General features: G+C 47.4%; 9 protein-coding genes across 13 annotated transcripts in view; 4 read left to right on the top strand and 5 right to left on the bottom strand.

The window, feature by feature from the left end:
* Window positions 1–145, bottom strand: part of C22H11orf52 (chromosome 22 C11orf52 homolog) — a 7582-nt gene extending 7437 nt beyond the window's left edge. The window contains exon 1 of the mRNA XM_051638510.1: window positions 97–145. The gene's annotated coding sequence lies outside the window, so the exon portion shown is untranslated. The remainder of the gene's footprint in view (window positions 1–96) is intronic.
* Window positions 146–2176: 2031 nt separating this feature from the next.
* HSPB2 (heat shock protein family B (small) member 2) lies at window positions 2177–3867 on the bottom strand. The gene is made up of 2 exons (XM_051638507.1): window positions 3707–3867; window positions 2177–2886 (listed from the first exon to the last, which is right to left on the bottom strand). The coding sequence occupies exons 1-2, from the start codon at window positions 3798–3800 to the stop codon at window positions 2435–2437; spliced, it is 546 nt and encodes a 181-aa protein (XP_051494467.1). The 5' UTR covers window positions 3801–3867; the 3' UTR covers window positions 2177–2434.
* A 1455-nt stretch (window positions 3868–5322) lies between these two features.
* CRYAB (crystallin alpha B) lies at window positions 5323–9077 on the top strand. The gene is made up of 3 exons (XM_051638508.1): window positions 5323–5792; window positions 7295–7417; window positions 8743–9077. Exons 1-3 carry the CDS (start codon window positions 5595–5597, stop codon window positions 8944–8946), a joined length of 525 nt encoding a protein of 174 aa, XP_051494468.1. The 5' UTR covers window positions 5323–5594; the 3' UTR covers window positions 8947–9077.
* Window positions 9078–12172: 3095 nt separating this feature from the next.
* FDXACB1 (ferredoxin-fold anticodon binding domain containing 1) lies at window positions 12173–16949 on the top strand. Its single transcript, XM_051638312.1, has 5 exons — window positions 12173–12341; window positions 13300–13456; window positions 13597–13800; window positions 14379–14537; window positions 15191–16949. Exons 1-5 carry the CDS (start codon window positions 12173–12175, stop codon window positions 16359–16361), a joined length of 1860 nt encoding a protein of 619 aa, XP_051494272.1. The 3' UTR covers window positions 16362–16949.
* Window positions 16950–17568: 619 nt separating this feature from the next.
* Window positions 17569–40295, top strand: ALG9 (ALG9 alpha-1,2-mannosyltransferase). Its single transcript, XM_051638497.1, has 15 exons — window positions 17569–17741; window positions 18661–18799; window positions 18997–19131; window positions 19747–19817; window positions 20600–20688; window positions 21151–21286; window positions 21655–21742; window positions 21862–21967; window positions 25964–26086; window positions 27939–28093; window positions 29651–29780; window positions 30565–30712; window positions 31013–31142; window positions 33885–34015; window positions 40049–40295. Exons 1-15 carry the CDS (start codon window positions 17650–17652, stop codon window positions 40170–40172), a joined length of 1797 nt encoding a protein of 598 aa, XP_051494457.1. The 5' UTR covers window positions 17569–17649; the 3' UTR covers window positions 40173–40295.
* A 17796-nt stretch (window positions 40296–58091) lies between these two features.
* SIK2 (salt inducible kinase 2) lies at window positions 58092–97151 on the bottom strand. 3 transcript variants are annotated; one of them, XM_051638375.1, is made up of 15 exons: window positions 96934–97151; window positions 89268–89384; window positions 87521–87584; window positions 81194–81355; window positions 73718–73842; window positions 71479–71602; window positions 70964–71184; window positions 70618–70770; window positions 68232–68396; window positions 65742–65970; window positions 65315–65599; window positions 64974–65137; window positions 64071–64175; window positions 63353–63444; window positions 58092–61792 (listed from the first exon to the last, which is right to left on the bottom strand). In XM_051638375.1, the coding sequence occupies exons 1-15, from the start codon at window positions 97081–97083 to the stop codon at window positions 61210–61212; spliced, it is 2739 nt and encodes a 912-aa protein (XP_051494335.1). In that variant the 5' UTR covers window positions 97084–97151; the 3' UTR covers window positions 58092–61209. The 3 variants fall into 3 exon arrangements, with proteins under 3 accessions (XP_051494335.1, XP_051494336.1, XP_051494337.1); XM_051638376.1 differs by having other exon boundaries at window positions 70964–71055; XM_051638377.1 differs by lacking the exon at window positions 81194–81355.
* Window positions 97152–101429: 4278 nt separating this feature from the next.
* Window positions 101430–109357, bottom strand: LAYN (layilin). 2 transcript variants are annotated; one of them, XM_051638380.1, is made up of 8 exons: window positions 109151–109357; window positions 105923–106220; window positions 105030–105187; window positions 104635–104673; window positions 103863–103946; window positions 103244–103325; window positions 103037–103139; window positions 101952–102180 (listed from the first exon to the last, which is right to left on the bottom strand). In XM_051638380.1, exons 1-8 carry the CDS (start codon window positions 109215–109217, stop codon window positions 102043–102045), a joined length of 969 nt encoding a protein of 322 aa, XP_051494340.1. In that variant the 5' UTR covers window positions 109218–109357; the 3' UTR covers window positions 101952–102042. The 2 variants fall into 2 exon arrangements, with proteins under 2 accessions (XP_051494339.1, XP_051494340.1); XM_051638379.1 differs by lacking the exon at window positions 103244–103325 and having other exon boundaries at window positions 101430–102180.
* A 720-nt stretch (window positions 109358–110077) lies between these two features.
* HOATZ (HOATZ cilia and flagella associated protein) lies at window positions 110078–116802 on the bottom strand. Of its 2 annotated transcripts, XM_051638385.1 has the most exons (6): window positions 116505–116802; window positions 115492–115530; window positions 115117–115196; window positions 113382–113441; window positions 111631–111683; window positions 110078–110174 (listed from the first exon to the last, which is right to left on the bottom strand). In XM_051638385.1, exons 1-6 carry the CDS (start codon window positions 116800–116802, stop codon window positions 110114–110116), a joined length of 591 nt encoding a protein of 196 aa, XP_051494345.1. In that variant the 3' UTR covers window positions 110078–110113. The 2 variants fall into 2 exon arrangements, with proteins under 2 accessions (XP_051494345.1, XP_051494344.1); XM_051638384.1 differs by lacking the exon at window positions 116505–116802 and having other exon boundaries at window positions 115492–116034.
* A 323-nt stretch (window positions 116803–117125) lies between these two features.
* BTG4 (BTG anti-proliferation factor 4) lies at window positions 117126–135953 on the top strand. Its single transcript, XM_051638381.1, has 9 exons — window positions 117126–117158; window positions 122489–122552; window positions 122871–123072; window positions 123671–123808; window positions 123981–124176; window positions 124335–124501; window positions 132196–132261; window positions 132936–133097; window positions 135917–135953. Exons 3-8 carry the CDS (start codon window positions 122900–122902, stop codon window positions 133045–133047), a joined length of 852 nt encoding a protein of 283 aa, XP_051494341.1. The 5' UTR covers window positions 117126–117158; window positions 122489–122552; window positions 122871–122899; the 3' UTR covers window positions 133048–133097; window positions 135917–135953.
* Window positions 135954–137198: the final 1245 nt, after the last annotated feature.

Raw genomic sequence — 137198 nt, 5'->3', positions numbered from 1 at the left:
AATTCACCCTTCTGGTGGGCTACCTCAGGAGCTGGCCCTAGTCCCCTACTCACACCATCATTTCTCATCTGTCCGAGTGCAGAGCAAAGCTTGTACCTGTCCAGAAGTGGCAGGAGGAGAAGGGTTCTGCTTTGGAAGGACCACAGGGCACAGCTGCTCTCTTAGCTGAATCCTGGATGAGCTGCACTGTGAACCTGCAGAGCCTGAGTCTTGCTCCAAAACTGCTCCTCAGCATGTGGCTGGAGAAATGGTACAGCTCAGCCTGCAGCACGGCACACCGGGGAGGATTTAGGACCAAATGTGAGCAGGCAGATGAGATTCAGTCCTGGTCCAAAGAGGACTATGTTCTCGAGGTCCTGCAAAGACCAGGTGGTGTCAGGAGTCTGTCCCTGCTCAGGAAGCTGCAGACTGTGTGTCTCTGGGTTTGCCACAGACACTGTTGATCCAGTGAGCTGGTGTCTGTTTTGATTTCTGGGATAACGTGGGCTTTGTTGCTTTGTGAAGAATAAGAAAAAAAAAAAAAAAAAAAGGCTGGGAGCCTGTTCCCATCAGCCCCTTTCACAAATATTGGAGCTGCTGGTTTGAGCTCCACCAGAGAAACAGAAAGGCATCAAAAACATTGGCAGAGCTGGAGAGCATTTGGCTGCCACTCTGCATTCCCTCCTCAGCCCGTGTCTGCAGGGATGAAAGGGAGCATGGCTTGCAGCCCTCCTGCTCAGCAAACCCACCAGGCTATTTTCTGCAAAGCCTGGCAGGCTGCAGGAGCAGCCCAGTGCCCTAAGCTGGGCAGTGCCAGCCCCGCAGCACTGCTGGGGCAGCTGGCTTCACGGGGACATCATCTGGGTAACAAGCTGTGCAACTGGCACAGGGTGAGCCTGCGAGTGCCCAGCAATAGAGGATGAACTCACTGCAGAGCCAGGACAGAGCTAATAAAAGCCAGAGGCAGAACAGGGCTGTGTCATGACCACCAAAGCTGTGCACTGCTAGTGCAATAGTGTCAAGGTCGCTCGGGCACCAAGGGCCTGGGACCACACTTACAGGAAATAGCTGCACAGTGTCTGGATCCTGCTTTGCCTGGCAGGGGTGGAAGAGCAGCCTCCCAGCAGGGGCTCAGCACCCGAGCTGGGGGCAGCAGGGGCAGACCCCTGAGCAGGGCATTCCTGGTCCATGGAGGCAGAGAGCAAGAGCCTGCCAGTCACATCCCAGCAGGGAGAAGGAGAAGCCCCTGGACCTTCCTGTCTCCTCTGGGGGTGGGCTGCACTGAGGGGTGCCAGGGACCCCCATATTTGGCCAGTGACACAGCATTTTGGCTGTTTTAATTTGCTCTGGCAGGACAAGGATTGCAACTGGCACCTGCTGAGCCCTCAGGCCACCCCAGGCAGCAGCTGCCACTGGCCCAGTGTCACAAGACTACAGAGACACTTCTCATGTAGCCAGAGGCATCACAGTGTCTGCAAAAGGGGCCAAATTCTTCCCCTCTGAGATTCTGCAGGGAGAGCTGGCACACCAGCAGGGCACTTGGGAGCTGAGCAGAGCCCTTCCCTTCAGCTTTTTGGGGTTCACTCCCCCCAGGAGGGCTGAAAAGGTCTGTGTGTGAACAAGCCTGAAGTGCCACGAACCAGAGGGCTGAAGAGGCAGACACTGTGGCTTGGCACCTGTGCACTTGGGCTGACTCCAGCCCATCTTTCCTCCTCAAGGCTGCTTCCAACTGGGGGGTCCCTACAACAGCAACTCCAGCTGCCCCTGAGCCAGCAGGGGCTGATGATGGAGGTCCCCCCTGGCTGCCTCATGGACAGAGTCCTTCCAAGTCCCCACTGGTGCCATTTCCACAGATGAGCTCAGTGTGAACCCTGCTCTGCTCCTCACACCTGGAGCAGCTGGGGCACTGTCCATCCTCCCTGCTGCAGAGGAGTAGCTTGGCCAGAAGCAACATGAATCCAAGGCAGACAAGAGAAGACCAGAGGCAGGTTTATTCCTCTTTCCTCCTGGGAGCTGCAAACACTTTTACAGACCAGCAAGCACCTTCCATCTCCACAAAGGGCAGCCATCAGCTCAGAAGCAAGACACTGGGATCATCTCTTCCCTCTTCCCAGTACCCTTCTGGGCTGGAACACAGCAGCTGCTTAACAGCCCAGTGGGACACAGCCTCACAGTTCAGTGTCAGAGCGACCTGTGCCATTTGGGGGGTGTGAAGAGCACCCTGCATGGTGCTCAAGGAGCAAGCACTTGACCTGGCAGAAAACTTGCATTACAGACTTTAGTCCCCCCTCTTTTTTCAGTTCCAACTCCCTTTTTCCAGCCATCAGCCTTAAGAAGCAGAAGTCGAGCATACATATGGCTGCTGAATACTGATGGTGAGAAAGAGGGGTCTGGCACCATGGGTTCCCCATCCTCATCCCCCCTCCCTCCCTGCTCAAGCCCAGATCTGGGGCCTTTAGGACTCTTCTTTCCGTTTTCCTTCCTCAGACTCTTCTTCTTTCCCCACTGGCTGCTCCTGTTGGGTTATCTTCACCTCGTTGACTCTGGCCTTCACCTCCTTCCCCGTCCGAGGAGCCACGATGCTTAAGATGCCATCGTGGGACAAGGTGGCTCTCACCAGCAAGGGGTCAACATCCAGAGGGAGGATGTACGTCCTGGTGAACTCTCTGGAGATGAAGCCGTGGCGATCAGCCTTCTGGGGGTGCTGCCCCATCACCTCCAGCAGGTTGTCCACGGTGCGGACGCTCAGCTCATCCGGCAGGAAGTGGCAGACATCCAGGAACACCTGGAACTTGTGCTCGTTGAGGCTGATCTCAGAGGTGCCCCGATCCAGCTGCTTGTTGATGCGAGGCCTGATGTAGTAGCCGTGGTACAGGGCAGGGGCTAGAATCTCACACGGGGACACACCTGGAAACGAGACCCAGTGAGGAGCGTGGGGTTTCCAGGGGATGGAGCTGGAGAAGGGTGGTTGGGGAGGTGGCTGGGACCTGGCAAACACCCTGGTTTTGCCACCACATCAGCACAATGTGGTTGGAGCCTCTTGCAGTTCCCACCTTTGTGTCTCCAAAGCACACACAGAAGCAGGTGCCTTGCCAGCCACTGCCTCCCAGCACGCAGCACACCCGGGCTGGCACCCAGCTTTCACATCTCCACTGGGAGGACAAGGAGGGACCGGTAGGTGCCCCGGGGCTCTGCAAAGCCCACAGCCAGGCTTGGGCACGGAAAATGCTGATGATGAAGAAACTGCCCTGAAGAAATAAAGGCCTTTTATCTGCCATTGTCCAGGGGGCTTTCCTTGGAGCTTTTTGCCTTTTCACGCTGTGGTGCTGGTGCTGAATGGATCTGCTGCTGCCCACATTCCTTCCCCTCTGCCAGCCCTGCCTGCCTTTGTGCTGAACACCCCAGCTCAGCTTTTCTCCACAGCCCCAGGCTGCAAAAAAACTCTCTCCTCCCACCCTGGAGCATTTTGCTCCATGTTTGCACAGCACATGCATGGATGCCAGACTGCTGGGGGCATGGAGGGAGGGGCAGGAGAGACAGCATGGATGGAGCAAGTGGACCTGAAGAGAGAGACCCTGGATATTCCCCCTTGATGTGACCAGGGTTCTTATGCTCAAAATTCTTGGGGTCCAAGTTCCCTAGCCTGCTCTGGAGCTCAGTCCCCAACCAACCCTCCTGCACCAGAGGGGAGAAAGGTGCCTGGGGGAACCCCCATCCCCTTTCTTACCTTCTCCAAAGTTCTGGTCATAAATCTTGCTTGGGTTGGCAAACTCATACTCTGAACTCATGGGGTAGGCGTGAGGGACCGTCCGGGCAGCCATGGTGTGTCTGGGGAAGGGGAGCTTCCAAGCACTCCCTGCCTCTGAGAGTGAAGGCTGCAGGCTGCAAGGTTTTAATTGGGCGAATTCCACCAGGGAGGAGTGTGTGATAAAAAGATGGACCAAAATAGCCACACGCACTGGCCCCAGGATGCCGGGCCAGGATGAGCAGGGAAGTTCCTCTCTGCATTCCAGCTGGGAGTGCAGGCACTGCCCGTAGGCAGGGAGGTCTCAGGAAAACCCTGCACCTCCTTCCAGGCCCTGGGATCCCCTCTCAGGGGGATGCAGGAGGCAAATGGGCTGCCAAGTAGAGCTGGGAGGCAGGGGGGTGGGCTGAGGGGGGCTGGGGAAGGAGAAGGCAGGACAGACCCTACGTTCTTGTTGCCTGTGGAGCTCCCAAAGGCAAGGGCCAGCAAGAAGGCTCACTGTAAGGAGGTGAAAGAGTCCCTGACACTGGTCCTGCTGGCCCAAGGCATCCCGAGGGGATGGGGCAGCAGTGGCTGGTGCTTGGTCACATAGTGCAAAGTCACACAAAGTCACTGTCACACCCGGTGCTTAGGGCCCAAATCAGCCCCTCCTGTGCCCTGCACAAACGAGCCTGATTTTCCCAGAAGCTGAGGGGATGGATCAAGGCTTCTGTCCCTGTGAGGGGCTGCAGGTAGCTGAGCAGGGCTAGGCAGGACCCAGATCCCACTGCTGGCCCCTCCACATCCCAAGTGTGCTGCTGCAAGCTGGCTGTCCAGTCTGTTCCCTGGCCAGTGCTTTGGCACAGAGTGATGAGACCTGGAGAAATGCCTGTGCCAGGGACCATGTGTGAGCCAAGGACCTGGAGCTGGCAGAGACCCCGTTTTACTGAACTGGGGGGCAGGCAGGGAGGGGTGACCAGTGCCCAGTTAAGCTCCTCATACCCTGAAACCAGAGACTTCCTTGAGTCCATGTCCCTGCAGTATGAGGGAGCAGGTGCACTGCTGCTGATGTAATGGGGAATTGAAGAAGATATTTATAGCCTGAGCTCCTGCATGGAGCAAATTCTACTCCATGTTCTTGACAGGCAAGATGAGAGAAAGAGGGCCAGACCCTTCTGCAAGGAACTGGTGGTGCAAGCAGTAAAAATGATGTGCCTCTGAGCCTGAAACTCTATTTCAGCTGCGACCTCTCAGAGGCAGCACCTAGCCCTTGCCCTTTAAGGACAGTGGTTAGACCATTCCCATGATTTAGGTCCACAGGCAAGGCAGGAATTACAATACATTTGTGAATTAAGACATATTAGGGGCATAGCTATGGGCAATCAGCTTACTGCCTACCTTCAGGAGAGGCAGAGCTCTTCCTAGCCTGGTGGGTGATGCGTGGAGCTGAAGTCTCAGTGCTGGCAGTGGGAACAACAGCCCCTTGTCATTTTCCCAGTGAGCCAAAGATAGGAGCTGCATTGATCCTGCTGGCATCCAAAGCAGCTGGGAACACCCGCCAAGCCTGCCTGGGACTCTGCAGATAAACAGCACGTGGGGGACGGGGCGGGTGGCTGGGCAGCTTGTCTTCTTGCTGCCCCATTAGGCTCCTCTTCTTCTTCTCCCCTTCCCCCTCCTCCTCAGCAGGGCGTTCACATCCCCCAGGCGGCTACTGGGCACGGCTGAAGGGACCAGCCCAGGAGTGGGACAATAAAATCCCTGACACCACTGTTCAAGGGGCCTCGGGAGGGGGGGGACGAAGGCCAGGCCCAGCTGCAGGGTATAAAGCTGTCCCCTGCTCCCCAGCACAGCCCAGCAGCCCCGGCTTGCCAGGCTCCTCCGGCGCACTCCAATGGATATCACCATCCACAACCCCCTGATCCGCAGACCCTTCCTGTCTTGGTTGGCACCCAGTCGCATCTTTGACCAGATTTTCGGGGAGCACCTGCAGGAGTCAGAGCTGCTCCCTGCTTCCCCCAGCTTCAGCCCCTTCCTGATGAGATCCCCCATTCTTCGGATGCCCAGCTGGCTGGAGACGGGACTCTCTGAGGTAAATCCCCTCTTCGTGCTCTTTGTGTGCTCATCTGGAGCTGGAGACCCAGGAGAGCCTGGAAATTGCTTGCAGGCAGTTATCAGGCTGGGGGAAAAGGTGCTTTGTGCTTCTGCCCCTCTGCATTAATCAAGAACCTCTGCATGCTCTGCTAACCATTTGTGAGTGCAAGGAAGCGTTGCCAGAGGGTTGGGAATAGATGCAAACTGAGCGGGGTGTGTGTGGCAAATAACTGTGAGCTGAGGGAAGGCAGGAGGAAGCTGGATTTCCCTGTCAAAACTCCCAGTCCCACTCCCTCCCTGAGGTGCAGCCATCACTGTGGGGAGTGGGCAGGGCTGGTGGGACCCTCACAGCAGCCCATCGGGGAGCTCATGGCTTCTGAGGAAAAACAGGCCTATTTTAAAGAGTCCCCACTGACAAAAGCAGCATTTTCAGTGAGATGTGGGACCCAAAGCATCATAAAGCAGCTGTCTGCTTGCTTCAGGGGCTGAGCCAAGGGGCAGCAGCTCAAGCAGCCTTCTCTGTTCTGAGTCAACTGTCTTATTTACAAGCAACTTGTCGAGCTATTCTAAGCCAGAGGAGGAAGACTCGAGTGGGTCTTTTTTAATCTTTGCATAATATTTCCCTTGATTTAGTGACCTGGGTCTGGCTGCCCACTGAAGAAGCCATAATAAGCCCCACAGATAACAACATCTGACTGTCTCAGTGGAGAAAACTCCACAAATAATCTAGAAGGAGGAAGAAGCACTTAGACTCCTGGGTCAAACTGTGGAAACCATTAAGCCTGGAGCTGGCACAGCCTCCACATCCCAGAGCAGAGCTCCAGGAGACTCACAGGCACCCTCGCCACAAACCCAGCAGGAAGTCAGAGTCAGCTCATATAGCAAAGTCCCACAACCACATCCCAGACCTGCAGCAAATGCAAATTCAGCCTCAGGAAGCAGCAAAAAGCAGTATTTGCCAGAGGTGATGAAGTGCAGAAGGGAAGGGAAGGAGGTGAGATCAGCAGCAGGTGACTCAGGCTTTCAGCAGCAGTCCTGCTGCTCAGATCACAGAGGTGAGCACCGAGGCAGTTCTGCTCACCAGTGACACCTTATTTTGTTCCCTAAAGAGGTGAGGATGCAGGGAAGAGCCCACAAGGCTGCAGATCTTTTGCTTGAAAGACTGCAAAATCCAGTCAAAGAAACTGGAAAACTCCAGACACTCTGCAAAAGGAACTGGCTGCAAAACCTGCACGCCAAATAAAGAGTCAGTTTTAACAACTTCACTCCCAAGAAAAAACATTCCTCGATGGGATGAAGAGAAAGCAGCCACATTTTAGATGCTGTAGTGATGGGCATCAGGCTAACAGGCCAGCAAGGGATAAATCCACCCATCAGAAACCCAGGGTGGAATGAAGGTCAGAGAGTGCACGTGTAGGTATCAGCTTGGGTCCTGAACTGAGCCTCTTCAAGCTGAAACCCTCACCTGCCCTTTTCTGAAGTCACCTCCTTGTTTTGCAGATGCGGCTGGAGAAGGACAAGTTTTCTGTAAACCTCGATGTGAAGCATTTCTCCCCTGAGGAGCTGAAGGTGAAGGTGCTTGGGGACATGATAGAAATCCACGGGAAGCACGAGGAGCGCCAGGTACTTCTGCTTTAGCTGTGCAGCTGGTAGAGTCAGTGTGAACTTCTTCACCTGTGGTTAAACAAGGGGACTGCAAAACAATCTTCTCTTCTTGTTTTATCAACCAACCCTAATGGAAGATGCTCTGTGCAACCCTCCCTCCCCCCCTTCCCAAAGCTGATCCCAGACTGGGCAGCAACAGGGTGGAGATTTATTGCTGATGTTACATGAACTGTGAACTGAACTGGAAAACCATCTTTGAAACAGGCATTTCTGGGCCTTCCTCTTTCTGGGAAGAGGCCAGGAAAGCAGGGAGGCAGTCAGTAAACTGACAATGAACTGTTATAATTAAACCACGTAATGAATCAGTGGGTTGCCCTGTTCCGTTACCGTGAGGCTGCCTCTTCTTGAAAAAAATCTATCCCTTTGTAATCCTTAAAGCTTGTGTCCTGCTGTCAGTCACCCCACTGCTTGCTGCCTCTGGAGACCTGGGTGGCAACTGGGCAGACAGGAGTCAAAAGCCATGCCCAAAGCTGTATGGTTAAGCCAAACCAAAACAGGGTTTGCTAGTCCCCGTCTCCCTCCCATCCCCACCTCCTTGCCAGAAGGAAATGAATCCACATGATGAAGTATCTATGTCTCTGGAATTGCCAGCTCTAAGAGCTTCTGGGAGCACAGGTCTGTCAGGCAGGAAACACAGCATTACTTGTAGCTTGTGGAAGCCTGAAATCTGAGCTTCTGCAAATTTTTCTGGCTAAGGAAATAAGCAAGCAGAGATGAGCTCAGCAGGAAGGTGTGTATTGCTAGAGCTCTGGAGACCCTCAGGAACAGGAGTGGTAGGTCTAGCTGCTGCATCTCAGGAATGAAAGCCCACCAGTGTGCACAGGAGCCAGTCTCCAGCTGGAACATGAGCTGGAACATGGGATCATAGTCATAGAATGGGTTGGGTTGGAAGGGTCCTTCAAGATCATCTAGATCCAACCCCCTGCATGGGCAGGGACACCTCCCACCAACCCAGGTTGCTCCCAGCCCCATCCAACCTGCCCTTCAACACTGCCAGGGATGGGGCAGCCACAGCTTCCCTGGGCAGCCTGGGCCAGGGTCTCCTCCTGTAAACAGTGTACCTGCAGGCACCTGCAGCCAAGGCAGGGCAGTGCCTCACCTTGGCCAGTCTTGGCTCTTTAAAAAGAGCAATTCATAATTAGAAACTACTTTAACATTCCACAGAATTTTCCTCTGACAGCTGGAGCTCCCTCACCTCAGACCTTACACGAAACGTCCACGGTTTAGGCGGAACCGAGCGGACATTTCTAATCAGGGCTGTTCCTTCTCTTCTCCTTTTGAAGGATGAGCATGGCTTTATTGCCAGGGAATTCAACAGGAAATACAGGATCCCAGATGATGTGGACCCTCTGACCATAACATCATCCCTCTCTCTGGATGGCGTCCTGACCGTGAGCGCACCCAGGAAACAAAGCGACGTCCCCGAGCGCACCATCCCCATCACCCGAGAGGAGAAACCTGCCATTGCAGGAGCCCAAAGGAAGTAGGCTGCTATTTAAAGCCACCCCGGGGGGGGGGCCATTCAAGAGCACTTTTCACCAGAAGCCAGCTATACCGAATGGCTACTCTTATTATTTATGCTGAGTAAGTTTACTAATGAATAAAACATGAATAAGCAGCTTGTATTTTTGTGTGTTTGTTTGTTTCCGAGCGCTGAGGACAAGGGAAGTGTTGGGTCAAGCAAGGTGTGCAAGGAAACAGCCCTGGCGTCATCCTTGCCTACAGCCTGAGTGGCAGGTGTGTCCAGGAGAGCTTGTCTTGCTGTTCAGAATCTCTTTGCTGATTTCAGTTTGTCTACTGGGATGTTTTGCAAACATCTACCAGCAGGAGCCTTTTCAGTGTTGCCAGAGGATTGCAGAGTGTTTCACAAGCAACAGGGAAGTTCCTCCAGTGGAGATCAGACTGGTGAAACACCCTCACGGCAGTCGAAACTCATCTGAAGTGTGGGTATTAGATAACCACTGAGTGGAAGACAACTATCTTAAATCTGTAGAATGACTGGTGGTGTGGAGAAGCACCCAAGTGCTGCAACCAACTCAGAGCAGCTGCAGATGAAAACTGCACAGCTGCAGGAAACACAGACACGTGCAGAGGGGAGGAAAAACACCACGGTGCCAATCACACCACTTTGAAACTCTGTCGTCAGTGCCCTTCAAACAATGAACAGAGTATTAATCTGATGTATCCTAACGTTGTTGAGTGGTACAAACCACCTCTAAGTCCTTTGCAGCACCTCTCTTCAAAGGGACATGAGCACAGAGGAAACTCTGTATTCCTGGAATTTAATTCCTAAAATTCATCTCTAAAAAGGACAGATTGCCACAGATCTGTCACACAGACCACCAGACTCAGTTATGACCTGACTTATTTTCTATGTTCTTTATGCCTGCGAAGACCAAAGTTACACTAGAAAGGACCAGTTTAAGTCTCAAATGAGCTGAGGGCAACCTTCCTCCATGGCTTTGAGTGAGAAAAACAAAACAAGCAGTGACGTGGGTTCACTGTCAAGCAGCCCAAATCCCACCTAATTCCAAGGCCTAGGGTCTCCTATTAGGTGGTTCCAAAAAAGCTGTTCCAGCTCAGGTGTTAGTTGGGCTTGGGCTGAGGAGGCACAGGGTGACTGGTGACTGGCAGTCCCCTCTGCACAAGAAACAAACAGGAACACACACAGGTTCCACCACAATGCAGCCTAGAAAGCAGGAAGAATGTTTGTCACATACGGAAGTAAGTGCAAAATAGTGGGAATCTATCCAGAAAGAGCAACTGAGGGAGAGCTTTTACTACAGAGGAGGGTTTAGTTGGGCTGAAACTCCAGGAATTTTGAGTGGAAGCTCCTTGGGGTTAAACACGGTGAGGTTAGCTAGACACAAACACTTGACATGCAAATACCACTCCCTGAATGACTTGAAATACCTGTTCTGTGGTGGCACAGGAGCACAACTCAACAAGAAAGGGAAAAAGCCAATTCTGTCATCTCCAAGCACAAGTGTCATTCAGAAGCTCCTCTTCAGCTACACCACAGGTCCAACAGACTGTGTTTCAGTTCTCTGCTCATATTTTTGATTCTCTGATGCTTTCCCTTTTTGTGATGGGGAGTATGTTATTTCAAAGCAGCCAGGATAGGGAAGGGAAAAGCTCACATTTAGCAATCTCAGTGTCTGTTTTCCTAAGTGGTGACACTGCAGTTCTCAGCTTCACAATGGCACTAAATAAGCCTCAGAGGTTATTAACCACCCTGTGAAACAGACAAAGTGATTTATGCAAGGCCACAGGGACGTAGAGCCTGAACCAGACCTCACCCACTGCAGGCACCAGGTCTCTGCAGGAGTTTGCCTTTCCCAATTTTAAGCCTTCTGCTGTCATGACACATGAAACACCACCCTGGAGAAGGCTGAGAGGGGAACTTATGAATGTTTACAAATACCCAAAGGGTGGGTGTCAAGAAGAAGGGGCCAGTCTCCTTTCAGCAGTGCCCTGTGACAGGACAAGGAGACAAACTGGAACATGGGAAGTTCTACCTCAACCTGAGGAAAAACTTCTGTAAGGGTGACAGAGCCCTGGGACAGGCTGCCTGGAGTCTTCTCGCACATAACAAGGAATAGCAAACAGCTTCAAGTTGTACCAGGGGAGGTTTAGGCTGGATATTAGGAAAAACGTCTTCACAGAAAGTGTTGTCAGGCCCTGAGAGAGGCTGCCCAGGGCAGCTGTGGAGTCTCCAGCCCTGGAGGTGTTTAAAAGTCCAGTTTTGGGCACCTCAATTCCAGAGAGATCTCGAGGTGCTGGAGCGAGGACAGAGGAGGGCAGGGAAGCTGCAGAAGGGCCTGGAGAATCAATCTGATGAAGAAGGCTTGTAGGAGCTGGGGATGTTTAGTCTGAGGAGGAGGAGGCTGAGGGGAGACCTCATCAGTCTCTACAACTACCTGAAAGGTCATTGCAGAGAGGTGGGTGCTGGTCTCTTCTCACGGGTGATCAGTGACAGAACAAGAGGGAAGGGCTTCAAGCTGCACCAGGGCAGGGTCAGACTGGACATTAGGAACAATTATTCACAGAATCACAGAATCTTAGGGGTTGGAAGGGACCTGGCAAGATCCCCCAGCCCAACCCCCCTGCCAGAGCAGGGTCACCCAGAGCACATCACACAGGAACGTGTCCAGGTGGGTTTGAAAGTCTCCAGAGAAGGAGCCTCCACAGCCTCTCTGGGCAGCCTGTCCCAGGGCTCTGTCACCCTCACAGGAAAGAAGTTCTTCCTGATGTTCACATGGAACCTCCCATGCTCCAGTTTGCACCCCTTGTCCTGTCACTGGACATCACTGAACAAAGCCTGGCTCTGCCCTCCTGACACTGCCCTGAACGTGTTTGTGACCATGGGTGGGCTCATTCCACAGCACGAGCGGTCAGACCCTGGCACGGGCTGCCCAGGGAGGCGGTGGAGCCACCATCCCTGGCTGTGCCGAAGGCTGGTTGGGCCGTCCTGTTGCTGGAGCTGGTTTAGGGGAGAACTTCGCAGAGCAGGGATGCTGGTTGGACTGGGCTGACTCCGAGGGGCTTTTCCAACCGGAACAGCTCTATGAAAAGCCGCGTCCTGAACCCCACGGGCTCCCCGGAATTCAGCAGCGCCGACCGGCGGGAGGGGATGGTGTTTTAAAGCCGTTTTCTCCGCCCAGGGCCGCGGGGAGGAGCAGCCCTGACGGCAGCAGCCGGCGCCGGGGCGCGATGGGGCTGGGGCGCCGCGTCCTGCTGCTGGGCGAGGGGAACTGCTCCTTCGCCGCCTCCCTCTGCCGGGACCGGGGCACCAGGGTCGTGGCCACTTGCTACGAGAGCGAGGAGGAGGTGACCGGGCGGCGGGGAGCGGCGGAGAACATCCGGAGGCTGCGGGAGAGGGGTGGGTGGGGAAGGGGGGAGGGCCGGGGCGGAGGGGGAATCGGGGTCGGTGGTGCCGGGAGCGGGGGGTGCGGGGGGGTCTGCGGGATCTGCGGGCTGGGGGCGGGGGGGGTCAGCCCCGCATCGCCCCGGGAGCCTGGGGATGATAGGATCATGGAACTGTTTGGGTGGGAAGGGACCTGAAAGATCATCCAGTCCCACCCCCCTGCACGGGCAGGGACACCTCCCACCAGCCCAGATTGCTCCCAGCCCCATCCAACCTGCCCTTCAACACTGCCAGGGATGGGGCAGCCACAGCTTCCCTGGGCAACCTGGGCCAGGGTCTCCCCACCCTCACACTCCAGAATTCCCTCCTCATGTCTCACCTCAATCTCCCTCTTCCAGTTTTCATCCATCCCCCTTGTCCTCTCCCTCCCTGCCCTTGTCCCAAGCCCCTCCCCAGCTTTCCTGGAGCCCCTTCAGGCACTGGAAGGTGCTCTCAGGTCTCCCTGGAGCCTTCTCTTCTCCAGGCTGAACCCCCCAGCTCTCCCAGCTTGGCTCCAGAGCAGAGCTGCTCCAGCCCCTGATTATCTCTGTGGCCTCCCTTGGAGTTTCTCCAGGAGCTCCATGTCCTTCTGATGTTGGGGGCTCCAGAAACTGGGCACAGTGCTCCAGGTGGGGTCTCACAAGAGTCGAGTAAAGGGGTAGAATCCTCTTTCTTGACCTCACTTTTGCTGTGAGGAACTGGAACTGTCCAAGAGGCTAAATCAAACACTCTAAAATCTAATCAAACTGAAACAGCACTGAACAAGGAGCCATTAGCAGAAGTCTTTGCAAGAGAAACAAAGGCAGCCTAGGCTGTCTGGTTTTCCCCATGCACAAGGGTGGGGAGATGCCTGGCAGCTGCTGCTCTGATCATGCTTAAAAATGGACTAGAGGCCTTTTAACTGCTGTATTTCTTCAAAATTCTATTTTGGAAGGAGCTGAAGTTTTGTTTTCTGTGGACTGCACCAACCTGAAGGACTATTTTTTAGCAGAAAAAGGAGAATTTGATTCTATTTATTTCAACTTCCCTCACTGTGGGAGAAAGGCAGGGGTTGTGAAGAACAGGGAGCTTCTTGCCCGCTTTTTCCACAGGTGAGTAAAGGAGAAGAACTTCCAGGCTGACTGACTGCCATGGTGCAGGTTTCTAGCTGTGTTGCAGGTGCTTTTCTGGCACTGTAACATTTCTGGGTGTGCTAGCAGGGTTTTTTCATGTTGCCTGGCTTTCCTTCTAGCTCTGCAGAGCTGCTGGCAGAGGAGGGAGAGGTCCATGTGGCTCTTTGCAATGGACAGGGTGGGACTCCTGCTGACCAACCAAGGAGGGAATGGCACAACAGCTGGCAAATCGTGGCAGTGGCAGCAGGAGCTGGATTCATCCTGAGTGAGGTTCATCCTTTTAAAGCAGAGACTATCCATGGGTACAAGTGTACAGGCTACAGGTAACCACCGTGTGGCAAACCTGAGAAGTTGGTATTCATGCTCTTATAATGCCTCACGCTATATGTTCTGTTAGTATCTTGTTTGTTGGAGAGAGGAACTCACTTTCATTTACCTTAAAACAGCAACCAGTTCGTGGCAGAACAGCCAAGATCAAAATGCAAGCTTCTTGCTGAAGTACTATCTAAACAGTAAGATTAGCTTAGGATTTTAAAGGTCCATTTCGGAACAAATGTCAGTCTCAGCCTAAAGACAGTGGGAGGGCTGCAGTTTGTCTGTCTGCTGAGCTGACAGTCATAGAATCACAACAGGGTTGATGTTGTCAGGGGCTTCCAGCAATCACCTGGTCCTGCCCTGCAGCTCAGAGCAGCTCACTCAGAGCCACACTCAATCTGCAGGGATGGGGACAGCACAACCTTGCTGTGCAACTTGTTCCACCTGCCCAGTAAAAATAGGGTGGTGTTGCATTTTTGTCACCTGAGATTCAACCAGAAGCGTTTCAGTGTTTGTACACAGAGTTACCTGTGTCAGAAAATATACAGGAAATGATCGGTGACTTTGCTTTTTTCTGTATTGTCAGGAGTCAAGATAAATCTTTCTGTGTAGAAGGTGCTTTAAACCACATTTTCACCCGGAGCACCCCCCTTCCCTGCTTCAAACCTGTGGCCTACCGGACAGAACTGGAAAACCAAACAGTTTATTTTCAAGTACCACAAGTACTTGTGGATAAAATTGATAGGTAAGTTTCATAACAAGTTTCTGTTTGGCACTAACACACTCTCCTGCTCTCAGTGGGCATGACCACCATAGGTGTCAGATAAAATGGAATTGTTGCACTTTTCCTCCTTCCCTGTTTACAGAATTTCCTTCAGTTTCTCCTTCTAGTCTGTTTCGTGTTGGCTTGTGCTTGTGGGCTACTGAAAATTATGTCTACAGAACAAAAAGAAACTTTATGTTTGAGACCAAGCTGCTGTGGACTTGAACACACAAATAACAATTAAAACTTCCATCTGCTTTACTGCACCATGGAAGAAATTCAGGAGCTGACTGAAGTGTCTGCTAATGCCACAGGGAAAATAAATAAACACTCAAGGTGATCTGCTCCATCCAGGGCTAGAATAATTTGATTCATTTCTGTAGTTGGGTGATACCAGCGTGGAGTGGAAAGGGTGATGGCTGTTTAAAATCCCATTCCTTTATTAACAGCAGAGGTGCAGTTAATTCCTGATGGCAACCTGGAAATAAACACCAGTGTCCTGAAAGCTGATTAAAGACTTGGCTTGTTCGGGTAGTTACCAGCCTGGTATCTGAGATTGGTTTTGGGTGAATTGCTGGCATTTCAACAAAATCTGTTCAGTGGTGTCTGTAATTTGGACATTTTATTTTTCACAGGGGTTTCCTAGAACTCAATTCAAATCATCCAGTAAGGACAGTAAAGGAGAAGCTCACTGCAGAGCTCGACCAAGCCTTCCAGCTGCAGAACACTGACTGCTGCCTTCCTCTGCTCCACCGAGGTCACCTCAGTGGGGTTTGTCACTCAAATCTCTTTGTGATCATTCTGAGCCCAGAGGAGACTCCAAGCACTGAGGAAGTGGCAAATGAAGCTTTATTTCCCCAGGTTGACTTTTGCAGGGACACAGATAAGAGTGGCTGGGCACAAGGGGAATGCCACCTTTCAGAAGAGTATTATCTCAGACCTTCCCTTCTACCTTATGCTCAGGCAATAATACAAAGAGGAACCTTTGTCCCGGGAATACTTACGGTTCTTTCTGGCCCAGTTTTCAGGAAGTGTCTTATCACTCCTTACTCCATGCCTGTTTTTCATGAGATCCTATTTGCCTGTGCAGTTAACAGGGGTACAGAGAGCAGCTGTATCCAGATGCTGGTGAATAACATGAAGACCAGCATACATTCTCTTCACCAGACTGTTTCCAGCTCTAAACTGAGTCTCAGTCTGCAGGAAGCAACGAGCTTTGAGACAACTGAGCTAAATGACTTTGCTGCTTTTGAATCTCAGCTTAGTCAGGTTCAGTACTTCATCTGCGTGGACACAGACACTTTGGGCTCCTGTGAGAGGGGCTTCTGTGTGGGAGTTGTAAGGATAGCCCGTGATGAGTTAACCAGCAGTGACTTGGTTGTTGTCTTGGCTTCGTTGAATCTCGACCTCCTGGCCATGCTGATCTGTGGAATACCTGACTGGCGGATGCTCTGGACACCAGACACACGGTTCCTCCAGCAGTTTCCTAGAGGGGAGTTAAGGCTTTTCAAGAGTTTTTCTCTGTATCCACCTTCCTACGTCCACGATGTCAGCTTTTGGCTTCCTGATGGGGAGCGATTTGATGAAGTTGCTTTTCACACCATTGCTAGGCAGGTGTCGGGTGAAACGGTGGTATCCATCCAGCTAATTGACAGCTTCCAGCGGGCAGAGACCGGACTGAAGAGCCTCTGCTACCGGCTGACCTTCCAGTCCTGCGACAGGGCCCTGAGCCGCCAGGAGGTGGCACAGATGGAGCAGAGATTTCGGAAGGAAATCGCCCAGCGCCTGGGAGTGACTCTTCGCTGAAGCTTTGCAGGTCGTTCCCAGGTGCTGGGCTCGCTCCCGGTGTGAGGATTCCAGAGCCAGGGGTGCTCCCCAGAGCCAGGGGTGCTCCCCAGAGCCAGGGGTGCTCCCCACAGCTCCCCAGCCCCTTTCCAGCCTGTTTTCCCAGGCGCTGGTCCCACAGGGGGGTTCCATTCCTGGCTCCAGAGCCTGCAGCCGCTCCTGGCTGGCAGCGCTGCCCCCGGGCGCGCAGCCCCAGCTCCCGCAGCTGGATCTGCTGCCGGGAGCCCCAGGAGCGGGCCGAGCTGCGGGGCTGTGCGGCTGCCCCTGGGCGAGGCGGCAGCAGCCCCGGGGGCACCGACGGGGCTTCTTTGCTCCGGGCTGGGAGCCCCGAGGTCCCCGCGGCTGCTCCCGGGCTGTGCAGACCCCCCGGGGGGGCTCCGTGGGACTCTCCTCTGCCAGGAACCGGTTCCACAGCTGGAAAATCCCCCCGTTCCCCTCCCGTCTTGTGACACCGGCGCGTTCTCCCGCCGGGTCTGCGATGCAATAAAACAAACCTCCCCGTAGGAAGTGCCCGAGTCCGGCGGAGCCGCGGGGGGGGCTCGGGCACGGACCGACCCCCCGTCCCTCTGCCCGCGGGACCCCCGGGGCTGCCCCCGGTGCAGGGGGGGGCAGCGGGACCCTCCTGAGGGGCAGGGGAGCGGGCCCGGGGGGCAGGGGCGGGCAGAGGGGGGAGCGGAGGGTCCAGCCCGGGGGGAGCGGCGGGAGCCCCGAGCAGCAGAGCCCCGGGCGCCCGGCCCCGCGGGGGGAAACGCCGGTTCGGGAAGGGGGGGGGTGTTATTTGGGGGTTGGCAGGGGGTGAAGGGGCAGGGGGTGAAGGGGCAGGGGGGTGCCGTGGAGAGGCCCCCCCGGAGGGGTCAGGTCCCTCTGCGGGGCCGGTGAAGCTGCCGGAGGCGGCACCGGCCGCGGTTCCCTCGAGCACCCCGGGGCCCTTTCGGGGCCGTGGGCTGTGTGTTCCCCCCCCCCCCCGGGGCCGCGCTTTCCGCAGCCAGCCGGGAGGCGTCAATAAAGCCCTTTTTGGTTTGGTTTGGTTTGGTTTTATCCCCCCCTCCCCGCAACGCTCCGTCCTTTCCCGCAGGGGCTTCCCGGCGGGAGCCGCGCGCGTGCCCGGCCGGCCCCCGCGCCCCGTGCCCGCGCCCCGTGCCTCGTGCCCGCGCCCCGTGCCCACACCCGGCATGGCGGCCGGTGCCTTCGGCAGAGCCGCCGCCGCCGCGGGCCGCCCGGAGCCGCTCCCCGCCCGCCCGCACCCGGCATGGCCGCCAAGGGGGCCCGGCAGCGCCCGCGGGCCGCGGGCGGCGGGGACTGGGCCCGGCCGCGCCCGGAGCCGGAGGAAGGCCGCGCGGAGTAGGTGGCGGGGGGGCTGCGGTGGGGGGGGGTCCCGGGGGGCTGCGGGGGAGGGTCCCGGGGGGCTGCGGGGGGGGGGTCCCGGGGGGCTGCGGGGGGGGGGTCCCGGGGGGCTGGGCAGCGTGTCCGCAGCCCGCTCGGCGCTGTGGGGACGGGCTGTGACATCGCCGCTGTGTCGCGACAGGGCCCGGCAGCGGGGCGGGCCGTGCCCCCTGCCCGGCCTTCTTCTTCTCCTATTTCCTCGCCGCTGGGTTTTTGTGGCGTTTGTTTTGGTGTTTTGTTGTTGTTTTGTTTTTTTTTGGGGGGGGGTTTGGCGGGATGGCGTGTGTTGGGCGTTCCCCGGGCGCCCCCTCAGTGGGGCTGCCCCCCCCCAATTCTCTTGGCCTGGTGTGGGGGGTGCTCCCTCCTCTCTCCCCCACCCCCCCAAAACTCAACCACCTTGCCCCCCAATTCTCTTGGCCTGGTGTGGGGGGTGCTCCCTCCTCTCTCCCACCCCCCCTCCCCAAAACTCAACCACCTTGCCCCCCCAATTGTCTTGGCCTGGTGTGGGGGTGCTCCCTCCTCTCTCCCCCCCCCATAAAACTCAACCACCTTGCCCCCCCAATTCTCTTGGCCTGGTGTGGGGGGTGCTCCCTCCTCTCCCCCACCCCTCACATCAAACTCAACCACCTTGCCCCCCCCCCAGTTGTTGTGGGGAGGCCCTGGAGGGTCGATGCCCCGCTGTGGTGAGAGGGGGTGATGGTGGGAGGGGACTGGCAGCCCCCCAAGAAAGAGGCTGAATTCAAGACTCCCCCTCTACTTCAGCCAGTCCCCGAGGGGCAGGGTTAAAAATCCGCTTGTGGTGTCACATTGTTAGTCCTGGTCTCCTTGCTGAGCCTTCTCGGTGCGTGTTTGTACATTTCTTTTTTCCTTGGACTAGATCATCTGGGAGCAAATCGGGACAAGTCTGGGCCCCTGAAGGATCAACAGCTTTCAAGTGTCTCATCTCGGCCAGGTTCTGTGCAGCTCTCTTAAGCAACATCTCTGATTGTGATGAGACGTTTAACTACTGGGAACCAGTAAGTGGCTTTCTCCCCTTGGGAGGTCCTTGGGAATTTGCAGTTGGCCTGTGCCAAGGGCAGGTTTATCCAGAGCCTTCTGCTGATCTCTGTGTTTCAGGAATAAATGTTCTCATTCAAGAGCTCAGAGGTGGGAAGTGCAGAACTGCCTGCTCCTTGTGATGCATGTATTTTTATTTATCTGATCTCCACTGCAGACACACTACCTTGTTTATGGAAAGGGGTTCCAGACATGGGAATACTCCCCAGCCTATGCCATCCGCTCCTATGCTTACCTCTGGCTTCATGCCTTACCAGCCTTGTTCCACGCTAGAGTTCTACAAACCAACAAGGTAAACCAGATGTGGAAAAGCTTCTTTTCTGATCAAGAAAGGTGCCTTTGTTTTGTGTTCAACAGCTGCTTTGTTTGTTATCAGAGGCAGAGGTAGTGTTTACAAAACAACTGCAGTGTTTACAAACACTGCAGGACAGTTACCCATTCACCCTGGTAAATTTCACTCTGGTGCTTTGGAGCCCATTTTGTTTTCTAAGCCAGTGACCATTTGGATTGATTCATTGATTGATGAGGTTTTTTTCAATAAACTATAAAAAGCATTACTATTTGGCAAGGGATGTTGCAAACTGAACTGGCAGAAGTGTGGAAGAAAAAGCACTGCATGTGCATTCTGACTGCCAGGCTTGGTGTGTTTCTGCACAACAGACAACAAAAGAGGGACAGTTCTGGCCAGTTCAGTCACTTGTGTTCACTTTCTTGTGTTAGAGGGCCAGTCCTGGGGCTGCTGGGATCTGCATCATCCCTTGGTGTGGGATCTGGCTCTACAAGAATAGCTCCTTCACCACTGCCAAACTTGCTCCATCCTGTTCAGATGTTCTTGGGACCCATTTGTTAGTAGTAGGTGCATAAGCTTCATTGCAGACCTTGTTCAGACTCTGAGTATGTCTCCTAGGTTCTTATCTTCTATTTCCTCCGATGCTTCCTGGCCTTCCTGAGCTGCATTTGTGAGCTCTACTTCTACAAGTGAGTATCAGAAGCTCTCTGTGGTGAATGTTTTGGAGCAATGGGAGTAACACATTCCATTATTGCCACAGGAAATACACTCTGAATCTCATGTGTAGAAGATGTGTCTGGTAAATGGGGCTGCTTCACAGTGAACCTTGGAAATGTGTGTTTTAATGATGACTTAATGAAGTACTGGTCAGAATTCTGCTGCTGGGACAAAGATGTGTTCCCAGATCTGCCACCCAGATCTCCACTGCAGCATTTTGTTGACCTGCACTCATTTTCTCACTGAGAGCAGCAGGCAGGGTGGGAGTGTTGTGAACTCAGCTCTGCTGGAGGAGAGCCTGGTGCTGTGCTTGCTTATCCTAGTGAATTTCAGTGGGACACCCTGATTGTTGCTGTCTGTCCTGTATCAGCCAGTGGTGTTTACATCCCCCAGGAGCGGTAGCCTGAACATACAATTACCTTGTCTAAGCTGGATTTTTATTTGTACCTGCTGCCTCTTCATTTGTGGCTTTCAAACTATGATCTTGCCTGACTGGTGGCAGCAGTCTGGCTTCAACAGTGTGACCTGTGGCTTTTTGCATGATGGGGTTTTGGGAGGGATGAAAAACTTAGGCTGATGTTGCTACAGCAGTGCAGACTCCCTGCATTCCTGAGATCTGGACAGGCACTTCTCACACTGGTAGAAGCCAAGTCTCGAGTTTTGCACTAGTGTAACTTCATGAGGATCTGAAATCCCAGTTCTTTTATGTCCTGAGGATATTTCTGTGGTCTCTGATTCTCTCTTGCTTCCTCAGGGCTGTGTGCAAGAAGTTTGGGCTGCATGTCAGCCGGCTGATGTTGGCCTTCTTAGTGCTCAGCACAGGGATGTTTTGCTCATCTGCAGGTAGGTTTGCTCAGCAATGACACTAACCATCACTTTGTCCATAGAAACCAAAGTCAGGTTCAGAGAGGAGAAAACCCACGGCCCTAAAATACCTCTCTAGCAATTGTTTGTTGTATTCTGTTGCAGGTGTCTCACATGACAGGTGTGATGACAGAATAAATGTTGGTTCAAGTGATGTTCCCTGCATCACTGTCATGTATCTTTCCAGGGCATGTTTGCTTCTGTTGCTGCCTCCAGTCTCTCTGCAATGGCCCATGCCTTTTAAACAGGGTCTTGGCCTACCTTCCTGGAACATCTTTTAATCCAGGGAAGGAGGGTCATGTTTTGGCATTGCCAATGAGGTCTCCTCATTCCCCACTCCTGTCTCTGGTGGAATGAAGGAAAGACAATTAGCCCATCTTTGCTTCGTGCAGTTCTGCTGTGGGAAAGCTGTGCTCACCCCTTCCTTTCCTTCTGTTGCAGCTTTCCTCCCAAGCAGCTTCTGCATGTACACCACAGTGGTTGCCATGACTGGCTGGTATATGGACAAAACCTCTGTAGCAGTGCTGGGGGTGGCTGCTGGAGCCCTTCTGGGCTGGCCCTTCAGTGCAGCTCTTGGGTAAGGAGAGGAGGGCTCAAGGGGGTTGCACTTTGTTGGATTTTTCTTGTCTGGCTGGGGGGAATGTAGGGGCTGGAGAGCTGGAGGAAGAAACTAGCAGGGACCAAGCTGCCAGCTTAGTCCAGGCTCATTGCTACAGGCTTCCATAGCCTGGATTCTTGGCTTTTGAAGAACTTTGGTTTGGGAGATTTCCTGACCCTAATATACTGAGAGTAAGACCTGAGTTAGATGACTGGGATATGGAGCTGAAGCAGAGCCAGGGCAGTGGTGCTTCCTTTCCAGCTACATCCTCCCTTGCTTTGAAGCAGCAGGAAAACCTGCAGTGGGGAAGGACAAAGTCCCTGGTTGATACCTGGTCTCTCTTCCAGGCTCCCTATTGCCTTTGACTTCTTGATACTGAAGCAGAGGTGGAAAAGCTTCCTGAACTGGTGTGTGGTGTCCCTGATCCTGTTCTTGGTAAGAGCCCCTAACAAGGCAAAGAGGGAATGGATCAGGCTTGCAATAGAAAGGATGAATTCTATGGGCAGTCCAGCCAACAGCTTCTGGCACTGTAAATAAGAGATGCTTTCTTCCAGGTGCCCTTGGTGGTTGTGGACAGCTATCATTATGGGAAGCTGGTAGTTGCACCTCTCAACATTGTTTTATACAACGTCTTCACCTCTCACGGACCTGATCTCTATGGTGAGTTTAAGATGACCAGACAGGAAGGGAGTCGGTGGTTTTCTTGCTACCCTGACCCACTAGGTCTTGATTGCCAGTCCCTTTCCTGACCAGCAGAAGCAGCCTGCAAGCTCCAAAGAGCTGCAGTTCCCGAGTTTTGCCACACGATGTTTCTCTCGAGCTGGGAATCCTCAGGCCGTTGTGGGATTTCTCCACGCTGTCAGTTAAGCTGCTTTGATCACTTACCAGTTCTATAAACTGTCCTGAGATGTCTCAGCGTCACAGGTCTTAGTAGCAAAAATGTCTGGATGCTACACCCGTGTGTTTGTCTGCTTTAATCGAGTTCTTGGCTGTTGTTCCTCACCCTTTGGGTGCAGAACCTTGGGAAAGGGGGTAACAGTGCAGAAACCATAGTTCTTTCTGTTCACATTGGGTCTCTGCAGACATCCTGAGTCCATGCTGTGCTTTGGGAATCTTCTTGCTTAGCAGCAGTGCATGTCCTGGGCTTTGCTGACAAGAGAATGCAAGGTTACCATAAAGGCATCTAATCTGCAGGCAAATTATCTACCTGTGATGGGTTTCCTGGTGCTGGCCATTCAGGATACAGTGTGTCCCAAATCTCAGCTCTGCACCTTGGTGGCAGTGCAGTCTTGTCTGGGAGCTGCCGTTGCACCAAGTTGGTCAAACCATGGACTTCTAGAGCTGCAGAGTAGGAAAGAATTAGGTTTCTAGCAGGGCCTCGGAGGGGCTGGTGGAGACTTCAGGGAGCTTAGGGTGCAGGGGCTCTGTGTCATCTGTGCCATCTGCTGGAGCCCTGTCACACTCCAGGAGGGGTTCAGCAGTGGTTGGCAGCAAAGCTCTCCCTGGCCCTGCAGGCCTTGTTGGTGGGTTCCTTTGAAGGGCTGTTTTGGGTGATGATGAGTGGTGATCTGTTACTTGTGCTGTGGCACAGCAGTGCCCTGGCTTGCTTGGCCATGGCCCTTCCTCTCTGCAGGAAGGCTCTGACATGTGTGGCTGTGAATTTTCTGTAAGGAAGCTTCAGGCTCTGTCTCTGATAGGTTTTGGCATGGACTTGTGCCTGACCTTTTCCACACTGGTGCATGAGTTGTTTCCAGAAGCCTCCAGGGACCAATCTATGCTGAAGTGCTTTATTCATAGTGACATTCATATAACATCCTCAGGCGAGTAAAAGAGCCTGCTTGGAATTGCTCTTTAATGCAGTGTGGCCAGGACAATGCTGTATGTTTAGAGAGCTCCAAAACACTTGGGAAAAATAACACTACCAGGGGAGATGAAAGGCTGGCCAACCCTTTTTGGCTTTGGAGCTGGGATTTCCCAACTTTCACATGATGGGAGCCGGAACTGCAAGAGGTTGCAGAGTCATGATCCCATCTCATCCTCAGTCTAAGTGCCACAGTGTTTTTCCTTTTGACTGGACTTCTGGAGAAGAGGTTCAGTTATTTTTGTGTGTCTGTTTTTAGCAATGCACTCCTTCTGGATACAGTCTGTGCAAGAAATATTTCCTGGGGTGATTAGGTTTTGACAGCCAAGGGAAAGCAGCTTCCAAGTGTATATCCCTAAGCCTGACTCTGTGGCTTTAGGATGTGTTTGTGTACCTCTGTTCCAAGAATGCACCATTTATGACAAATGTTTTGTCTCACTTCCTGTGATCAGAGCTTTGGCTGTGAGTTGCAGTGCAGGGGCACTTTGGGAGGCATTGTTCAGCTTGGGAGGAATGTTCTGGGGCTGTTTATGTGACACCTTGCTCTGCTGAGTCCTGATTCTTAAACAGAGTAAAAAGAAGTGAAATGCAGAAAGCAGACTGTTTATTGTATTGGCCCTGAATCAGGCTTGCTTAGAGTGAGGGCTGTGACTCAGGATCAAGTAATTGTGGCTGAGTTGCTGTTCAACAGCTGAGCTGCAGTTCCTGCCTGTGACAAACACGGGGTGGGGCACCTCAGCTTCAGCCTATTTTACAACTTCTCTGCTTTGTCCTGAGCTGCCTTCCTCCTTCTTCAGTTCTGTCAACTTGTGTGTGGGTTTGATTTCTGGTGGTGCTCCTGGAGCCTGTCACACAAGTTCCAAGCAGTTCCCAGCTCAGTGTCTAACAGTTAGTTATCCCCATGGAACCACGGGGCCATGGGGGCCACAGTGTTCTTCCCACTGCTGTCATCAGCCTCCTGCAGCCCCCATCTGCTTCAGCTCTGGCAGGTGGGATACCTGCAGGTAGTTAAATCTGTCTCCTGAAGGTGATGATGTGGAAGCATCTTCCCATCAGCACTGTGCCTGGAGAGTTCTTCACTGTCCCTCCCTGCTTGAAGGACCTTGTTCTGGGCCAGGACTTCTTATATGCAATGGGATTGTTCTTGTTTTTTTTATGTTGCAGTTCTTTCTCAGATCACCTTGGGTTGTTGTGGATAATGAGAATAAAAGCATTTTGCCCTGGGAGGCATTGAGACTGAATGCCTCTGAATGGGTGAGTCATCACAATGCCCAAGCCTCCTGCTTTTTGCCTGGTTTCTGAATTATTTAACTTGCCTGTGTAATGCACTGTTCCCCTCTCTTCTTTTTTATTTTTTTCCCCTTCACCCAGTGAAGAAAATCCCTTGCTGGAGAAGGAGGGGAGCTTCCAATCTGTAGTTCTTAAGGGCAATTCATTCACACTGCAGCCAAGTGTGAGGAAGTTAAAGCTGTGCCTCAAGGCTCCCCAGAATCCGTATCTGTAGCTGCTCTTTGCTTTCACTGCTACAGGTTTCCTAAATGAACTCAGTTGCTTAGACCTGGCCTTAGTCACTCCAGCAGGATGTTTCTGACATTACTGGTGCATCTTCTAATCCTCTTTAGCTGTAGGAGCTGCAGAGATTTCGGGCTTCCCTTGCTGCTTGTCACTTGTCTGATTAATTTCAACATGGACCCTATTTAAGTGGCTCTGATTGCAGGAAATTGCTGCGGCGTGTGACACATGTCACAACAGTGCAGTGATTAAAGCCCCCACGTGTCATTTACTGACTGATTGAGCTAATCACACTGAGAGAGTGGCAAATGTGTGGAGAGAAGCTGGCATTCCTCATTGTTCAGGATTTTAAGCATCCTGAATTAAGAGTCCAAGTAAATGACAGTTGGACTGGAGTTTCAGTTTGCATCCTTTGAAGCCTGCAGCCAGTACCCAAGTATGTCATATTAGGAGGCAGAGCTGTTTGAAGCTCCACTTGAAGGACAAATGTAACTAGGGACATTTTAAATGGTGTTGACTCTAAGGAGGTACCCACACTGTCACCTGGGTGAGTCTTTGTTGGGGTGAAGTGTGGACGTGAACTCTTTTTCTTGTTCCTTTTTAGGACATTTTCTAATTCTGCCAACATGGAGTATGCCTCATCACTCCAGAATGACACTGATCTCTTGTTAACATGGTGTGGTTTTGTGTTATTCCTCTGTTTCTTCCCTGCAATTAGAAAGAATGGATTTGGAGTAAAATGTCTTAGTTTTACAAGAAGTTAACCTCCTTGCTGGGTAGGCTTTCTTAATGCAAGGATGAGTTCTGTGTCACAGAGCTCTGTTGGGCAAGGCTGACTCTCAGAGTGGCCTGTGATTCATGAGCAGCAGATGGGACACTGACTGTGATCCTGTGAAACAGGAGGGAGGAAACTTCTGAAAAGGCAAACAGTGAAATTTCTTGTGTAGCCATGAGGGTGAGATACTCTGGTGCCTTTGTATGGCTGTTGACTGACTCTGATGCCACTGCTCTGGCAGATTTATGGGTGAGGGGCAGCAGCATGAGACTGCTTTGAGATGGCTCAGGCTCATCCCATGGGAGTGCATCCTCTGTCCAGTTGCAAGACCTTCTCTCCACACCCTTTCCATGCTGTGGTTCCAGTATGCTTGCAGTGGGGAGAACTGATGCCTGCTGCTGGTTATCTCAGTCTGTGCCAGGCAGAGAAGGAACAAAGCTGCTGTTAAATCTAGATCTCACACATGTTTGTATGTTAAACCTCATCTCATTCTTTTCTCATCATTCAGGTACAGAACCCTGGTCCTTCTATTTCATCAATGGCTTCCTGAATTTCAACGTGGCATTTATTTTGGCACTGCTTGTGCTGCCCCTGACCTGTCTCATGGAGTGTCTGCTTCAGAAATTCCATGGTGAGTGCAAGACAGCTGTGGGAGCTAAGCACAGACAGCCTGGGTGTCAGCCTTGATACTAAGGGAGAGCTTGCCTGCCAAAGAGCAGCTTTCCTTTATTGGAAGTTCAGGGAAAGTCTTTGCAGTAATAGGAAAGTCCCTAGAGCTCATGACTTAGTCCAGAATTGACTCCACAATGGAGTTGCTGTGTAGAAAGAACAGGCAGTGAGATGGGTCTGGTTACCTGATGCCAGGAGAAGGGCAGAGACGTGTTTTTCTCTCTAAGGATGATTCCTATGTTCCTCCCTCCACCTCAAGAAGAATAATGTGTTATCAAGGCTGAATTATCCATGCCCAGAGTGAGCTTATCAAGTTGTATGGTACATAACCTTCAGCCAGACATGCAGTGCATTAGAAATCTTAACAGGGAAAGAAACTGTACCTATTGTTGTTTCCATCTTATCTGCAGCTGGAAGTGGCAGCCTTCAGAGTTATTTGGGGAACCTTTTGCTGCCTCTTCCATTGCTACTTTTTTTCCTACCACTGCCAGAATGTTTTCTGCAGCAGCTTGAGAGAACAGAGTTATTGTTCCCTTCTTGATTGTTGGGACTGAGCCTACAAAGAGGCATCCCCTGGTCTCTGTTGCCCATGTTGAGACTGAACCTGGACACCTCTGTGCTCTGTGAAGGGCACTCTTCACCTTAAGGACAGTCCTGCTACCCCACACTCTGGGAAGTGTCCCCATAGATATCTGGGCATATGCTGAGAGTAGAGAGAGGAGGAACCAGAATATTCCCAACTTCATGTTGGGCTTTCTCTTAAATAAAATGGCATCAGTTTAAACACACAACATTTGGCAAGTGACCCTGGAGAGGGAAAAGGTATTGAGGAAGTGTTAGTTCTTCTCTGCTGTTTTCCTGAGGAGGATTCATTAAGCAGCAGCAACAGCAGCCTTCAGATCCATCAGTCCACTAAGTGCTTCTGGTTTTGTGCTGAATACCAGAAACAATAGCACCACAATCCTTGTTGAAAATGTATGTTATGGGGTATTTGCTTATAGCTGTTCCTTGGATAGAACTGACTTACTGTCAGAAACCAGTAAAAGCTCAGTCGGAGGTCCTGTAAATGAGAGGTTTCCTGCTGTTCACTTGGTGTTCTTGTACTTAACAGCAGGAGCAATTCTGCCGAGGGCTTTGTTCTTTTTGTCTGTGAAATGCCGTTAGCTTAATTGCTTCACTCTGCTGTTGGGAGTAGCAAGGGGGCAGAGAAGGGACTGAAAATCGTCAGGCAGTGTAGAACCCTCCTCAGTGTGACTCAAATTCAGGGTAATTGTTGTTATTTTTGAATCACTTATTTCCTCCGTTAAGCAGAATGAGCCTGAGAGACCTCTCATGCTGTTATTTTTGTAATGAAGCAATGAGGGTGGTGGAAACATCAGTCTCTAAACAACCATTTGGAAATGGAAGGGTAGGTCCAGAGGAGATCCTTTTGGATCTTTGTATGTATGGCATAATGCACAGCAGGAAATCCAGCACTTCTAACTGACATGTCAGCTCTTGATGGGGGGCTCCTGTTTGGATTCAGTAACACAGGCTCTTATTTTCTGCTCTTGGTCTTCTAAAGTCTGTTGAAATTGTTACTACTGTAGGAATCTCTAAAAAATTATCTGACCAAGATTCTATACTGACTGTTTGGACATGTTACCTGGATTTTAGCAACACAGCTGCTCCAAACATGGTGTGTTTGTGTCTGAAAGCAATGGTTTGGGTCTGAAGAGTGGGTTTGAAATGTGAGATATGATGGTGCAAGAGGGGGAGCAGCAGAAAACCCTCATTCTTACTTTACTACTTTGAGGAACGTTTGTTTCTTTCAGTTCAGAATCTGGGCCGTCCCTACTGGCTGACACTGGCTCCAATGTACATTTGGATCATGATTTTCTTCAGTCAGCCCCACAAAGAAGAGAGGTTCCTCTTTCCCATCTACCCCCTCATCTGTCTCTGTGGTGCTGTGGCTCTCTCTGCTCTCCAGGTGAGTTTTAGTGGAACATGTTTCTTCACTGAGTCTCATACCTTTAGGAAGCATGACTCCTAGCTGCCTTCTTTAGCACTGCTGCCCAAAGTTTGGGAATATCTGCAGAGTATCTGTGTCTGTGACACAATCTGCAGTGATTACAGAGTTCAGGACTGTCCTGTGCATAACTACTGATCATCATCTTCAGTCTGTTAGCTGGTACAGTTTTCTTTTTTGAACAGTCTTTCATGGAAAGGTGTTGAGACTCTGGAAGCAAAATGCACAGCTGTGCTAACAGGGAAGTGTGTGTGGATGCACTGCTGATCCTGCAAGTGAAACATTAATTGTCCTGGGTTGATGCATGGGTTGATTGAGAGTGTGTAGAGAACTGTTAGGCCCCTGTAAGATGTGACATAGAAACAAAAATATTTGGGATTCCCCTTCTGAGTGTCACACAGAATGAGCTCAGCTCATCGTCTTAGACTCCAGTGCTGACTGCTCACCAAAAAGATCCAATTTCCTGGCTTTAGAAGGTGATTAGGAGCTTGTCTGGGATTGTGTGAAGTGATAAAGGGTTGAGAATATTTCCTTGCCAATAATTATTTCATGCTGAGTTGTTCTCAAGTAGGAATTTCTGGTGAGAAGTTGTGATGCTCTAGTGCCAAGACAACATACCATCCAAGAGAAGTCTTGAGGATTAGTAACTGTGCCTCCTTTGCTTCAGGGGGCAGGAATGTCTGTGTGTAGGAAATGCATTTTGCTGTATCCTAGTAGGAATGCTGCATATTTTATCATAGTTTGATGGCACCTTGTCCAGTATTGGATACCCAGCTGAGAATTTAGAACTGATTGCCCACTAGTAGTACAAGCCTGTCAGAGTCTGCTCCTCCAAACCACATGGATCTGGCTGTTAGGAAAAACATGGAAACAAGACAAGAGGAAGAGAAATCAGATTAGGAGAGGAAACAAATAATCACTAATAAGTAAATAATAAAGGCAGAGCAGGAGGGAGGGACCAAGCCAAGTATTGGATGTAGTTCCTCCTGGGTATTCCCAGAAAGGCTTTGAAATTAGAAAAACCAAAAGGGCTTTTCTCAGCAATGTCAGAGTGGCTTGTGTTTAAGAGTGGATGCAGAATGTGCTGTGGGTTCTTTTAGCCACTTCAGAGCTGTCCTGTGTGCAGACAGGGTGAACACCCACGGGTCACGCAGTAACTCTGGGTCGTAGAGGAAGCCAGCCCAGCAGTGAACATGAGGGCTGTCTGCACGGGGAAGCTCTACAGAAGCTCACCTGGCAACAGCCAAGCTGCAGCCCTGGGGGAGAGCACTTTACAGCTTGATTAGAGGCCTTCAAATCTCTTTAAATACCCCAGATGATCTGTTCATATCTGTTCAGAAACGGGACTGAACCACGGGAGTTTCTGTGCATTTTTCAATGAAAAAATGAAGATCAAATGTCTGGTGGGAGATGCAGGCACTGCTGTAAGATCCTTAAGAGAAATGGAATTTTGCTCAACAGATGAGAGTTTGAGTAATTTCATATTGTCTTTTTTTTTTTTTTTCATTCTCTCCTCAGAAATGTTACCACTTCGTATTCCAGCGCTACCGCCTGGAGCACTACACAGTGTCCTCCAACTGGCTGGCTCTGGGGACTGTCTTTCTCTTTGGCCTTTTGTCATTGTCACGTTCTGTTGCCTTATTCAGAGGTTGGTATTTCAGACTTGTCCTGTGCTTTCCTGAGTATTGGCAAGTCTTAGGGCCTGCCCAAGTTGTGCTGCTTTGACTGTAGCAGCACAGGAGAAATAAGGAACCTGGAAAGTTTGGATGTCATTGTGGTAGGGACAGGAATGAGTTCTGATGGTCACCATTAATGAGTTGTTATATGTGTGTATGTAGGAGGTGTCCCTGCCCATGCAGGGGGGTTGGATCTAGATGATCTTGAAGGTCCTTTCCAACCCAAACAATTCCATGGTTGTATGATCCTATGATTCTATTAACGTGTATTCATGTATGTATCACTGGAATTAGATCACTGAAAAATCTGCTGCCCCTCAGCCAGCACAACTCTACTGATACAAACCCTGTATTCAGACTCATATTAAATCAAGATACTTCAACTTTCAATCATAGGATCCCACTGGAGAAAACATTTTCCTATGTAAAACTTATAATTTGGTGCATGTGTCCTTAATGGAGATGGATTAGACATAGTCCTTAAGTACTCTCATGAGTCAGAGCCATGCAGTGAACCCTTCCACCTCATCAGTATTTTTTTCCTTGATGGTCATTGACAGGGCAGGAGGATGTGGATAAAAGTGGTAGGGTGCTAGTGCTGCTAGAAGGAGGGGGAGCTTTGGAATCCAGCCACTCATAAGCACAGACCAATTCATTTAAGAAGTTACCAGTTAAAAAGATCAGTCTCTTGTAATCTTTCAAAGTAACCATGTAAATATCACCTATTACTTATTTACAACTTTCTGCCTTCCATAGGCTACCACGGGCCCCTGGACCTGTATCCAGAATTCCACAGGATTGCTACTGACCCAAGTATTCACACTGTGCCAGAGGGGAGACCAGTTAATGTCTGTGTGGGAAAGGAGTGGCACAGATTTCCAAGCAGCTTTCTCCTGCCAGATAAGTAAGTTGATTCATGTAAAAGGTACAATTTGCTGAGATCCATAAGGAGGGGCACTTCTTCTAAGTATTTGTGGGAGTAACCTTGAAGACCTTGTGTCCCTGTTGACACCAGGACATCCAAACCAGAAGATTCTGAAGTTTGTTGTCAGCAGATTGTGCTGGCCACATGCTGCTGAAAATCTGCAGTGTGACTGCTCCTCTAGCAGGGCTGTCTGTCCTCAGGGGTGAAGTGTCCTTAGCTGTGCCTTTGGTTTTCACCACACAAAATGTCACTGCACCTTCCTGACTCTCTTCTCTGCAGTTGGCAGCTCCAGTTCATCCTGTCAGAATTCAGGGGCCAGTTACCAAAACCATTTGCCAAGGGACCAATGGCCACACGGATCATTCCCACTGACATGAATGACCAAAACAAGGAGGAGCCATCTCGATATGTAAGGATTATGTTCCTGCTTTCTTTTCCTTCCCTTACTGTGTAATTTGTCTTCATATTAAGCCTGTGATTGGGTCTCCCCACTTTATTTCCTGGGGGTGGTAGAAGGTACAGAACAAAAATGGGCTCTTTGCAGCACTTAGAAAGTCCCCCATTTATGTGAGTGGTCTGTTTGCATTTCATCTGCCTATTTTTGTATTTAAATACAACAACAACAATAATAATCATCCCTGGATATTGCAATGTTGGGGTCAGTATAATGTGTTATTGTGGTCACAGGAAAGTGAACTGAATGAGCAGTTTGAAATCCCCCACAGAAAATGTTTGTCAGTGGGCAGGGATTGAGGTTTCCCTTTGTACTTTCTTTTTAAATATAAATGTATCAATCATATTTGCAACTGAGAAGGAGGAACTTAATTTGGAACTTCACTTGCAGCAGTGATTTCAATGGAATCTCTTAAAAGAAGGTGTTAATATGTTACCTTTCCTGGTTGAATTGTGTTACCTAAACAAAAACAGTGCACACCTATGAATATTTTAAGGTTATTGCCAGCCAGCTTCTTTAGAATTATGGAGCAGGTTAAATCTTAGCTGTGAAATAAGTACTTTTTGCAGTACTATCTACTCATAGGAGTGGCAGGGTGAAAGCAGGGATCAGCCTCCTGGGTTGAAGCTTTCTTATTTTCAGCCTGATGGTGCAGTTACTGGAAATGGGAAGGAGGGGTGTTCCCACCTGAGAGCAGCTCTCTGCTGCACTGCATTTCATTTACCCACTCCTGAACTCTGCCATATTTCATATTTTTAGCACAGACAGCTGGCTGCTGCACAGCCTGTGACTAATGGGGCAAAACACACTGCTGTTCCCTGCTTGTTTCTTCATGTCACCCTGCCATTTTTTTATTTCTCATGCAAGCAGAAGGGCCTGGGGCATGAGGAATCAGCTGCTAAGTGTGAATTTTAAATGGAGTTTTGAAACTTCTGACCTGCGAAAAACAAGAGACCAAGATCTTTTCCCAAGTTGAGTGAGCTTGTGAGTGCAAGCATACTCAGATTAAAAAAACCAAAAACAGGTTAGCAAGCACTGGGAAGGACCATCAAAGCAAATAAATCTAAAAGGCATGAGGCTGTTGGTCATTTAAAGGGGAGAAAACACATGGTTCAAAAGGATTATCTGAGCCATAGACAGCTTAAAACCAATTAGTGGCTGCAGATATGGGCCTGATCTCTCTGTTCAAGTGTAAGTATCTGTTACTGCTCTGCCTGAAAATTGGAGAGTGAATCTGTTTCTGTTGCTATGAGACACTGGGGAAAAGAGTGATTTGATCTCCTTGTTTTGCCATTCCTCCTTCCTTAATCATGTTGAACAGCACTTAACTTGTACTTGTCCAGCTGGGGAGATGCATTTGTCACTGAAACTGCTAAGAAAGAGATAAGGAGCATTATCTCTTAGAGATGTATCCAAGCAGCAACAGTAGATCAGGCTGAAACTGTTGAGAACTCCCAACTTCAGAGGAAGTTTTTTTTAACTACTTTTGTTTTCACTCCTTTTCCAATTCCTTTTGTTTTGAACCAGAAGAACCACCTGAAGCTTGGTGTTGTTTTTTTAAGTATTCACTTGAGTGATCAGTAAAACACCTCTGGTTCTGCTCAAAACAGTTGAACTTCATCTGTGGTAAACAAGGCAAGCTCCTGCTGTGCCCTGTGTGGCCAGGGTAAGATCCTGAGGCACATCAGGCTGTCCTGTGCCTCTGTACTTTGCTGTGCCCACTCCTGTTATTCAGGATGGGATCAAATGTCATGTCCCACATAGCACAGCAGTTGCATCCAATGGATGGAATTTAGAAATTCCTTCCAGCTCTGTTCACTGACTTCTTTCTACAAAGAAGCATTGCAAGGTTTGTACACCACCAAAGTCCTGTGTCCATCCCCAGATAAATGCATAGGTGCTGTGCTGGCACTCTGACCAGGAGGAGGATTATCCTTGAGATGGCAGAAGGGAAATCTTTCATCTGGCAGATAATTCATTGGAAGTGCCAGGTGTTTTTTAGAGGAGTGTTTAGAGTGAGGGAAGTGAGATCAGTCGTAGTGCTTGAGGCAGTATCTTGTCTTTCTCTGGATGATTCTACATCACTTACAGAAAGTTGGTTGATGGCTTGGGAGTCTTTTTGCTAATGAGCCAGAACCTCTCTCAGGGCCTGGAATGTTCTCATACAGTGCATGAAGTGGATTCAACATTCTCCTCAGCTGATTTTCCCATGGTGTAATTTCATTTGCCACTCAGTTGTGAGACCATGGACCCATCTGGTATCCACCTCATTAAATTGTTTTCAGCCTCAGTTGTTACAGTAAACCCCAAAGGTCCTTCAAAAAAGTGAATTCAAGCATGTCCAAGGAAGTTTGCAATGATGTTTTGTGGGAGAGCAAACTGAAATGTGGGATCCCTCAAGGGAGAGTCTGAGGGAGTAAGAGGGAATAAGACATAATCATCCAGCAGTGGTTCTTCTCAGAGGGGGACTCTAGGACTCTCCTGCTATGACCAGGGCAGTAGTGGTGGCTTTTATTCCCCTGTAAGCTTTTCTTTGATGACATTAAAAATCTTTTCCTATGTATCCTGTGTGAGGCATTTCACCTGTTGCTAGAAATAACCCCCCCCTGTCATTGGTAAGTCACAGCCTGTATAAATGAGCACATACAACTGGAAGCCCACAGGAAATAAACCACAAGAATGTCTGTCTTTCTGCAGATTGACATTTCCAAATGCCACTATCTGGTGGACTTGGATACAGCAGCTGAAAGCCCAAGGGAGCCAAGGTATTCCTCCAACAAAGAAGAGTGGGTAACCATTGCCTACAAGCCATTCCTAGATGTTTCCAGGTATGCTTTCCACAGCTGACAGGCAAGTTTCTGGCAGGTCTGTTCAATTATCCTCTTGCAAAAGTATCTGTATACAAGGAGGAAAGATACATTGGCAAATTCCAGCTGAAAATCCAGTTTCCAGAACAGGCAGCTTGCTGGCTGCAGTGGAACATTTGTCAAAGTTGTACTTGCAGTATTTATGAGCTGGGTTGCTCTAGAGGGTGAAGCTAGCTGAGAAGGGTGGTGAGAAGGATTATTTTTAAAATGAATGCTCCCTGGGCACTTCTTGCTGAAGTCATGTTTATTGTTTTGCATTCTAAAGAAATGAGGTGTATGTCATCTCCTCCCAACAGACTTTTGAACCTGCTGGCATGTTTTAGCCAGTTTAGGAGAGGTGTAAGTCAATCTCAAAGAGCATGAGCTCTTACAAGTTTTATGAAAGCTGGCAGAGAGAGGAGACAGTCTCACAGTAAGAAGTCAGCAAGGTGACACCTTTTCTGGGCATCAGAGAAGCCATGGAAGAGACCTCAGTTAGAATCAGTTCTTCAGTAGTTCTGCTGCTCACTGAACAAATGGCTTGTGTGTCTGAACAGGAATTTCTGTGAGGAGCAGAGACAGAAACTGCTCTCCTCCAGGCTACCACAGGGTGGAACCAGGGTTTTCAAACTGGGAATGTCATTAATACCTTCCTGCAAGTACAGAAACTCTCGGCTGTGAGGGGATGGTTACTTAGCCATTTCAAGCTCTGGACATGTAGCTGTCACAACAGGGCAGAGAGGCTGCCTGGAAAAATCTCTGTAAAAAACTAACCCAGAGTTCAGTGCCCTCCTATTTTCTGTGTGAGTCCTTGTTACTTCCTAGTAATAGGGCCCTCCAGGCAGGGGGGCTGGTAAAAGCAGCTGAGCAGTGAGAAAGAGGGGTAATGTTAGAGCAACTCCCAGGGGTGCTCTAACGTTTCCAGCTTGCTGACACAAACAAGTTTTCTTGGCAAGGTTTTTCATGAACTATGTTTTTCCAAGAGACCTGCTATGACATTGGGGCAGGATGTTAGGAAGGGAGAATGAGATGGCTAATGGGTCTTATTAATGAGGCAACAGAAGTATCTGCAGAAGGGCTTTGGGAAGGACCCCTTGTGCACAGCATGTACCCCTGAATGTTCATTTCTGCTTTGAAGACACATGCCTGTGTTTTTAAAGCTGGTTTGTCTCACCATCCTCTGCTGAAGAGCCAAGCTTTGATTGTTTGGACCTGACCTAAAGTCCTTTGAAGTGAATCAGATACTGAGTCCAACCCAAATGGGCCTTTAGGACACCTTGGGTTAATCACTTGGGATGTAATTTGCTGGGGATGCTCTCAGAGCTGTGAGGAATGTTCTCTGAGGGCATCAGTGATATCTTGAGATTGGTTCCAGGATGCAACAAGTACTTCTCTAGTCCAGAAAGTTGTTGGGGGGCCTGATAGCTGAGAAGGCAGCTAAAATGCTTCTGTGGTTTTATTTCATTTGAATTTGAGACAACAAACCTAGGCAGTGGTGTCCCTTAGAGCTGAGAAATTGATCATTCTGGGGAGCTGAGCTGCCAAAGAGCAGCAGGAGCACAGCTGTAACAGGGTGTTGGTTAAGCTGAAGGATCCCAGAGCTAGTAGGTCTGTGGGGAGAGTTCTTCCCAGGGTCAGATGCTCAAGATCTGTGGGCAGAGTCAGTGAAGAAGCATCAGGAACTCCTGTAACGATCCAGGCTGCTCACATTTCTGAGCAAGCACCTTCCCCAGCTCAGCAGAGTGACACATCTCTCAAATCCAGCACCTGCTTCCACACAATGATTTGGAAAAGCCCCCTGCTACCTGGGAAGGAAGTGTAAAAACACTATGAAAATTGAGTTGTGTCTTTGTTTTGTTTTGTTTTTTTAAGAAAAGGGAAGGAGGACCAGGAGAAGTGTCACTGTGAGCTGAGCTGTGAGGGAGCTGCCAGTGTAGATGCCAGGCCTGCAGCTCAGTGGCTGCACAGCAGGGAGCATTTGGGGAAAAAAAACAACTGAAAAGCACCACATCAAACACCTCCCCATCCAAAACCAAACTGCAGCTCTTCTTCTTTGAAAATAAATGACCCCAGCAGTTCAATTCACTCCTGCTGAACTGGAGGCTTCTGGGACCCACTGTGTCTCACATTGACGTCAGCAAGTGCAAATGTAAATCTCAGCTGGCTCTGATAAATGGTGCTGCTAATTGAATTAGAGAGCACTCCAAGCCACCAGCTAATTATGCTCCTCAGGAAGCTGCTTTGTCCAGGTCCATTTAATTCTATATTGGCTGAGTACTCCGAATCTGGCACAGTAAAGGGGAAATATATTACAGCTCCCCATGAGGAGCACATATTTCCCAGCTCTTTAGGCTGAGTTGTCTGCTTGGGTTTTCCATCAAAATAAATATTCTTAGTGCAAAATTAATGATTCGGTCACCTTGTTGTAGCATATCATTACCCTGGTTTGGTAAGAGACTCTCTCATTCCCTTTATTGGTGCTTTCCTCCATGTTACATGAAATCTTTTCCCTGCTTTTGTTTTACAAGTAGCTAAATGACTTCTTAGGTGCATGGTTGGTACAAAATTTAACACCTAGAGGAAGTGCAAAGGTTAATGGGCTTTCAGAGAGCTTTGATCATGAGTTCCCTGTGTATGTCCAGAGCTAGAAGGTACCAAGTCCTGCCCATGTGGCAGAGATTCAACTTCCTGCTGCCTTTCCTTTCTGTCATTCCCTTCTCTTCTTCGTTCTCATGCTTCTTTCTGAATCCTGCTGTCACTGGGGCAGGCAGTTCAGGTTACAGGATGCAGTGAGGAAGAACCTCCCACCAGTTCATGGATCTGCTTCCATTCCATGTCAGTCTGTGAGCCTGGGAGGGAGGGTCTTGAACACCTTCACTTAGCACTCCTTGCTTCCGTTCCAGAAGGGAATTAGTAGAACAGGACTGCTGAGCTGCTTTTTCCTCAAGTCCAAGAGGTAATTTGCAGAAAACCCCTTAGCACCACAGGGCACTGGGGTTCCAGCTCTGCTGCACCTACTGGTGACTGTGCACCCCTGTCCTAACTGGGATCTGCTCTGGGTGCTGCACCAGGCACTCCCTAGAGACCAGAAAACTGGACAAGAATTCAGATTTCCCCTGGAATGTGGATACATCCCATGTCTGGAGCACAGCAAGGGCTCATTTGCCTGGAGCCACCACTGGAAGAGCCTCTGGGGGACAAATTTAGAAGCACATACAAATAGAACATTATATATATTCATTGTCATCTGTCATCCCAGCCCCTTCCATGTGCCATCTGTTGTCTGAGGGTGCTGAGCCTGACAACGTGAGGTGACAGGAGGTGAAGGTTCCTTGTCTGAATTTAAAGCTCCATCATGATTTCCTTCAGGATGACTTCAGCCAGCAGCTGAAGGTGCTGCCTAAACCACACAAGGCTATCTCAACAAATCACTTGTCTTAACCCAAGCCCACACCCGGAGCTCTGGGGAATTAAGCTGTTTCTGTCCCTTCCTTACAATGTACCAGCAAGCTGGTGCTCCACCTGGATTTTTCATTTTCCCTGTTTTAAACAGCACCCCAAGCTTCTTAACACCCTTGCTTTTCCTTGTTTTTCTTTCTGTGCTGAAGGGGATTGAAGTGAAACCAACACCATTCATGGAGAGCAGCCATGGTGGGTTGTCAGGCTCAGAAGAGATGCCAGAATAAGCTCAGCAGTGACATGATGTTCATTAGCCACACGAGATGGAGGAGGAAAATCAAGCACTTGTTTTCAAAGGGATGCCTTTGCTTCCAGTGACTGGAGGGAGGGCTGACCTCCAGTTTCCAGGCGCAAGGAAATGACAGCTGCAAAAATTGTTCCTTGTTCAGAACGCACCAAAATTACCATCTTCTGCCTAGTTATTTGCTACTAAAAGATTCTGCTTTGAACATGTTCCCGATTCCAGCGCCTCAGGAATTCACAAAGAGCAACCATTTCCAGCGATTCTTTTATTTTGGAACTTTGCTGGGTGCTTTACAATTTGTAAAGGGCCTGAGCATTATCACGGAGCCTTTTGTTCTTCGAAGGGAAGCAATCAGCATTTTTATGCCCCAAAGCACAAGCTGAGCCTTGGCAAAAAGCAGCAGGTTTACCCGGTGCTGGATGCTGAAAAGGAGGCAAAGTCTCAGGGGTAGAAGTGAGACTTGTGAATTGTAGCCATTCAGAATTCAGACTTGCTCAGGCTTTCTGAGGGCAGACAGTACTTCCTGCCTCAGTTTCCCCTCTGCGGTGTGGGAAGAATATGACTTTGTCACCCTGTCTGTCCAAAGAGGGAACATTTCAGCTGAAAAACGCTCAGCGTGGCACCCTGTGTGACAGGGCCCTGCTGCTGGGCTGAGCTGTGCCAGGGCAAGCAGGGATCACCACTCTCTTCCTGGATGGTCTTTTACTCCAGGTTGCAGGAGATCAGGAGCTGCTCCTTCTCAGATGAATTACAGGGAGGCTGTCTAAGAACCCCAGGAGCCTCCGGGGAGATGTAGCTGACAGGGGCAGTTCCTGCCATTGTTTTTCAGGCTGCATTTTTGAAAGCTATCCAGAGCTGCCTTACAATAAGCAAACAAAACTCAGTTCTTCTTTCTTCTGGAAAAGTGACTTGAGTTGGATGTCCAGAACCTTGGATTAGCAGCAAAGCTGTGTGAGTTGCAGAGACCAGCAAGTACCTGCTGGATCTGTGTGCCAGCCCTGAGCACTCAGCCTGCTGCAGATCAAATCTGAGGGCTGCTGCTTTCCCAGCCTTGTGTGGAGTTTGACTGGGGTCTCTCCAGGGCTGATCGTTTAGCAACAACCTGATCCTAAAGACATAAAGAGAGAAACTTCAGTGCAGAGGAAGCAAGACTCTGCTCCAGCTCTGATTCCAAGAAGTTGCTCAAATTTGTGAAGCTTCTAGCAAGGTTCAGTGCTGCTGCTGCAGGGCATTTTATTTGTCCACTTCACATTTAAACCAGGTTTTTACTCTTAGTTTGCTCAGTAAAAGAATAAATCCATTTACAATGTGCTCAGCTCCAGCAATTAGCCACCAAACAAAAGGTACTAATTTGATGCAGCCATTAAACCCTCCGTGCTTGAGTGCTCCATTGGTCCAGTTGTTGCCAAGTGCAGGGCACTGCCAGCTCCCAGTGCCAGCAGGACATGCAGCGGGTGCTGGCAGCCTGCAGGAACCTGCCTGCTGGGCTTCAGAGCAGCTCATCCCTCTTTAATTCAATACCCAGCACAAGAGGGCACTGCCAAGTGCCAGTGCCCATCAAGGGCGTGTGGAGGGATGGGCAGCCAGAAGGAGTGGATAGAGAAGAGGAGATGCCAGGAGATGCTGCTCTTTATCATAGAATCACAGACTGTTTGGGTTAGAAGGGACCTTCAAGATCACCTAGTTCCAACCCCCTGCATGGGCAGGGACACCTCCCAGCAGCCCAGGCTGCTCCAAGCCCCATCCAACCTGCCCTTCAACACTGCCAGGGATGGGGCAGCCACAGCTTCCCTGGGCAACCTGGGCCAGGCTCTCACCACCCTCACACTCCAGAATTCCCTCCTCATGTCTCACCTCAATCTCCCTCTTCCAGTTTTCATCCCTTCCCCCTTGTCCTCTCCCTCCCTGCCCTTGTCCCAAGTCCCTCCCCAGCTTTCCTGGAGCCCCTTCAGGCACTGGAAGGTGCTCTCAGGTCTCCCTGGAGCCTTCTCTTCTCCAGGCTGAACCCCCCAGCTCTCCCAGCCTGGCTCCAGAGCAGAGCTGCTCCAGCCCATGGATCATCTTTGTGGCCTCCTCTGGACTTGCTCCAGGAGCTCCACATCCTTCCTGTGTTGAGGGCAAAAGCGATGCTGGTGATGCTGGGCACAAACCCGCTTTGGTCTCACTAAGAAGGAGTCTGGGCTTCATATGCCTGAACCATTAGCACTCCTCCTGTCAGCAGCCCAAATCTTTTGCAAAGCCTCATGTACCAGGTTGAGCAGAGTGGCTCCTGAGCACTTTAAGGATGATTTGTTTTTCCTTTCTGGTTCCAGGTCCTCACGGCTGCTCCGTGCGTTCTACGTCCCGTTCCTGTCCGAGCAGCACACATGGTATGCAAACTACACCATTCTGAAACCCCGGAGGTCCAAGCAAGCCAGGAAAAAAATGGGAGGCTAGTCACACACCTGGGCAACCAAACCAAAAGCATCTGCTGACACTCTTGGCCTCAGCCACCCTCAGTTCTCTTTTTTGAAAGATCGTGCTTGTGAGAGTCACTAATAAAGATTTCCCATGAAGTGATTTTGCTCTTCCAGCTGCACTAGGGGTGCATCATCAGGTCTCTGCTCTGCCTACACAGGACAGATTGGTAAGAAACCATCTGAAAATCCAGCAGCTGCCTACAAAAGTATTATCCCTGCTGCTCCCTCTGTTATTACCTGTTGCACCAGAGAAGAGAAAAATGGGAAGTAAAAAGGAATCGTCGTGTGAGGTTCTGCTCCAGGCTGCCATCTGGCACTGGGAAGATCTCTCTCTCTCCTGTTTCCCCCCATCCCTCATCTGCTTCAGTAGTGCTGACCTTCTCCCAGGGGATTTTTTTTCAGGTAACAAGGTTTAGGAAGTTTTTGTTTTGAAAGAACAAGGACGGGGAAAAGAGGAGAACACCCGAGATACAAGTAGCTGAAATGCACTCAGTCTGAAGGAATGAAATAGCAGGAACCACAGAGGAACAGCAAGTGCCTCTGTCCAGGAGATTCTTTCAAGGATAAACCTGGGCTATTGGGAGCAGAAACCCTAAATATAGGAGTTGAGCCAATTATCTGTTATAATGGGATCAGGAGTGGTTTTGTTACCTGTGAAACAAAGGGGTTGTTTGCTATTGATGTTTTTTAAGTTACCCACAACATCCTTTGAATTCTAGACTTTCATATCTCAACATTTCTGGAAACATCCAGACAGAAGAAGAAAAATTAGTATTTTTTTTGCAATCTGTTTCCCAAAATAGGCAGGATGTGTTCCATTGATCCACTGTGCTTCAGAGCCAAGCCTCATCTTAAAAACATGCAGTATCACAAGCTGGATGAAGGGAGTTGTTTTAACTCCCATCCTGGAACTCTGGGGATGGGATGGCATGAGGATGGAGCAGAGGAAGCTCCTTCTGCAAAAAAGAACCTCTCTCTGTTGTTGTTTGTGTGACTGTTCCATGTTGTCGTAGCCTGTCACCTCATGTTTAGTGTGAAAATACAGTAAATCTCCATTTTAAATGACTGTGGCTGCTCCACCTTCCTCTCCAGCTTGATGGTGGTAGGAGACTGATAACTTGACAGTAATGGGGAGTTACCAGTGTTTTGCAGAGGAATGCAGCAAGGGTTTGGTTACTGGTAGGAAAAAGTGAAGGTGCAGCTACAGGTACTGGACAGTTGGACAGCTTTGCATTCCAGAGTTTCCCAGCAAGGCAGGGACTCCAGTTTGCAGAGTCACTCCTGCCAACTGGAGAATTTTCAGGCTAAAGAGATGAGTGAGAGAAATGATGGGTTGTTCTTCTCTTTGATGACAAGAAGAGGTCACATTTTAATGATGATTTCAGAGAGAAGTTGGGAGTCTCAGTGCTGCAAAGATCTTGACCCAGGAACTCATTTGAAGTCCCATATGGAGTCTGGCTACAAGTCATTTAGAGTCTCTGGCAGTGAAAAAGCCTTCCTGGCAGCAGGTAGAGGAGCCAGGGTCTATCTTTAGTCCCTGCTAATGCCTGATTGTTGGCATGGGAAGTGCTACTGGCAGCTGGAAAGTAGCACAGGGCCAATCTGTTAGTCCCAGCTGAGACCACTGGGAATGAGAGGGTGAAGTTGCTGCTAATGGTGTTTCTGTTCTAAAGACTGAGCCACAGGTGAGATTTGTGACAGGAGAAGCTAAGGTTCCCCTCATCTCTTCGTGCTTCACAAGTCAGGACTGTTGCCCTCTGTGCTTTGCTGAGGTTAAGCCAAAAGTCATAGAATCATAGAATCATTAAGGTTGGAAGGGACCTCAAAGATCAAGTTCCAACCCCCTGCCATGAGCAGGGAACCCTCCCACCAGACCAGGCTGCACAAAACCTCATCCAACCTGGCCTTAAAAACCTCCAGGGATGGGGCATCAACAGCCTCCCTGGGCAACCCATCCCAGCTCCTCACCACCCTGAGAGTGAAGAATTTCTTCCTAACATCTCACCTAAGTCTCCCCTCTCTCAGTTTAAAACCATCACCCCTTGTCCTGTCACTGTCTTCTCTGATGAAAAGTCCCTCCCCAGCATTCCTGGAGTCCCTTCAGGTACTGGAAGGTGCTCTAAGGTCTCCCTGGAGCCTTCTCTTCTCCAGGCTGAACAGCCCTAATTCTCTTAGCCTGTCTCTGGAGCAGAGCTGCTCCAGCCCTTGGATCTTGGTGGCCCTTCTCTGTCCCCTCTCCAACAGGTCTTTATCTTTCTTGTGCTGAGGGCACCAGGTCTGGACAAAGTATTCCAGCTGGGGTCTCACCAGAGCAGAGTAGAGGGGCAGAATCACCTCCAAGAATCACCAAGTCATCAGTAATGAGAAGATTGCTAGGAAATAAACTGACTTGATGGAGCGAGCAGTGCAGGTCCATGGAGAATGTGCCTTGGGGCCTGAGGAAGAGCCTGGAACAACTGCCTGCCTGGCTCAGGTTTAGCTGGATGAAGGATCTTGCTTCTTGAATGCAGATGTGGGTGCAAAGAGGTTTGCACCAAAAGGTGGAGCTGCATCCAAGACAAAACCATTGTAAAGGCATTTTGTAGTTTGCCTCTATGGTTTTGTTAGCAAGCTTGAGGGAGGGGGCTCTGATTTTTCTTTTCTTTTTGCTTTCACCCTAATTAAAGCAAATGTATGATCACGTTGTGAGGAAGCAGGCTAGGGACATTTAATTTATTATCTCTATTAAAAAAAGAATAAAGTCTTGTGGTTTGTGAGCTCGTGGGTAAAGGGTCAAACCACAAATTGCTCACTGCCTAAGCTGGATTCCCTGCCTAGAGTTGCCTTGGGCAGAGAGGGGTGTTGTGACCAAACCAGTTGGGTAGCACATCAGGGTTGTGTAGGCAATCCACCTTTGTCATCCTTTCTGTCTCTGGAGAAAGGGCTCTTCTGTTCTTCTGGCTGGTTCTGGAAAAGATGGTATCTAGGTGGCTTCCTGCAGTGCTGCAGGGTCTGACAGAAGCTGGTGTCTTGGCAGAGACCCAGATGGGCACAAGCTGTGGCTGCATGAGGTGTCTCCCATGAAGCTGAGAGCTGGAGCAAGGCCCTCAGCTGGTCAGAGAAGGGAGAGGGGTCCCAGGACTCCTCACCTCCTCTTTGCTGGCAGCATTTCTCCACCTTTACCCTGAGACTGTCCACTGCAGGGTGGACAAGTGCTGCTGTGAAATACTGGCACCCAGCAAATTCCATCTTGCCTGAGCTCATCCAGTCTTTGCAACAAGAAGCACTGAGGTGCAGAGTGCCTGAGGAAGCAGCAGCAGTCAGACAGACTGACACTGTCCAAAACAGGCTGAGGAAAGTCACTGTTTCCACAGAACTGTGTTTTCCTGCTTCTCTGCTGCAGCAGGAATTCAGGTTCATCTCAGTTTTCCTCCTGCTTTTCTCTACCTGTTCCTGGGCTGGAGCTGCAACGTCCAAAGGCAGGTGCATGTGTAAGCTGGGTTTGGTCTCCTTTCTGCAGGAAAATGATTTGAAATAATGTACTCTATGATTCCATGATTCTGCTCTCTTAGAAGAGAGAGCAGCAGCTGTTTGACAGCTCTTCTCTCCATAGGAACAGGGAATCACTTGCACTTGGCATGTTGTTCTGCCAACAAGCAGGGGATTGCTGGGAACTGTGTGTGGGGACATTATTTCCTAAGCAGGCTGTACCTCCTCCAAGTGCCACTGAAGGGACTGGACCAAAGTTTGGTCCCTGGGACAGTGATGGTCAGTGTCAAGTAACAGCTGCTGTTTCCTCTCCTGAGCCTAATGCTTAGTTCTTAGTTGTGGCCCTACTGGTAACATCTCTTCTCCAGCTACTTGTGCTAAGCAGGGACTATCTTAGTACCTGAGTCCACTTCCCATCCACCAAAAGCTATGGAGTCAGCAGGTCGTGTTGTTTATGTTGTTGCTGTGAGAGCCAGGAGCCTGGGCTCTCCTGCACCACTGCCACTTGTCCTGGAACTCCCTGAATCCTGCTTGGGAGGGCAGTTTTTGGGTAAGTGTTTAAACTTGATTGACAAAACAGGCTTCAAGCAACCTTTTCTAGAAAAGAGCAAGCTGCTCTGTGTTCCACCCAGCACAGAGAAGGCTGCTCTGGCCTTCTCTGGTTTCTAATAGTCCTCATGACATTGCTGTAGCTCTTGTCCTGCCTGGCATGAGCAAGGGGAATTGTCTGGGAAGTGTCCTCTGTCCTGTGTTGAAATGGGCTGGTTGGAAAGACAGTCTGTCTGGTGAAGAGCAGGGTGGAGAGCTGATCCCTCTGCCTCAGAACATGCTGTCCAGGTGCTGCTGAGCCCAGCCCTGTTTCCTCACACAAAGAGGAGGCTGTTTTGACCTTTCCTGTTTTTACTCCTTCCCTCCTACTTGGCTGGGGAAGCTGTGCTTTCAACACATTGTACCTTGAGTCAGCAAGAAAAAAAAAAAACAGCCCCACTGGGGTGTGTTCTTGTGGGGAATCAGAAGCAGTTGCCCATTCTGCCAGGTCTGCTTTGAGATCAGTGGTCAAGACAAGCATCTGCAGACTTGGATTTTGGCCTTGATCTGGGGGGACAAACAGCTTTCCACATCCCTGACATTCTTTCCACTGCTGCCAAATCTCTGCAGCCCTTGCCCACGTTCCTGAGCATTTCACCAGCACCCCTGGACTCTGCTCAGTACTGGGGAACCAAAGGGTCAAAGCAGGAGGTACAATTATCAGGCTCCTTGGCTTCTTCCCTTGCCCTTTCAAGAAAGGGAGTGGGTGGCTGGCTCTCCCTGGGAGGAGGCTTTTCTACCTCTGCACAGCCCAGTTTGCTGCAGCACCTCTGCTGGCTCTGACTGCAGCCCTGGAGAGACAGAACCTGCCAGGACCCTGCTGGCTTCAGCCCCCTGCAGCTGGACTCCTCTAACTCACAGCATCTCAGGAACCTGCTCCTGGGAGCTTCCATCAGCTTTCTGCAGTGCTGTCTGCATCCTGCAATAAACAGCTCCAAACCCTATTATTAGACTTTGGAAACTGCTGCCTTAGAGACAGGTTTGCTTATAAATATCCCTTATTTTCTCTCTGGCTCTTTGCTAGGGAAGGTGGCAAGAAAAAGGGATCTCTGCTTCTCCAGGATCTGCCTGGCCCTGCTGCTGTGGCTCCTTCCCACCCGAGCTCATCCTCCTGGCTCCTCCAGCCTCCCAGGTTCTAGCTGTGCTAATGAGACATCCCCTCCAATGTCAGCAGGGTGGGCAACAGCAGCTATTTTGGAGGGGGACCAGAAATCCAGCTGCTTTGGTGGTTAAAGCAGGACAGTTCTTTATCCAGTTCCCAGCTTAGCTCCGACAGCACCCTGCACGACTGTGAGAAGCCCCCATGAAGCAGGGATGACAGCACTTCCCTCCTCTGCCTTGTTTGAGGAGGGACAGATCTAAGGCCCTCCAAAAGGCAGTGCCAACTTCAACAAGCTGTGCAGCAGGTCTCTGCACTGGCCTGTGAGATGGCAATAGCACAGACTGCAGTCTCACTCAAGGCTTTAGCCTTCCCACCCCAAAGAAGCAGCAATCTTCTCTCCATGCCAAACCTGCCCAGATGTCCCTGACCCTCCTGCCTGTGCTGCTGCTCCCTCTGCCTCTCTCAGTTGTTTGCCATGAGGACTTGTAGCTCTAGGGTGCTTTGTCTCCCCTGGCCAAGCTCAGTCTGTCTTCTGTGCACTTGCTGTTTGCTCCAGGGACCTGAGTTCTGCTTTCTCTCAGAACCTGGGGCTCTTCTCACCTGCACTCCTCAGGTGATGCTCTGCTGTAGATAAAAGCCCCACAGTTGCTCAGACTGTCCCCTGTGCCATCCTCTGTATAAACTGGGGCAGGCCCAGGACAGCCAGCACATTCTGCAGAAGGGATAAAGGAGGTATTTTTAAAACAGTTTAAGAGATGGCCAGCTTCCTCCCCAGAGGATGGTGCTGGGAAGGGCGTGGGGAGGGCTGAGAGCTGAAATCTTATAAAAACATTTCTCATCCTTGGAGCGTGTGGTGCCCTTTCCAGATTTCTACAGACATTTAAAGCTACACAGGATGGATAGTTCAGCCAGGCAGGGTGGGAGGTGGAGGTGCTGGACAGGCAAGGTGTGAGGAAACTTCATGCCACCCTTGCAGGCTGTTTCCCCTCTCCCTTGCTCAGGGGTTGCTGATGGTCCCTTTGCTCTACTGAGCATAAGAAATGATCAGCTGAACCAGGGCCTTCTGGCAAAGCAAGTCCCCTCCCTTTCTAAAAGCAGCCCAGAAAACTTTCCTGCCTAATTGGGATTAATTCTGGATCTCATTTTCTTTAGAGAGTTGACACTTACTGACAGATTATCCATGTCTTTAAGAAAAACTAATCATTAATTGCTTCCTTTCAGTTAGGCTCCCTGTCCTCTGTCCTGCAGAATTTGCCAACAAATACAGTGTCTTTCTGGAAGTCCAAAGTAAATAATTGTCCTCATGTGGGAGCTGGTGCAGAACCCAAGGCTGTACTTGTCTTTCCCAGCAACAGCAGCCTGGAGATGGGATAGAAGGAAGGAATAGATGGAATCCTCATTCACTTTTTTGGCCCCAGGCAGGTGAGAGGGAACAGCAGCAACTAAGGCAGGGGAGAAATGGGTGGTTTGATTTCTGCTTTTTGTGAGTATGTGGAGCACAGGGCAGACCTGATCTCTCTGGGACCTTTTTTTTTTTTCTCTGACATCAGAAAAACTCCCTGGAATTCTGGCCACAGTATGGATTCCATGGTATACTCGGGCAGGGAGGTATTTTCTTCTAAACACAGGGGAAGAAAAGCTGAGAGGGGGCTGGCCAACACACTCAGGGTTGGTGGGACTGCCTCTCAGATGTCAGGGTCTCAGATGCCTTCTGCATGAATGAGTGACAGGAGGAGCAGTGTGTGTGTCTGGGCTGTCACTGGGAGAGTGGCTGTGATGTCTGTCAGAGTCAGATGATTCTAGAGCTGTGTTACAACCCCTAAAAGCCTTCTTACCATGCAGGGCACATCAGTTGCACTAGTAAAGGGCTGTGCATTTCACTGGTTTTTACTGGTGAGTTCACAGGAGCATTTCTGTGGCCTTTGTGCCTGGCAGTGGGTGATGGAACTGGTTGATGTGCTTGGTGCTCATGCCCTAAATGGCTTCGACCAGTTCTCCATCAGTTGACTGGAAGGCTGGTGGTGCTTGGGCAGGAAAGCTGGGTCAGGCAAAAAACCCGACTTGTTCAGCCTCTCAAAAGGACTCCTTGACACAAGAGTGTCCAACATCTCCCCAGGAGGAGCTGGTTTTAGTTTCCTGCTGTGCTGGAGCAGTTGCTGTTCCTGGCAATCTGTTCCAACTCCTGGCTCTTCTTGACTGGGGCAGGGAGGTGTGTGGGGAGCCCAGCCCTTAGTGTCCTGGGAATATTCCTTGTATGTTTTTGCCTTGCTCTCTAGAGGCTGCAGGCAGGCTCTGGGATGGCTCTGTTCATGAACAGAGCCTTTGTGCAGGTCAGCTCTCCAGTACCACATTTGCTAAGACACTTCAGTGTTTTGCAAGCCCCGTGGCTGGCTGACTTCTGATGGCTCCTCCTCGGTGCCAGAACTGCCCTCACCAAAAAAGGAGGATGAGCTGGCTTTTTCCAGTTAACCAGACAATATTTACTCTTCCAAGCAAGCTGTTAAAATGCTGTTGCTCTCTTGTTTTGGTATTTGTTTCTCCTGCCTTGCTGGAATATTGCCCCAAAGTCTCCCACACTAGCAGCTCTTGTTTGTGTAGCACTGACATGTGGGTGTTCATAAAAGACAAGGTTGTGGGAACCTTCCAATGGTTGCCAGGTCATGTTTTCATTTTCTTTTTGGAGTGTGGAGTGTGTTTCAGCCCATCTGCTTCAAGCAAGGCTGGAGTTGGGGAAGAGAAAGCCCCAGGATCATTTATTCAATCCCAAGGTGCAATCATCCATGAGAAAACCCCTGTTGAGTGGAGTTGATTTGCATCCTCTCTTATCAGGACAAACATATCCCAGATCTTCTTTTGGCAGTTCCCACCTCCCCTGTTTCCTGCCTGCCTTTTGGTGCTGTATCACTCCATCCTGGGGCTGTAGCCCTAGTGTTCCCCTGCACCCCCAAAGCAGCTCCCTGAAACCATGACTGAACACAAATGAAACAGTCCCTGTGTCAGGGGCAAGTCCTGTCTCCTCTGTCCTTCAGTACAGTGGTGGTCCAGCAGTCCTCTCTCTTAATTTTCAATTATTTTGACACTTAATTTCCTTATTACTGCAATTTCCTGTAATCCTCATGCATTTTGCTCAGAGAGGAATTACCTTTGCTGCCCTGCCTTTTGGTGCCCCTGCTGCTGTCCCTCTGCTTCACTAACAAGAAGCCTGAAGTTCTCCACAGGGCAAATCACTTAGTTTATCAAAGTTATTTGGCTCCAGTGAGAAGCTTTTCTCCTCCACTAGCAGGGGAAGGCAGCCTGGTCCTTACTTGCATCCTGCAACTTAGCCAAGTGAAATCTGTCTTGATGCCCTCGGAGCTGAAGCCAAATAAACCCCCCCCACGGGTCCCTGGTGCTTTGCAGCTCCTCCCTGGGTGAGCCTGTTCCCAAGAGCTTGTCTCTTCTGCCATTTATAACCACTGGGGTGGTTGGATTGATGGGGAGGATTTAAAGCTCTTGTGTGCAGGGGAGACCCACGTTGGTTTGAAGGGTGATTTGCATCTTTGTTGAAAAATCCAAGAATGGAAAGAGTTTTAGTGAGAAAAGAAGAGCCTGCTGGACAGCTCTGGAAACCATGTCCTGTGTGTTTGTGCTGGTGGTTAGATACCAGCCCTGGCTGGTGATTAAAGGTACTAAACTGACTTGGGTCTAGAGCTGAAGATACAGCTTTCCCTGCTGTGATACTGGTTGCAAGGGGAAGTCCACACTGTCCCCTCCCACCAGTCTGGATGTTCATGGCCATGGCTGATCCTGTGGTGGAGTCTGAAAGCCTGACCTGAGACATTTCAGCCTCCCTGATCATTTCAGCCCCAGTGGACTCCTCAGCCTGTCCTCTGCAAAGTCACTTCAGTCACCTCCCATTCTGTCCTCCAAACCCCCCAATGCCTTCAGGTCCAGAAACCTGTCCAGCAGGGCTCCTTGTCCTTTGGCCACGCTCCCTGTGCCCAGACACAGTCTGTGGCCTCAGGAGGTGAGCTCAGGACAGCAGGACCTTCTTTCTATGTCTGTGTGGGGCTGGCAGGTCTACAATCCCCCTGCCTCAGAACTGGCAAAGTAAGCAGCATTCCTGAAAAAAAGGTGCTCACTTGCTGGTCCCTGTGGGTTCCAGATGCCTTCTTCTCTCTTGTTGGTAATTTTGTGCTCAACTCATACAAATCTTAGTGTGTATGACTTCAGCTTCTGTTCTGCCTTGCTCTCCTTTGCTCTTTTAACTGCTTTGCTAAGTTTATTTGAAATCACAGTTCCACAGATTCTTACCCCTCCCTGGTGGAGTCAGAAGTACAAGCCCCACAAATAGGAGAGTGGGGAGAATGAATCCTGGGGAGCCCTGAAAAGAGTCTTAGAAACTGTGTGGGAAATCATGGAACCTTTTCAGGTACTGCTGATACCCCTGCAGGGAAGGGAGTGGATTAAAACTCATCCAGCCCCCAAGCCAGGCTGTTGTGGTTTCCTCTTTCAGTTGTGCAAGTGGGAATATGTTTCCCTAAACAAGAATAAATTCCCCTAAAACAAGAATATGGTTCCCTAAACCTGTCAGGGAATGAAAGCCCCAGTTAGGCTGAATTTAGGAGCAGGATGGGGACCCATCTGCAGCAGCTGTGGGGCAAAGTGGCAGGGGCCTTGTTTGTGCAGCTGTGGAGTGCAGAGTTCTCCTCTTGCACAACTTCTGCTGCTCTGGATGCTTCACTCCCGAGAGCCTGGATAGCACAGTGCAGCCATTTCACAAGCTGGAAAATCAGCCCCAACACCTGGTTCCCCCCAGCTTCTCTGGCAACGCAGGGCAGGTCAGTTGGGTTGGAGAGACATGGATTCTCCAGCTCTTTCAAGTGTATTTAGGGTCAGTTCATGCCCTAAGAAACCCTGGGGCACATCTTTCCTGGAGACAGACTCTGAGATGGTCACAATCCTTTCACCTGTGATCATTTACAGAGCTTAAGTGGATTTTTTCAGGTGATTCTGGGTTGACTTGGTGTGTGATTAACGAGCAATTACAAGTAGATACACATGTAATAGTGGATTTAAGTATGTACAGATGCTATAATTAAAAACCCTATTATAATATTTATTAATATTTAATTATAGATGGCAAAGGTTGCTCTATAATTCTGTAGGACTTGACTGATGTTCTTGGGGAGGGAGCAGCTCCTCTGGTTAATTAGGGAATAAATCCTGCCCAGGCCACCCTGGGTCTCAGTGTGTGAGATCTGTGCCAACATGGAGCTGGCTCTGCTGCTGGGCAGGGATGTCATACCCAGAGCAAGGGCTGGGTGAGGGACCTGCTGGTGAAGCAGCCTGTGTGGTGGGAATGGACCTTTCTTACCAACACCATTTTGGAAGCAAATTGATCATGGCTGAGTTGTTTTAAGTTTCTCTCTGCCTATGGGCAGAGCAGGCAGGTAACTTGCTTTCCAGAGCTGGAAAACCTGTTTTCTGGGGTTTATCCTTTTGGGTTGCTCTTCCCAACTGGTGCATTGATCCTGTCTGTGTTCCCTAAGGAGCAGGCTTGGAGTCTGTTGGCTCCAGCAACATCCCTGCAGGCAGGTCACTGCTTCCCTCTGCAGAGAGGGAAGAGCTGTTCAGCAAGCTAAGGGCATGATTGCCTATATCCCATGGAAGGCTGGAACTACAGGGTAATTCCCAGGGGATCCATCCAGCCCTGGGCACTGCAGCTTTCCAGAAATCCCCAGGAAAGGCCTTGCCCTTCAGCCAGCAGCAGTTTCTCTTTGCTGGGAACTGACCAGTTGGTCCTCCAAGCCCTGAGCTGCAGACCCACAAGCTGTCACTGCTTCTCCAGGACAGCCTGACCCTCACAGTCTGCTGAGAAAACTGTTCCCAGTTGCATTTTTAAAACCACTCAGAGCTGGTGTTGAAGTTTTGGCTATTTTCTTTTGTTCTAAACCAGGGGGTGTTACTTTCTGCTTGGGTTTTGTTTAGGTTTTTTTTAGAAAAAAACCCAAACAACCACATTTTTACTTTACTGAGAATTTCTGTCTCTTGAGACTGCAAACTCGGTGATAGTGTCTCCAAAATGCCCTCTGACTGAACAACTCCCTCCCAGCAAACCTTTTAGCCTCTCTTGTGACCTGGACCTCCTTGAAAAACAGGGAGAAGGGCACGACTGGGAAAAAAAAAAAAAAAGCAGCAGTTGATCCTGGCTCCAAACACCCTGGGGGCTTGAGCTGCCAGTTGGCAGCAGGAGATCAGATGCTCCTGCCCATCAGCTGCCTCACCTCTTCAGAAACCTTCTGGCCATTTTTCTGTCCAGGCACAGCCTGGCCCTCTGCCCCCTCACCTGCTCCCTTCACTCCAGAAAGAAAAAATGCTGTTTTCTAGAGAGCTGGAGGAGTGTGTGCCATGCCCTGCCTGAAGCCCTCTGTGAAACCCAGCTCCTGGGGGCTTTGCTGGTTGTGGGAAGGTCTATCCCTAGGAATTGTGCCTGTGAGGGACTTTTTTGCCTGTTCTGTGAACCAAACCCTGAGGGATGCTCTGCACAGACTGGGGCCTTTGGCCATAGGAGAGAGGTTGTTCTGTGTGTTCCACTCCCTGTTCCCAGAGCTCTCTGTGCAGCTGCTGGTTGGATCCTGTCACCCTCACCCCAGAGGCTTTTGCACCAAGACACCACTAGGACACAGAACCTGAGAATCATTAAGGTTGGAAAAGACCTCCAAGACCATCAAGTCCAACCATCCACCATGGCCACTTAAACCACCCCCTGAGGTGCCACATCTGCACGTTTCCTTGAACACCCCCAGGGATGGTGACTCCAGGCAGCCTGTTTCACTGCTTGAACACTCCTTCAGACAATGTTTTCTTCCTCATATCCAATCTAAACCTCCCCTGGCACAACTTGAGGCCATTTCCTCCCTTCCTAGGAACACCTCTGTGCTGCAAGATCTCAAGATAGTTGGTGGCAAAGCATGGACTGGTCTTTTATTTTGTTTTTCTAGTCAAAAAGGATGCAGATGGTCGCAGGTGTGCAGCAGCCAGCCCATGCACAGCCCCCAGAGCCTGGCACCCTGCCCCTCCAGGGCACTCATCCTGTGCCTGGGAGCACCTGAGCCTGCCCAGCTGCTGCTAATGAGCCTAATTGCCAGGCCCTGGGTGCTTTGTGCTGGGGCTGGGTGCAGGCAGAGGACATGGTGACCGTGTGCTGAGGGACTCTGCTGGTGTTTGGGGACATGGAGGTAGGACTGGAGGGGTGAGAGGGGTCTGCTCTGGGGGGTGGTGGGAGGAGGAAGGTCCCTGGGTGGCTGGAGGGGGTGGTGGGATGGGCAGAGTGTGGCTGGGGGGGCTCCAAGAGAGCTGGAGAGATGGCTTCTTCTGAGCCTATGTGAGATGTTGCTGTGCTTGGTGGGGAGGATGGGGGCTCCTCATAACCCCAACCTGTTCTGTGCCCTCTTTGTTCCTGTGTCTCTCTTGGGCAGGCTGCAGGGTTCCTGTCCTGGGGGGGGGGGCTTCACTAGGAGGTGGTTCCTGCAAACCAGATGCCAACAGCTACTGCCCCTCAGCTCAGGGCAAATAGTTTGCCCTTGTTTATATAGATGAATTGATTTCAGAGTTGAGGGTGGCTGTGGAAGAGCAGCCACTAAGTAGAACTGCCTTTGGTCACCAGGTGAGATGTGGGGATGTTTTCTTCCTTGGTTGCTCTGAGTGTCTCCAGGAGGGCTCTTGGCTTGGAAAGCAGATTTTCCTCATCCCCCAGTGACCCAGCTGGGAACAATGGAGGCCCCACAGCACAGAGAATGCTGTAAAGCAGCTGCCAGAAGCTGACGTTGCTTTTCCAGGCTTATTTTTAGGCAGTTTGCAATTAATTCTTTTGGAGAAAAAAAAATAAAAAATTGCCAGGGTGGCTTCTAAGAACTGTTGCTATAAAAACCATCCCTTTTAAAGGCTGGTATTCTGTGGTGTATACCCAAGGGAAAGACAAAAATCTGGCCATGTCATGCTAGGGCTCCAGGCAACATGTTCAAAATAAAGCCCAACTGCACGAGGGCTTCTTGCACTCTGTGCTTGTTCCTCAGGCTCCAGTTGGGAGCCCAGGGTGATACATGTGTGAGCTGCTTCTGTTCTGGGTTGTTTTCTGCTGTTGCTGTGTTGGTGTTTATCTTGATCATACCATGACACCTGGACAGGTCAGAGGGAGGCATCAGGGCTTCTTGGAGCTCAGGAAAGGCTCAGGGAGGAGACTGGCTTTGTGAGCTCTCTGCAGTAGGTTCTGTGAGCTCTCCTGGGGGTGGTTGTTTATTGTTTTTTTGGAAAGCCTGCCCCAAAATGCCTGTTGTTGTTGTAACTGCTTGTGCTGAAATGAAGTGAGTGGCACCCAGAGGTTGCTTTCTAAGTCCATCTTGCTTTATGGAGTATCAAATGATAGAATCATGGAATGGTTTGGGTTGGAAGGGACCTTAAGGATCATTTAGATCCAACCCCCCTGCATGGGCAGGGACACCTCCCACATGTACCAGTTAATTGTCATCCATCAATATTTAGGCTAAATCATTCTGGGGACCTGAGAAACATCTCACCTTTCTAGGCTGGCAGTTCTGAACCAGAGCTCTGGCCTCTCCAAATACGTGATTGCTTGAAATGAACATTGATAAAACAAGGTGAAGCGACTGGAGCCACGAGAGGTTTTTTGGAGCTAAGAGGTTTAAGGGCCTGGGATAAACCAGAAAGCCTGAAGGTTAAAACCATGTGGCTCTAGGAAGAGGTTGAGGTCTTGCTTATTTATCATTTATTTATTATTGCTAGGGATCAGGGTGGTGTGTGGCAACATCAGGTGTGAAAGGGACAAACAGCCTCCTGGCCTTGTGATGCCTTGGCTGGGTCTCTCTTGCTCTTGTTAGAGACTTTCTGGGGAAAAAGCAGGTGGGTTTGACTTTTCTTCTGACAGACAATGCTGCAAACACACAGGGTTAACTTCTCCTGTCCTGTTCAGCCTGGTAGGAGCCTCTTCAGGGCTGTGAGTCTGCCCAGCAGGCCCAGGGAGGAGCAGGGTCCCCTGTGCACGTATGTTTGGTTCAGGAGCAACCAGCCAGTGCTTGGTTTGACTTGGCCTAACCCAGTGCTTCAGCCAGGCTTGTCTGGAGGCATCAAGGGTTTTTTTTTGTGTTTTATGTGTTTCCATGTCCATCAGCAGCTCTGCAAATTCTCTCTGGCTTGCCATCACCCAGGGGAAGTGCTTGCACAGTGCATGATGAAAAGTGTTAAAGCACCTCAGAACCTTCCTGGGCTTTCTGTCCTCCATTACCTTGAACTTTTGACAAGCAGGATGGGCTTCACAGATGTGTTGACATGGCAACAGCTCAGAAGAAACCTTGCCAAGGAAGGAGAGCAGCTGCTCTCCAGTGGTGAGAAGGTAGTGCAGGCAGGGAACTGCAGCCCCTGCCCTGGCTGTGCCCCCAGGTCAGGCTGTCAGTGCCCCAGGAGTGTGAATAATTCAGAGGTGTCTCCAACAGCCCCAGAGCAGCTGCAGGGACCTTAGTGCTGCCAGGGCCCAGCCTCTGATGTGCTGCATTCATCATCATGTCATCCTGCTTTTGCTCACAGCAGTTCTACCCAGGGAAGGAGGGCAAAGCCAGGTCTTCTGCCTGGTGGTTCCAGTTGCCCCCCTCTTCACCCCAGGCAGAATGACACACTCAGTCCAGGCAGCAAGGCTGGGAACCAGGCTGGGGGAGCGTTCCTGGGCCCTGGCAGGCAGGACCACTGCTTTGAGTACCTTTTCTGCCTGCTCTGAAGGCAGCAGAGCCAGCTTGCTGGAGAAGAAGTGTGGTCTGAGTGGTTAGGGTGCTGGGCTGGGTTTGGGGGGTGCTGGGCTGGGTTTGGGGGGTGCTGTGCACTCACTCTGCAGCCTTAGCTCTGTTTTCCTGCATGGAGGTGGGGGGGATTCTGCCTGGATTGGTATTTAGAGTTACCTGCCTGCAGTACCTGCTGTCACTGCACCTTCCTGTTCCTGGGTGCTGTGGTCTGAGCCCCCAACAGTGTTTGCTGCCAGTTCCCTTTGGTTGCTGTGAGCCCTTCATGCAGACCAGACCTGGGGGGCTGGCTTGGTGAAGGAGAAGACCCCAGGCCTTGCAGAGCCACAAAAAGGAGCTTTGTGGACGTGCAAGCTCCTGATTCCCCACACCAGCAGCAAAGTGGCCTCTCTGAGTGAGGTGTAAGCTGCTAATTCCAGATGGAACAGCCTGTCCTGGAGCAAGGAGAGGTTGCATGTGGTCCTTTCTGAGAGATTTTGCCCTTGGTAGATGCACTGAGCAGTGGTGCTGTACACTCTGCTTCCAGAGAGACAGCCCCTCTCTCCCTACATGTTTTTACCACCTGGCTGCTCATCCTGCTCTAGTTTCTTTCTTGTCTTTCTCCACCAGTGGCATCTGTTTATAAGGAGAGTTATTTGAATCACATGCTGGAGGCTCAGAGGTTTGTCTTTACAAAAGCACCTTCCCATTTAGCCTGCAGGTTGTGGGGGTTTGGGTGTAATTTTAAAACACACAACAGAGTCTCCTGCTTCTCACACATGAATACTGGGAGGCTCTGTAACCCCTCTGGAAAAGGAATTGCTGCTGGTTTTGTCCATTTCTATATAAAATATGTGTGCACAGAGGCTGGCAGCCTGCTGGGGCAGCACAGGGATGGCACTTGGGCTTTGTCTTGCCCTTCTTCTGCACGTTCCAGTTTTGGATCCAATCTCTTGCAACCTGTTTATGCTGTTCCACGCTGCTACTTTTTCCAGTTACTGTGTAAAGTGTTAGTACATCAGTTTATCACTTCCTTTGTTTCCTCTCTCCTCAGTCTTGTTGTTTCTGCTGTGCCAAAATAACAGCCATCATTCCTTGTCCCATGTGCCCCAGGCTGGCTGCTGCTTCAGCAGCTAAACCTGCCTTATTTCTCCATTCATTTTCCTGATTCTCCTGAGGTTTTGGGTTCCTAATTCACAGTCGATTCCCTGTGAGATTCACCCAATTAGAAGTTGCTTTTAATCCCATTTAAAACGAGCTTTCTGCCATCTGGCCTCCACCTCAAACGTGCAGTAGAATATTCCCTCTGGAAAATAACCTGAATCAGCAAAAAATCACACTTCTGTTGCCTCAACTTGCAATTCTCTGACCTGCTTGGCAACATTCCTTGTGTTTTGTCCCCATTGGGATCAGAATTTATGCACCATTTTCCAGTTTTGCAGTTGGAATGTCCAGGAGTGGAGGGGAAAGGGAGAAAGGGGGGAATTAATTTCTGCTGTGGTTTTCTGTTGTGTTCTCTCTTCTTCAGCTTCATGTGTAGGGTGTTCTAGAATGTGCCTCACAGGTGGGTTGGAATGTCTGAAACTGTTCCAGCAGTTTAGTCTCCCTTTTGGATCAGCTCCTTCAGAAACATCCTTTAAGAGCTTTGGAAGAGGTTACCCACTCTGTCCACCCTGGGGATGAATTATCTGTGTCCTTCCTTGCCTTTTTTTTTTTTTTCTGTGTGTGTATGTTCAAAGTCGGTTGAGCCTTTTCAGATCTTCTAGATCGTTTCCAAACTGCAGCCCTCCCTGCCTTTCAGGATGGGCACATCTGACTTGAGTGTCAACTCTTTATTTAAGCAGTTCAGAGTATTTGCTTTCTGGGGTTGTTTATTCCTGAACCCCTGTCCTGGACACTCACCCTTTCCCTCCTTTAATGCACCAGTTCTTTCATGGCCTTTCTGCTCTTCCCTCAGCTCATCTCCTCCCACCTTTACTTCGCTCTCTGCCTCAAAGACTTGGGGGTGAAGCTTTTCAGGGCTTATCCTGACCATGTTTAGGACTCTGCAAGGTGAGCAGGGGCTGCAGCTCAAACCCACAGAGGTTAGACACAGAATTCAGTTTTAAAGGTACACTGAGACTGCAAAAGCCTCAGCAGCAGCAGCAGAGATGTGTGTGTTCTGTTTGCACACGGGTGTGGGCTGTGTCCCTGTGGCTGCTGAGCCATCTGCCAGGGGCTGAAACCAGCACTGTCAGCCAGACAGGACTGAAAAGGAAAGCTCTGCTGGCCCAGGGCCCACAGGAGAAATGCTGTGCTCTGCAACTCTGCAAGGGATTTAAAGGCTCTGACCCAGGCTGCAAGTCAGGATTTATCCCAGTGAGGGGGAGGACTTTCTCCTTGCTCCACTGGGATGAGGAGGGTTTAGCATTTTGGGGGTGGAGGAGAGGAGATTGTCTTCTAGACAGCTTGTAAGGTGAGCTGAGGTAGCCCTGACAGGTGTGACCTTCTCTGGTGTTGCCTGGACTGCCAGTGATGAACAACCATGTATGGGGAAGGGTGTGTGTGCTTTCTGTCCTGTGTGGAGCCTCTTGCTGTTGGGGAACCAGTGACCTGTGCAGCCTGAGTCACCCTGTCAGCTCTGGCTGGTGTCAGATCCACAGCACCTCACCTGCCTCCCCTGGGTCCCTGCCCGAGGCTGCACCAGGACTAGGAGGAGTGAGCAGGGTGCCTGGGAAAGCAGCCACCAGAAGGTGCATGTGTTGAGTTGGTGTCCATTCATTTTTGCCTTCAGAAGTCAGTGGTATCAACCCCTGCAGGTCAAAATGTCAGGAAGCAAATTTAAAACCCAGCCTTGCAGCAGACATTCATTTGCTTTCCTTGTCGTTTGTAGCTGGTGCCCCAGAGAGAAAATAACCTCAATATAATAAATACATGAAGAGGCAGCAGAGAACACAGGAGTGGCAGAGGCTGCTTCAGCTCACTCGCCAAGTTAAAAATGAAATGCACATAATTCTTTATTTTGTATTAATACACTGTAATTGCTTTACAGAGTCCAGCATATCAGTTGCATGTAAATACTACAGATGAACTTGCCAAACTGGAGCTCACAAAACTAGTGCATTTATCCCAAAGCAGAGACTAAACCCTCTAACTCCTTAAAAAAATACATTAAAGAACGTACCACACACACACATATTGCACTTTTCTCCATATGAAATTTTTACCCCATATACATCCCACCAAAGTCTCTTCAAAGGAGCCTGCAATAGAAGATAATAAAGCTAATAATTACTCTGACAGTAGTGTACACAGTTCTCTAATGTAAGAACAGATTTGAACAAAAAAGCCACTTCAAAGTAGTAGGAAGTGGTGCCCAGTGGGCACTCTGCTGTGTCAGAAGGCATCTGAGGCCTGTTACTCTAATTGGCTTAAAGAAAATGACATGAAATGTTGAACATGCTTTTGGTTGAGGGGAAAAGTCAGCCCAGACTACACCAGGAACCGCTGTAGCTTCCCCCTCCCCAGCTCTGCAAAGCTTGAATGGGCTTAGATGAGTTGGCACGTCCTGATCAATGAATCACAACTCGAGAACAGGATTATTTTTGAGTCCTGAAATGTACAGGATCCTGGAGCTGGATGGGGAAGGAAGTGGTGACAGTCCTGGCAGTGACCCAGCTCCTGGAGCAGCCCTGGGCCTGGCTCCACAGCTGCTGCCTCTCCCCTCTGCAGCTTTCACTGCCGAGTTTCTTGCCTGCTTGGGTCAGACATGAAAAATTCCAGAGTGTGTTTATTATGCTGTGGAGTAGGGAAGCAGGAATGAAAGGACAGGGACTCTCTGTGGCCTCCCTTTCTTTGCCTGCAGCAGTGAAATGCCTGCTCTGCTCTGCTGCAGGATTTCCAGGCTGGTTCCCTTCCCTCTGTTAGTCACTTACAGTGTCACGGGGGCTCCTGTGTTCCACCCCTCCTGACTGTGTCAGACAAGTTTCCATTTGAAGGGAAGCCACAGAAGAAACCCATTTCTGTCTCAGCTGTTGAAAGCAGAGCTTCCTAGCCCCCCTTCCCTTGCATCACCTCAGCAGGGTGTGGATGTGCCCCCTGTTCCTTAAGCCTGGGGTCGCTGCGGTAGCGAGGTAGAAGCTGAGCACTGCTGGGCTGGGCCGGGCTCACAAGCTGCCTCTCCAGTTGCAGTATCCAGGAAAACCAGGTGCCTTCTTGTTCTTAAACCCTTCCCTCCCTCACACAAGGCAGTGACTAAGGTCCTGCTGTTCCACGTCTCAGTGTGGTCTTATTGCTGTAAATGCTGGCTGATGATCCACCTTCCCACCCCCTCATCAGTTGAGGGATCAATGGCCTGAGCTCACCAAAACTTCCCAGCAAACTGGTGTTTCCTGCAGGTGTGATCAGCACAGTTTCTCTGCTGTTCTTTGTGCTTTTAACAAGCCTGCAGTTGTGCTTCATGTTTGCCCAGAAAGGGGCTGAACTCTGAGCCCCCTCAGCCTGTACTGTCTGTAATGTCCCTCAACACTTCAAGGCTAGAGACAAAACCCCAACTGGAGATCTAAACTATCTGCAGTTTCCTCAACAATCCTCCTAGGATCTGCATGTCATGACTGGAGGCACAAGTGCTTGTTGAATTTAGTGTTTCTTGAAATGGTTGATGCCTCAACAGTTGGTGATGCTAAATATTGCTGTAATACTTGCAAGGTTATATACACCTGAACAATCAAAACACTTACACATTATGTTCCACATGGTGGAACGTGTGCTCTGAAGGGACTTTGGCTGTAGCAAGGACATAAATGGGGTACTGTCTACTTTTTTTTTTTTCAGAAAAAAAGCACATAGGCTGATAAAGAACTGAAAAAGGCACAGCACTATCACTTCACAGGGGTCTGTTTTTTTTTTTTTAAGCTCATTGTTTTTATCCTTAAGTTCTAAAACCCTAAATAATTGTCCGAATATACAAAGCTCAATAAACCACCAGCAACACAGACTGCAAGTTCAAAACACAGTTGGTTTGCTTGTTTTTAAAATGCAACAGAAGAGCAGATGGATCCTTTCCAGTGATCTGAACTCCTCCTGACAGCACCCTCCAGGGCCTGCCTGCAGAAGGGCTGAGTTCAAAGCCACCCAGGTGGATTATTTTGTATTTATATTTTTTTAAATGCCATTGGTTGCAGCTCCTGCTTTCTCTCCTGGTACTTCTGCCTCTCTGTTAGCAAATCACAGAATGGTGAAGGTTGGAAGGTGATCAGGTTCCAACCTCCCTGCTATGAGCAGGGACACCTCCCACCAGACCAATCTGGCCTTGAACACCTCCAGGGTTTCTAATCTTTTATCCTGTAGTGTTCTGACCCCCACCCAGAGGTCTCTACAAACCACTGTGGTGCCCTCAGATCCAGGTCTCTCTTGACTAAGTCAAGATACCACTTAGCAGAGATCCAGAAGCTTCCCTTAGTAGACAATTAAAGGAGTTCCTTGGCAGGTTTGGGAAATCCTGGTTACTTCCTAGCAGGAAGTGGGGGCTGCCTGAGATGCTTGGTGAGCTCAGACACTTACCAGGTAGTTCCAGATCAGTGAATTAACCAGCAGTTGGACACCAAAGTGCAACTTTCCTCTAACTCCACCTCACTCTGCTGTTTCCAGAGTAATACAGTTGCCAAATCTACCCTGAATTTCAATGAAAACTATTGCTTTTATTGTCAAGAAGTACAATGCAATGTGCACTCACTCTCCCTTCTCCAAGTGAATGTTAGATGAACGCCAACAAACTCCCCAATTTTTTTTAGAGGGGGCTGTTTCCTTCCTCTAAAATGCACTTTTTTGGCTTCCTATGCAAACTAGGGATGAAACTGCACATTCTGTTCTCTAGCCCCTGCCACCAGCACGAGGAGTTAGTGGCCAAACACTTCTCTCCACCTCCTGCATGTATTTTTTTTCCAGTCAGGTGGATTTTCAGTCCCCCCTGTTAATTCAAGAGTTGAAAAAATAACCATGAACTTCGGGGCAGGAACAAAAAAACCCCAAAACACAACACCAACCCCCCAAATTCCCATGCTTCTCCATTTGTCCTGTCTTCCACTCCCACGTGAAGTCATCCCAGGGTGTTAATTCACCAGGACATACCCACTGTGTTGGGGATCTACAGTCTCCATCATTTCACAATCAAAGAGTCCAGGCAATTCTGAGAGGGTTAAGGTGTCGTAGCTGGACTGGGAGTCAGGAGGTGGTGCTGAGCTGCTCTGGCTCTCAGGCAATGCTACACTGCTCTGTTGTGCTGGGTCCATGGAATACTGGCACTGGTCTGGGTAGTCTGGCTCAGAAGAGGTGACAACAGGCAATTCACAAGTCTGGTATGAATATTGTAAGGACTGTGGTGGCTGCTGCACCTGAACGGGGGGCGACAACCGTGAGGAGCTGGTGATGGGGGAGGGCGGCAGCGGGTCCAGCTGCACCTTCTGGTATGGGCTGAGGAAGGGGTCATATTGCATGTGTTCTGAGGAAGGCTCCAGCACAGGGCTCAGGGGTTGCTGCAGGCTGAACTGGGCTGCTGGCTGCTGCTGCTGCTCCTCCTGGCATGGCAGTGGCAGTTGAGTTGACCTTGGGTAGGAGCTCTCGGCTATTTGCATCTGGTTGAAATAGGCCTGCAGCTGGGACTGCTTCTGGAGGAAGAGGCGCTTCTGGTGCAGCCTGGTCAGGACAGAAACAACAATTATTTCTGCCTTCTGAAGTGCTGAGGTGCTAGCAGGAGTCCTGCCTGCCAGTCAGGCAGTTCCAGCAGGGAGTGAAGTACAAAACTGGAAGCTCTTGTTTGTGAAATGTTGCAGCAGCCCAGAATCTTCAGCTTTCGGCACATGTGCAGAGGCTGAGGTTACAGGCCTCCTTTCTGATCACCTAGTGAATTCTGCCTGTGCAGCTCAGTCATCCCCTGTGTTAATTTTGTCTGCCAAGAAGAAGATGCACTGTTCCTGTATTTTAGGCCTGCTCTTCACTGCTCTGTGGAGCTTGGGAGCTGAAGACTCGACTGCCCCTGGCTACTAATGATAATTAACAAAGTCTCCTCCTCCCGTGCTCTTTCTCTCTGAACTGCACAGCTCCCTGTGAACTTTTATGAAACTCCAGGGTTTTGACTTTTACAAACACTAGGAACGGGCAACACAATGCAAGGTCACAGCTACCTTTGACAAAGGAAAGGTCTCTGCCAGCCAATTCCCAAAGCGTGCAGAAATGGGGAGCTCCTCCTAACATGAGCTGGCAGAGCTCAGAAAGTGCACCTCAAACCTCCTGTTCTCCAAGAACACCACCAAGCTGCTCTCAGTACTGGTTGTTAAGTTCTTGGTTAGGATGAATCAACTCGATAGCTGTCAGGAGTGGCCATAAGCTACAAAGTAGTAACAGGTTCAAGGCTTTCTTGGAATCAAGGAGTATTTTTATACCTGTTCCTCAGTCTTTTTGTTCTAGGCTGCATGTAGCTGGTTTGTTGTTTTCCTTTCTGTGATTCCCCTGCAAAGCTCAGGGATGGTAACTGTCCTGAGCATCTATCCTGCTTACTTGTGTGATGATTACCCAGTGATGAGCTCATGAAGAGCTTCCAGTCCTTTGATCTGGCAATGAAGATCTTGTCTGCTATAAAACAGTTATAAGGGGATACCCTACATCTATTCACTGAGGAATATCACTTCTAAACTGATCTTGTATGACAAGAAGTTTATTTACTTTACTGGAAAATGATTGGGTTATGGGAATGAGACTGGAAACACCTAAATGACTGCAGGAGTCTCCAGCAGGCAGAAAGACATGATCCATGTTCTGACTTATGATAAAGAGTGTGATATGTGGGTTATAAAGAGTGGCTGTTCGGGAGGATGAGAGTGAATTGAAGCCCAACAATGTAAATAGTAGGGTAGCTTCCCCCTGTGCTTCTGTGTGCCCATTAATTAGCACTAAATGAAGCAGGAGGGTTGTCCTGGTTTCACTGGGACATGGTCATCAGGTCAGAGAGCAACTGTTTCAGGAGGCAGGTCTGTGTAGTTTCCCCTGGCAGTGTGGGCTGATGCAGAGCTCAGGAACTTGTGAACACAGGGCAGGGCTGTTGTCCTTTTAAAAGAATTTTAAAGGACCATGTCCTTACAATTTTAAAAGTGAAGCTTTCCATTTTCAAAGAATTTCTAAATGGACAAAGATTGTTCCAGTTCTTTTATTCCTCTGGATTAAGAATAAAATAACTGCACAGTTTGAAAAGCTTCTTACCTGTGCTCCTGTAGCTGCTGCTCCAGACTACGAGGCAACTCTTTACAGTACAGCTGGCAAGTGTTCTGAGCTTTGGATAGCAGAGTGGGTTTCTGCAAGAAAAGCAGTGTTTTCAGTTGCATCTGATTTAATCTATTAGTGCAGAAAGCAAGTGAAAGCAGATTGCCCTCCTGACTGTGTCACTGCCCAGCTCCCTTTTCAGAAGCTGAGCTACTGTCTAAAACCACAGCACTACTGCTTACTGGCTGCTAAAAGTATCTTTGCATGATAGATTGTACCATAAAAATGCACAGAAAGTGAAAGAGAAGCTGCAAGGTGGGGAAAAAAAAAGGTTTTTAATAAACTATAGCTATGTGAAAATTGATTTAAACAACAACAAAAAGAAGGGGGGGAAGAAACAGTAAGCCTGGGGGGCTGGACATGGCCTGACCTTAATGGGGTGCAGCTCAGAGAATAGGTATCCACCAACTAACTTCAGATTGCTTTAGTAACACTGTACAGTAACAGACTGAGCAGGGCAACAGCAGTTAGAGAGTGGTTGGTTATATAGGGTGGTTTTGCATAACGAGGGTCAGTGTCTGACAAAAGAAAAATAACAGGGTCATTTCCAATTTTTCCAATTCAGCTTCTCTCCTTCTGGAGAGACATTTGGTCTTTGCTTTTTCCTGAGCAGTAAGACCCAGCAGGGCAGGCTGGTTGGTGCAGGGAGGTGTGGTACCTGGAGCCTGTGCTGTAGGTGCTGTGTTTCTAAGCTCTGCCTTCTGGGATGATGTGCACCCTTGGGGAAAGCAGGTGCTGCTTCCTGCTGCTGAGGTGCTTCCTCCTGCAGAGAGAACAGGAACAAGTTTCACCCCCAGAAAAAAAGGCTTCTCTGCCTCAACCCTTTCTTGCAGGATTTGCCCCTGACAGAGGTTTCATGGTTGGTGTTTGGTGGCACTCAGCAGTGTCATGGCCTGGTGAGGAGTGTAAGTGACACAGCTTTGAGCTGCCAGTGCTGCAAACTGGCAAGGGCTGGGATACAAATGCATTTTTTTTACCTGCCCTCTGAAATTGTAATTGTACAGGGTGAGAAAATGATCCAAACTGAATGCAGGTCTCTGCAGCTCTTGTGACACAGGCTCAAGGCAGAAGGCAAAAAGCTTTCCTAGTGGTGGGGAGGACAGGCATGGAGTTGGCATCTCTAGCAAGCTGGAAAGTACTGACTTGGTTGGGGAGGGAGTTGTTGGCATGAGAGCACCATGATGAGCACTGCAGTGTGTTGACATCCAGTGACAGAACCTTGTGGAATCATTACAACTTCGTGGTGGTCAGAACTGAAGTTTTCCAGCAGCCAAATTAACAGCTGGAGCTTCATCTGGGACATCAGGTGCTCACGCTGCCTGTGAACTTCTTACCCCTTTTATTGCTGGGGTTTAACAGAAATGTCTTATTCCTGTTTGCTTTGACCTGTTCCATTTGAAACAAGTAACTAGGGAGCTGGTAGCAGCTATTTAGCATTTCACTATGATAATCAGGCTAACAGTTATCACTTGGCTTTTACACTCCTTACAATTCCACCTTACCCTTATATTCCCAAAGCATTAACACCTGAAAGATGGAGCTTAATTTCTCGTTTACGTACCTGTGGAGGGTTATTAATGAGGTCCTGTAACTGGGTGGCAGTTGATGTCAGAGAAGGTTCTTCTTCTGATCCCATCTGCTCATAGAGCAACTGGACTTTGTTCAGTTCCAGGATTCCTTTGGTTCGTGCCAGATTCTGGAGGTGCTGTCGAAATGCTACAATTCCTGGAGGAGAGTTGAGCAAAGCCCTGGTCAGAAAACCAGCTCGTTCACCTCTGACTTAGCAGAGCAAATGTGGGATGAGCTGAGTAACAACCAGGTCCCATGGTGGCTTGGTGCTTCTGTGCACGGAATACATGTCCTGCCATACCTACAACATGTCACAAGAGGGGTGGCAGTTACCTTGTGTGAGGGAGGTGTCAGAAGCTCTTCGCCCCTCTCGGAAGCTGACGGGGGAGCGGTTGTGGGTCTCCCGCTTTTGGGAGGACAGGGCCTGCATGGCTGGGTTGGCAGGTCTCAGGCCTATGAAGGGTGGTGTCATTCTGGGTGCCTGTTGGTTAGTCAGCACCATTTCCTTCAAGGAAGGGGTGTTTTCCAGGAATTTAATATCTCTCTGCACGGATTCCATGTCGTACTCTGAATCGATACTGCCCAGAGATGAGTTCTCATCCAAGGAGTAGACTTTCCCTGGGACAAAAACCAAAAGCCAGCATAAAAGGGAAGTCCAGCAGGAACAAAACCAATAAATTCTTTTTTAGTGCTTGTCACTGCTAAAACCTGGTTGGTGAGGGCTGGGAACAGGGCATGAGCTTTGAGATGTCTATGTTACCTGTGCCTGGCACCATCACCAGCTGGTTGGTGACTTCTGCCAGGGTGTGACGCCTCTTCCCGCAGCGAGCTGCCTGGAGGGCTGCAAATGCCTGGGCAGGATCATCTTCTGCTTCACCTTCTGTCTCTATTCCTTCATCAATAGAAGTTTCCATCATGCTGGTGGGCAGGGACTGGCATCCCTTCCGAATCACCACGGGGGGGACAGGATCTAGCAGGCAGCCGTTCACCTGGATGGCCCGGGAAGGAGGACAGGTTTCAGGGATGTGCACAGAGCACCACCTGAAAAATCACCTGTATTTAATCCTGCAGCATTCCTGCAGAGATGTGCTCAGGGATGAGACAGTAAGTGCAGCCTTTCCAGCACAAGCCCATTTGATTCCTGGTGCTCCTCTGCCTAGAGAGGCTGTGGAATCCCCTTCCCTGGATTCCCTCAACTTGATAAAGCTCTCAGCAACCTCTTCTAGCTTTGAAGTTAGACTTTCAGGTTGGACTAGAGGGCATTTAGAGGTACCTTTTCAACCTAAAATACTCCTAGGGTTTAAAATCTGCTTTTCTTCTCCAAATCAGTTTGTCCTGAATCCTTAACTGATTCTTCATATGAAGCTAGAAATAGCTAGAAATATTTTGAGCATCAGTAAAATGATTATGCTTGCACAGGAATATTCTGGATCTGCTGCCTCTATTTTAATTTAATGGACTCTTCTATCTTTAAGATTAATTTCTTGCACACCTTTTTCCATTTGTGACTTTCCCATTCAAATGCCTTTTACTGATCTGGCAGCAAAAGCCCTGGAAAGTCTATTTAGTGAACTGCTGGAAAGGAAAAGAGAGAACCAGTAGAACCAGTACCATGTGGGCAGCTGCTCTCTGCACTTTACCATGGCACATAGATCAGAGCCTGGAATTCTTCAGTGGATATATTCTATACTTAAGGCACTGAATATTCCCAAGTCAGTTGTGACTTGACACTATTTGTTGTTCTACTCTGGCCAAACTGCATCTATAAAAGCCAAGGGGGATGCAAAACAAAGTTTGAAATGGTAATTTCCAAATGTTTTTGAGCTGCTTTTTGGCTTCCCAGCTCTAAGAGACCACACAAGGAGTTACTTAAAACAGTGATGAGAACCAGGGCCCCACTCTTAGTGTTGGTAACTAACCAGTAAGTGAGCAATAAAATCTCCAAAATGGCAAGTGTGAAATCAAGCCCTTAGCAGGCACCAGGCAAAATGAAATATGCTGAAATTAAAGCTGTAATGTGGTGTGATATGACAGAGAACAACAAAAGCTTCATGAAAATAGTAATATACTTCATAAATCTAATAATTTTAAGCTATTTCCCCTTCCTCACTGCTGAAAAGTAGAAATGGGTTGGCTGTAGGAATATTAGGTGTGGAAATCAGAGCCCTCCAGTCTGATTACAGGAAACAAAACCCAGGGGATGGAGCTGCAACTTCCCATGGGCTCCAGTGAAGGTGTTGCAGTCGTTCCTAGTTACAGGAATGGCTGCAGGCTGAGATGCTGCAGCTCCAACAGGGTTTGACAGCCAGAAGGTCCTGCTGACTATTTACCATTCTGCAAAAAATTAACAAAAATGTAGCTCTCTTGGCTGGCTTACTGGGAAACTGGCAGAGACAGTGCATGATGTTTTAATGCCTTTAGCTGGAAATGGAAGCTTATGGTTAAGATTCCATTAAACCTTCTCACTTGTCTGAATTTTTGGATGAGGAGCTGAGTAGGTTCCTCTAGATACTCAGCAGAGAACCCTTTGCATCAGAAGCTCTGTATGAGGAGTCTTCAGGGCTCTTACATATATTTGAGATGAAGAAGAAAAAAAACCCCACTTTTGTAGGTTGGTTTTTCCTTTACAAATGAGAGGGTGGTAAGATTGGGATGTAAGCAAAGAACATGAGAAGCAGGTTAGTGATCCCAAAAAAGAAGACACAGCTGTTGGAAGGGATGCAAGAGAGGAGTAGAAAGAGAATCTGGAATACCTAGAACTCTGATGCTCAGAGAATCCTTCCATTTAGGAAAACAGGCACAATGTGTTTTGTACAAGAAATATAAATCAAGTGTTTACATACTAAGGTCTTTGTAATGGACTTGCTGAGAGCTCACCCAGGAATGAGAACTTGCTGGAAACCAGAGTTTTGGGGACAACTTATGCACAAGCACCTGGAACCTGAGAACATTGGGTCTTTGAGGAAAATGCTAATAAAAGCAGAGAGAAGCAGGAGGGTTTTCCAGCTCAGCCCATGTCCAGACACAGGAGGTGTGCTAAGGTCAGTGAAGTGACATTAGTTTGGATTAGCAAATACTCTGGCCCTGATGCACCCTACCCTGTCAGAAGGAACTGATCTTCAATTAATTAGTGAAGAGCTGCAGCTCCAACCACCAGCTGTGCTTTTATCAGGCAGTAATTGAAAAGGCAACAATCTCTTTTTAGCCTCTGTGATTTCTGACAAAACAGTAGAGTGATTTTAAGCTGTACCTTTGGTGTCTCAACTCTTTCTTCCTCCATAAATGCTGCCTCTCCCTGACAGCTGGATGGAGGGAAGGAAAAGGCTTCTGCTCCTGAAGCTGAGGGAAGACCTGGAGACTGCAACAACCTTGCATTTTGTGAATGCAAGTTAACTGAGGGAACAACAGCTTGTGCCTACAAAAAAGATGTTAAGAATTTTAGGTAGAAAACCACACAGAAAATAAGAACAAACAGTACCTTAGTCCATTTCCAAAGCAAGGTAAGATTTATTTCCTCACTCTTGATGAACTACAGTTTTAGTCTTTAGAAAAGCACACACTCCCAAACCACAGATGTCATTAAGCTCTCTACTTCATGAAGCTGAGCACTTAGTGCAGTAAAGTCAGTGCTTGGGACCCTTGGTGCCCTCCAACTTCTGCCATGCCAGAATTCCTTGTTAGATTTAGTAGAAAACCCCTTCACATTACCATGAGGCACAGGGCCAGTTGCAGTGACTTTCTTAACATGCACTGATTCCTGTAGGAGAAAGAATGAGAGAACAGAGCAGGCAGGATCCCAAAGCTGAGCAGAGGGAGTCCTGCTGGAGGGAGAGGTGTCCCTCAGGGAAGGCAAGCATGGCACAAGTAGGAAAGTAGTGGTTCTCCCTGTTTCTTAACCCTCATTTTCTCAAGTGCAGTATCCACACATCTTGCCTGTCCAAGAGAGAACAAGCAGTCTTATAGAGGAGCCTGTGGTGCCACCATGTGTGAAAACAAATGATCTTGTTACTCAGGGTAACTGCAAGGCTGCCTGCAGCCCTCAGGAGAAGGTGGGAACATGGCTGTAAAGTGCAGGAACTTAGTACAGTGAGGAACTACCTTCTAGGAGGTTTTCTTCTTCATCTGTCTCCTTCTGCTTTTAATACATCTTATCATTAATAACCTGCTTTAGAATACTGTGTCTTTCTATCATTAGAACTACTTATTTAAGAAAATAGCTGGTTTTAATCTCTGTCAGCCATATTTCCTGGACCCCCATTTTTCTAGCTGAAGTGATTTGGCTTTTATTTCAGCAGGATCTAAAACCAGTGTCTTGCTGCCTCAAGTGAAAAAGGAGCAGCTTGCTTGCTCTTTCTCCTGGGCACTTGTTCTACACAGCAGCAGTAAAGTACCCAGGAGGCTGTGAACTTGGGAGAATATCTACTTGAGACCACGATCAATCTGAGTCATCTTAGGCCAAGTCTTTCATGTTTCCAGTTATGCATTAAAAGAAATAAAAATACAGTTGGACGTGATGATCTTAGAGGTCTTTTCCAACTGTAATGATTCTATAAAAGCTGTACAACATCCGTGCTTCTTAATGAAACAAAAGAACATGTAAAAATATAATTTGAGAATTATTGGAAAAAGACACAATGACCTGTAGGTGACCTTTCTTTCTAAAGAAAATTACTAGTAGAGCAAAAGCCTGAATAGTCTTAAGAGCCAGGGCTGAGTCAGGCAGTGTAATTAGAGTGGACACTAAGTGGAAGGGCTGGCACCAGATAGAAGGAGCACCCAAAATTGCTCTTGATAAAATACACATGACACCCCTGAGACTCCAATCAGTCAGTCAGCAGGTTGGCTCTGTGCACACAGGTTTGGCAGCCGTGCTCCAAAGTGTCCATGAAACTGGACTCTTGCTGGGTCACAGGAGGAAAAAGTGGTGCAAATCTTAAATGACATTATTTAGGAACAAATCTCTTGAGCCCTGAGCTATTAAGAGTTTCATGACAATGTTTTTTTTTTTGGGACCTAAGATATCACACTGAATTGGCATCTTAGCCTGACAGTATTTTCTTTTGGGTACCCCTTTGCTGTTATTTTCCATGCTTCATTTCATGGGAGACAGGGAGCCTATCCAGAGAGCAGCAGGGGAGAAAGATCCCTTTGGAGTGACTGTAACACTGAGTGGCTCCTGCCTGCTTTCAGCCCCCATGCTAGCACAGCTCTCCATAAAGTCAACAGCTCATTTGTCAGTCACATGCAAGATACTCCAAGTGTTGCACGGTCTCCAGAAATGGGATTTCTCTAACATTTTAACCCATGACTTCCCAGCAAAAGGGAAGAGTTACAATCACAGCAGAAGCACAGCACTTTCCCTTTATCTGGGAGTTCAGGCTAAACCAGGGAAACCCATTAAGACAAAAGCATTGTTTGCACTTTGGGCTTTGGAATGCAGTCACCTCCCCTTTCTCATCTGGAGCTTCTCCAACTGACAGTTGTGACAGGAGGCAACTCCAAAACTGGCTTTCCAAAATGATGCTCCAAGTCTGCATACTCCAGAAATCAGAAAAAAGCAATGGATTTGAAGGGAATCTCTGTAGAAAGAGCATTTTGAAAGAGGAGAATGTCCTGCTGCTAGGAAGGACACTTACCTTGGCCACTGTCTGCTCAGCGATGGTGCTTGGCCGGCGCTGCCGAGCATCCAGTCTCTGCTCCACAGGGAAGCTACTCCGGTGTGATTTGAGTCTTTCCACTAACAGGTAGTAGATGGCAGCAAAGTGGTTGTAACTCTTGTTCTGCAGAGACTGAAAAAGAGAAGCACAGAAGTGTGGGTAAGCCTGGAGAAGGGACTGTGCTCCAGGTCCTCCTCGATATATTTGCTTTTTCAAGCCATGGGAGCCGAGCCTTGGCAAAGCAGAGCTGCCAACCTCCACGGTGGTTTAAAGTATCACCCATCCTAAAGGAAATGATTGTGATATAAAATCTGAGTGTTTTTACCTCAATGGTTTTCTGCTGGTCTATTCCAAGGCTGTGCATTAGCCGCAAGACCTGCTCGTTGTACTCCCCGAGGGAAGGCTCGTTCTCTTCTCCTGGTGGATAAAGAACAGGTCTCTGTGCAGGAACTTCTATGAGCATCCACTTGTGCTCCTTAATCTGAGCAATAGTTAACCGTTTGGATGGGTCTAGGACCAACATTCTTCTAATCAGATGTTCACACTCTGTTGAGGGAAAAAAAAACAACAACAAACCACAAACCATATATTCACCTGAGAGTGACCAATGCAGAGTGTGACAACAGGACAGTGCCTTGTTTCTACCTGACTTCTGGGCTAAACACACTTCCTGCAGGCTAAAACCACCTCTCCAAACAAGACTAGAAGTCATATTAAGAAGAAGTAATTCCCAACTTGTTCAAATGCACAGAACAACTCAGTGACATTCCTCCTGCACAGGAGGTAGTAGGATTATCTTTGAAGCTGCTTGTGTTGTTCTAGTGCCAACATCAGCCTTACCTTCTGACATAAAATAAGGGATCCTGAACCTTCCCTCGAGGACTCGTTGCCTCAGTATGGGGAGTGTTGGTCCATCAAAAGGTAAAGCTCCACAGACCAAAACATAGAGAACTACACCCATGCTCTGCAAGAAAGAGAAGACTGGTTTCATTTTTCAAGCTCCACGCGGAGTCTCTTGAGGTTGGCTAGCCAAGTCCTGCCACAAAACAATTACAGAGTTATGTTCTGCAGAAACAGGGAATTTATTTAAAAAAAAAAAAAAAAAGGAGTTCTGCAGATCCCTGAACATTAAGAACACTCAGCTAACCCAGAATGGCTAGGCTTGCAGTACCTTGTGCTGACAGGCAGGTAAGCTGAAGTGTAATGGGTTAGAGACTCTGGCTGCTAGCAGGAAGCTCCACGCAGGTGACTGAATGATACCTGAAAAGTGAGCCCCAACTTCAGGTAAGAATGAATTAGAGAGACTTTTTTATGAATCTCAACGTTGCTCAAACAAAACCAAACCTGGCTCAAAATAAGAAAGTGTAACCTTCTAAATGTAGCAATTTGCAGGAGCCTGGGGAAGAGGCACACTTCATGAGCAGGGGGACACCAGCGAAACAAGTCTGCCCTGCTGTGTGCAGTGCTGAGCACCAGGGGTTATTTCATATGAGCAAAAGGAGGCAATCTGGGCAAGAGCTCTTCTCCAACTGCCAGACTCATTTTTTGAAGTATGCAAGTGAATTGGCACTGCAAGTGGAAATACTCTTGAAGGATGTGCCAAAAAAATAGCTCCACGCTAGATGAAATAACCACAGCAGCCCCTCATGCCAACCAGCTGGAAAGGAAAGCCACAGCCCTGGCCTTCGAGGGCAGAAAGCAGGCGTTCAACATTCACCTTAGAGCTCTCTAAGTATGCAGAGATTTTAAAATTAAATACATATTTTTAAAAAAAGGCACTTCCTTCCCTCCTTCACCTGCCAAAAACTGAACTGTGGCCTGTTGCATCCCTCCTGCAAGCCCAGCACCTCCAGCAGACCCGCTCTGGGAGTGGATGTTGCAGGGAGACCCAGAATCCTTATCTCAGAAAATAAGTGAAGACGAGGAATTGATATGAAATACAAACACGTGTGCTCCTCTTTGTGGGCAGGCAGATTCTGTTAATAATTTAGGTTCTTAAGATTTTTCAAGAACATTTACCAAAGGTCAGTGATTCACTTCTGACAAGCAGCCAGTGCCTGTGTTCCTTGAAACAGCAAGCACAGCTGAGGTCAGCTCTGCAGTTATTTACCAGTCACTAGAAGTTCAGAAAAGCTGTAGTCTTTTTTTAAAAACATCTGTCCAGCTCCATGTTTATGTATGTATCTAGAGATAGATGCATACACACAAATACATGTATCTAAAGGCTCCATTTTTATTTGCTAATACAATTAATTTAAATTAGCTCAGCAGCCAAAAGGTGACTCTCCATGAACTGTCCTGTTTGTGTAACAGACTCTTACCAAAATGTCCGTGTCCCTGTTGTTCTGCTGTGTATTGTAACTACAAACCTGATGCCAGAGACCACCACACTGTACTGCCTCTGCTTGCTGCACAATATCAATATTGGTATCTTCAGAACATGAACTGGTTATTGGAAGCACCAGAATGCTAAAGTTAAAAAGCAGACAAACAAAAAAACCTGAAACAAAACCAAATGAGGAATGAAAAGTGGTCTCTGAAAATGTACACAGAACTTGTGTTCATTTGGTCTCTCTCCCATTGCTTAAGATGGGCTGTGCTCTCTGTCCTCTTCCAGTGCATGGAGACACAGTGACTCCAGAACAGGCAGCTGCCTGCAGCAGAAATGCTTGTGGCACAAACGTGCTGGTTTGCAGCTAAAAGAGCAGTTGTCACCTCTCCTTTCAGTGGCTCAGAATCCCTTCAACCTCACCAAGAACCTCCAGCCTTACTAGTTCCATTCCCACTTAAAACAGAAGGTACTAAATGCACTGAAATAAACCCAGCTCAAGTCAGGAGAGCTTCTGGAGGAGCTGTTTCTGGAGGTCTTCCCCTAGTGGGCTAACAAACACCCACAGTGCACATGCCATAGCCCCTGGACAGGGAACTGCCTTCCACTCAGTGCCAAGAGGCATTTCATGATACTCAAGAAATAAAGCTGAAGAGGAACAGCAGCTCAAGAAAAAAAATCAAAGGTGATTCCTTTGTCCCAGCTTCCTAGAAGTTTACTTGAATCCAGTTTAAAAAAGAGTAATGATACCCAGATATCCAGCTGGGGTCCTTCATACTGCTGTCCTTCAAAGACTTCTGGGGCTGCATAAGGTGGGCTTCCACACCATGTTGTCAGAGGCTCCCCGCTCTTATAGAAATTCCCAAATCCAAAATCTGTTGGAAAATGAAAGAGAAAGTCACTCCAAACTCCAGCTGCTTGATAAAGAATAATTATATGCATGGACTAGGCCTGAAAGCTCCCTTTGGTTCCATGAAAGGCTCTATGACAAATCCTTTCAGCAGTACTCCCACTGCAAGTGTGTATTGGGATGCTGGATGTCCTACACTGCTATTTGCATCACAACTCTGTAATTATTAAAACATTGTAAAACTTCACGACCTGGAGGAGTTCTGAGTAAACTTCTACCAGTTTTTTAAATCCAAGTTTACAAACAGCTCTCACTAAAATTCAGCAGACTGCCAGTCATGCTCACATATGAGTTCTTTGCTTGCCAAGAGATATCTGAAATTCAGTACTGGGGGATGAGATTCCCTCAGGTTTTTTTAGGTGCTCTCTAAGCCTTGAATACACAAGACTTTTTGACAACAAAATTTTATGCACCTTCTGTTGGTGGTTCACTTGAGTCAGGCAAGCAACTGGTAACTAGATCAGCCTCAGTTATAGACACATAATCCAGGTCATTCTCTCCTTGTTTTATTCTTCCTTTTTCTAAAGCTCACTTGTAACCTTGACTACTACAGCAATATAAAAGTCCAGCCTCACTTAGACCAGTTCTCAGTGGTGTTTTTCCTCAAAAAATGCATCTTAAAACATTTTGCAACATGCATAAAGCAGCTCTTTGTATTTAAGGAGTTCAAGGTATTGATGATGGAATTTGTCTCCCCCAGTAGGGGTTTCAGGGTGTGAAACAACACACCAGCTTTTACAGGTGAGGACACTGGAAATGAGAAGTTAAGACGAGCCCAAATTCAAGTGACAAATCAGTGACTGACCCAGGCCAGGGCCAAGCAGAACTGAAGGGTCTGGTCTCTGCTGAAGATCAAAGAGAAACCAGTTGCTCTCTGCTGAAAACTTTTGCCTCAACATTTCCACAGTCTGAAAACTAATGCTGGGATTCTGCTGTCAACTTTCTGCTACCTTTCATGTACAGATGTACAAACCCTCCAACTCCTCAGAGGTCTGTGTGTCTGTGCTGGCTACTAATGAGGAGCTCCCTTTTCTGGGAGAACTCTTACCCCTCAGTTATTTTTGCATTGACAACAATCAGCCTGGAAACTGAAAAGACAAGTCTTTTAAGCTTCATTCTACCCTTTTAACCCAACGTCCTTAAATTAATACTGTATTCCAGACAATTCACATGCTTTGTTACAAGAGGAGAGCTTACACTGCTGTAAGTACCTGGTACAGGTGGAACCCTGAAGAGGTTAAAACTCCCAACATCAGCCCAAGGTCACTGCAGTAGCTCAAACTGAGAAAACCAGATACCCAACCTCAGAGCAATGAACTTTTGAGGCTTGTCCCTAATCCCAGCCCTGCCCAGCTGCCCATCAGTGAGGAGCCTGCAGTGCCACAACCACTGCCTGAAGGTCACCAGTGAGCTCCCCAGCAGTGTCAGCACCGGGAGCCGGTGGCGTGAGCAGTGACGCAGTGGCACCCTGGCATGTCACCACTCTGAGGTCAGCTCACATTCCAAACCTCCATGGGAAACACTGCCCAGAACACTCACTCTGCCCTTACCTTTTTATATCCCCCTTCAGTTCTGAAATAATCTGCAACTGCAGCTGTAAAAATGGAAGGGGAAACAACAAAACCTTCTACAAAAACTTCACTGTCTCTCACCTGCCTTCTGCCTATCACTGCCAGGCTTTTGTTGTGGATTTTTTTTTTTAATTCTCTTTGAGATTTTTCTTCACACATAATTGGCTTGGCAACCTTGACAATACTTCAGGAGACATGAAGCAATTTCATCCCTCAGAAGCCATCTTGCCATCTGTGTAGGTGTCATTAAATCTGATCTCTCCCTTCACTTATCTTGCATTTGTCAGATATTCAGCATCCTCTTGGTACTGCAGATAAATATCAATCTTCAGCTCTGAACTGCAGCTCCTACTCAGGTGCCACCCTCATAAATCTTCACATCAGATTCACAAGTACATGTATGTGTATATTTGTAAGCACAGCTATATAAAGTCTAACCTGCTTGGCAATGCACAAGATGCCAGTTCCTAAGAAAATGAAGCTCTTTGCCTATCCAGACTGGATTCAAAGTTAGTTATTTGGTGAATGGGAACAAGTGGAAGCCCCAAAAAACCTCAAATCTGAACAGCAAAAGACAGAACGGAGTCCTTAACTATGAGTGATCAATATTAGAGGAGCTTCATGTTTGTGTTACAAATAGGATTATTATTTTTTTTTTTACTGTTATCTCTACATGCTTAATTGCATAAGACATAATGGATTTATTTATGGTTCCTAAAGTATGTTAAGAGCAAGGACATCTTGGATCTGAGTGGCATGATCCTGGCAAGGCTGTCACCTCTGAGCAGCAGAATTACAGAACTTGGGTTGTGGAGACAGAGCTTGCCTGTGGAGCAGCAGCCATTGGCTTCTAGCTCCCAGCTGATGGGTCTGGGACAGCACAGACTCTGGAGTTTTATTAGGCAAATCCCTGAATGAAAGGTCTGTAAATTGATATGGGAGGAGCAGACAAGTTCTCACTCTGCACAGGCACTAATCCAACCACACTGGCTGCTGGGGCTGGGGGATGGGACAAGCACAGGGGGGACAAGGCTGCAGGAAAAGCCCAGCCTGGTGCACTGTCCCTGTCACTGCCAGAGGAATCTGACCCAGTATGGAATTCCTTAGGAATCTGTCCATCTTGTCTAGGAGTGTCTCATAAACCTGGAAAATGCTTCCCTCGTTCTGTCTCTGATTGGCAGTTCTAAAACTTCAAGTTCTTCCCTTTTTCATAGGCAAGGCACACCAGTATCCTCCAGTTAGGAATTTCTGCTGCAAAACCAGCACGTCCTGACAACATAAAGCACAGGAAAAAGCCAGATACCTACTGATTCATACTGGACTTTTTCATGTCCCACAGAACTCTAAACCAGTGTTGCATATTTCAGCAATCTGCTCTTATCTAGAGGAACCAAATTATATCCTATTGTTAGGCAAAATGATTACCTGAGCAGGGAGACCAGCATTATTTGTTAGGGTATATAAATTATTATGGTGCCTCTTTTAGTTTCCATGATGCTTTCTACACTTGGGTCTGCAAATGATGTTAAACCATTTCTTAAGAATGAACAGCATCCTAGCAAACCATTTCAAAGGCAAAGTTCAGGATTTAAAAAGGATCCTGGGTGCTTGGTCCATTGGGCTTCCTCAGTTTTGAATTGTCAGTTTAGTTGTCCCACTTTTTGGAGTGTTAAAATGGCCAGGATTCAATTAAGCACAAAACAATCACTACTATCCCATTATCTCTCTCCTACCCTCCACCTTGTTTCTGCTTTGCAATCACTGATCTACCATCATCATCTGGATCAAAAGGAACTGTTTTTAACCCAAGGACACTATTAAGGTTTCTCATTCCAGAGAAATGGATTTTAAGAACAGTACTGATGTTTAAGGCAGAAATGTGCCAGACCTCAAAAAAAACCCCATATGCCAGCCACAGAGCTCTGAAAGGACTTGAATTGGACTCATTACCAGAGGACTGAGATTATATAATGGGGTGATCTTTTTAACATTTGCCTGAATCTGCACATTAAAAAATGCCATCATTTGCAGCATTGTGTTCAGCTGAATCCACTCTGTGTTTGTGCAATCTGCAAATATTGGCTCTCCACATTTGCAGGATTTTGTTTCTCAATCTCATTACCCCCTTTTCGAATGATCTTGAATTTACAAAGGTATCATTTTTTGAACTGACACATCATTTGAATGGAATCTGTTTTCCTGTTAAATATGGAAACAGCCTGAGATTTCAGCCCTGTGAGCAATCTGAGAATCCCTGCCAGAGCCCCTGCAACTTCTGCTCTGAGGTTGTCTCTGGTACCTCCACAAATCCTTTGGTAGCTTCAGAGCTGTATTCATGTAATGTATTCATGACAAACAGAATTCAGTCTGCCTGGCTTCAGGGAGCCACGTGGATCTTTTGTGATAATATGAAGGAAGGAGATAATGGGGGAGAGGTGCTGATAAAGGGAAGGTAGGAGTGTGTGAGGAGCAAACCTGACCCACTTCATGGGCTGAATGCTGAGCAGCCCTGCTGACGTCAATGCAGATTTTACTGTCCACCAGGACAAACCAGCACTACAACCTGCTTCAAAATAACAGTCTCTTCTACCTGATCTGCTTCAAGCACCTTTACCAGCCAGACAGCAGGATTTCTGCAGAGTTCTACCTCAATCTGGCAGTTTTGTGGGGCTGGAAGTATACAGAGACAGGCTGACTATTCCAACCTCAATAAAAGTGGATGTAATTTTCACCAATGCACACGTTCCACTGTACAGACAAGGAGCAAGTTTCATTTGATGACAGGAACTGAAACCCAGTCCCTGCAATCCCTTCAAATACCCCTACATGTGAAGGGTGCATGGACAATCCAGCCATCTACAACTTTGAAAAGAACAAGGCAGTTTATCTTGCCAGTGCTAAAACTGATGTCAAACTTGATTGAGACTGCCTGGCATGGCATTCTTCTGCCACAACCTTCTCAGTGGACATTTCATCTGATTAATACCTTCTTCTGTGTTACTTATGCCAAAAATTAAGGCCCCCAACTAGGCAGTATCTTCTAGAACACAGCAGTCTAGCAAAGCTCTCACCTCAAGATCTTGTCAGTTACTAGGGCTGGAAAGCAAGATCCTTTGAATTCCATTTATCCTCTTCCTTTTAGAGCAATATTAACACAAAGCTATTAAATTTCAGTCCAATTTCCTTGTTTAAGCATAAAAGGGAGCAGTCTCATCAGCTCACAAGTTTCAGGGACACTTTTGAACCTTAGTTTGTTCTGGTAGCTGAAATCCAGACTCAACTTCATGCCCTTTTCTGTATTTGACTAAAACCCGTTGTATTCTTAAAGAGTAGAAGACTCAGCAGAAGTCTTAGAAGCATCAGAATGAATCAAAAAGGTCCACTGGAAGTTAGGAAGAGCCTGGAATGGCCACAAGTATCTATGTGGATTTCCAAGCTGCCTGGAGTGATCAGCAAGGGCAGCCCCATGCGAGGCCTGGCACTGCAGAGCTTTCTCTCAAAAGAACTCCTCAGTTACTGTGTTGTTTTTCAATTGCCAGATTAATTCCAATCACAGAGTAATTCTTGCTATCAGAGTTGGGATCCTGGCTGCCCTTTGTTCTTCCCCAGCTTGATAAATGAACCATGAAGGATATGAGCCACTGGAAGAGACTGTTCCCAGGGATCTGCACAGCACCAGATAACTCCAAAATCACAGATAAACGACCCGGTGGAATTCATCATTCATCTCCTTTACAGAGAGAAATAAAACAACTGACTCAGCACAAATCACTACAAAGTTTCTACCAGCTACAACTTCCCTCCAGCTACTTCATCACCAAAGATGGAGATGGGAACTGTGAGCAATCTGATAAAGCTTGGCAGAGATACATGGAAGAATCAGACCATATGAATCCTGCCACTTAATGGGATCATTTACATACAGACCACCCATAATTAACTTTCTGTAAAACAGAGGTAGAGCACAAGAGGAGAGAAGAGGAGGAAAGAGCAGCTGGTGGAATCCAGTTAACTACCATTTGTCAGTACTTTTATTGGTGTCCCTGAAGAGCCTATGCCTTGAAATTCCCTGTGACAGAACAGTTCAGGTCTCTGACCTTTCCTTGGTTAATGGGTCTCCTGAGATGCCTCTGAGGAGTGTTTGGTGACTCTGTGTCATTGCCTGCACTGCAGAGCTCAGGGAGAGGGGAACTTGCCTCCTCACACTGCTAAGGAGATAGAATCATGAAACCACAGAATGCTTTGGGTTGGAAGGGACCTCAAAGATCTCCTAGATCCAACCCCCTGCATGGGCAGGGACACCTCCCACCAGCCCAGGCTGCTCCAAGCCCCATCCAACCTGCCCTTCAACACTGCCAGGGATGGGGCAGCCACAGCTTCCCTGGGCAACCTGGGCCAGGGTCTCACCACCCTCACACTCCAGAATTCCCTCCTCATGTCTCACCTCAATCTCCCTCTTCCAGTTTTCATCCATTCCCCCTTGTCCTCTCCCTCCCTGCCCTTGTCCCAAGTCCCTCCCCAGCTTTCCTGTAGGCCCCCTTCATTCAGGAGAGGAATACAGTCTCAGAAGAATATCACAAAATTCCCTCATATTCACTTCAGTTTCTCATTGTAAGTGGGGTCCCTGTGACTTGCAGCCCTCAGACACAGTAAATACAGTGGCATGTCAGTCAATAGTCATCAGGTGCTATGACTGTCAGCAGCTGCTAGAAAGAAATGCAAGTCTGAAGTCAGAAATGAGAAAAGTAAAAACACTTCACAAATGGTAGTTTTGATGAACCTGCTAGATTAAAGCTCAACGAAGTTTCTCCCAGTATTTGCTGCAGTGTTGCAGAGAAAAGGGTGAATCTTTGTGATCCAGAGGTTAAGCAGTTAAATAGGTGTTAACTTTACCTTTAAAACCTTTAAGGACCCTGTCATCATACTCCAGGGACAGAAAGGAGTGCATCTTTTAGAGAGCTCCTGCCACATTTAACACTTTACTGCAATTTAATCCTTAGAGAGCATTAGAAATCAAGCCACATTTTCAGTTTACCCATTTCAGCAAGGAAATTCAAGGGTGGAACAATCCAGCAGTGATCTACCACTCTGAAATGTTTTATTACTTCACCTTTCTTAGCCTGGCTGGCTCTTTGAACTTCCTTCTCCAACCTTGCAAGCTGACTCCTGTACAAACCAGCTTCTCACAGCTCTTGGCCTTCCTTTCCTCTTCCCATGTTATTGACAACTGAAGTTCAATAATCCCTCCAAATCAAGATGTTCCCATTTCAAGTGTCACTAAAGTCAGTGTGGAAGGTTTTGTGCAACTGTGATGAGTTGACAACCAACAAAATCATTCCCATTGCCAGCAACATCTGCTGCATCTAAATTTATAATTAAAAAGAGATCATGCATGCAAAACCAAAAAATCAATAAGCTTCTTTTCTGAGTTTTTCTAATGTTGAAAGAAGTTATTTGATTAACTCTGTTTCAGCCTGAACATCTGGCCATGTCACAGCCATGTTATGACTCCCCCAAAAAATGGCTAGAACTCTGAGAGTGATTTCCTTTCTCCTGAAAGTATAACAGAGCTAATCCAGGAATTATTTTAGCTGTATGTACTGTGATAATGCAAAACCATCCTGTGTTTGCTACCACGTGGAGTCTCTGTACCTCACACCCAGCAGGGGATCTGGGGCAGCCGCGGCTGAATTACTGGAACGGGCTTCATAAAAATCAGGTGTCACTGACCATCACTCTGAGTACCTGCTATCTTGATGTTCATGTTGCTGTCAAGCAGAAGGTTTTCAGCCTTCAGGTCCCTGTGCACAACCTTCCTGCCATGGCAGTACTCCACTGCTGAGAGGATCTGCCAGAACTTGCGCCTGGCCTCCGACTCGCTCAGGCGGCCGTGGCTGGCCAGGTAATCTGTTGAAGTAAAGAGCATTTCAATGGATGAGACAGCAAACAACAACCCTGAAACCACATGATTTTCCCTCAAAATAATGAGCACATGGAAGATCTCAAAAGTCTTCCAGCCAGTCGCAGTTTCCAACCCTTTATTCTTGCATCCTTCCATGCAAAAACATGGAAAAATGAGTAAGAAAAATGAGTAAGGAAACTCTACTCTCTGTTTCTTCTCTTACAGTTGACTATTCTAGTAAATACTTTCATATAACACAGCTCCTGTGGAGTGGGGAATACTTGGAATAACTGCCTTCACCACCATGAGGTACTTCAAGCTTTAGTCTCTTAGCAGTTCATGCAAGCTTCAGGCCACACTTCTCCCTCTGAAGCCTCAAGAAAGGCTGTGGAGTGGCTGAAACTATTTCTTTTTTCCTGGAAGTAAAACAAATACCCATCAGGTACCCATCCTGAGCTCTCTTTGTCTTCACTGCATGACAAGCAGAAAGAACATTTTGTTCTCGTATTTAATTGTGCTGTAAAAAACTCACGTTAGCCCTGAAACCAAAGATTGCCCTGCAACAGAAAACTTCATTTATCCTCAGGAACAAAAACAAGTGAAGCAGCAGCTGAGTGAGTCTTGACAGAAACAGCTTCTACAGCCAATTCTATTCCTTCTCTCACGAGGCATAAAATCAGAGAATCAGCTGTTTGAATGGTTTCAGAATTGCCTCCAACATCCTGCAAAGGATGGAGTTAATGGCCAAGGCACAGCAAACATACGTAGATATGATACCCAGGGATCACGGCATAAACACACACATGTAGCAATCTCCAGCACCTTGCTGCCTCACAACTAGTAGTGAAGTTAAGCAAAAAACAGTGAGCAAGAACTAAACTGCTGGAGCTGGCACCAGCCCCTCCTAATTTTCATGTACAGAGGAAGTCAGGTGCCCAGGAATGGTTCTTTACACACCGGCTGACACAACCATTTCTGTCTGAATTCAGTTAGCAGGTTAAAACAGCTGCTTTTCCAAGTTGGAAAGTGCACATGATGTAATGGAGGTGTTGAACCTACTTCTTTTTATTTATGAGAATCTCTCTGACAAAATCCCTAAGTAAAATGAGTAAGGGTGTCTCCTGAGCTAGTCACATAATCTCAGTGATCCAAACCCAGTCATCTTGCCCAACGCAAGCACACTTGGCTTTGATGGGTTCTGGTTTGTGTGGGTTTTTTAAAATAAAATATTGTTTATGGGTTTTATCTTGAAACATCCGAGGGCTGGAGCACCTCTCCTAAGAGGACAGGCTGAGTGAGTTAGGATTTTTCAGCCTGGAGAAGAGAAGGCTCCAGGGAGACCTTAGAGCATCTTCCAATGCCTGAAGGGGCTCCAGGAAAGCTGGGGAGGGATTTGGGACAAGGGCAGGGAGGGAGAGGACAAGGGGGAATGGATGAAAACTGGAGGAGGGAGATTGAGGTGAGACATGAGGAGGAAATTCTGGAGTGTGAGGGTGGTGAGACAGGTTGCCCAGGGAAGCTGTGGAAGCCCCTCAAAGAACTAACCAAAACATTTTTAAGCAAAGCACGTTAGATCCGATCTCTGGAACACGCAGCTCTCAAAACTCTGCTCAGAGTTTCTAACCTACCTCAGCCTCCATACACTTTCTGCTGGTTTAACTTGGCAAAGCACAAGAATAAACAAAAGCCTGGCAGCAAGGAAAGATCGTATTATTTGCAAGCTAAATATCATTCAGGCACAAAGTGACTGACAAATCATATGATAAAGGTGAAGTCAGATATCAAAGGCACGGACTAAATCACACTGAACACAAGCCAGCCCTTTAAGCTGCTAATCCATCATTTGTTAGCAATGCAGCAAACAAGTTAATGAATCCAAGCTGTCATTTGCTTTTATGGCTCTAGCCTGTCAGGGCTGTTTTAAAGATTCCAAACCACCTTGGCCTGAAGTACTCCACCAAGCCTAGCAGTCTGCAGGGAACAGGTTATTTATTCTGAAGTCTGCAGAAGCAGAACGTGCCATGGGCTGTCTCAAGAGATGATGGCAGGTGCAAGGGTTCTGTTTGGGAATGAACTCCCTTGCAGAGAGGAAAGGCTGGGACCCAGGCAGTGTGCCAGCCCCAGGGGTGCAGCTGGAAGTTGCTGGAGATGTTCTGTCCCCACAGCAAGAATCTGGGCAGTTGGATTATGTGTGTATTAACCTCTGGAGCTAAGAACTATGACTCTTCAGCTTTTACTGCACATACCTGGATCAAAGCAACCTGGTTTACTGAAATAGTGAAGCTTTCATAAACCTATCTTTTGGCACATCCTACTCTCTGGCTACATGTTTTTAGGGTGTTTGTTTTTTTTTTAATTTTTCTGTAATAAAAGAGAAACCAGAAGATCTCTTAGACTCAGCTGGTGCCACAGCAGAAAAGAGCAGGAATTTTGTCACAAGGCAGCTTTCTATCCAGCCTTTCCAGTACTCCGAAGTTGATTTCTTTACTGGACAACTGAAAGATTAAGATGGTATTTACTTCAGAATATGACTCTGAGATACTGTCTGGCAAAGCCAGTGCTTTTCATGTCAAATACAGTCCTCCACTTCCATGGAGAATTGTACACATGTTCAGTTTGGTATGTTAAAGCTCTGTGAAAGAGGCACATACACACCACAGGGAGTCATGGAGAGCACACTGAAGGGTCATGGAGATGATGAAGGGACTGGAGCCTTGACCTGCAAGGGGAGGCTGAGAGAGCTGTGGGTGTTCAGCATGGGGGACACAAGGTGCAGATGGGAATCTTACTGTTTGCATCAGTACTTGACAGGAGGAAAATGACAAAGCCAGACTCCTCTCAGCAAAGGGACAAAGGGCAAAACACAGGAAATTCAATTTAAACCTAAGGAAAAGGGTTGGGTTTGTTGTTTGTTGTTGGTTTTTGGTTTTTTTTGCAGGGGGTAGAATGGCAGAGGTTGGCTAGAGACTGTAGTCTCCATCCATGGTCCTGAGCAACCTGCTCTTGGCTGACCCTGTTCTGAGCCACAGGGCCAGGCTAGACATTCTCTACAAATGCCTTTCAACCAACCCTTCTGTGATCTGGGTTCAGTGTAAGGCACTCAAGACACCACTCGAAAAATAATGCTAGATGAGGGGACACACTGTGTTTGTAACCTTATGAATGCCTATCAACAGAAGCTGTAATAATCAGAAGTTCAGCTATGGAAATCTGCTTTAAACATTAGTAAGAACCTTTTTAATTAGAATAAAAAAAAACAAACCCCAAACAGATCCTTAGTACTTTGTCTAGAAAGGTTACTGAATCTCTGTCTCTCTCTAGGGGTATTTCCAAGAATGATACAGCTGATCCTGCACCATGGCTGGGACATCAGAGAGCTGCTCAGCCCCATCCCAGTCCAGCTTCCATCATCTCTGCTGAAAATACTTATGGAATCATCCAGGACCAAGTGCCAGGTAAGACTAGGCTCTTACAGGTACAGACAGAATTAACTATTAATACTCTAAGGAATCAGAGATGTCTGAATGTCCCCTTTGTGTGGAAGCTTTTCTGGAGTCACTTTACACTTATTCTTCAGTTAAACAGACATAAGATGTTGTAAGCACAGAGTCCTGTGCACTATCATATGAGCCTCCTTAAGGCTTAGTATTTATGCTGAAATATTCCAGAAAACTTATGTCTTCTGTATCAGCTGTGCTGGGACACTGCAAAATCCAAAGGACTAGTTATGAGGGAATCTTGTTGTCAGTAAAATTCAGTCTGAGGAGAAAAGAACACTACTTAGGCTTCCCCATTGAGTAGAACAAGATCCAGTAGAGAATTCAGGTCACTTTGGTTAAACTGTGCCTAGGTTGCTACGTTTCCAAGACAGACACTTGGAAAAGTGTCAGGAAAGCTGGAACAGCACTGTTAAACCACAGCACACTTGGCATGACTGGCTGCTGTAGGTATTTAATGTAGACCTGCCTTCACTTCTACCTGCTGGTTTCTGTAAGAAATGCTTTCTTCAAATATTTACCAGCTTCTCTGCAAGTTCAGTGCTTTGCTATTCCAAAGTCAGATTTACTTCTCAGGGATGTTTGACTATGCATGTGTGGAAGATGAGACCCACCAGAGTGCCTGGACTGATCAATCTTCCATACAACCACTGGGCACATGCTGGGAAAGCACAAGAGCCTCTTCCAGAAACAGCCTTAAGTCCCAAGGTATCCTTTGGGACAAGAGAGAACTGACTAAAGGAGCCTATTTTGCATTTCTGTGCATTCCACAAAAGTAATTTTAAAAATAGGGTGGTGGAAGTTCTGGCTGGCAAGAGTAAGAAACCAACATTTTGTTTCCACTGTGAATGCTTCTGAAAATCTCTGAGCAATCTTACAGTTCTCCCCAGCAGAGCAGATAGATTCTGTGTAAGAGCAGGAGTATTAGCACAATAATAAGGCTTAGGGGTGGGGGAAAAAAATTACAGAATAACCCAGACAACAAGAAGGAACTTTGAATATCTGGATTCTGTTTCCATGAAACCCATCCCCCTGCCCCTGCAGTGTAAAAAAGACCCAGATCAGCCAGGCTCCACCTCTTCTGCACTCCCATCACCAGGATGAACTCTATTTCATTGCCCTCAGTTCATCCTGCAAGCCCAGTTCTGGCACTGCAACTCAAATGCATGTTGAAAGCTCTAAGTGCCTGGGTATCAAGCATAAAACTCATTACATTAGCTTTCAGTAGTCAAGAAAGGTTGTTACTTGAACACCTCAGTCCAATTCCTAAGCAAAGCAACAGGACCTGCTATGTATGAAACAGCTGGAATGATTTTACCTTTGAGGATATTCCCACTCCTCTGCAATTTTTCTGTTCCTTTGCTCTTTTACTCTACTAGACATGGCTAGACGAAGTCATGGAAAATAAACTCATTGTCCTGAGTACCAAAAAACTGCTTTGCTGGACCATTTGCTCTTTACCTGGCACTTGTTGTGTCCTGGTTTGAGCAGGGCACTTGGAGAGCTCACAGAAAAAACAGGAGCTTCTTTTACCCTCTGAAATTCTGTTTCTGCTGTTACCTTGTTTCTGCTTCCTCCTCCAAAAACATATCTAACAGTGACAGATACACAGCAGAATATCTCATCCTTCTGAGAAATCATCCCAATAAGGCCAAAAAAAAGATTTAGAAAAAACCTGTAGAGAAAGTCTCCAATAATGGCCCCAGAAAGATTCCTTAATTAGTTTAGTGAGGAAACATTTTTACTTTGATCACTAATGCACATTTTGAAGTTCCAGGCACGAACACAGGTCAAAATTAAAAGCTTTTAGCTACTTACTGTGATATTTCATGTTTCTTTGTGGCCTACAAGGAAGTACTACTATTTATAGCCAATTCAGGGGAAAAAAATCAGCCTGTCCCTCCTTGAGAGGACTTCACTGCTCCTCTAGCCTCAGTAGCTTAGAAAAATCTCTAATTGGGGACACATGTGCAAGGTACAGTCATGGGGAACAAAATGCCCCAGAGAACCAACCATGGCACAGCAATGACCAACAGGAGATTTTCATCCTGCAGGATTCCAACAAATACTGAATTTCACACAAATTTAAGTCCTGCTTGAGTGACGAGTTTGAGCCAAGGAACAATTAATGTGAATTTGACCATGCAGGTCAAGTGGCAGCCTAACATTTTGATTATGAGTGTTACTCTAAGGCACCCTGGCACCCCCCTCCTGCCCATCCATATTCTTCCTGAAATATTAAACAATCATGTCTGTATAACCAGTACCTAACTGCACATGAAACAGGTTCTTCACTTCACCCAAAATACTGTTTGGGCCACTGTTCATTATCAGCTTGAACATTTAAAAGAGAGTTTTTCATCTCAAGTCAATGCTGAAAACTTGGTAATTCTGTCAGCTGAGCTGGGTTTCTCCTGCACTGTTCTGTTTATCAAGCTGTGTCTGCTGCTCAAAGGAATATCAGGAAGTTTCAGCTTTTCATGTGCTAGTTTATACTGTTCTCCCTGAAATTCAGTTCTGAAATGAGAACCAGTGATAGTTATCATACATTTCTTGACAAAGAAAGAAAAATGACACACTATAGAAGAGGGATCCTTGGGCAAGAGAAATAAAACTGACAGACTTCAGAAGTTACCATTCAAATGCTGAACATGAAAATATTCTTTTGCTTACCAAAAATTTCTCCATTTTTGGCAAATTCTGTCACAAGGTACAACATGCTCTTGGTCTCCATCACCTGTTGAGAGAGAAATCACAGATGAGATTGTTTGCAGGAAGAGCACAAAGGAAACAAGCCTCCACATGGAGACTTGTGGATGAATTGTGGGGCTTCCACAATCCAGAAACTCGTGGTGTGGACACAGAACAGTGATGGGCACTTTATACAAGCCACTAGTGAGACAGTTTGATTGAAGGCTATTTAAAAAATAAACTTACTTATCTACCAATTGCATTCCTAACAAGCCAATCAATCCCTTACTAATAAAGGGGTAGCCACTATGTAACAATTACCCTTGTCTTCAAGTGAACTTGGTAATCTCCAGACTTTAACTATTCTCAGTCTTTGCTGAGCTCTGCTCTAGCATTTCTGTGTGTTGTCATTTCTTCAGAAGGAACTGTGGCAGATATTCCTCAAACTAGTCAGAACTGTAACTCCCTGAGGTCCACCTCTTCCTTGGTGAATCAGTATTTTAAGGAGGAAGTGCCAGTCTCCCCCCCCCCCCCCAAGGAAATTAAAGCTAAACAACTCAGAACTGGGATCTCCCCCTTTCTTCAGCAGGACACCAGCACAGGGCCAAGTCCCTGTGCTCAGGTTGCCTTTACAGACACAGTCAGATGAACTTGAATTCAAAGTCTGGTTTTAGCATGCACAAATCTTCATTTGTTGAGCTGGGTTTATGTGAAACAAGCAAGAGCAGCATCTCAGAAGCACCATGTGATATGTTAAACAGAACTGACCCCAAAGGGGATCCCCTCAGGCAGGCCTCAAAAGCAACAGTTAACTGAAGCAGAAAGGCCAGCAGCCTCAAACATTTTACCCTATTAGCATGAACAGAAGATGAAACAGAAGAGAAATTACAAAACAAACCTATATTTTACTACAACAACCATTCAGACTAAAAAAGTCACCAGTAAAAACCTGCAGAAGTTTTCATTGTCTGCAACTGTGTTATCACAAGTCCAGGTCACTCTGTGTAAGTGCACATTGTTGCCTCATAATTATTAATCATTTGTTATAAAGGGAGGCATTCAATTCCACAACATAATTCATTTTAGGATTAATTATCCATTTGTCCATGTCCACAACAGAAATGAAATGCAAAATTCCAATAAAAATGAACCCCAAGAACTAGTCAGTCTCCTAGAAAATGCACTTCCAGGTAATGTGTTTGGGAAGTCCCTGCCTGGTGCATGCATCTTCATCACAGGCACATCTGCAGGATCTGAATGCACATATTCTTGTGTCTTATCATCTCTGGATACGTAAAAAGAGACTGCAAGTGCTCCTCATTCTGCACTGAGCCAAATCCAACTGAAGAAACCCACTACATCCACACAGATCCTCCCTGCAGACACATTATGCTGAACATTCCTGCCCTGCTTGAGCCGATATGGACCTTGTCTACTACCACCAGCATCTCCCAACTCATCTTTAACAGACTTTACAACCTTTGAATATTTTATGCAGATTTCAGGCACACTTGAGTCTCTAACCCAGCTCAATTGGTACCATAGAATGAAAAAGACCACAACTGAGGGACTTTCAAAGTTAAACACTTATCAATGCCAATCTATCCCAAAAAAGCTGCGTTTGTCACAGACTGGTGATCTACCAGAAGTCTCTGGTGCAAAGGAAACTCTTCACACAGGAGCAAAAGAGAGAGGGGAAAGGGAAAACATCCCACATTTCTTACCATACCTGGTAGAGCTTTATAATGTGTGGGTGATCAAGCATCTTCATTATCTGCACCTCTCTGTAGATCTTCTCCAGATTCACAGCATCCAGCTGAGATTTGTCAATGATTTTTATTGCCACCTGCAGACAAACAGCAAAAATGAGATTAAAACTCCTCAATATTTTCCTGGTTAGTTGATCCTCTTAGAGAAAGGGAATACTAAAAGCCCAGTTAACTGGGGGGTTTCTTCCAGCTCAGAAATGCAGATCCCACACTTCAAAATACAGCAGCTCAACATTAAATATGTCAGTGGTCCCATCAAGTAGCTGCAGGACTCTCACCTACAGCTGAGTGTCAGAAAGTCTTACAAGAAATGGAAAGCCCAGAAGAGGTGCCAGAGGCCAGTGCTGCAGTGAGCCCAGTGCAGAATGCTCTTACACCAGTAGCAGTGGGAACAACCAAAGGCCCTCCAGGGAACACAGTTGTAAAGACAAAAATATTCTTCAAAAGACCAGTGATACCTATTTCCTGAGCTGATATGAATGGAAAATTATTTCAAAAAAAATCTGTTGGCTCACCACAAATAATTAAAACAGGACAGATTTGTGCAGTTTCAACTGTTCCATGCTTATTTGAACTGTAAGGAACGTGCTGCTACATAAAGACATCTGCAATTTATCTGCTTGGGCAAAAAACCCAATGCAAACTGTTTGTCAAACCTTGCAAACAGATCTCAGTTTAGAAAACTGATCTTGGTCCTACTGACCTTTTTAACCGTTACCTGCAAAGTGGAGCACAGATAACTACACATTCTTAGACTAAAAATTTCAAAAAGAAGAGATTTTCAAACTCCAACCAAGAAAGAAAAATATAGCTGCTATAAAACAATGCAAAGGACAATACACTAAAGAGTATTGAGTATCTAAATGGTGATTATTCACCCTGAATATCACATTAATAGTGCAGAAGCAGGAGCAAGCAATATAAGTCACAGAAATGCTTCCAATTATAATTGCATTTCACAAACTATTGAACTGTAGGAGACAGCTGCTATGCAGGAGACAAAAACCCACAGGAGGTGAGCCTCATTATCTCCAGTCAGACTGACTGTGAAGCCCCCTGAATTCAGATGTACCTATTTATCACCTTCACTCCAGGATGCTTTTGCTAGATACCCCCTTCAACAGTCCCTTGTCTTTCCCAGCCACCAGAACAATAAGATTCTGCTGTGAGTGAACAAACTGATCTGGCCCTGCAATCAGTGGAGAGCTGGGTTCTGTTTCCAAGCTGCAGGATGCACTTGTACAGAGAAGCAGAACAAGACTATTTTTCCAAAAGAAACAAACAGTTTTTAAAACCATTTTTCAAAAGCTAGGTGTGTTTGTTTGTTTGTTTGTTTAACCAATGTCCAGTTAATTAGAACTCACTGAAACCAGACGTTTGGGCAAAACCCAGTGCACATTTCCAAGAGTATCAATCTCTACAGCCATGAGGAAACAAGATAAAGAAGGGAAGGGCAAGAGAAGAACAGCAACATCATGGGACTGGGCTATCCAGATGCACACACTTCCCACTTGGTCTTGACTTGCCCCCTCACTCTCTCTGCAGGTCCCTTTCCCTGCTTACACAGCACCTCTCTGCACAGCAGGATGCCTCCTTGTTTGGGCTGATTCTGTGCCACATGCAGGATGCAAACAATCACTCATGCAGGTTCAGGAAAAACACCCCACAAAACCCATACCTTTAAGGCTCCCTTGCCCAATTTAAGACCACACCTAGTAAAATGACTTTATTGTTTGGGTTTTTTTGCAGGCACAGTTTATTTGCCTAAGAAGAAATCACTTGACTAGAAAGTTACAATGTCAGTATAATCAAACCAAGCCACTAAAGCCAGACCAAATTCTTAAACATACATCAGGAAATATTTATTGTTATTGTTAGAAACAAGCCATGTGTCACATTTCTCCACTTCCTCTAATTTTGTGCTGTCTCTGGAATCAACCAGAAACACAAGCTGGTCTCTCCCTCGTTCTCCACCTCCAGCCCAGTCTATAACCAGTTATTTGGATGACCTCCAGATTTAAGGGAAGTGGAGCCTGCTATTTCTTACTTCCAAATCCATGAAAAGATAACAGAAATATCCATTTCCCTAGAAAAGCCTGGATAACTCCTTTGAACGGCTTCAAAGATTAAATACTTCCATTTCTACTTCAGTTTCTTAATCATCAGTGCCTACTGCAGTTATGTTTTCCAGGGTTAATCAGACTGTGCAACTATATAATCACTTCAGTTGCTAAAAAGTAATTTTATATAAAATAAAAATGTGGAAAAGCCATTTTTCATCTTTACATGGTTAAAATCCTTGGACAGATCTTACCTCTTGAGCAGCAACCAGTAAAATTTCACTACAGGAAAGGAGCATTAAAAAAGAATCATAAAAAAGAAGGGGTGGTATAATTTTGGGAAGGAGGGCTACAAATCCTGCTAAAGCTTCACCACACTTTCTGGCCAACAGAAGTGCTTCATGTTCCAATGCTCCCTACTTTCTTCCTTTTCCAGAAGTTTCCTATCATATCTCCTGCACACATTTAGAAATATAATTCTCAAAGATCAAACCCAAATCCTTCTTCTGAAAGGTTGGGAGCATGAAAACAAGTCTTCAAGTCACATATTTCTTGGAGCAGAAAAATTATTTCAGTAGTTTTGATACAGTTCCTTACCTCCCCAGAATACAAGTAGAAAGGAGTCATAGATTTAGAACAAGTCACAGAAGGTTAACACTGCAAAGCACAGAGGAACATTCTACATTGTCTATACAATCACCCACCTGCCTTCAAAATTATAACATGAACATATCACGGATGAAAATGTTCTGCCTTTATAGCTTTTGAGTCTGAAAAGATGCACCTGAATGCCCAGTGTGTAAACAAAACAGTGCATCTAGGAACACTCCCACAAAAATCTTTTCATTAAGATATCACCAGATAATAATGACAGCATTAATAAAATGCTCTTTATTAAGCCAGACAATACTGAACTCCTGCAGCAATTACAGAGCTAGAAAAATTATGTTTATAGGTGACTTGGCAAAGACTGGAAAACAAATTGGTTTGGAGTGCCCCAGAATGAGCCCTTGTCTCAGGATGCTGTTTGTAACTTCTGTAAGAGATGCATTTTGTGCTGCTACATCCATAATCTGTTCCAAAAAGACCAAGAAGGCTTCATTCAGATCACTCAGCTGACAGTGATCACTAATATATTATCACAGAATCATAGAATCATTAAGGTTGGAAGGGACATTAAAGATCATCAAGTTCCAACCCCCCTGCCATGAGCAGGGAACCCTCCCACTAGACCAGGTTGCATATTCCTAACTGTGTGTTGAGCTTGGTCTCACAGAATGGTTTGGGTTGGAAGGGACCTTAAAGATCATCTAGATGCAACCCCAATGCATTGAAAGGTATTTTAAGCAATTCTAAGCACAACTCTCCACTACTTATGAATATCTTATTTGAGATGCAAGAGGAAGAGATGCAAACTAATGAAGAACAAGCTATATTTCCAGTTTAAATAATTTTTTCATTTAAAAACCCCAAACACATTACATCAAACCACATTTCTTTTTACATCGTGCAGTTATTTGGTACTATTAAGTGGTTGCTTTTGAACAAGGACTAGAGGCATGTGCTTGCCTGAAGGAAAAGAAGTTGCTCTTTGCAATCCTTGTACAACTCTCGGGGTGTGTATCAGACACGTTCACACTTCTATAGGAGAAGCAGCAGAGAGCCAGCTGGCACCACTGCAAATGCAGATTAGGGATCTTCATCTATTCTGCATCTTCAGTTTTCAAGCATCTTGCCATGGCCATAGAAGATATGGAGAAAAAAAAAACACTTGGAAATACTTAAAATCCAGCAACTTCTCCATAATGATGTGAGAAGGAACAGTGCATTCACCAGCAGCAGCTGACTTTTGTCCAGAGTCTCAGCTGTGTCGTGATGACAGGAAAAAGGGAAGTAATTCTTAGAGGTGGAGAAGCTGCTTCAAGATAGGGAACAGTGTCCTATCTGAAAAGTGGTTTGTTCCTGAATATCCAGCTTACCAACAATTACCAGCATCTTGCAGAGGTGTTGGAACATCACTGCTCTTTAGAAGGCAGTGCACACTCACTGCACAGTTTTGCAACTTTAGCTTTGGCTTTTTTAAATAGTTATCACTTCTCAGGAAAATAATAGTTAAAAAACAAACAAACAAACAATCCCAACCAAACATCATCATCTAGTAGTACTACATCCTTCAAAACACAAGAAAAATAAGAGGGAAGTGTCAATTTCCCACTGAATTCCTCCCCTACCCCAAACTGTGCCCTACAGCCCAGGGAGCTGCTGTGTCCACTGGCATCACCCACTTGTGCACACACCTAAACACGCTGGATCAGGCTCTTGCACCTAAACTAGCATCACATCTTGTACCAGGAGCTGGTAATTTTCAGAAGAGCGTGCAAACCACCTGTGTCATCCCAGAGAACTAAAGCCTAACTGAATTGTAAGGACATCTAGTCAGAAGGGTTTTACTGTCACCTGCAGAGCAATGGCTGGTGTTCTTGTGTGGATCACGAATCCTCAGGGGGGATTAGTTGCAGAGCCTTGGGGGTGGGTGGGGAACACGACTCTCTCACATAACCTGTTCACAAAGACTTTCCTTCATCCTTAGAACACAAGGTTTTTTTCCTAGTAGTATTCCCAGAGCAGTTTCTTACAGTTCACTATTTCACACATCATCCTATTTCACTAGAAGCCAAGACCCATCTTTCTAGAACTTGATGCTTCCGATTACTTTTGTTCTCTTAGCTTGGTCTCCTCCTGAGGAAAAATGGAGCTTAGTTGTGAGTGCCTCGTTAAGGGAAGTTACCCTGAGATCACAGGATTTCTCTGCTACAGGATAAATCAGCAAGGCAGGGAGGCACGTGTCAGGAACTTGAATGGCAATAAACACAAAAACAAGGAGAAAAGCAAAGGTCACAGTTCAGCCATTCAGCCCTCGATGGGCTGTCATTAAAAAGGGTCATGCACGATTACTAAAAATCCATATTCGTTCCCTCTTTTTTTCATAACTTTCATGCCTCTTCCTGCTGCCTTAGTCATGCAGTTTTAGTGTTGCATTAATACAGGATTTAAGTTATGATTTTGGAGTTTGTTTGCACACACTATTTACTACTTTGTCTTACAAGCACCCTCTGCTTCCCACCTGCTTTCATTTTGTTTTCACCTACACTTTGCTATCAAATTATGGCAACTATATTTACTCTTTTCAGGTCAAAGCACCATTTTATATTCTGATATGTAAGTTTTCCATAAAAAAGAATGGATTCTGTACATCACCCATAAATGCTGACCTTGCAAGGTAATAAGATATTTGATAGTTATTGCTGAGCTGGTTATGGAAAAAAAGGCAAATATTTTTATAGGTCAAAGCCATGTAATACAATTTCCAAGTGCCAATGCTAAAAAACCCTAATAACAAACAGGTTCTCAAGTTAAAGGGTTGAAAGAGGGAGATTCAGGAGAAACTCAGAAGGAAACTGTTCTTTTCTAAAAGGTCTTTCTGCGCAGACCTTATCACAGGACAGACCTGATGGCACAGAGTTACAGCTGAATATTCTTCCACTGGAAGTTTAATGAAGGCCCAGATGAATGTGAGAAATCAGCAACTTAAGACATTTAAGCCACAGTTTAGCACAACTGTGAAATATGAACATCTTCCACCCAGAAGCACCAATAAGCAGGACTTCCACTTCATGTGCACAGTGAACTAACAAAATCAGTTGAACTGGCCCAAACTTGAAGTGCTTATTCCAAGTAGTATTTGGCTAGAATTAATCTCCCCTGACATCACTACAAGTGATCTTAACAGGGTTCATCTTCCTCAAGGACCATGTAAATACTTCCAGTAACTAACTCAGCAATGAAGCTCCAGATAAACATTCCTGCATCTCTTTCTGCAGAAAGTCATTGTAGCTGTACTGAGAAATCCAAGACACACAACTCCAACACCAGCAAAGCTGCTGTAAGAATCCCACAGAAGATAAAAAGGCTTCAGAGTCTAGACATGAGACAGCTCAGAAAAAGAAAGCTGCTTAAAAAATAACTCAAGACTGTATTAGAAAGCAATAATTCAGCAGCTTCTTAGGACACACACAGAAAAGTCCTACCAGAGGTGGGGAGCTGTTAGGTTCTGTTTGTTATTTTGAACAATACTAAACAAATACCCTTTCTGAAAGGAAAAAATAAACGTTTGCATTTTCATCTCCATAGCAAAGTCTGCCAAAGGAGTGAGAACTAAAAAGTAAACAAAAACTTACTATCCTCAAGTGAAATGTTTGGAAGTTTGGCTTCCAGCATGGGAACAGAGCACTAACACTGCAAGGTTTCTGCTTGGCTCTTCAGTAACAGCAAGGAAGGATTTTAAAATAATTACCTGCTTATTGTGGAACTTGAGAAATAAGGCACTAATGGACATAATGGACATAAAGCTCATCTATCAATCAGCACTGCAGGTTTGTTTCCCTTAACTAAGCTAAGGGCATTTTTCTTTCCTGCAAGGAATGGTTTTGCCACACAAGGCTGGAGTCCCTGAATAGCTGCACGTCTTTTCAGTTTCCTTACCTTGTGCTTCAGACAATATTTAATTTAATTTCGCCTGGCACAGAGCAGCACAGTTAGTTCTTCTTCAGTAAACAATGAGAGCAACCACAACAGAGCCTTACAAAGAGCTCACCTCGGTGGGCAGTCACTATAACTACCAAAAGAAGAAACATGTAAGGGGAAGGTGATCTTTGAAAGCCATTCCTCTCCTCAGATACTAGTTTTTCAAAGTGCACAGGGCTGCATTTTACCCATGCGGACTTAAAAGAGTCAGTTTTGTTTTGGGTAAAGCATCTTAACAATGTCAAGTCCCCACCAGGTAAGGCACACACGGGGGGAGGGAGGGCAGTTAAACAAAGAGGCTAAAAATGGAGACTTAACAATTTCTTTCCCTGGCAGGGTGATGGATGGAGGAATTCGGGACACACACACACACACAAGTTCCTTTGCTACGACAGATTCCCGAGGTGGAAGGGCTGCGAGTATCGGCCAGGTGAGGAAACCGTCCAACATCCCGGGCGTGAGAGCAGGCGGGGCACCAAGTGCGAACCTTCCTCCCCTCGGGAGCAGAAAGCGACGGCGATGGGATGCGGGCTCTGCTCAGGAGCTGCCGGCCCGAGCCCCCTGAGGCCCACAGCCACACACCGTGTGACCGGGGACCACCGGGGCACCCCCCCTGCAGCCAGCCCGGCTGGAAAACAACCAGCAAGGGCTGGAAAACAACCAGCAAGGGCGGCCGCAGCTCCTGCTCCACCGCCCAGCACCTCCGAGCGGCCACATCTCCCCCGCCTCCCCTGCTGGGGGAGACTCCGCGCCGGGAAGGGACAAAAGCAGCCACCCCCCCACACCCCGGGCACCCCCCCTGAGCCCCGCAGCCCCTCGGGGGGGGTCCCTGGGACCAGCTCGGCCCCCCCAAACCCGCAGCCCCCGCGCAGCTCGGCGGGAGGAGCCGCGGCGGGAGCGGGGCTAGGCCCGGGGGGTGGGGGGGGGGATGAGGGGGTGAGGACAGGGGGGGGGTCCCCGCCGCCGCCCCGCCCGGCCTCACCTCGCTGCGCGTGATGCGGTGCCGCGCCAGCTTCACCACCGCGAAGTTGCCTTTGCCCAACGTGCCTTCGATGTCGTAGAAGCCGACGCGGACGGGCCCGAGCCCGCGGGGCAGCAGCGGGGGGGGCCGCCGCGGCTCGGCCATTACCATGCTGGGCTCTGGCTTTTACCGCTTCATTCGTGGTTGGAGGGCTGTGTGTGTGTGTGTTTGGGGGGGTGGGATAGGAGGGAAGGGGGGTCCCGGGGTGCGGGGGGCGGCGGGGCCGGCGGCGCGAGCCCGTCTGAGGCGCCCGGGAGGCGCGCGCCGCCCCCTCCCGCGCCCAGCGCGTCACCGCGCGCGTCAGCGGGGGCGGGCCGTCGCCATGGCAACCGGGGCCCGCACGGCCCGGCCCGGCCCGGCCCGGGGGTCACCGCGAGGGGCGGGGGGGGGGGGACCCCGGGGAGCGCCCAGCCCGGCCGGAGCAGAGCCCACAGGAACACGTGCGGGCTCGGAATGTCCCCAGGGATGGAGACTCCACAGCCTCCCTGGGCAGCCTGTCCCAGGGCTCTGGTACCCTCAGGGTCAACAAGTATTTTCTCACATCCAGGTCCAACCTCCTGTGCTCCAGTTTGTGCCCATTGCCCCTTGTCCTGTCCCTGGGCACCACTGGGAAGAGTCTGGCCCCATCCTCCTGCCACCCCCTGGAGATATTGCCCAGCACTGATCAGCTCCCCCCTCAGCCTCCTTTTCTCCAGCTGAGCAGCCCCAGCTCTCCCAGCCTTTCCTCACAGGCAGATGCTCCAGCCCCTTCAGCATCTCAGTGCCCTGGGCTGGGCTCTCCAGGAGCTCCTTGTCCTTCTGGAACCGGGGAGCCCAGACCTGCCACCGGCTGCTGCTCCTTCAAGGCCAGGAGAAGCCAGGGGTCTGTCCCGGCTGTTTCTCCAGCCCCGCCGGGGTCTCCAGGACCCCCAGGGCGCAGGGGGAGCTTGGGCTGCTGCGCCTGGATCAGGGATGGGGACAGGCTTCCCGGAGAGCTGCTCCATGTCCCGGAGGCGTTTGGGCAGCGCCCTGAATGGCAGGTGTAACCTGGAGCCCTGCAGGGATGGAGCCGTGGGGCTGGGTGGTGATTGTACGTCCCTTCCAGCTCTGGTTTCCCACACACCTGGAAAGACAGATTCAGGGTATTTTTCAGGCCCTGTGGCATGACAGGGTCAGAGGCCAGGCAGAGCTGGCGGTGTGACAGTGGCAGTCCGAAAAGGGTTAAGGTTTTTTATGCCACATTTCCTTTCCAGGACTAAGTCCACCTGGTCTTATTTACGTTTGCACTTACACTTTTAGCTTGCTTTCATTTTAAGAAATGCCAGCTCAGCTCTGCAGCAGGCTTTCCCTGTCCGTGCCTCTCCCTTTTGGCTCTCTCCCTCTCCCCTGGCCCATCCCATGCTGGTACCTTCTGACATTTGGGTGCCAGGATTCACCCCTGCAGCCTTCGCTCGGCTCCGCTGGCTGCAAAGGGCACGACCAAAAGCTGCTGGCACCAGAGCACACGTGTCTGTTGGATCAGCTGCGTGTTCAGCAGCAGTCACAGACCTTTCATGAACACAGAGTGCAGGGGATGCAAAGCAGGGCTCCAAACAGAGTGTGGCCACAACAAGCAAGTGGGAGAATGTAAGAAATAAACTCCTGTCACTTGCTTGCCCTTCCTGTACACATCTTACATGTAAAGCTGCCCCATACCTGTGGGAAATTGGTAAAACTTGTTACATGTCAATCAGCAGTGACTGTTCTGCAAAGGGAACTGTGTGAAAAGGCAGTGCTTGGCCTTCACTGCACTTGCAGCTCCTGCAGTTCCTCTCAGGAAAGACATTTTGAGATGAGGCTGCTGATTTAGGCTGCTAGGGATAGTAACTGTGCTCTCACTGTTCTATTTATCCCCTGAAGAAGTTCTGGCAATGACTAACTGGTGACTGGAGTTAGTCAGACATCCACCCTTTTAAACGCTTGAGAGGTGTGTGAGCAAGCTCACCATAATCCTGCCTGAGGAGAACGTGGTGTCATCCCAACCTGCTGCTTGGGAAATTTCTCTCCTGTTTCACCTCGTAGGGTGCTTAGTTTTTTGTTTTTGTTTTTGTTTTTTGTTTGTTTGTTTGGTTTGTTTTTTTGTTTTTTTTTGTTTTTTTCAGAAATCTGAAACACTGACCAAAAAATGAATCCAGGAAGCTTGGTATGTGAAGTCACTTTTCCTCCACTGCTGAATATTCATTCTCACTCACTGTCTTTTAATTACATTTTTCAGTAATAAAATCTTTGCTTCCTGCCCTCTTTCACCCCTGTAGAATCTCACCAGAACTGATACAAAATCAATTATTATTAAGTCAGATTTTGCATCTGCAATAACAAACAAACAACTTCTGTGGAAACTTTCTTGCCCTGCACACCACGATGCCGTGGGGTTTTTTTTGGCTGGAAAGTTCAGGTTACAAAACCACCTCTCGATAACGCTGGGAAGAGGAACTGCAGCCACAAACCTGCCCTGTGTTGGCCGTGGGTGGCGGGGGCTGTTGCTGTGCTCCCAGGAAAGGGGCTGAAGAGCATGGGGTGCAGAAGAACCCCCCTCCAGGCCGTCTCCAACTCTCTGGAAGGACAGAAGCTGTGGAACACACGTGCCCTCTCGTGGTCAATATTCCCGCACGTAACGCTCCAGCTGGGATGCTCTACTAAAGGAAATACCGAAAGAAAAAGAGGTTATCCAAGCCCTTCTCTTTCTAATAACTTCCAGAGACGCTGAGCACATGACCTGGAGTTCAATAAGCAAGTTCAGAAGACCAGGGCACGCACTTTGTTGCTTAAAGATGCGTTTACGTGTGTACACACCTGAGTGCCAACATCTGGATTGAGATTTTCCCTCTCATTTGCTGTTTGTCAGTTCCTAAAAGGTGCCTAGTGCCTGACAAACAACAAGGAAAACAATCAACACAACAGGGAAGCGACCTATGATGCAAGAATAAAAGTGGATGGACACAATTGTTTGTTAAGAGAACAGGAATTAGAAACCCAGGACAAGCCCCCAGCAGTGACTACTCTCCTCTACTGGGATGTTGCTTTTCAGGAAAAATGGTTGCTAACTGGGTCTCATTTTCAAAACAGGTAGAAGATATATATAGATATATAGATATATAGATATATAGATATTTTTTTATTATTATTTCTCTTTTTTTAAAGGGATTCTTTCTTTCAGAGCTTGACCCTGCAGCACTGTCTGCACAGTGCAAGCTGGGCAGACACTCTGTGGCACTGCAGCCATGCAGGACAGAGCCCTGGTGCACATCAGCCTCACCTCTGTCACTGAGGAAGTGAGAGAAGCAGCTGTGGCAGCTGACCCAAATGTTTCCATGTTTACAATGCAAGAGCACCCAGATCCAGACACATCTGCCTGTGTGTTTGTGTTGGCAGAGCACACTCATGGCCGTGCCGTGCACTCATTTAGGTTGTTTCAATCCCACATTAAACACCTTCTGCCAAGGTCTTTGGCACACTTTTGTTTCCTGGTGGCTTCTGCAGATTGCTTCTGCTTCATTTTCCTATTTATTTATTTCCATGCAATGGAGAAGAGTAAACTTTTAGGGAACCCTGTCAAGAGCTAAAATAATTTTGAATGCTTCATAGACAGACTTGTTTGGCAGCAAAATGTTGCTCTCCTGGAGCTGGAGATACTCAGCTGCAGAGCAGCAGGTGAGTGATATTTGTGTTCCTGCTTGGCATGCTTTGTTGGCTTGGTCATTCTCCCTCCATTACCTGGTTTCTCATCAAAGAAGAAACAACAAAGAAACCCAAACCCCACATGGATCCAAAAGCTGGAGTTTAGCAAATCCCTCGTGCACAGCCAGCCCAAGCAGATAGTTTGATGATTTTAAAAAAGCTTTCTGATTTTAACAGTGTGTTCTGAAGAGTTCTGGCTTCAGTAATGCATTTTACAGACTCAAGATTGCCTCGACCTGCATCTTTCCTTCAGCTCTGCATGACCCCTTGCCTGCCTTCAGGCAAAACTCATCCAGCAGAAGGCTGCTACCTCACCCCCACATCACATTTCTGTCCAACAGTGTCCACAAGACATCCTGAGGAAAGTAAATGCTCCTAATGAGAAGATGAACAACAATCTTTCCCTGCCACAGCACTGCAGGGTAATCACATGGGGGTGATTGAGTGAGAAGTGACTGAGAGTTACAATCTTCAAGACTGCTAAAGACTCCACTAAGTAAATTTGAAGCAAGGATTTAAGAAGTCTGGACAGGGCTATAAAGCTTAAAACTTTCCCTTGGCTGTTTAAATCATAACACTAAGGACTAACTTCAGTGAGCAGTAGATCCTGTCGTGGCAAATACTCCTGTGGCCAGAGGTGCTGTGCTTGGCTGAGGTCTGTGGACAAAAGCTTTCTTGAAAAGTTGATATAATTGCAACCAATACAAGATTGGCAAAACCTGGGAGGGCTGTGGGGCTTTTTTTATGCATAGACAGATAGATAAACAGGCATGTACTGGTTTTATTTGGCTTGTGAAAAGGTCAAACAGGATCTGACAAAGTAAAAAAGATTACTTCCTATACACAGCACTAGAACTGCTCAACCAAACCAGATCTTTAATCAAATACAATTTTTATACACCATGACTTGGTACAGACATGCTTCAGGATTGCTGCACAGATCTGCTGGATGATAACATTAAAACTTTGTCAATTGCAAGGCCTCATTATTGTAGTTTCAAAAGCACTTCAGAGTCACTCATTTTCAGATTCCTGGATGCCTGTGAAATGCTGTGATTTCTGGTTTTCACACAGGACTGAGACACTCAGTGGTTAAGACCAGCCTGAGCCAGGGCAAGGCCAGCCTGCCACTGCTCTGTTGTCTGTCCATTTCCTTAATATCCATAAATCTCATTCTCCACCCAGGCTGATTCCTTGCTCCTCCCCACATGATCTCCACACAGCTCATAGATATCATTGGTGACAAAGCCACTTTCAGTACTGGCCAGTGTGACAAAGCCACTGGTTGATGTGTTCATGGCCACCTCGTCATAATCCCTGGAGGGGCTGCCCAGCACCTTGTCTTCCTGTGTACGGAAGGAAGAGTTCTTAGTGTCAGGCCTGGTTCCAGCCAGATCTGCTTCTGATTGCTTCTTGATCACTTTGTAAATGTCCAGGTTTGGGCTGTTCCTCCTGGGGTGAGACAGCCAAGCATCCTCCTCCTTTGGGCTTGCATCTATTTGCTCCCGTTTCCTAGAGGATGGAGGAAAGGGGACAAGTCACAACCTGCTTTTTCACAGAGGCAAATACAAAGCAACACCCCAGCTCTCCTACAGTATTTTGCTCCAAATCTATATCCTTTTATTTCTATCACCATGTTTTTAACTCTTGAAAGGAGTTTTCTGACAATTCAAAACTTTTCTTGAGTAAGTAAACTTAAGTGCTAATGCTTCAAAATCATCATCTTGTTTTAGAATCATAGAATCACAGGACTTGAAGCCTTCTAGTTAAGCTCCTCACACCCACAGCACCAAGGCTCAAATAGTGCAGCTGAATTATGCAGATACCTTCGTAGAATCACAGACTGGTTTGGGTTGGAAGGGACCTCAAAGATCATCCAGATCCAGCCCCCTGCATGGGCAGGGACACCTCCCACCAGCCCAGGCTGCTCCAAGCCCCATCCAACCTGCCCTTCAACACTGCCAGGGATGGGGCAGCCACAGCTTCCCTGGGCAACCTGGGCCAGGGTCTCCCCACCCTCACAATCCAGAATTTCCTCCTCATGACTCACCTCAATCTCCCTCTTCCAGTTTTCATCCATTCCCCCTTGTCCTCTCCCTCCCTTCCCTTGTCCCAAATCCCTCCCCAGCTTTCCTGTAGCTTTACACTGTTCCCTAACTCCTATAAACATCATGAAATGGCATCATGTAATTTACTTAAAATCTTACTTCACAAGTAACTCAGCCTGGAGCATCCAGGCCACTTTTCAAACGTGTTTGGCTGAAAGTAGCCCTCTCCAGAGCATCTCACAGGATGCTGAAGCTAGCTGGAAAATGATTGCCAGGACAAGATACCACAGGTTCACTTGTTGCACAAAATTATCACTTACCTCTTCACAAAAAGCCAAAAACAGAGGATGGCTGCAAGGACCATCAGGAGGAGCAGCACTGGAATGCTGGGAATGAGGATGTAGGCAAGACTCTGAACAGGTTCTAGGAGGAAAATTGAGATTCCAGCTTTTACTCACTTAATCAAGCTTGATATGCACAGAACTTTATAGAAAACCTAAGAGCTGCAAAAAGCAGCAGCATCCCACCTCAGTGGGCTTCTAGTCTGGTTCATAATCCAGTAGGATCCAGTTCCTCTCAAAGGCAGCAAGTCTAGCAGAGTCTGATCCTCTAGTTAAGCAGATTAGAGTAAAATAAGCTCAAATCTTCAAGGTGAAGAACCAAACCCCTCCGTGTCTCACTGGAAGAGGGCAACGATAGTGCAAGTTACTGAGATCTGCTGTCTTTTAAAGCCTGAGGAATCCCCAGCCAAAAGGTTTCAGAGATTAAAATGTCTTTTATTATCTTTGAATCTGCAGAGGTGAAGCCAGTGTGGTAAGAAGCAGCTGAAAGTTTTGCATAGTTAATAACAGACTTACAAAGAAAACACGAACAATTTAAACATTCAGAAGAGATTCGATAAATTCAAAGTACCTTTTTCAGACCCCAAATACTTTGCACAGCTTTAGATTTAAAGCCAAAGCAATCAGCTTAGGTTTGTACTGGGAAAGATTTGAGGGGAGTTTTGTTTCAGATGCAGTTGCCTGAACTTGGCTTCTGCATTTTGGGTCAAACACTTCAAACTGAAATGCTGACTGTTTGCAGCCTCATGTGGGAATTGTGAGCCTGCAGAGAGAGCTCAGGCCAGCTGTTGAATGCACAACATACCTTTGGCTTCCACAACTGTTAAGTTGGCATCTTTCTTCTGGCGTTCTCCTGGGAATACTGGGATCAAGGGCTCTGTCACAGCATCTGGAAAGAAGCAGCTTCATTACTACATTGTTGGAAAGATTTTAAGAATCAGAAAAAGTGAGGCTGAGAGAGGATTGAAGAGACAGCCAGCTGCAAAAATGTGTGAGGTGTAGTGGTCCTCTTTGGGTTAGATTTCTGCAGCATGACCAGTAGCAGTCCCAGAGCCTGCATCACCAATAGCAGGACTGGGCTCCTGCAGAACGGATCCTAGAGTAGCACAAGGAGAGGGCAAACTGGAGGGAAGCTTCTTGCTCTGTAAGTTTTCAGTCTGTGAGTGTCCCAAATGAATTCCAGCACCTGAAGGGGCTCCAGGAAAGCTGGGGAGGGACTTGGGACAAGGGCAAGGAGGGAGAGGACAAGGGGGAATGGATGAAAACTGGAAGAGGGAGATTGAGGTGAGACATGAGGAGGAAATTCTGGAGTGTGAGGGTGGGGAGACCCTGGCCCAGGTTGCCCAGGGAAGCTGTGGCTGCCCCATCCCTGGCAGTGTTGAAGGGCAGGTTGGATGGGGCTTGGAGCAGCCTGGGCTGGTGGGAGGTGTCCCTGCCCATGCAGGGGGCTGGATCTGGATAATCTTGAAGGTCTCTTCAAACCTAAACCAATCTATGATTCTACGAATCTAACAGAGTATTTCTACTGCAAGTTAGCAGCCCATTGAAAAAGCCCCAAACAAATACCTGTAACTCACCTCTCTGAGAATTCTCTATTGGAGCTTTCGTTGGCTTCTCTAAAAGACAAAAAAAAAAAAGGCAGATTTTCCTCAGAAGCTTGAGTAGTGAGACCAAGGGTACTGAATATAGTTTAATAACATGAACAGCTTTCTTTAGTGTTCTCTCAGGCTCCATTTGAGATCTCAAATCCTTTATAAAAATCCTCCGAGAATTCATGTAATTCCCAAGGCAAGTAGCTACAGATAGTAGACACTGAGATTGTTTTCCCCACAATTTGCATAAATTGAAAGATTTCTGTCTCCCACCAGCTCTTTCCAGTGAAGCTAGGAGAGCGTTTCCCTAGCTGTGACTGCAGTCTCCTCTTGGGGACTGGGAGAGGGTTGGTTTTTCAAGCTGCAGGATGACTCATTACCCAGAGAATATTTGCAAATGAAGTTATTTTTCATGTTGCATCTGTCATCGTTCCACTGAAACATGTAAGGACCCCCGACACCTGGTGGGGCAGATGGCTGGTGGTACATCACAACACAGATCTCACTCCCACAGGATGGCTCATCTGCATACCAGTTCCTGAGAAAATACAACAGACATGGCAAGGAAGATTTGATGTCACCTTCCACGGCACTGCAGAAGCTCAGATTGCAGCTTTCAGGGCACCAGAGAGGGCAGAATCAGAGAGGATTCCAGCTCAGCACATCCCACCCAACCTCCACCCCCTGCGTCTGCTCTGTAAAAGCAGGACCAATAACTGTACCATTATTTACAGTGTATTTTTCTTTCTGGAATTCTTAATTTTCAAAGGAAACTCCGTGAGCAAGGTGTTCAACAGACACCAGGGAGTGAAGGGCTGGGTCATGTGGCAGGATGCCTCATCTCACCTCACTGCCTGCAACTCTTCTGTGAGGCGAAGTAAAAGCTCAGGAGAACTTGGGCTTTGCCTACACAATTTTAGGCCTGTGTAAAATCATCTGTCTACTGTTTGTTTGGTTTTTTTAAAAAAACAGATTGCTCGTTCTTCCACTTCCTTTTGGCCATCAGGAATTATCCATCTAGCCCAAGCCAGACACTGTTGGGGTTTTACGTAGAGAGCACAGGGTGTCTAGAGGGTGACTTGTCTACCCCTTACATCAGGATGGGAGGAATGGCTCTCTGGAGAGGCTGCCACTCCTCAGTGACTGCAGGAGGGCCACAGATGACAGCTGGGACAACACTGCTTGATTCTTTTGAAAGAATCCTTTCTGACAGCTAAGGGCAGGTGTCAGTCCCTGACCAGGCTGCTTCCCACTCTCACTCCCGGGTACCCACCGGAACTCGGATGAGCTGCCATCTGACCAGGAGTAGAGGTTCTGACACTCTGTGCTGTTGTCCACCTCCTCCTTTTTCCTCCTAAGCCCAATCCAAAAATCTCCATCAGAAGCTAAGAGACTCTCAATGAATTTTTCAATCAGCCTTTGCTCTGCTTCTGTCCCAATGCTGACTAGATGTCCACCATCAGCTTTGCAGGCCAGGTGTGCTTCTTCATAGCTGATCCTGCGCGAGGCATCGTGAAAATAAACTACTTTGTAGCAGGGTTGCTGTGTTCCACCCCGGCAGACTGTCTGTCCTGCAGAAATGGAAAGAAACCTGTTACAGAAACTAGTCCTTTCGGGTTTTGAGCTGCATGGAAAACACAACCCAGGTGGAAACCCTTTATTATTACTGGACTGGCAAATGGCATCTCCGGACTTTTCTGAACAGTTTAGGTTGATCTGCTCAGCTCTGTTTTGTCATGTCCTGATTTCCTCAGCTCCCTGATGAATTTTCTGCAATTGGAGAACCTGGGAGCTCCTCACAAAGAAGCTGTGCTGAGCAAGCTGGCCTTTTAAAGCGTGTTCCTTCGCATGAGTTCCAGGAGGCTCTTGAAAACGATCATTAATTTCCAGGAACTCAAATGGCTAAAATTAAGAGATCCCCTTACACAATCAGAGATAATAATTTATCTGCTGGGCTTTATGACAATAGTTCCGTGGAGCAGAGACTGCAGAGTAGCAAGATGTGCTCACACAGTCCCGTTACAAGCACTGCTCGGCACTGTTTTGGTACTGTCTGCCCAGGAAATAAACAATGTCTGTTTTCAGACTCTCACAAGCCAAGGACTTTCTCATGCACGAAGCAGCACAGCTTATTTTGATTACAAGGAAAGTAAGGATCAAAGTGAAAAGATACATAATCTAAACTTGTGTTATTTCTCGGCAGAAGAGTCCCAATATTTAGACTGTGGAAACAAACAGTTTTGTTTTACTCAGTAAATATTTCTTTCCAACCAGACAACAGACACGGTCTGCTCAGCTATGTGTTTTTACAGAAGAAAAAACATTTAGCAACATTAGTCAGGTACTCAGGACAAACGGGATGTGGGCCAGGTCATTATAAATGCTGCCTTGTCTTTATTCTTGTACACTTGCCACTCTAAGAGGGGGAATTTAAGCACCTTTTGTCATGGGAATTTTTGAAAAGTGCTCAGGATCACAGAGCCTGGCAACGTTTTACACAGAAAATAAAACTGGCAGCACTAAAAAAGCAGTATTTAAAAATACACCTCTGGGTATAAATTGTGTTTCTCTTGGTAACTTAACCCTCAGGGAGGCCTGGTGAAAAAGACAAAAAACCTTACCTCTTCTGAGGGGGATGTCCACTGCTGTGGTGAAAGGCATAAGTAAAACACAGATGGCACATTGTTATTAAAAAATGCAGCAAATGTCTAGAAATAGTGACACAAACTGCACTTGTTTTTTTTTTTCTGATCCACAAAGACTTTTCCCCCCTCCATTAACTGGCAGAAGATCTTTGTCTTGCCAGCCAAACTCACCACTGCTTTCAGCTGAGGAGGAATTTCTACTGTCTAGACCTAGTTAGGTTTAATACAGTTTAGGCAACAGAGGGCAACTGGATATGTAGCTCTAATGCTGAAAGAGTTCCTCATATTTTCCCCATATCTCCTCATTGCCCTCATGGGACCTGCCTGAAAACCTGCTGATTTCAGTGAGCCTTGGTAACGTGAGACCATGGATGAGTAACATGAGAGGTAACAAATTCATGAAAAGAAACACATCTCCAACCCCAGAGCTGGCAGCTGAGCCCTCTAACTCAATCCCACGATGGAAGACAAGACCATGGCAGAATTAAAAATGTATTTATAGATATCATGAAACTCTCTGCCTTAGGCTGGAACAACATGAGTGTTTCATGGTGACAGTGCTCAGGCTTTCTGCTGAAGATACCAACCATACAGAATCAGAGAATCATGGAATGGTGAAGGCTGGAAGGGACCTGAAAGATCATCAGGTTCCAACCTCCCTGCATGGGCAGGGACACCTCCCACCAGCCCAGGCTGCACAAGCTTTATCCCACTGCCCTGGAGCACTTCCAGGGATGGGACATTCCTCTGCACAAAGCCAGGACAGGCCGATAACCAAAAGAGACTTTGGCAGAGAAAGACAACCCAGTGTTGAGAGCAAACTCAGCCAGGCTGGGGCAGATGACAAAAGCAGCTCTGTTAGCCAGGGCAGCGTTGAAAATTCCAAGAACCGAAACAGAAACGCAGCAGGGGGAGCAGAAAGGATTCCTTTTGGAAGAGGAAAATAGAACTGGAGATCAGCGAGTCCCCGTCCTGACCGGGAAGGCAGGGTGATCCCACGCAGGTCGGAGGATCGGAGGTGTCCCCAGGGCAGGACGAGGTCCCACTGGGGAGTCAGGAGAGGAGCATCCCGGCCCGGGCAGGGCACACACAGCCTGGGCAAGGCACACACAGCCCCGACAGGACACACACAGCCCCGACAGGGCACACACAGCCCCGACAGGACACACACAGCCCGGACAGGACACACACAGCCCGGACAGGACACACACAGCCCCGACAGGACACACACAGCCCCGACAGGACACACACAGCCCGGACAGGACACACACAGCCCCGACAGGACACACACAGCCCGGGCAGGACACACACAGCCTGGACAAGGCACACACAGCCCCGACAGGACACACACAGCCCGGGCAGGACACACACAGCCCGGACAGGGCACACACAGCCCGGGCAGACACACACAGCCTGGACAAGGCACACACAGCCCCGACAGGACACACACAGCCCGGGCAGGACACACACAGCCCGGACAGAACACACACAGCCCGGGCAGGACACACACAGCCCGGACAGAACACACACAGCCCCGACAGCACACACACAGCCTGGGCAGGACACACACAGCCCGGACAGGGCACACACAGCCTGGGCAGGACACACACAGCCCCGACAGCACACACACAGCCCGGACAGGGCACACACAGCCCGGACAGCACACACACAGCCCGGGGCAGGACACACACAGCCCTGCCCATGTCACAACCCCTACTCAGAGCAGCCAGAGCCCCGGGAGCGCCGGGCGGAGCCGGCATGTCCTCTCCGAGCCAGGGGACGAGTGTGTCCCGGGCTGCGAGCCCCTCGGCCACCCTCCCCGTGCCCCGCACCCCCAGCCCCCAGCCCCGTCTCACCGCTCCGCAGCCGCGTCCCCGCCGCCCAGCCCAGCGCGGCGGCGCAAAGGGCCGCGGCCGCCAGCATCGTCCCCGGCTCCGTCGGGGAGCGCCGGGCGCTCGGCTGGCTCCACCGCCCGGAGGCTCGCACAGCCCGCAGGGTCCCAGCGCTCCCGGGGTCCCACCGCCCGGCCCCATCCGAGTGGCCCGCGGCCCCGCTGCGGGAGAGGGAAGGGCGCGGGGAGGAGCTGCCGCCGCCCCCTCCCCGGGCCGGCCCCTCCGCAGTGGGAGGTGACAGCGGCACAGACCCCCCGGCAGAGCCCCGCGGGCGGGACCCGCCTCCCCGGTTGCCCATCTCTCTCCTCCCCCGCTTGCGGAGCCCGCAGCTCTCCTTGTTGCCCTGTTCCCTGCTTGTCCCCCTGCCCGCACAGCACCCCCCGAGCGTGTTTCTTCCAGTTTTAGAGCTTCCCTGTCCCGCAGGAGAGGCCAGGCGCGAGGGCAGGAGGACCTCTGCATCCCCCGCAACCTCGGGGTGGCAGAAGCCACACCCGCGGTCCCTGAAAACAAAGGCTGACCCCACACCCATGTGCAGCTAAGAAACTCCTTCAAGACCGCAAAGAGAACCCGGGGACTTTGTTTCCCACATCCATAAATGCTGGGCCTGCTTCCTGGAGGTTAGGAAGCAGCTGCGCACCTGTTTCCGGGATCCCTGACCCTCCAGCTAAGATTTGTAACGGCTCAAACTCCAAAAGCTTTTCCCAGGTTGCAGAAAGGGGCAAGAGCACCGTGACAAACACATACAAGATCTTCAAGAGCCCCAGTTCCTGCTCAGACAGACACTACCTGGAGTTTTAAAAGAGGAGATTAATTATTTTAAGAAAATCCCTTGACTTGCAGTCCAATGCAGCACAGTTCTGACAGCTGGATATTTTTTTTCTGAGGCCAAGGAACACTTTATTCTCTCTGCCAGGCAGTTTAGCTGAACTATTTAAGGGCTTTTACTTCTTCTTGATCCATCAGGTCATCTTCAGCCACCTTCAGCCTGCTGGAAATAACAGAACCACATCAGAGGAAGTTTGATAGGGCAGTCACAGCTCATCTACATGAAACATCCATGAGTTTGCTGAACTCAGATGAGCAACAAGAAAAAAATGGGACCTACTTGAAGGAAAAAAGAGTCAGGAAGAAAGTGTGTTGTACTGGGATAATATTTTTACAAATGTAGCTCCTAAAATGTGAAATACTTCCTCAGCCATTATTTGAGTTGCTACTGGAAACAGGTCTTGGTCAATACAGACTATAAATATTGTATGAGACATTAGTAAAATTGGCATGATCATATTTCCTAGTAATGAGTGCTTGCAGACCACTACAAAAATACAATTATTCTAATTAAATGCAGCAGTAATCAATACCCTGTGCTCTGGGTGAGTTTGCTCCAGTAAACACAGTGCTGTGTATTTTTCAGATTAAAATGTGTAAAAGAAAAAGTAGTAGTTTAATAAACAGTTTTCTTCACAGGCCATAAGCTGCTACATAAAGCATGAATATTAACCCTCCCCGTGCGATTAACTCTCATTTCAGGTAAAGATTTCCAGCAGTTGTCCTTGGCACAGCTTCAAGACATCTTCAGCTTTCCTGCTGTAAGTATCTGGTGATGGATGGAAGGGTTTGTAGGCTCTTCCCTTACACCTTCTCCTGCAGCTGCCCACCTCAGCAGGCTTCACTCTTCCAGTCTTTTCACTTCTTTAGATTCTTCTGTTTATGTTTTATAGCTGACTTGAGAGGTCTTGGTCATACTAGAAATGAATTCCTCCTAATGCTCAGTATTTTCCTGAAATAGTTGCTTTCAGAATGAGTTCCTGTCAGTCATTTCTCAGCTTTCATAGCTCTGTGCTAAGATGGAAGCTGCAGATCCACTGCTTCAAGTTGTGGATATTCTCTGACACCATTTGGCTTAAACTGGTGCCAGGGTGAGAAAAGTGTCCTCACTTCAATAATTGAAATGACCTTCTTTGCAAGGAAGAAATTGCTGTATCAAGGGCTGTGAGGTACCTTGTCAGGTGAGGGATTTTTAGGAATAAAGAACAACTTCCTGGTGAGTGGAGCTATTATTTTTACCTCTTCACAATGCAGCTTGGCCCGTGCCTAAACACACCTCTAGGGCTGCTCTCCTAGCTCCCATCTGACTGACACAACTGTGGCTGAGGAAGGAGATGAAGATTTTTGGGATAGGCAGAGCCTTTCCTTGTCCCTCCTTGACTTTCCCTGACTTTCCTTTCCCCTCCTTTCCCTTCATTGCCCTTCAGAACAGCAGCAGCTTTTTCATGCCTGAATTTTATAAGAATAGGTATTAATATAGGATAAAACTGAGAGGTTATTTTCAAAATAATAATTAAAAAAACCAGAACACCTTTCCCCTCAAAATAGGGCCTGACTATTTAGACAAAGGAAAAAAAAACACAACACGAAACAAATCTTCTAGTAAGTATTTTCTTTACCTTTCTTGATGAGTTTTGATCTTTGGTTTATGTGGATGAGAGATCAGCTCTTTCTAAAAAGAGAGAAAGATTTATTAATTGTGATTCATTCTAAGCTTACTGCTTATCCTGGAAGACAGCTTTATACAAACACTGAAACAAAAGACTACACTAGCAAAAGTAAAGAGTTTGGAGGTTTCCATGTGCTAATATGGTACCTGGATAGTCCAGATTATAAAGCTCGTGTGAATTATTGTGTCAGAAGGACAGAGACTTGTGTCTTGTTTCAGGCCCAGCTTTAATGCATAGGATTTGGACAGGGCAGGTGTATTTGGTTCAGCATTTAAATAAACTTGGAGAAGAGGAAGTACTTAGTGTGAACTAACTTAAAAGCTTAAATAAGGAGAAAGAAAAAAGGAGGCTTTTATGTCTACAAGGAATACGTCATTTCTGGAGAGTATCTTTTGAGATCTGGTTTTCCAAGTTACTTCTCAAATCACTACACTTTTCAGCTTTACAATTTCAGTTCTACTCCCTACTATTCAGTAATGAAATTGTATTAATTAGGACATGCAGTTTTTCAGAAGGACCAATGTTTAACCTTGTATGAGGTAAAAAACTCATTTATCTCTGCTTTGTATCTTGGGAATTACAACTGAAGGAAAGAAGGGCCTTAATATAATACAGACCTCTTCTTCCTGAGTTTTCCTCTGATAAACATCTGGCCAGACCAAGCAAAACCATTAGAAACCCTTAAATCTGGAGCTCAGTATTGATAGTCATAAAAACCCCTAAATGGAGTTCTTCCTTTTATTGCTCAAATTTAGTTTAGGAGAGCTTTTTAGGGAGCAGAGCTTGTGGAACTTGCAGCCTGTTTCATAACTTTATTATAAACTGGGTTTTAGTGTTTCACTGGAAAATACCCTAGAGACAGCAAGGAAAAAAGAGCAACAGTGAACAGGCTGCAAAGATTCCTTTTGTGTATTAAGCCAAGAAGTTTAGACGCATAGAGCTGTATTAAAGTTGGTTTAATTTAAATAACTGAGGCTGTTTCATGATGCATCTCTGTATTGAATTCAGGGCCTTCAGCAAAGTGCTGCCACAGTCCCCACTGCTGTTCTGCCAGCACATTAGTCACTGCTCCTGCTGTATTTTCCTTCTCAGTCCCAACTTCATCTAGTTTTCAAGTTTCCACACTTGCTCATCTTTACCCTGTTCCTTGTCTGCCTGCCCCAGTAAGACCAGTTCAGTTCCCATCTGCTTCTCCCACAAGCATCTCCACATTTTCTGTGAGGATTTGTGATCCTTTTGAGACAGTTGCAAGAAAACACCATCCCTTCTCCACCACTCTTCTGTTCTGTGTCTTGGAGAAAGTAATCAAGGCCAGAATTTAGCTGACTAAATTATAGATATACCCATGCAGGAGTAAAATGTAGCATCAAGAAGCAGGCAGTTACACCTTCCAACACTTTAATGTATTTATATTACTGTCTTACTCCTTTCAGTTTTCAGATTGGAAAGTGTCCAATAACTGTTATTTAGCTTGAATTTCTCTCCCTGTTGCTTCCTACTGCCTGGCCTGAGACTGGGAGGATCACACAGAGTACAGGATCCTCTTTGCTCAGGGAATTTGCTGAATAAAGCCAGTTTTCCTGCAGGATGACTCAGTTCAAAATGAGGTGCTTTTGCTATGCAAGGCTGATCCATGCTGACTGATTGGCAGCATGTGCAAACCTTGAGCTGCCTTCATCCCAGGAAGGAATCAGACTTACTGCAATCCTTTCTTCTCTCTGTTTCCTCAGGAGAGCCAGTATTTCTTCCCTTCTCCTGGCCTGATAAAAAAACATTTACCACAATAAGCTCAGAAAAATGAATTCATTACTGGATTTGAACAGTAAATGACACTTATGGCTGATAATAATGTGAACATTATTCTTATTTCATTCAGTGCTTTGTTTTTAATTTTCTTAGACTTATGTGAGGCTTGTAGCGTGTCCTGAAGTTGTATAAAGTGATCCACTTGTTGAAATTAACCAGTCATCTTTATGGCTGCCAAAGCTGCAAAATCTTCCTATCATCTATTGTTTCTGAATTAAAAAAGAACAAAAGAACAAAAGAACAAAAGATTAAGGGAACTGTTTCTAACTTCAGCCAGAATTCGGAAAGAAGCCTAATTGATGGCAATGGATGAGATGCATTTTGGAACTATTAATTGGAAACAGAGGATTGCTGACTTGCAGGAAAGGCATGCAGACCTCAGCACCTCTCTGCACCTCTTGCAGATTGCTCCCATCTGGCCTGCTTCCCAAATACAGGCTAGAGGCTTTTCAGTACAAATGTGGAACATTTTGCTAAAATGTGATAAAAAAAAAAAAGTAGTGTAATTACAGCGTCAGGCTGAAAATGTTATTGCAATATTTAATTCTAGTTGTCTAAGTTTCCATCACTTGTGTGCATTGTATTCATGGTATAGATGTGGGACACTAATTCACCAGTTAGATTTCTAGGGGGTCCAGCAGAAGTTTCTATCTGGGACTCAATAGCAAGCACAACTGTTGTGTGCACCTTCTTCTGGCAAAGTAGTTGGAGAAACCCCCAGCTCTGTATTTTTGGTCCAGCCCCACTGTTTTGCAAGAGATGAACCTCACAGATCTGGATACCATGCCACTTGTTTTGCCTCTTTTCCTGGGCAATGTAATGCTTGAGTTCCTGCATAAACACGAGTGTGGATAGACCTTATAGCACACTAAGTGTTATTGATCCTAGCCCCCAGTTACAGACTGCAGGAACTGCTGACTGAAGTGCTGAGGGGATGGTTTCCTGCCAGGTGAACGTTAGCTGGTGTAAAACTCTGCTGAGTCAGAAGGTTCTTCTCCATCCAGAGCAAAATTCCAAAATTTGACATGGCTTGTTCTAGCAGTTCTTGAATTATACCTCTCTAAAAATACCACCTAAGCCTGTCCCTCAGGCTGGAGCACTTCTGTGGAAGCTGATTTAATAACTACCACATTTCCCGCATCTCTCGCTCAGTGAACTCTTGGCACGAGCTGCTGCTGGGCACAGGCTGATGGAGAAGATCTATTAATAACTAAGACAACTAAGAAATCAACTTCTGCCTCAGTGTCTCTATGCCAGGATTTTGTGTGTGAAAGTGCTTGCAGCACTGCTGGCTTTTCCCCTCCTCAAAATATCCACATTTAAACGTGGGCACTCTCAGTTGGCTGCTTTTAGATATCCAATCAGAACAGACAAGATGTGCTTACTCTGAAGAAATTAACTACACAGCCTAAGACTTTCAGCCCCATCCCAAGCCAGCATGGCCCAACTGGGAATAAGTTTAAGCTGACCAGCAAGAGATGGGCTGCATCATGCAAATCACAAAGCAGGCCAGCTCCAGGCGGGTTTCATTATGTCATATCCATATCCCCATATTCCACCAAATGACATATGGTGAATCCGAAATATTTATGGGGGAAAAAAAAAAGAGTCAGGGTCAGGGGTTCTCACCTGCTGAAGATATTTTTCTTTTTCTTTAATTTTCTCCCTTCTTTGAGCTTCCAAGAGTCTCTCGCTGTTTTCCTCACTTTCTAAGTAAGACAAATGAGAGGCAAATGAGCAAGTGCTTCTACAGCCACCATCCTTCCAAGAGGGCAACTGGACCCCAAAGTCCCCCAGGTGAGCTTTGAGGCTGTTCAGAAAGATAGTGATCCCGGTGGCTGGGTCTCCAGACAGTTGGTATCAGCTGAAATATCTCAGCCATAGCTGTGGCTCTTCTGCCATTGGCTTGAGTCATTATTAATTCCTGAGAGTTACATTCCTCTCAGAAACCTGGCCCACAAAGTTTTAGCAAGCTGGGGGCACCGTGCAGTGCTTCGTACTTACTTCTAGCAAGCTGTGGGGCCTGGAGAGCAGCACTTCTGCCTGGAAAGTCAAACCACATCAGGGGTGCATGAGGAGGTGGTGGGGTCTGGTGCAGGGAGGGCACCCTGGGGGGTGGTGGGGTCTGGGGAGCATGCAGGGCTGAGGGAGGAGGTGTGGGCTCTGTGGGAGGGCACAGGACCTCGGGAGGGTGTGTGACACCCCAGGGGAGGTGTGGGATCCCCAGGAGAGGTGTGGGAACCCCAGGAGAGGTGTGGGATCCCCAGGGAAGGTGTGGGATCCCCAGGAGAGGTGTGGGAACCCCAGGAGAGGTGTGGGATCCCCAGGAGAGGTGTGCGACCCCGGAGTGTAGGGCTCCAGGCAGGGTCCCCTCCTGGGGCAGGGTCTCCCCACAGGGCAGGGTCATTTCTTGGGCAGGGTCCCCTTACAGGACAGAGTCTCCTCACGGGGCAGGGTCTTCTCATGCAGCAGGACCCCTTCACAAAGCAGGGTCCCCTCCTGGGGCAGGGTCTCCCAGCAGGACAGGGTCACCTCCTGGGACAGGGTCCCCTCCTGGGGCAGGGTCCCCTCTTGTTGCAGGGTCTCCCCGAGGGGCAGGGACCCTCCTGGGGCAGGGACCCTCACGTGGCAGGGTCCCCTCTCGTGGCATGGTCTCCCCACAGGATAGGGTCTCCCCAAGGGGCAGGGTCTCCCTGAGGGGCAGGGTCCCCTCAAAGGGCAGGGTCCCCTCAGAGGGCAGGGTCCCCTCAGAGGGCAGGGTCTCCCCAAGGGGCAGGGTCCCCTCAAAGGGCAGGGTCCCCTCAGAGGGCAGGGATCCTCACGTTGCAGGGTCTCCTCAAGGAGCAGGGTCCCCTCAAAGGGCAGGGTCTCCCCGTGGGGCAGGGTCTCCCCACAGGGCAGGGTCTCCCTAAGGGGCAGGGTCCCCTCAAAGGGCAGGGTCCCCTCTCATTGCAGGGTCTCCCCGCGGGGCAGGGACCCTCCTGGGGCAGGGACCCTCCTGGGGCAGGGACCCTCACGAGGCAGGGCGGCCGGGCCCAGGCAGGACTCGAGCGGCGGCGGCAGCGCGGCTGAGGCCCAGAAGGCGCGGGCGAAGCCCACGGTGCTTGGGCTGGAGCCAGCGAAGACGAGAGGCCCGTCGGGTGCCACCGGGTGCCGTCCTGGCTCTGTCCCCATGGCGTGGCGCCGGGCTGCGTCCCAGGCTCCCCAGCTTGTCTGCTCCGGCCGCAGGAGGAAGCGAGAAGCCCGGACCCGACCGCTGGGTAAGGGACAAACCGCCCGTCGCGGGGCGCGGGAGGTGACCACTTGGTGCCTCATTGCAGGGGTCTTCAGGCCGTTGCCCCTCCAGCTGAGCCTCAGGTCTCCAGGAGTGGGCAATAGCCCCCACTACAGCCCTCGGTTTTACTGATTCAACGAGAGCACATGGAGGTAAATGTGAAAAGAGTGGCCTTCAGGGAAGGGTGAGGACGAGATGGGCACAATCGGACATCAGAGCTGATGTCTGCAAACCTGGGGAAGGAAGAAACCTTTCCATTTGTTCTCACGTGCTTTTTTTTTGTGTGTGTGTCCTGTAGGTAAAACCAGCTGTGAATGAAGTGTGTGACACAGTAAGGTGCAGGGAAATTGGCTTGACAGATGCACTGACCACTCTTGCAGGCGCGGCAGGCGAGCCGGTACGTTTCACTTGTTTATTTCACTCTCCTGCTCGTCCATTAAATGCTGCTGCAAAGTGATTAGTTTATCTGCCTTCTGTTGTCAAAATCCCTGTGCTTCTGAATTCCCTTGAGGTATCTTCCAAACCTCTTTACCTGGCTGTGTGGCTAGTGATTGTTATTTTTGGCAATCAGCTAACTACACTGCCTAGTAACTAGGCTGAGGGAAGAGACAATTCCCTGTTGATGAAGACTTGGGTTTTGTTAAAAAAAATTCTTAGAGGAGATTCTAGTGCTTTTAGATATTCCCTTCATTCTTAAAATTCTTGAAAGTTAAGCAAGATGGTTAAAGTAAAAAAACATGTATAGCATATAGTGAGTTTAATATGTAATTATTGCTCAAAACCCATTTTGCTTAGTTAAATAACACATGAAAGCTGAATGAAAATTATTTTCCCAGTACCTGGAAGATAAACTGGAGAGTAAAACAGCAACAAAAAAAATTTTCTTGGTCCAATCTTGGTGCCTAAACAATTAAATATACAATAAGTCTTCACGTGGCTGCACTATTTAAACACAACAGACAGTGTTCTTGCTTCAGGGAAGTTTCTAAGGATTTTAGCAGCAACTCAAAGAAATAGAAGATTTCACTTGGTATTGCCAACACACCCCACACCCTTCTGTTGGGCAGTTAAAATTCTGGAAAGCAAGCTGTAAAGGAATAAGCATGATGAAGAGTTTTGCACTAGGAATAAGGATGTGGTGAGGAAGTTTTGTGGTGCAGTTTTCTCTGCTGAGGCTGGAGCAGGGAATCCTGTGCCTTGTTTTGATGGCAGTGGAGTTAGTGATTGTGAAGCAAGGGATACAATCAGCTAACTACACTGCCTACAAACCAAGCACTACTCCTGGGTTGGGCTCATGGCATTCAGACCTAGAAGAAAAGACAGCACTTCCAATCATGACAGTAACATCTCATCAAATGCTCTTAGAACAACAAGGAACTGACAATAATTGAAAACACTGTTTTGTTCACCCTAAGTGCTATTCTACTGAATCTAAAGTCTTTCAATCACAAATTAATTGTTCCAATAATGAAAAACTGCAGTGTGTGCATCAAAGCAATGGAATACTATAATTTAAATTATTACAACAAGCCACAGTGGGAATGGGAAAGGAGAAAAGCCTTGTCATGCAGTCCTTGCTGCATGGATCTGGGCTAAGTGGTGTATTCAGAGCTGGAAGTGCAAATACAGCAGAAAAATTTGGGAAAGACCAAAATGTTCAATATAAAAAGCACTCTACCAGGTTTATAGCACATCATGTCCCAGTGATCCTAATTATCCTTGTTCTCTACCCGGGGCATTTGAGCTAATGTCCTACAGCACCTTTTTTGTGCAATGTCCACTTAAAGGTTTCCAGAAGAAATGGCATCCAATTACAGCAGCAGTAAGAATGGTAGAATTTCAGTAGTTCCATGAACTTCAGAAAATTGTTGGTTTGCCCAGAAAACCAGAGGAACACAGATCATGCTGGCAGTCAGGTGTCAGGCTGCTCAAACCTTTTACACTAATTTGTGGCAGCTAAAGAAATGAGCAAATCTGCTCTGCAGAGCAAGGTTGAATATGTGTAAGTAGTTATAATCAATTATACCTCGTGTCTGCAACATGTATGCAATTAATAATGTGCTAAAACTATTTTATATACATTTATCAGGCAGTTCCTGAATCAGTAATGAGACAAGAGTCTGTGAGGTTCCAGGGATAAGTTTGTCTGCAAATTCCATAAATGCCTTGCTGTTAAAATGCATTAAAAGAATTCAGGACTTACCTTGTAATAATCCTGATAAGGGCTGCATTTGTAATAAAATGCCTAAAAAAGATGTAATGGGAAGGGAAAGCCAGGTAGCTTCTTCCCTCCTCACTGCCTTCCCTTTTCCAGCAGCAACCTGTTCCTGAGCACCCAGCACTCCTTCCCAGACATGCCTCTGGGATGGTTCCATGCAGGGGGGGTTGGATGATCTTTAAGGTCCCTTCCAACCCAAACCATTCCGTGATCCCCTAGGTGGCCCCTGGGTGCCTCATCTCTTCCCCTGGGACTCCAGGGTCGGAGTGTCCCCAGCCTGGGCTGTGGGTCAGCCCCACGCCTCTAACCTTTGTGTACACTCTGTCGTCATGGCCACTCAGCTGGGGCTTGTGCATGGAGGCTGGACTGTTGCTTTGGAACACGCAGGTGGTTCTTGCCACACAAAGGTTTGTTGCAAAAGGGGTTTCTATGGGCTAAGTCACACCCAGAGCTTGCACCCTGCTCCTGTGGGCAGGTGGATACAGGTTGGGTCACAGACACCAAAGTCGATTCTTTAGTGTCACACGTGGCAGTCCAGGCACATGCCTCTAGGTTGATATTTGGACACTGGGGGCTCAGCCTGGTTTAATACATACCAGGAGTCCAGCTGTTGTAGAGGGAGGCCCCCCCAAAAAACAGATTAACAGCTCAAAAGAATAAATATCTTGTGCTCCTGGCAGTGGGAGGCACATGCTGCACTTCTTCACCCAGCGGTGACCCACACCACCTCTGTCCCTGATTCCTGAGAGCCTAGCCAAGCCATTTCTCCATGCTTGTAATGTGAATTGTGTCCTGCTGGGTGGCTCAAATCTCTCGTCATTTCTGAAAATTGTGGCATGGAAATAGGGAGGAAGAAAGAACTGGAAAAGCAAATACGAAGTGCTTTTCTCTAAGACGATGGTCACCTAGGATGTTTTTCCACAGGGAAGTCACTCAGGCTGGCTGATTTTTGTGTCAGTAGTTATGAACTTCAGCTGCTTACCTGGAGAAATTGTCTGTCATCCATCATCCACAAAAATCAAATGGTTTGTAGAAAGAAGGTTGTTAACTGGCAAGATGCACATTGTTCTGTTAGTTCCACGTACTCAATCCTTTAACACAAGAAACCTGCAAAAAATTCTGCAGGCATGAATCTTGCCAGTAATGTGTTTAGGAAACTGTGTGTGCTCTTGATTTGGGCTGCAGTTACTACAGAAACTGTGTCTGACTCTTTCCCTTTGTGGTTCATGCCTAGGCTTGCCTGGTGGCCCAGGAGACCCATAATTTAATCTGGCTAAGAATGCTTGTGCTGAGTGAGGGGCCTGATCTGAATCCCACTGAAGTCTTTGGACAGATTTCCATTGATTTCAGAGAGATCTGGATCAGTCCCATGAATACCCAGGCACTGTCATGCAGTGGTTTTTTGGTGCTTTGGGGTGTTTCTCTTCCTAATAAGCATTAAAAAACAACAGCACCATTTAACCTACTCATTTATCTCAGGCATGTCAGTCAGAACACTTGGCTACTCATCTTGTTTTCTGCAAAATCTGCTGGGATGCTCATAGTTTCTCTTTGGATGCAGTTGGGAATGAGTGGAAGCATTGGGATGTACTGTTCAAGTTTTGGCTTTGACATTTTCTTTGCTGCTTATTATCCAAACAGAGTACCCAGGGCTATGTTTTCTGAAGTCAATGACAACTGGCAGCATTATGAAGGATCTGAGTTCAGTGAATCTACCTAATTAAAAGATCCAGCTATCCTTGTCGCTGAGATGGGATGCCAGGAATCCTCTCTGCTATTCTGGTTTCTGTGCCACTAAAATACTTTTGAACTCCTGCATGACATTAAAAATTACCAATCTAAAAAGTTCTTAGAACCTTTCTCCTGTATCAATGACAACCTTAATAATTAGACCCAACAGGATGAATTGCCAAGAACTTGGCTTGAATTTTCATGTGCTTGTTGTTATAAAAGTGTGCAGTTTGGCCTGGGTCTTGCCTCCAGACATCCAAGAAGTAGCACCTTGTTGCATGACTGATTGCCCTGCTGGAATCTGGTTCCTCAGGTGAAGAGTTTGTTTGTTGCTGACTGGCAGTGGATGTGTTAACTATGGGAACAAGTAACTGAACAAAGGAGGTGGTGCAGGGATTCAGATTCTCTTTGATTGTCCTCTCTGGAATCTAGTCCCTTCACTCTTTGGTCACAGAATTTCCCAGCTCATGGGGCCTGCCTGGACAAGTTGGGGAAAGTGAGAAAGCAGGAGACTATTCAAAGTCCCATCAACTGGGGTGTCTCACTGATCCAGACCAGCTTGGCATTTATTGAGGAAAAGACTGGATAATTCCTGAGACTGAACTGGGTCAGGGTCAAGTCCCACATGGAAACCATGATCAGACTCCAGGGCAGGGAAGAGACTCCCTATGATTCCTGCTACTGTTTTGCAGTGGGAATGTTATTTTAGCCGTGGTAGTTCAAGAAAAAAAAAGGAAAACAAGTTTTATAGGAAGAAGTAATATATTTTATTAGATTATAACATGAGATTGTGAAAAAAATGACATGAAGGCAAAAAAACAGATTAAATAACAACTTTCTAGGCTCTGCAAGAAAGGCAGCAACATCCCTAGAGGAGTCACAATCCCTGTGTCTGTGCATGAAGCCCTGAGTGGACTAAGCTGTTCCTGAGAAGAAGTTCACAAATCATAATCCTGTCATTTTTGGGTGGCCATTCTTGCTCTCATTTGATGTTGCCTGGACACCTCTTTTGTCAGCAGAGTTAAAAACCCTCAGATCTGTGGGAGTTGCTTGCAGCTGCATGTTCCTAGAAGTAAAGTCACTACAAGTTGTATTTGCCTCATGCTTTGCATGTAGTGCATCTTTTTCCTCTGCAAAGCCTTAGGGGACTTGTTTATAACCAGTAGAAAATTCTCAGATACTTCTTACTTTCGAGAAGCTCCTTGCAGGTGAGTCCTCTAGCAGGGCCCTTCACACTGAATTAAATGCCTCAGAAATAAAATCAAACTATACTAATAATGTGAACATCTAGATAAATCACCAGGAGGATTAATGTTATGATAAGTTGGTAAGTACAGAGCCAGGCAGTTTTCAAAGGAAGCAATTCCAAATGTGAGAGCTTCATAAGGCAAGCAAAGTGTTGTGTAAAATCAGACAAGTGCAATTTTATGAGTTAATTACTAAGCCTGATGTGGTTTTCTCATGGTGGATATTTCACTGAAATATTACACAGATGTTCATGAGACAGAGTGATGGACATGACAGAATGTAGGCCTGAATCAGTTAAATATACCCTAAAAGAAGGAGCTGATACTGGAATAAAATGAAGTCGACTGGAAAACCAGCTTGCTAGTTGGTCTAATTGTGCACACCTGAATATTGTTACATTCCTCAGAGCCACATGATTCCCTGCTCTATATAAACCCTCAGCAAGGTCCAGGAGGGGAAAAGAGAGGCATGTGTTGGCTGTTGGCTTTTTTCTCCCTCTGTGTAGGTGATACAGTCTCTTTTTGTTTTAGATCTGTGTCTTTGGTGACTATTTGAAGTGCATCCTCTTGTGTTCAACAGTTCTGGCCTGAGAAGGTAATGTTTGTGGTCTGTGTTTAAATTAGTTATTTAATTGTAAGAACTGCTGGTTATAGACTGTAATGTAGAGGTGATTTGTAATAAGGAGTACTATATTTTAAACTATTTTATACACTGCTAACTTGCTTAGTGTCAGTGTCTTCTAGCAAAGGATTATATGAGTTTTATTACCCAGAACTAAATTTATTAGTTGTTTGGCAATTGGGCTTATTTAGGTTCTGTTTTGCAATATCTGTCCTTAGAGCTTGATAGCACCTTAATGTCATAAAACCTTCCTAGTATAGTGTCTCATCTCTTCTCCTGACTATCCAACAGCTAAAGCACCTTGTGCACTTCCCTTTAAAATGAAAGATGAAATTGCTGCCACAGTCTTCTTCATCACGAGGCTAGTGAAAAGGGAAGACAAGCTGAGCAAACATAAAATGGAGCAATTTGCAGCTAAGCTGACAACAATACTCTTTGAGAAGTATAAGAATCACTGGTACTTGGACAATCCATCCAGAGGACAAGCCTTCAGGTAAGAGGGCCCTTAGTAGAAGAGGAGGGGACAGACAGAGCCTTTGCATGATGTTAAAGTTGCAGTGAGTACTCTTTCAGTGCCTGGAGCCTTTAAATTGGGCTAAGTGCCCCAAAACTGCAAGAGAACCACTTAGAATCCCCCAAGCCTGAGGGAAGAGGTGGCATTAGTTGGTGAAGATGCACCTGTTTTGAATAGGGCTTCACAGTGTTTGTCTGTGCAGGCATGACTGGGGAGCTGAGGTGGAAATTTGAAGAGAATATGTGCAAAGAGCCTTAAGTAGCCCTCTGACTTCTTGAGTGCAGAACTCAAGTGCTGGTAAACTGACTTGTGGAGTTGTTGCAAGTGCTTTCAATTCTCTTAAAATGACTGATGAAGTGAATTGCTGCATTATGTGTCTAGAAAAGGCAAAATCTTGTTTGGGTTTATAAATTGGCTTGTGAGGTAGGTGAACTTGATGACTGGGGCTGTAAGAACTTGCATTAAGAGTTTAAATGTGTTGGGGGAGGGGGAAGGAATGAATTTTAGGTTGTGTATGAGCAGAACTTTCAAAGCTGCAGTGAAATTTTAAATCTACCTGCACTTTGTTCTTCCTTAGGTGTATAAGGATAAACAAACACCAGACAAGAGATCCAGTGCTGGAGCAAGCTTGTGCAGAGAGTAATGTGGACTTCACTCAGCTTGGCTTGCCTAAAGAGATGACACTGTGGGTTGATCCATTTGAGGTGTGTTGCAGGTGAGTTGGGAAGCTGTGGCTAACACATCTCAGGTGCCCTGTATAAGCTTGATCAGCTCCAAGCCTGTTACTAGGGTCTCAGTGCCTGATTGCTCACTGGGGTCAGCTGCCTACTCCCAGGTGGCTTTACTGCAAGTGCAGAGCTGCTTCATACCAATGCAGTCCCTCCCAGGTATGGTGAGAAGAGCCAGCCCTTCACAATTGCACACTTTGAAGGAGAGGAGAACCCAGAGCTTCCTCAGCAGATCAGCTATGCTGTTGACAGAGCAGCACTAGACTATCATTCTGGCATCTCTTCTGATGAGGAGAGCTTCAGCAAGGAGCCACAAGCTATCCCTACTGTCAGCAATCCCAACAGTGTCTACCAGGTGAGCATGTGGTGATGGTGTGGAGCTTTCAGGAAGAGCTAGCCTCTGTCCTATAGCTGCTTGTGAAGGAATGCAATAGATTGAACAATGGATGGCCAGGCTAATCTCCCCTGTTTCCCCAAACACACTTTAACATTCTCTCATTTCTTGCTGTTCAGTTCTACTGCAAGGGACCCATCCAGCCCTGGTCTCAGTACCTCTATCGGAAGGCCTATATGACTGATGGCTCATATTATGCCCAGCACAGGGGTTACAAACTCCACAGGCCCACAGCTGCTTTCACAGGACTGCGTGTTGACAGATACCACTGGATCAACACCAAGAGGTAGTTCTGTGGCTCTGCCTCAGTGCTGAAACACTGAGCTGTTATCTGGGATAAAGGCTGGCACTGCAAAGTTCCCTAAAACCAGAAAGCACTTACTGTCTGATCCCTATCTTTTACTTCCTGCATCTGAAACTTTGGGGTTTTATGACATAATTTTAAAATGTTTTATTAATGTTAACATAAGATTGAAAATGAATGTGGAACTCTACTTGTAAGTTAAAAAGGAAATGCATATATCAATAAATCTACTCATGATTTTTTTAAAACCTGTCTGATCTGCTATCAGTGCCCTGAAGGGAGTTTAAAAGCTTTTTGCTGAAAACACAAAGGAAGAAAAAAAAGTCCTCCAAGTTGCTTTGGATGATAGTCTGCTTCCTTCTGGCAAGGGCAGTTGCACTGTGAGCAAAACATCTGCACATCACATGGGTGAAGTTGCAGTAACACAGCCCCTTCTCAGGGTTGAATATCTGGTGTGTAAGGAGGTAACAGCATTAGTGTTGGGGTGTTCAGTGCCTTGTGAGATAACCTGGGTCTTGTCCTTGCTTCTATGTCTTGTCCTGGCAGAGAAGGGGAGATCTTGGGTGGCTCTGCTCCTTCCCCTCTTGCTTCTCACCTGAGCCAAAGGCTGCGGTGGGTTTCATTGATCTGCAAGTAGTTTCATGGGTGTCTGGGTCTTGAATGTGGGAGGAGGCAAGATTGTCTGTCCAAGCTTGAGCAGGACTGGTCTTTGGCAGTGCAGGACCTGAATTTCTGTATAGGTGGTACCACAGAGCAACTGGAATATGGTGACTTCAGAAGCAGAGGTTGTCTGGGCTGTGTAAGTTGCTTTTAGTGGTAGATGTAGTAATTCTTGCTCTTGATGTGTAATTGTGTAGATCTGGTTACTTGGGTTGATCATATCTAAAGCTTTCATTGTCTTAGAAAAATATCGTAGCCATCAGCTGAGGTCTGCAGAGGCTTCAGAACATGGAGTGAAACATTAGTTTAAAAAAACCCACATTTACTTTCTTAAACACTAAGCAGACTTGAGCAATACTATATTTTGCTTCTGTTCCTGGAAATTCTGGGATCGAGCTTTTGCAACAGCTTGGGTGCTGCCAGAAATCAGTCACTTAGGCCAAAGATTTGTCACTTAAGTTACCACGTTGCTTTCACTGTTAATTAAATGAGCCTGTAGTATGAGAGGGGGAAAACAGGATAGTTAAAACAAATGCAAGATACACTTTGGCTTAAAGCCTGAGGACAAATGCAGAGGATCAAATTAGAACCAAACCACCAAGTCTCCTGTTGAGGACCACTACAGCTTTCTGCACAGGGCTATCTTCTCTTCTAATGCATCTATTTGTTTCACCAAACAGTCTTTCTCCAAACTAGTTACTTCACGGTAGTAAAAAAGCAAATCTTCATTGCCTTGACTGTTTAAAAACTGATGTTCATCCTCTATGATACGCACGAGCTCTTCAGTCAATACATCCACTTTATCCTCAAGTTCTGAAGGGGATGAGTAGGTGCAGATTTCCTCTTCAATGCTAAAAAATGAAAAGGAATTCTTAAGATCAGACAGTAGAAGTACCATTGCTGAAGTGATATATGTAGACTTTTCACAAGAGTAAACCAGAAAAATAAATTTCACTGGAATTTCTCTGTTACTGAGAAAGTGATGGGAGGTTACAGAGAAGCCATCAGTCTTTCTGTGACATCCTGTGGCAATAAATCTGATCTGCTACCTGTGCAGCATGCCTGGTTGTAGAGGGTAGACTGGCTTGACTGGTTTTGTAGTATGAAGTGAGTTCATGATGGTGTCATGGTTTGCTGTGTATCAAACCTCCTAAATTGTTCAGTTGTTGCTGGCTTAATACAGCAGTTAGTAACACCTGTCAAATCACTCTTACCCTGTCCTCCATCCAGAGCTGCCCTTTTCATGGTTGCTCAAGGTATGAAGGAAATGCTCTTCTTTCTTCACAACCAATTCTTCATTTAGTTGTTCCTCAGACTTCGTATGGAGCAGGAAGTTGTTCTTCTGTTATGCAGTAAGCACAGAAGTGGAGAAAACAGATCAGTGTTATTCTTAAAAATCTCTTTACAAACTGTTTCATCTGGACCTGGTCTGCTGATGTTTATTACCTTCTCAAAGGCTTCCATATCTTTGAGGCTTTTCATTTTCACATCAAAAAGTTGGGAGATGAGGTTTATGTCCTCCTTAGAGAATGGTTCTTCCTTTAGCAATATTTGGCTTAACCCATATGTTTTGTCACCCTGAAGAACTGCTGACAACTGGAGTCTGAGGGAGAACATTTCACTAAGACAAGCCTTGAGTGCCTAGAAAAAAAAACCCAGTGTTTTGAGAATCTGGAAGTAGTTGAGCAGTTCTTTACAGCTGACCACTGAATCAAGGTATAATAAGGGGGAGGAAAAAGATAGAATCAAACAATAGTAGGACATTAAGACAGACTCTTATTCCTGGGAGTCTATTTCATGTGAAAAGGCTTCATTGCTCTCCCAGGGATTTGATACCACGAATGTGCTGCATAGTGTGGTTTAATATGCAGCAGTTGATAGCCTGTTAAAACCAAGATGAGAACATGGGGCCATTCATGGGTGGAATCCAGTTGGGGATATCTGTGTGATGTTGGCTTCCAGACAATACTGATAGTCCTTCCTACTTGTGAGGACACCCATCATTCATAAAGGGTGGCTTTCAGCAGGGGCCTAAAATCCCTGGGAATACCTTTGGGGGCAAATGAGATGGTAACAGGTAACCCCTGCAATACACAAGTGCTTTTTATTTAAGGCTGAATGGCAAGGGCTGCACCACATGGGGGTGTTACAGGAAGAACACTGGGCTTCCAGTTTTTTTCTGAACAGATCTGTGTCTGGTGTAACTCTTCTGTGAGTCAGACTAGGGTTATGACAGAGGATTGTTTGATTCTCCCACGTACTGGCTAACTGGTGCTTAGCATGTACTTGTTTTTATCTCCTTAGCTGTCAGTGGAGCAAGCAGGTGTTTCTGTGCCTGTGCTGTTTGTATACAGGGTGTTGTCCTGTTATTGAATGGGCATATGCCCTGCTGGGTGAAGCACTGGGCACAGAGGGGTGGTGCATGGAGTTAAATCCAGCTGGTGGCTGGGCACTAAGTGGTGTCCCTCAGGGCTCAGTGTTGGGACCACTTCTTAACAGCTTTATCAATTACTTTGATGGGATAGAGTACACCCTCAGTAAGTGTGCAGATGACACCAAGTTGGAGGTTTCATCTGCCTGAGGGCAGGGAGGCTCTGCAGGGGGACTTGGACAGACTAGATTGATGGGCAGAGCTCAACTGTATAAATTTCAACAAGACAAGTGCTGGGTCCTGCACTTGGGCCACAAGAACCCCATGCAATGCTACAGGCTTGGAGGAGCGTGGCTGGAAAGCTGCCCAGCAGAAAGGGACCTGAGGGGTGGTTCTAACTGATAGATGGCTGAACCTGCCCAGGAGGTGGCCAAGAAGGACAATGGCATCTGGCCTGTACTAGAAATAGTGTGGCCAGCAGGTCTAGGGAGGTGATTGTGCCTCTGTACTTGGCCCTGGTGAGGCCACACCTCAAATACTGTGTCCACTTTTGGACACCTCAGTGCATGAAGGACATTGAGGTGCTGGAGTGTGTCTGAAAAAGGGCAACAAAGCTGGTGAAGGGTCTTGAGAACAAGTCTTATGAGGAGCAGTTGAGGAAACTGGGGCTGTCTTAGTCTGACAAAAAGGAGTCTGAAGGGAGACCTCACCCTCTACAGCTGCCTGAAAGGAGGTTGGGTGCTGGTCTCTCCTCACAAGTAACTGGTATTATAACAAAAGGAAATGGCCTCAAGCTGCACCAGGGGAGGTTTAGACTAGACATTAGGAAGCACTTTTTCACTGAAAGAGTTGTTAGTCACTGAAACAGGCTGCCCATGGAGGTGGTTGAGTGGCCATCCCTGGGTGTGTTTGAAAGTGGTGCCTGGGGACATGGCTTACTGCTGGACTTGCAGAGTAGGGTTAATGGTTGGACTTGATGACCTTGAATGTCTTTTCCAACCTAAGTGATTCTATGACTGTGGGTTTTTCTGCTGTCTCTCTGCCTTTGGCTGAGGTGAAGCAGTGTTTGGATGTGAATCTTTCAGTGAGCAGCTGCTGTGACTGGCTTCCAGCTAGCACTTCACTCTCTTTCCATCTCCCTTTTGGTTTTTATTATTAGAAGCTGTCCAAAGGTGCTAGCCCCCCTCACTTTCAGAATGGTAATTTTTTTAATGAACGTTGCTGTGATGCAATTACATTTGTAACCTGCTGACATACCTGATAAAAAAGCTTTAGGAAGAGTGGGCTGGAGTCGTGGCTGAAGTCAGCAGCAGTGATGTGAGCTAAGCAGTGCACCAGGAGGAGGAGGAAGCTTCCAACACAACTCAGGCAATCCCTCAGAACAAACAGGTTGTTGCTTGAGTTCTGAGAGAAAAAATATCCAGAGCTGAGACAAGGGCACAGCTCAGTTGCTGCAGCTCTCCCAAGGATTTGTTTCATTTCTAAGGAAGCTGAAGGATTCAAATCAGAGGGCTGGGGTATGTCCCTGAGCACAAGACAGCAGCATGGTCACAGGGCTTCAATTTAATATTCTATGATGAAACAGTTATTCTTGCCTTCTGTTTCTATACAGTTTGATATATCATGAGCTTTAGAAATCCTTTCAACATCTCAGAGTTTTAGAAATAAAACAAAATAGATTCTGGAATTTAATTGTAGCAAGTAAAATGCTGATACCCTGTTGACTTCTGTGGAGAATTTGGTAGCAATGGAAGTGGAGTTTGGAAGTGAGAAACTAGGTCACCAGAGCTGATCTAATGAATGTGCTTTGAATGAGACCCTTACATTAAACATTTATGTGCTCTGTTCAGTTTGTGTTCTGATATATCAGAACACACCATTAACACTTGAGGATTTCTTATCAATATTTTTTCCTAGAAAGCATCAAGCATTGTGTGGCTTGGAAAACATGAAACATTTTTGCATTTTACTTTCTAGGCCTGGAACTTAATGGGTATGAAAATATTGCATAGGCTGGCAAGATAGGAAGCTGACAAACCTGGTAAAAGAAGGAGTTTCTGAAGGCATTGCCTGTGGCATTGCTAAGAGGTATGCTGGAGGCTACACACAGGTTAATTTCTGGAGCCTGCAAAGAGAAGGAAAAATGCTTCTGTAAAGAGTTTGTGTGCACATCAGGCCTGCAAAGTAAGAGGGATTAATGGGATAAGTTCACTTAAATGTCACCTTTGATTTGCAGTGGATACACAGAGCCAACAAATAGCACATCAAAATGGAGACTGTTTGAAAAAGCTCTAGCAAATCACAGTAGTTCATCTTGCCAGTTTTCTAATTAAGTAAATTGAAATGTAGTCCAGCCCCTGAGCTCTGGCTGTAGTCACCAAGAATTTTATTATATATTTGATATTGTTATGAAAGACCCTGGAGAAGTTGCCTAAATTAAAGCCACAGTGTGCTAAGGCTGGACAAAGAAAGGCAGAGGATCTTTGCTCCAGGTTACAAAGGAAATGTTTTAGCATAATGCAGTGTGCATAGTTAGGTAAAGAAGAATTAAGTTGTGGTCAAAGATGCCACAACAAACATAAGAACTGACCATGGATCTTGTGGGGCAGAGGTTTGACTTCAAACTGTCCTACGTGAGGAAAACATAAATGGAATTAAATTCCTGCTGCTTGCACACTGGTCATTCTCTATTACCTTATAATTAGTAGACACTTTGCAGCCTGTTGGCAGAATAATTTTTTGTATGACTGTCACCTTTTGGAAGAACTGATTGCTAAATATCAATAACTTAAAAACTTACATCAATGTGAAGTCTGAGAAAGTGGAGGATGGAGCTGCCATACTGGTATAGGACAAACTCTCTCCTAGAAAGGGTTGCAGGATCCACCACTCTTAGTTCTTGTGTCATCAAAGCATCCTCTATACCCTGAGAAGCATTTGCTGTTTCTGCAGAACCAGTAACATTTCATTAGACTGATTGGTTTCTATTTTCATTTTGTTTTGTCCAAGAGGTAACACTACATTTCTCACCTCGTAATATTGTTGTTCATTATAAAATGAAGCCCTCCTGATGCATTATGAATTCTCTCCAGAGTCACAAAGTGCTCAATACCCTTACACAGTGCCCAAACTGTCACCCTATGCTACAGGAACACTCTAAATGTGGGAAAAGGCATCTAATTGTTTTGCAAAATATACATCAACTTCTGTGAGGTTTGACAAAAGAAACTTTGAGCCTTACAAATTGTTTCAGGGCTGATCCCACGTGGGGCAAGTTTACACCTATGATAAAGGGTTTCCTCATTAAGTCCCAGCAAGTCTTTAATACTCACAAAGTGGAATCAGAGTCTAATTTTCAGTTGTCAGAGGAGAAAATCTAGATTTTCAAAGTTGGAAGGTTACAACAATGTGTTTTCAAGGCCAGAATAAAATAACTGCCAGTACCTTTATCCTCTCTCTCACCTGGGGGCTCAGGTGAGATGCTGCTTTTGCTGTTTTCTTCCAGCATCTGAACTGTAGACTTGAGTAGTGGGATCAGGTTTTGTTGGATGACCTTGCATGTGGTCTGTGAGATCCCACTAATGCCATAAAATCTGGTTGTCTGATAGTTCTCAAAACACTGTGGTGACCCAGAGAAGAGCACCTGAAAAAGCACAAAGCAGACAAAGGCCATTTCATGTCTGTCAAAAGCATCATTTAACAAAGCATCCTGCCATTCTTTGCCTTCTCATGGAAACAGGCCAGTTCATAGCCATCCTAAGCAAATTTTCCAGAGACTCAACAAGATGCTACAGCAGCTTAAAAGCCACCTGCAGCTCCCTACTCTCAGATTTTCCCACATCCTTCAAGGTGTTGTCAAATTTTAAGATGCAATTTGAACTGCATTGCTTGTATTTGGTGTCTGCAGCTGCTCTGGAGTCCATTTGTAAGCACCATACATGTGACAAAGTGCTTCTGTTCAGCCTTGTGGTATAATCTCATTTTGGACTAACAAGCTGAAATTGAGTTAATGGTGCTCTCATGGGAATGGAGAGAGAGAAATCCCAGGGAACTTGAAAGGAAGGGCTCTGAAGAAAAGGGAAGAGCATTAGGGAAGTGCATTAATTTTAATCTTTTTATTGTAAGTGTTCCAGAATGGAATGTGGAAACCAGTTAGTGCAGAGAGCAAGGATCAGATCTTGAGACCACTGAATTACTGGGAAGATCCACTGACTCTCTTGTCAAAAGTATTTGGGTCTGCAGTTTTTGAGGCATTGTAGTTTATGGGATTTGAAAGCTCGCTCTAAGTGAGGGGGGTTTGTGATTGTTGGTACAACAAACACTTTTCTATCCAGAAAAAAAAAAAATGTTCACAGGAGCTGTGGAATGTCTTAGTATCTTGCTTCTTCCCTTGGAAGTGCAGAGCTTCAAGTGTCCAGCTGTTTAAAATCTCTCTGCAAACAAACTGGCAACTTGGCAGTTGGACTAGATGATAATTTAAACTCCTTTCCTAGACAACTATTCTATTCTAACTCTTTCTAGCACTGTTGTTGAAAAACTGCCTTTCAGAGTGAAATTCAATTAAATTTCTGGGTGTCAAAGTCTTTGATATGTACTTTATATATCAACTTTTGCAATTCTCATGTAAGTTTTTGTTATTTTTCAGGGCTCTGGTTTCTTGCAGCAGTGGGTGGATATTCTCAGAACATGACAGCTGCTCCTGCTTTTCTTAGTAAGTACCAGGATTGTTGTTATTGGCCTGAGGTGAGGGTGGTACCTTTGCCTGCTTCATTTGGATCTTTGACATGTCCCTCAAATACTCCAGTTTGGTGTATGCAGTCTCCACGTTAGCCTGATGTCTCATCACATATTCCTGAGACTCAGAGGCTAGGGCAAGTAGGACCTGGAAGAAATTATACAAAATATAAGCCTCCTTCAAGTGACTTGGAAATCCTGCCTTTTATTTGCTTTCTGCTGCATAATCTGGCAGGTCACTTAGATACAAAGCTGAAGGAACTCTAACAACTCTAAAGCACTAGTGTCTGGGTGGCCCTTACAGAGCAGTCATAGAAGCTGCAGTTGATGTGATAAAGGGCAAAAAAAACAAAAAAAGCTTTTTGGCAATATATTTCAGTAAAGTCTTTGGTGTCTGTTCAGTCAGTAAAAAGATTTGTGTTCCCTTGAGCTTGAACAGAAGTTAGACATCTTCTTTGTAGTCCTGGACAGCACCTATTTGCTGCCTGCCAAAGGTAGAGCAGAGTGTTCTGTGAAGTGAGGGCAGGGATGTTCAGCCCAGCAGGGCCTCACCTTTCTGAGCTTCAGGTTTGTTCCTGCCCCAGTACTTGAGATATGGCTCCTTTGCCTTTCTCTCTCCACCAGCTGCATGTATATTCGTTCTTCTTCTAGTTTCATCTTTTCAATAAATTCCATCAGCTTCTCCAGTGCCTTTCTGATCTCCAACAGGACCTGGATTTCCTGTTCTTTTTCATCTCTGTCAGCTACAAACAGCAAATGTTAGCAGTAGCACCCAACTGATGACCTACTGGAAGTGCACAGAGCAAATCTGAGGTAATATGTTTTTTCCATGTGCTTCACCACATCTGCATCTTTTATCTTTAAGAAAAACCTGATTTTCAGATCCTACCTCTGCATTGTCTTGCTTCAGGAGGACATAAGTAGTTTGCAAGGCTGTCAGAGGGAGCAAACATCACAGACAATGATGTGCAACCCTGCTCTCCTCTGCTTCCCTTTCATACCTTTGAATAGCAAGGAGAGTTCAGTGGCCAGAGGGCTGGTAAAATATTTTGGGGTTCGTCTCTCAGCTTCCTGCAGGGAGGCCCCCTTAAGGAAGTGACACATTTCCTCCAGGTCTTTCATTTTTTCCTTGTATTTTATCTGTAAGAAATGAAAGAGGGAGTTTTAGATAATGTTGCAGACTTCTGAGATGGTGACCTGTTGTGACACCCTTTGCCAGATGAGAACAAGAAGTTGTCTGATTTGGTGATGACTCTTTCCTTGCCTTTTAATTATTCTGATTGTGTAGAAACTTATTGCAAATCCTCTGTTTCTGACACCACCATGAATTGCTGTCCTTGCATGGATTTGAACTCTTGGGTATCCTGTTAGGACACCTGGCACTGTTCCCTTTATGCTGGGAAAGTAGCAATGTCTCTGTTTACATTTTTGGTTTGCACTGCACTGGGAAGTGAGTTGGATTCAGAACATTTCAATTTGATACATCTGAGCAGGACTTCTTTAAGGAAATTTTAAAGAACTTTCCTGAAGTCAGCTGCAAAAAAAAGAGTGCACCATACCTCCTGGGCCTTTCCTTCCTTTGCAGCATCCAGGACATGAAGAAAGAGTGAGTTCAACTTTTTAAGAAGCTCTTCTTCCTTTTTGCTTCTGCAATGCCAGTATGTAAGCCTTGAATTTACTTCCTTTTCTAGAAAGTCCAGCTATAAAGCAATGAGAGACATCATAGCTCAGAGTTGCAGGAAGGTGAAGGAAGGTTATAAACTTCATGGGAGCTAGTGATGACATCTCCATTTGATGCTTTTGGCAGCATATATCCAACTTGGCAGTCCTGACTCTGCATGTGTTGTAATTCATGTCCAAATGCAATCTGTGTTTTGTGGTAGGGAAAGGGTAGGAAATAAGAGGTGCAAAGATCAGCAGATGATACAGATAGAAGGGAGAGACAAAGCAAATCAGGAAAAGAGGAGATGTAAGTAAAATTGCAAACATGTTTCAGTTCATCTTGCACTCTAAGGAAATGCTGCTTGTGGGGCACAGGAAGAACTGAAGTGTTCTCTCAGCAAAGAATTTCCTACAAATATCAAACCTGTAAGCAAAGAGAGTTTGGAGCTGTAATTACCAGATCTGAATCTGTTGCTCTTCTTGGTAAAGCTCCAAAAGACTGAACAGTAGGAATTACATTGTGTGTCCAGGGGTTGATTTGAGCACCTATAACAGGCCCAGTTTCACCTGTTATTGGACTTATTGTTCTGGCACCAATACTGATGGGGACAAGGCCTGTGGGCAAAGAAAAAACAAGATATGTAATGCTTAGAACTTAAATAATGAATTCCAGCTGCAGCCCTAGTGAGCAGCTTTTGTGACAGTTCAAAGGGAGCTGACAATTGTTTCAAATTGCCTACTGAAAACCAAACTGAATTTTTCTGGGCTGGGAATGCTCCAAATGGTGGAGGCACTGCAGACCTTCACCTTCAGGCTGCATCATCGTGGCCCCATTGCTGAGAAGAGCATCAGAATGGTTCCCCTAAAGAGGAGAGGAGATTTTTGAAGGGATGGAAGCCAGTGTGGTTTGTTCTCAACCCTAGCTCTCCTTCATGGATATTCTGGTGCGTTTGTTTTGAAAGTACACACCATGAAGGCTGATCCTTTCTGTTCAGTGTTGAAGTAGAAACTGATCTGTCTTGGCAGGGTGATTTCCTCCTTCTGAAAACAACAACATGTGTCTTTATTGTTTATATGATCCAATTCAATGTCTTGCTCTACCTTTTCCATTTCTGTCTTCCATGGTTCCTGCGAGTGGGGAAGGCTGCCTAGTATTCCAGTCATGGTCTATTCCCAGAATTGGCACCATCAAACTGGACCCACTGGGATCTGGGATTTTCATTCCAAACACTGCGGGGATCCACATCTCTGTGCCAGGATATTTGATCATACCTAGTGTGTTAAAAAAAGATGAGAGGCATAAAGCATCACACAGTTGGGATGAAAAGAGCTGCTTTCACTCTCAGAGCCTAGCAATCTTGTATTTCTGCTGCAGCTTCCAAATGCTTCCTGGCTGAGTTAAGATTTGCTAAGTAGCTGTTTTCATAGAATCACAGACTGGTTTGGGTTGGAAAGGACCTTCAAGATCATCCAGTTCCAACCCCCTGCATGGGCAGGGACACCTCCCACCAGCCCAGGCTGCTCCAAGCCCCATCCAACCTGCCCTTCAACACTGCCAGGGATGGGGCAGCCACAGCTTCCCTGGGCAGCCTGGGCCAGGCTCTCACCACCCTCACACTCCAGAATTCCCTCCTCATGTCTCACCCAAATCTCCCCTCCTCCAGTTTTGATCCATTCTCCTTGTCCTCTCACTACAGTGTTTTCACATGCTGTCATAGGGTCCTGATTTCTGAAAGGATCTCACCACAAGCTCTTGATTAAAGCATATCTAAAATGCAAGTAGCAAAAAACTTCCTAGAAGTTTGATTTGCTGGTATCTTGGCCAAATGCTGTGATGGAAACAGTGCATTGCTGTGGCTTTCAGTGTAATGACACCTGTTTACTCCTGAAAACGGGCTGCTGGTTTGATACCCACCCAGTTTACCCCCCGTGTTCTTGAGTCTTGAAGCTATTTCCTGTTTCTTCTCCAGGCTTTGCAAGCAATGGATGGCGTGATAAAACCTGGTGGTGAAAGACTTCTTCGTGTCTTCTACTGAAGCCTTGAGTGCTGCTAATCTGTCTGCTACCAGGCAGGAATCTTCCAAAATCGATGCCTTAAACTGCTCCAGGGCGTTCACCAGCTGGGTTTGGGACAGCAGGCAGGCGGCTTCCAGCACTGCTTGGTAGCTCCCACTGTGGGGCAGCACCTGGTCCTGCCGCAGGTGAGCTCCCTGTACTCGGGCTGTTTTCCCACTCAGGGGTTCGGTGAAGGTATCTCCAAGAAGCAGTAGGTTTCCAGAAGGACCCACCAGCCCACCTAGAGGTACAACTTCTCCTGCAGGCAAGAAATGGGGTATGACAGTCAGAACATCACCTGGCAACTTGGATTTCCATAGAATCACAGACTGGTTTGGGTTGGAAGGGACCTGAAAGATTATCTAGATCCAACCCCCTGCATGGGCAGGGACACCTCCCACCAGCCCAGGTTGCTCCAAGCCCCATCCAACCTGCCCTTCAACACTGCCAGGGATGGGGCAGCCACAGCTTCCCTGGGCAACCTGGGCCAGGCTCTCACCACAAACATAAAAACCACAACAAATTATGGCCCAGTCCTTCCCATTCAGAAAAAGACACAATGATCATTTCCAGAAATCAAAGCAGAAATAGATCTAGTGGGACACATGGAGGGGGAAGGTGGGAAGTTTGAGGTTGTTCATAAAGTAATTTGGCTCACAAAATGTTCTTCCTAGTTTCTATTTCAGAAGAAGATGAAGGTCCCCACTCCTTTTATAGGGTCTAGTTTATCAGCTAATATGAATCATAAAGAATATAGGGATGTGATAATGCTTTTTAAAAATCTTTTTAAAAATCATCCCCTCCAAGCCTCTAAATCATGTATTTTGTGTTTCTTTTAATATTTTCATAGAGCAACTTAATAATCTTAAAGACTCAAATGAACTTCAGTAGTTTGTGTCATAGTGACCTCAGAAGTCTCTCTCTGTTTCACTAAATAGTTTTATTGACCTTTAAAGTGATTAACTGGAATATAAAACTATAGGAAAGTGAGGAATTTCTGTAAAAGCTAAGCTGCAGGATGGTTCCACAGTTGGCTTGACAGGAGAAAGCAAAGGTGTGAGGTGAACATAAAAACTTTTTAGGCTCATTCTGGTCTGTGCCTCAGTTCAGCCAGTGAGGGGGAGGTTAAACAAGCACACCATGCCCACTGCATCACTTAGAGCTTTCACCTACCCGTGTTCCTATCCAAACCAGCTC

The sequence above is a fragment of the Apus apus genome, chromosome 22 (genome assembly GCF_020740795.1).
Source record: "Apus apus isolate bApuApu2 chromosome 22, bApuApu2.pri.cur, whole genome shotgun sequence".
In the NCBI taxonomy this organism is placed as follows: Eukaryota; Metazoa; Chordata; class Aves; order Apodiformes; family Apodidae; genus Apus; species Apus apus.
This window is presented reverse-complemented; position numbering and strand designations above follow the sequence as displayed.

What these genes read in the sequence shown, in the direction of transcription:
- HSPB2 (XM_051638507.1), bottom strand. Translation starts at nt 3,800, where the DNA reads ATGGCTGCCCGGACGGTCCCTCACGCCTACCCCATGAGTTCAGAGTAT. An exon ending in TGACCAGAACTTTGGAGAAG is followed by an intron (nt 2,887 to 3,706) that starts GTAAGAAAGGGG and finishes TCTCGTTTCCAG; the next exon opens with GTGTGTCCCCGTGTGAGATT.
- CRYAB (XM_051638508.1), top strand. Translation starts at nt 5,595, where the DNA reads ATGGATATCACCATCCACAACCCCCTGATCCGCAGACCCTTCCTGTCT. An exon ending in TGGAGACGGGACTCTCTGAG is followed by an intron (nt 5,793 to 7,294) that starts GTAAATCCCCTC and finishes CTTGTTTTGCAG; the next exon opens with ATGCGGCTGGAGAAGGACAA. An exon ending in GGAAGCACGAGGAGCGCCAG is followed by an intron (nt 7,418 to 8,742) that starts GTACTTCTGCTT and finishes CTCCTTTTGAAG; the next exon opens with GATGAGCATGGCTTTATTGC.
- FDXACB1 (XM_051638312.1), top strand. Translation starts at nt 12,173, where the DNA reads ATGGGGCTGGGGCGCCGCGTCCTGCTGCTGGGCGAGGGGAACTGCTCC. An exon ending in CTTGCCCGCTTTTTCCACAG is followed by an intron (nt 13,457 to 13,596) that starts GTGAGTAAAGGA and finishes CTTTCCTTCTAG; the next exon opens with CTCTGCAGAGCTGCTGGCAG. An exon ending in TACAAGTGTACAGGCTACAG is followed by an intron (nt 13,801 to 14,378) that starts GTAACCACCGTG and finishes CTGTATTGTCAG; the next exon opens with GAGTCAAGATAAATCTTTCT.
- ALG9 (XM_051638497.1), top strand. Translation starts at nt 17,650, where the DNA reads ATGGCCGCCAAGGGGGCCCGGCAGCGCCCGCGGGCCGCGGGCGGCGGG. An exon ending in CCCTTCAGTGCAGCTCTTGG is followed by an intron (nt 21,287 to 21,654) that starts GTAAGGAGAGGA and finishes TCTCTCTTCCAG; the next exon opens with GCTCCCTATTGCCTTTGACT. An exon ending in CCATTCCTAGATGTTTCCAG is followed by an intron (nt 34,016 to 40,048) that starts GTATGCTTTCCA and finishes TTCTGGTTCCAG; the next exon opens with GTCCTCACGGCTGCTCCGTG.
- SIK2 (XM_051638375.1), bottom strand. Translation starts at nt 97,083, where the DNA reads ATGGTAATGGCCGAGCCGCGGCGGCCCCCCCCGCTGCTGCCCCGCGGG. An exon ending in CAAAAATGGAGAAATTTTTG is followed by an intron (nt 81,356 to 87,520) that starts GTAAGCAAAAGA and finishes TTACTTCAACAG; the next exon opens with ATTACCTGGCCAGCCACGGC. An exon ending in ACCAGCAGAAAACCATTGAG is followed by an intron (nt 70,771 to 70,963) that starts GTAAAAACACTC and finishes TCTCTTTTTCAG; the next exon opens with TCTCTGCAGAACAAGAGTTA.
- LAYN (XM_051638379.1), bottom strand. Translation starts at nt 109,217, where the DNA reads ATGCTGGCGGCCGCGGCCCTTTGCGCCGCCGCGCTGGGCTGGGCGGCG. An exon ending in GGGGACGCGGCTGCGGAGCG is followed by an intron (nt 106,221 to 109,150) that starts GTGAGACGGGGC and finishes CCATTTCTGCAG; the next exon opens with GACAGACAGTCTGCCGGGGT. An exon ending in AATAGAGAATTCTCAGAGAG is followed by an intron (nt 103,947 to 104,634) that starts GTGAGTTACAGG and finishes GCTTCTTTCCAG; the next exon opens with ATGCTGTGACAGAGCCCTTG.
- HOATZ (XM_051638384.1), bottom strand. Translation starts at nt 115,894, where the DNA reads ATGACCCTGCCCTGTGGGGAGACCCTGCCCCAGGAGGGGACCCTGCCT. An exon ending in GGCCCCACAGCTTGCTAGAA is followed by an intron (nt 115,197 to 115,491) that starts GTAAGTACGAAG and finishes TGTCTTACTTAG; the next exon opens with AAAGTGAGGAAAACAGCGAG. An exon ending in AGAGAGAAGAAAGGATTGCA is followed by an intron (nt 111,684 to 113,381) that starts GTAAGTCTGATT and finishes CTCTCTTTTTAG; the next exon opens with AAAGAGCTGATCTCTCATCC.
- BTG4 (XM_051638381.1), top strand. Translation starts at nt 122,900, where the DNA reads ATGAAAGATGAAATTGCTGCCACAGTCTTCTTCATCACGAGGCTAGTG. An exon ending in TCCAGAGGACAAGCCTTCAG is followed by an intron (nt 123,073 to 123,670) that starts GTAAGAGGGCCC and finishes GTTCTTCCTTAG; the next exon opens with GTGTATAAGGATAAACAAAC. An exon ending in CACTGGATCAACACCAAGAG is followed by an intron (nt 124,502 to 132,195) that starts GTAGTTCTGTGG and finishes GTTATTTTTCAG; the next exon opens with GGCTCTGGTTTCTTGCAGCA.